General features: G+C 32.8%; 4 protein-coding genes and 1 long non-coding RNA gene across 6 annotated transcripts in view; 4 read left to right on the top strand and 1 right to left on the bottom strand.

The window, feature by feature from the left end:
• Positions 1-2,056, top strand: part of LOC143068054 (actin, cytoplasmic-like) — a 2,376-nt gene extending 320 nt beyond the window's left edge. The window contains exon 2 of the mRNA XM_076241796.1: positions 885-2,056. Within this exon, the coding sequence (XP_076097911.1) occupies positions 885-1,889 (1,005 nt within the window). The 3' untranslated portion in view covers positions 1,890-2,056. The remainder of the gene's footprint in view (positions 1-884) is intronic.
• Positions 2,057-70,005: 67,949 nt separating this feature from the next.
• LOC143068053 (uncharacterized) lies at positions 70,006-75,403 on the top strand. 2 transcript variants are annotated; one of them, XM_076241794.1, is made up of 5 exons: positions 70,006-70,315; positions 72,860-72,998; positions 73,485-73,618; positions 74,075-74,177; positions 74,529-75,403. In XM_076241794.1, exons 1-5 carry the CDS (start codon positions 70,106-70,108, stop codon positions 74,879-74,881), a joined length of 939 nt encoding a protein of 312 aa, XP_076097909.1. In that variant the 5' UTR covers positions 70,006-70,105; the 3' UTR covers positions 74,882-75,403. The 2 variants fall into 2 exon arrangements, with proteins under 2 accessions (XP_076097909.1, XP_076097910.1); XM_076241795.1 differs by lacking the exon at positions 70,006-70,315 and adding an exon at positions 71,944-71,991.
• A 10,897-nt stretch (positions 75,404-86,300) lies between these two features.
• Positions 86,301-142,364, top strand: LOC143068051 (acyl-coenzyme A amino acid N-acyltransferase 1-like). Its single transcript, XM_076241791.1, has 10 exons — positions 86,301-86,378; positions 86,656-86,683; positions 104,528-104,738; positions 108,333-108,599; positions 111,706-111,863; positions 112,425-112,538; positions 131,936-132,012; positions 134,380-134,482; positions 138,269-138,500; positions 141,943-142,364. Exons 3-10 carry the CDS (start codon positions 104,528-104,530, stop codon positions 142,074-142,076), a joined length of 1,296 nt encoding a protein of 431 aa, XP_076097906.1. The 5' UTR covers positions 86,301-86,378; positions 86,656-86,683; the 3' UTR covers positions 142,077-142,364.
• Positions 89,639-99,762, bottom strand: LOC143068050 (uncharacterized). The gene is made up of 5 exons (XR_012976102.1): positions 99,326-99,762; positions 98,828-98,894; positions 98,025-98,386; positions 90,127-90,193; positions 89,639-89,685 (listed from the first exon to the last, which is right to left on the bottom strand). It is a non-coding gene; the product is annotated as an uncharacterized LOC143068050 (long non-coding RNA).
• On the top strand, positions 118,729-128,250 carry LOC143068052 (uncharacterized). The gene is made up of 2 exons (XM_076241792.1): positions 118,729-119,494; positions 125,942-128,250. The coding sequence occupies exon 2, from the start codon at positions 125,943-125,945 to the stop codon at positions 127,170-127,172; it is 1,230 nt and encodes a 409-aa protein (XP_076097907.1). The 5' UTR covers positions 118,729-119,494; position 125,942; the 3' UTR covers positions 127,173-128,250.
• Positions 142,365-144,179: the final 1,815 nt, after the last annotated feature.

Genomic DNA, 144,179 nt, shown 5'->3' with positions numbered 1-144,179 from the left:
GATCTAAATGTGCAATACATCAACATGAGCTTAAAAGTTGTTGATCTGAGATAATAGTTGGGAAATTTTGTAACAAGGGCAAAATTATGTAGTGTCGATCAACAGATCCCCAAAATGTACCGTTGATGCTTTAATCAAAGTGTTCAAACTCTCCGAATTATTATGTAAACGAGGTCTTAGCTTTTAGCACGATGACTTTTGTTGTATTTTGGACATATTTTATATCAAATGAGTAGAAGAGAGACTTTATTTTAAATTAAAACAAAACTTCCGCCTAAAACATTACAATGTTCAATACGCTTACAATACAATGCTCAAAACACAAATGGTGTTATACAACTTTTAATTGTGCACATATATAAAGCAAATATTCAGAACTCAAAAACTGCACAACCACACAAACACTTCCGTGAATTGATTTTTATATTTGTCTAATTATGGTTAACAAGGTAAAAATTAAAACAATTTTTAAAAGGGAAGAAAAACAATTTTAAAAAGGAAGAAAATGTTTGCATAGTTAACTTATAAGTTAATAAGGAAGTAACTGGTAAATTTAAACGGAAACATATCAAATTCTACAATAAAATGTGTCACGCACTTCAACTCTCTTAATAATTTTGAGGCAATGGATCAAATAGGGTATACTTTGTAACACCGAAAAAATAAATGACGCCCTAAATAACCTCTAATTACAAAAAGTTGATTTTTTATTTAAAAAGTACCATGTAGTCTTTACTATCTCTATCTGTAAATGCTTTGAAAAATGTTGCTTCATGGACAAAATCAACATTTCACATATTTTCATATTATTTCCGTATTTAGAACAATAGAGAAGGATATTCGAAAGTTAGTTTCTTATGTTTAAATGTTTAATTTGTTTTCAGGGTGTCATGGTTGGTATGGGACAAAAGGACAGCTACGTTGGTGATGAAGCACAGAGTAAAAGAGGAATTTTAACACTCAAATACCCAATTGAACACGGAATTGTTACAAACTGGGATGACATGGAAAAAATATGGCATCACACATTCTACAACGAACTCAGGGTTGCCCCAGAAGAACACCCCGTACTTTTGACAGAGGCACCTCTTAATCCAAAAGCTAATAGAGAAAAGATGACTCAGATCATGTTCGAAACCTTCAATTCTCCAGCTATGTACGTAGCCATACAAGCAGTACTCTCCCTTTACGCTTCCGGTAGAACAACAGGAATCGTCATGGACTCTGGTGACGGAGTCAGTCATACAGTACCCATTTATGAAGGGTATGCTTTGCCGCATGCTATCTTGAGATTGGATCTTGCTGGAAGAGATTTGACAGACTACCTGATGAAAATTCTTACAGAAAGAGGATATTCCTTCACAACAACTGCAGAACGTGAAATTGTCCGTGATATAAAAGAAAAACTTTGTTACGTTGCTCTAGATTTTGAACAAGAAATGCAGACAGCAGCTACATCATCATCACTTGAAAAAAGCTACGAGTTACCAGATGGTCAAGTCATTACTATTGGAAATGAGCGTTTCCGGTGCCCAGAAGCCATGTTCCAACCATCTTTCTTGGGAATGGAATCAGCCGGTTTACACGAAACCACCTACAACAGTATAATGAAATGTGACGTAGATATCCGTAAAGATTTATACGCCAACACAGTACTATCTGGAGGTTCCACCATGTTTGCCGGAATAGCTGACAGAATGCAGAAGGAAATCACTGCTTTGTGTCCACCGACCATGAAAGTCAAAATAATTGCCCCACCAGAGAGGAAATACTCTGTCTGGATTGGTGGATCTATTTTAGCCTCACTTTCTACTTTCCAACAAATGTGGATAAGTAAGCAAGAGTATGATGAATCCGGTCCTAGCATTGTACATCGTAAATGTTTCTAAACATAGATCTCTTAATAAGACAATCATTATCTTTTTATCAAGCATAGTATGAACTCGTTTTAAACCATGAACAACTCTCTTACTTTGCTATTTGCTATTAAATAAATTGTAAACAAATGTATTTGATGGTGTTTTGAATACAAAAATAAAATAAATCTGTACATTCAGTTTGTTTATTAACTGATTCCAGTACATGTGTATATATATATAAAATCCTGTATTCACCTATATATATACTAGTATATGGAGCCCTTCAATAACAATTGTCCATCCGTCACAAACCATTTCAAGCCAAATAATCAAACTTGGTGTCTGTCATAGCTATCTTAACAGTATTAGTTTTGATCATTGTCGAAGGCCTAACGGTGACCTGTACATAGTTGTTAACATCTACGTCATTTTGTCTTTGATAATTGTGTAATTGGCAATCATTGAGCATCTTATCATTTTTATAATGGTGTCAATGTACGTCATAACCAGATACTGTGTTGTAACTGTTTGGATATCTATAAGGTCAAATTCACAAGAATAGTTTGCTTGGTGCAGAATATTGGTGTTTAATGTCGTATTTGACATCATGTATAGTGTATAGGCAGACCATACATATGATTATGCAGATTATAAACAACCCGTACAGTCCAATTATTATGATCATTCACAAATAATGTTATGAGTAAAGGATATGTGTGTTATACCTCAATGAGACAGCGACCCCCAAAAACAAAATCCATACAAAGTTCTGTTGCGAGAGTTCTTTAAAATGTAAAGAGAGCATGGCACTCGCCCTACACGCACGACATTGAATTAAAAGTCAAAATTCCGACCGACAAAGCTTTTCATCTATTACATCGCGCATAGCCAAAAGTTCAACCAAGCAAGGGGATATTCGTATTTTGACTCTGTCATCTTTTGGAATTTTATACAAAGTCCGACTGGAAATTAATTAAAGTAATCTGTATTTAAAGTCGTGTTATTATATACACACTACCATAGAACATGAGCTTTTTTTCAACTTCGCCAGTTTCTTCTTTTGTAAAGTTTAGCAACATAAACATATCAATATACTCGTGATCGATAACAGGATTACAACTTTGTACGCCTTCCGCGCGCTTTGTCTTCAAAACACTCATCCGAAAGATTTGTCAAATGCAGCTAAGGTAATTTATAAAACACACACACACACATTGAAAGCATAAGATATTAACATATACAAAGCCGTTAGAATGTAAGTAGTAGATACGTATATTCATATAAAAACATACAAGCAACTACAGACAACCACTTGAAGCATATTTAAAAATGTCGGTATAAAATTTATAGATAAAACAAAATACTTATAGGCCTCGAAGGATCAATCTACATATGCATATATATAAAGGATGGCCCAAAAAGAAATTTTTACTTTTTATTTAATATTTCGAGTAATACAATATTAGACTAATAAACAAAAACACGTATATAAAAGAAGGCATCCTTAAAGAAAAACGTTTAAAAACATTTGGGAGTATTTAGCTTTATAGTCTTTCAGATACGACTTGTGTAATCTAGTAGACAAGTGTGATACAAATGTGCTATGCCTTCAAAAGCAACATCTAACGCTGAATAATCATATTGAAATAATATGTAAAATTGTTGAAAAAAGTGTTTTCCATATGTTGTAAAAGGTTAAGTATTTAGTTTTTAAGAAGGAATCGATATTTTGAAAGTATATCGCATATTTTCCCCATACCATATAAAAATCTGTCGACCAAATGACATAGATTTTTGGTCCTATAGAGTTATCTCTCTTTGCACAATGCGAGTTCAAATCCAACCAGAGTTAAAGTTGCAACAACAGAGTACAGTCATAAAACAAGGTTAAACAATGATTTTACTTTTTCCAACTCCTGTAGCTCTGACCCTGAGAGCTCTGATACCTGAAATGTTATTTCCGCCATATTATCTCTCGTTTAATTGGTTGATCAATTGCGTGGAAATATCTTTTTACTTAGAACAGCTCAAGTGCATACTCAACTGAGGAGAAAGTATAAAAGATTGCAATATCGGTCAAAATGTGAAAAATTTACTAATTGGAAATGCTCTACTTTATAGGTATATTTATAGAGGAAGAATAGAAGGAATATTGGCAAATATTGCATTAATCTTAAACAGAAATTTAGTGAAGTATTTAATACTATATTATGATTTTAGATATGCAACAAGGTACATAAACATTACAAATAGTCATGCATTTGTTGAGCACAATTATTGTTTAAATGAGCTGAAAAATTTGATAGTCATGATTGCATAAGTCTTGCACATAGCTTAGTGCAAGAATTTTGCAATCATGACTTTCAAATGTTTCAGTGGTAAATCCTTTAATAAACTTAAATAGCGCAAAGTTAGAAACTGTTGTTTACACAGATTTAGTTTTTCTGTCAGATTATGTTATAATGATCATCTTAATACTATCGCGAGAAGAAAAGTAATGATTGCAGACTTCTGCATCTTTATGGGTGGATGCATAAGTAAGTTCCAAATATCATTAGATTTTTTACATTCGAATAATTATGAACGATAATACTAGGATATGAAATACCGTAATGTTTTGCAAACATCACTTTTCTTAACTTTTGCTTACTATTCTTTCGTTCACTTGATAAATTTCTGTCTGGTCCTTCTTAGTCCTTGTTTTTCAATATGCACGATATATATGCGTTTTATTTCAAATGAACATTACATTTTTTATTATACTGAAAAGTTTTAAAACAGGTAGATAGAATAAAAGAAAAAAACCAATATTGCTAAATTTTACCATGAATATCGCATTTTGTTCTGAACTCGTGATCATTTCATTTTTACGAATTTTATATAAAAGTGGTATATCTATCACTGTTGCCTTTGGTATTGTCTTTAATAATAGAAATATAGAAATGTTCTTCAAGTTTTTTGTATCGATTTGAAGATTACTATATATCAGTTACATTGGTCGTGCTGTCCTGCACTGTTTATTTACATTTAGTGCTTGTCTACAGTGGCCTATTTTAGAGTATACAAAAGCATTTTCTTTTAGCAATAGATACATTAATTTTTAGCTAATACAGTCACTGTGAACATTCTTGGATATGGTATAATTTAACCTTCACCGGTTTTTATTTGCAGCCGATTCCATTGAGTGTGTTGGCAAATGTAATATCTTTGGTTAGCTTGCTTGCTAGCTTAGTGCTAGCTGAACAGTGAAGTCATTATTAGGTCAGGTAAATTACCCTCCATTAAAAGTAGACTAGTTCGACAGATAACCAATTTATATGTCTGTAGGACTAGGCTTCTTCGAAAGGAGGATAGTATACCTTACCTAATACTGACTTCACGATTCAGCTAGCAAGCAAGCTAACCAAAGATACTCAATGGTATCGACTGTAATAATTGTAAATTGTTTTCTTGGCGGTTTGACTCATTTACGTCTATTCCACATCTTGTTTTTATCCACCAAAATTATACAGTAATTGAATGTACAACCGACGTAATTCACAAGTTAAATTCTAGTCCATATAACCAATGGAAGAAGTATCAGAATGAATCAACAAATTCCTTATCGAATATTTAGATTTAACGGAAAATGTGATTTCAGAAGTTGATACATACACAATACATTACTTTGTTGATACATACACAATACATTACCATGTTGATACATACACACTACATTACTATGTTGATACATACACACTACATTACTATGTTGATACATACACAATACATTACTTTGTTGATACATACACACTACATTACTATGTTGATACATACACAATACATTACTTTGTTGATACATACACACTACATTACTATGTTGATACATACACACTACATTACTATGTTGATACATACACAATACATTACTTTGTTGATACATACACACTACATTACTATGTTGATACATACACACTACATTACTATGTTGATACATACACAATACATTACTTTGTTGATACATACACAATACATTACTTTGTTGATACATACACACTACATTACTATGTTGATACATACACACTACATTACTATGTTGATACATACACAATACATTACTATGTTGATACATACACACTACATTACTATGTTGATACATACACAATACATTACTTTGTTGATACATACACAATACATTACTTTGTTGATACATACACACTACATTATTATGTTGATACATACACACTACATTACTATGTTGATACATACACAATACATTACTTTGTTGATACATACACACTACATTACTATGTTGATACATACACACTACATTACTATGTTGATACATACACAATACATTACTTTGTTGATACATACACAATACATTACTTTGTTGATACATACACACTACATTACTATGTTGATACATACACACTACATTACTATGTTGATACATACATAATACATTACTTTGTTGATACATACACACTACATTACTATGTTGATACATACACAATACATTACTTTGTTGATACATACACACTACATTACTATGTTGATACATACACACTACATTACTATGTTGATACATACACACTACATTACTATGTTGATACATACACAATACATTACTATGTTGATACATACACAATACATTACTATGTTGATACATACACACTACATTACTATGTTGATACATACACACTACATTACTATGTTGATACATATACAATACATTACTATGTTGATACATACACACTACATTACTATGTTGATACATACACAATACATTACTTTGTTGATACATACACACTACATTACTATGTTGATACATACACACTACATTACTATGTTGATACATACACACTACATTACTATGTTGATACATACACAATACATTACTTTGTTCATACATACACAATACATTACCATGTTGATACATACACACTACATTACTATGTTGATACATACACACTACATTACTATGTTGATACATACACACTACATTACTATGTTGATACATACACACTACATTACTATGTTGATACATACACACTACATTACTTTGTTGATACATACACACTACATTACTATGTTGATACATACACACTACATTACTATGTTGATACATACACACTACATTACTATGTTGATTGACCTCCTACCTTCCCCATCCAAACTTCTTTCAAGTCGATATTTTATCATACTCGAATTCTTTCATTAAATCATGATTACACTTATAGATGGACCTTTTCCTTACATTGATGATATATCTAAGATTTGTATATTTTGAGGTGAAACTCTTGAACAATGACATACAAATATAATTTACAATAGTTAATATTTACATTAGATAACAAATAAAACCAAGAATCATGGTTACAATTCAATAAATATTTATAATGCAATCAGATGAAAGAAAATCAGATGAAAATGTCGTGGGTTGCTTATCTTTCATTTTCTTGTCAGTAACTCCTGGCAATTATATAAACAATTCAAATCAATACCAAATATAGGACACTGAGTGCTGTTTGACAATAATTTTATTAAATATTCTTTTCTTTTGCCTTTTTCCAATATTAAACCTAATTAATAGACTGAAATTCAGTTCTTCAAGTATCCGCTCATCAAAAATACGGTAATTGCGCCTAAAGAATATTTCATTTGGCATTGTTGTCTTTCTATGATATCGATTTTTCAAATGCTGTCAAGTTATCTGAAAAGGAGCTGTAAAGATACACACTTTCAATATAAATGATTTTGACAGCATATAACGTTTTATACGAAGTCGATTACTGCTTATAACCTTTTATATGACAACGGACATTTTCACAGCATCAACAAAAACAAAATCAGTAGGCGAAGTCTCGACGAATCGCAGTTTAAAGTAAAACTTAATCATTTAATATAAAAAAAAGAAGATGTGGTATGATTGCCAATGAGACAACTATCCACAAAAGACCAAAATGACACAGACATTAACATTTATATGTCACCGTTCGGCCTTCAACAATGAGCAAAGACCATACCGCATAGTCAGCCATAAAAGGCCCCGATATGACAATGTAAAATAATTCAAACGAGAAAACTAACAGCCTTATTTATATAAAAAAATGAACTAAAAACAAATATGTAACACATAAACAAACGACAACCACTGAATTACAGGGTCCTGGCATTTTACATTTGTTGATTTTATATATTTAGAAGATACAGCATGTTTTACATTTGAAGATACATTTCAACGTATTCTATAAATGCATTTAAAATTTAAAACAATTGAAAAATCTGCTAATTACGAATATTGACGAGTCTCACTTTTCTTCCTGTTTTATTGTCTATTTTCACACAATTTACGAATATTGTACATGTATCAAAGAAGAACGCAGAATGAATGACAATTCAATATTCATTCAGTAGGCTAATGTATAAACTTCATCGGGTGAACCTAATAAAATATAACAACTAATAACAGTCCGTACGGGGACCAATAGTTGTTAATTTCTGTGTCATTTGGTCTCATGTTAAGAGTTGTCTCATTGGCAATCATACCATGTCTTCTTTTTTTATGTTAGCAATCTAACATTAGAAGAAAACCAGCACCAAACGTACAAAAACCACAAAAAATAGAAACTTAATGAAACTGACAACGACATCCACTAGACTGTATAACGGTTCTTGTGCTTGCGTAAACAATAAAGTTTACAAAGCTATAATATATTATAACGTTAAACTATAAAATCGGTCTTCTAAATTGTGTTGTCAGAGTTAAAATTATGGTGTCTGACTTGACAATACAACTGAGTTATCTCGCTTTGCACTGTAAAGCTCCCATATTATAGATGTCTAATTTTAAAAGATATAGAACAATAAGATAGAAGAAATAAATTTTTGCTAGGACTACAATAATTTTGCTTTATTAAAGCCTTTCCCTTAACGAAAAATTGTTGATATACAAATATTCAATATTTACATTGATTGTTGTAAGGTAGACCGACAAAAATCCATGTCATGTAAACATTATACATATAGAACAAAAATTCAGACAAGAATGTCGTGGGTGAAGTGCCTTTAATTCAGTCAATATTTGCAATTATGTACACAGTCAAAATAATATCAAATATTGAATGTTTGGTTTAAATTTGGAATGTATTATCTGTAAATTGCACCACCTGTATTTATTTTTACCCACACAAAGATCTTATTTATAGAAATCCAATTACAAAGTACGTACTGTTCCTAGATTTAACTGTTTTCCAATAATTGTCTTTAACACGGTCGTTTCTAAAAACATTAAATATACGCTATCTGTCTGTCATATTACCGGTTTCTGTTGTTGATTGCTGTCTGTCATATTACCGGTTTCTGTTGTTGATTGCTGTCTGTCATATTACCGTTTTCTGTTGTTGATTGCTGTCTGTCATATTACCGTTTTCTGTTGTTGATTGCTGTCTGTCATATTACCGGTTTCTGTTGTTGATTGCTGTCTGTCATATTACCGTTCAACATTGCAGATGCTACTTACCAGACGTATTGTTGATTTGTTCTTGTCTAAAAAAGTCATGAAATATTTGCCACTGTACGTTTAGCAAACCACGATCAAGCAATTTATCATATATTCATAAACAAATTCTAACGTGTAAGATTTATTCGTATATTGATAGAAGAGAAAATTGCGCTTGTTGTAACATAAATTCAGGCAGTGCCATACACACAGTTAATTATCACTATTACTTTTGCTACCCGTTATCTAGACGTAAAAGATTTGGCCATTCCACTAATTTCAATGATTTGAGGGCCACTGGTGGATGGTATGTAGAGATCCTTTGCAGTATTAACTAAGAAAAATTTTAAAAGTTGTTTTGGATAATGATTTCCAAATGTATTTCTTAAAGAAATCAAAAGGTCTTATTCTATAATAAGTTCCGAATAAAAGAACATCATAATATTGTCCTTTTTTCAATAACTTTACTATATAGAAGAAGGAAGAAGAAGATCACACTTTTTGTGTTCAAATGATCCAAAACGCCTACAATAAGTTAACTTGGACTCAAAGAATGTTCATGTGTAATTAAGATACTTTCTTGGAAGTTGAAAGAATCGGAAACTGAATGTTCCGATTAAACAAGAATTTTATTTCTTTTATCCAATCCAAAGTTCGAATCAACACGAAAGAAGTAAGTTGAATTGGTTCTTGTGTTCGTAATAATTGTAAAAGCGTTTGGTTTGTTTAATTAAGATACTATTTAAGATACTCGTAAAGATTAATCTAGCATGCACACTTGTTTCCACCAGAAATACATGTATTGCTACATGGAAATGCCATTATTCCTATTTCCAATGATTAAGTAAAATGATATTTCGTTTAAGTTTAAATAGGTGTATGGATTCGAATGGAAAAACAAGGTAATAAGAAATTAACTCTATGGATACAATGGGGAAACAAATACGAAATTATCAACGAGAAGGACTTCTTCTTAACGACAACAAACAAAGAAAATAAATCCAGATAGACATGGAAACTAAATGTTTTCTTCTTGTGTATAAACAACGACCAACCACGCCTTTTTTTAATGACCAAAACACTTAATAAATGTGTGTTCTCGTAATAAAGTGTCACTGGGTTAGCTAAGGAATGGCAAGAATTTTAATCAGCTTGACCGTATTATATGTATTTAGATTCGAGTAGACAGCATATTTACAGGTGCTTGTATGAAAAGATTGCTCAGCAGATTAACACTGACCACTACCGGATTAACTGACCACTACCAGCCGTTAAAGATTGCAAATGTACTTATTCACCTACAAGTATTTACTAGCAGGTGTAATTTAAAACTGTGGGGAGTTATGGATAAAGTCCACATTGTTTATAGCGATTGTATTACATGTCTGAACAGTGAAATTCTATTTTTAAATTTGTCTCTAGGCTGTGTGACTGACCATACCTATATTGTTTGGAGGTAAATCATCGCTCAAAATATCCCGAAAGGGAAAAACTACTCTAAACATAGGAACGTTTGAATGAAAGATGTTGGTATATGTCATGTCATTAAGACAGGAACTTACTTTCTTGAATGTTTTTCACTCTTTAGACAATTGCAGTTTTAAAGTTTGATATTTTTGTATGACAATCTTGGTAACAAACATGTATACTTTTTTGTATTCTCTTCATGTCAATTTCAGTCTGAATTGACCCAAATAGTTACACGAATGCCATTTTTACAGATGATCGGTGCTAACACATCTTGTAAATATCTGTATGTGTACTATCTATCTATTAGTACTCATTCTACTATACATTTTCTTAATTTCTCTAAATTTTGTTAATTTAATAATTTTTATAACACAATGTTGACTGCTGTATTTTTGACATTTTCACCTATTATGTTTGTTTTGTTCACGCATCGTTGTCAATATAATGGAGTTTGATGCGACTGTCATACAAGCGAGAGGTTTAGCTTGCTATAAAACCAGGTTCAATCAACCATTTTCTACATAATAAAATGCCTGTAAAAAGTCAGGAATATGACATTTGTTATCCATTTGAGCTTTTGATTTTGCCATTTGATTAGGGACTTTCCGTTTTATTTTCCTCGGAGTTCAGTATTTTTGTGATTTTACTTTTAATCAATGTAACATTATTTTTGATAAAAGTCATCAATTTCTACTTGTAGACTTAAAATAAACATTTATACGGCTTTACAATATTAGACAGAAATATTTTTATTTTTTACCAATGTATATTACATTTAAACCGGTTACAGGGAGTCCTATATAAAAATGAACTCTGTAACATTTAGATATCAATAAATAATAAACCATTTCCTTTTATGCAAACAAAGAATTACCATATTTGCATTATAATAAAAGTGCGTTAGGCATGATCTACAAATTTCAAACCATAACTACATACGATCTATTTCTCAGTATAAATAACCCACCTCCAAAGTTTTGAGCAATGTCATGGACATTCAAACACAAATCGGATATGTGTTTATTCTTAGATTAAACTGTCTGCCAAATATACAACAGCAAAATCAAAAATAAAACACAAGGTATAAAAAGTCATTTGACATCAATAGAAAAATATATTTTGTGTCACCTGATCACAACCCGTATCGTTATGCCTTCGGTATTCTAAAATCTGATAAAATCTACATTCTGAAAAGTACACCTCCACTAGAGCTTTGTATTTCATATGTCAGATTACATTTTATTGGTTTTGTTTTACCTGAGTCTGGTATGCACACCTGATCAGACTTTAGGAAGTGCTCAGTCATGTCAGGTTAAGTGCTTGACATGTATAACAATGTATTAGATTTTAGCGAGAGAAATTTATGTATTACTGAAAAATTATTACACCAGGGTTTTCGATATCACAAACTGGTCAAAACATTTACTAAATTTTATCACCGGTATAAGGAAATAATTCGTAAATATAACTCAACATGCAGACATCTTATACGTTCAGGTATTTCACATCCAAAATTTTATGGAAATATTCTTTATAAAGCACAAAAATGTCAGTATTCTCCTCAGAAACTAACAAAACCTTTAAATAGACTTATTAAAAGGGGATATAGTTACGATACTGTTGTCAGGTCATTAAAGATTGCATATTTTGGCTTTAACATTGATTCACTGATAGGGTCTTTGCATCGGAACTAAACACATTTATTTCTAAAAAAACAGTTGTTGGCATGACACGGGTTATGTTCTTCTCATATATTTTATGATAGTATGATACTAAACCCCTAACGGGAGGGATTGTACCTGATATTCATATGATGAAGACATAATCTTTCAATCAGTTTAATTGAGGTCTGGAGCTGGCATGTCAGTTAACTGCTAGTAGTCTGTTGTTATTTATGTATTATTGTCATTTTATTTATTTTCTTTTGTTACATCTTTTGACATCAGACTCGGACTTCTCTTGAACTGAATTTTAATGTGCGTATTGTTATTGTTTTACTTTTCTACATTGGCTAGAGGTATAGGGGGAGGGTTGAGATCTCATAAACATGTTTAACCCCGCCGCAATTTTGCGCCTGTCCCAAGTCAGGAGCCTCTGGCCTTTGTTAGTCTTGTATGATTTTAAATTTTAGTTTCTTGTGTATAATTCGGAGTTTAGTATGACGTCCATTATCACTGTCCTATTATGCATATTTTAGGGGCCAGCTGAAGGACACCTACGGGTGCGGGAATTCTCGCTACATTGAAGACCCATTGGTTGCCTTCGGCTGTTGTTTGCTCTATGGTCGGGTGGTTGTCGCTTTGACATATTCACCATTTCCTTTCTCAATTTTATAAAGTAGGTAAAACCACAGATGCACATTTCACGTCAATCAGAACGGACGTAGGGTATAAAACATAATGTAAACATGCATGTAAAATATTGTTGTACTTATCATAACTTCAACTGTACGTGGTGGTGATAGATAGTTATTATGTAATATTCATTATAAAATTATTTTTGCTGATTCTGTGAAAACTGAAAGATGTGGAGACACTTGTAAAACACAGCATACAAAGGAAGTTCATCATTCTGTGAAATTCCCGTCTTTTCTAACGGACGTAAACACATTTTAACGTTAAAATTAATGTTATTCTAACTTTTCTATGTTCACATGACAAAAATCAAATTAATCGTAATAAATGGACAATTTCTAGGTCGAATGCAAATTGTGCAGTGAAATTATGTACACCTACTGTAAATGCATTAATTTTAAAACATGAAGTACAAAAAAGAAAACATAAATCGGCAATTCCCTTGTCATGGTATAGTTCTAACATAAACAAGGACTGATTTATTTGTCTTATATCATGCATAAATCACAATATTAATTATATTGTTTGAGTTTTAAAAATACAGCTGTATAGCAAAAAATCAAATATAGGTCAAATCATGACAATTTCTCCAAACCACAAACTTTTTTATCAATATAATTTCTATCAGAAATACATGAAATGAATTTAAGATTTGAACACACTTTCACTTATCAAATTCACGTTAAATGAACATGCAATACGTACTTTTATTTTACGATTTTATTTTCTGTAAACACAGAAATTGCAAATTGTGGATTGATCATCGTTCTATATTTTCCCCTTTTGCACACATTTGAATCCTGAATTTTGTGTTGCAAGATATCCTTTTTCATCCTGTATTGTGCAAAGTTAATCATTTTCAGTTCTTACAAGGCTAAGTTATTCCTTTTCCGACTCTCCTGCCACCCTGCCACCCCTCATCCAAAAGAAAATTCACTTATACATCTCGATTCAAACATATTCAAAACTGCAAAAAAATCGCCCCATTTCAAATCTTGTCGTTAAAATATCCTAATATGGACCTATGCCTTACCCCAAAAGTTATTTTGTTACAAATTGCATTTCACAAAACTGCTAATGTGAGTAAATTATAATATATAAGCGAAAGTTCAAAACATACAACTTGAAATATAGATAACGTCATAGTGACACCACAAGTGACCTTTCTTTACAAAACTAGCATGGTTCGGGATCCAATCAAGGACAGCCGTGAATATGGTATATGTGGTTTTGAAACAATTTAATTTATCAATAATTGTTGAATTATTATATATTCTGTTCATATTCTGGTATGTTTCGACAACTTTCTGATTTTGAAACCGTAAAAATAACGAAAACAGGGGAAATTAGTCATACCAAAAAGGTAAAAAATAAACATTGTCTTTTGAGGAAGCTTAAAAATAACCTTTTTGCAGCTTTTTTCATTGTTATAGTTTATGACTATGACGAACTATTGGTGACCTTCTGCTGTTGTCTGTTCTATGGTCGGGTTGTTGTCTCTTTGACACATTCTCCATTTCCATTCTCAATTTTATGTATGTACTTTTTGGAGCATTCGCGGTAAACCTTAATTTGAAATCTGAGATTGAAACATTCAAGAACAAAACAAAACAAATAAATTTATTTATTCCAGGAGAGAAATGTTAACATTAGTAGCTAGCATACGTAAGGTTTAAATAAAACAGTGTAAAAATAGATATTAGAAAACTTTTGTTATAAGATTGATAAAAAACCAAATAAGCTGCCTTTCAGTAAAACAAAGATAGAATCTAATTAACTTTGTGGTGAACGAAGTAAGCAGAGAGTAACTCGGCTATTCTATTATAGCAGCTAGAATTGGAATCTAGAAAAACTGATTCTCAATAAATCATTGACTATTGTATCAATCGCATAATATTCTCTACTTATCATATTAAAAATCCTTATTTTGATTCTTCAATTATATCGCATGCTATTTCTGCAGGAAATTAGAAAAAAAAAATGTTTTACCTAAATGTCTAATTATTTCCGTCTCTGCCTTTTTATATGTTGAGTTTAATGATAACAAAATAACAGTGTTTTTACTATCACTCATCCAGGACAAGTTTCAAACCACAGAAAATTTCTGTAGTGTATGGTATTTTTTGGCGTGTCATTTTTGAAACATAATATTGTCTATAAAAATGGTTTGTATCAGAGTTTGTACATTATTTTCATTTTATTTCGTTTTATCCTGGATTTATTTTTCTGGCCTACGATTTGTTGTGTTTCCTTAGAGTTGTTACATAGACATATACATATAGAAGCTATATTGTTAAGTTAGCTTATATTCTCATACAATAAATCTATTAATGATTGATGAAAACTCATATGCACTGACAAGATGTAAGACTAGATACACCACAAAATATATGTTATTCACTAAGACACCTTTTCTTCAAAGTTGAAAGTGTAAGCGACAACTCGAAATAAAAATAAATGGATGATATTTGTTTCCTAGGCCATATTATTACTTCTTTACAAAAGAAGTCTATCAAAGTTTGACACATTATTTCATAATCTATTATACAATATATAGTATTCACTGTGACAGAATATTCATTGTTCCATTCCAAATGATCGGTGCAAAGATGTATATGCTATGCCATGTCAAATAAGCATAGAGAACGAAAAGAAACTAGATTTGTAATTGCTAGCAATAACGGATGGCACCCACGTCCCCCTATTTCCAGACGAGCTGCAGCCATTTTGAAAATTTCAAAGTCAAAAAACGCTTCTAGACATGTTTATTAACATTGTTGTAAAATTTCATCTCGTTTGGAGCATTTTGAAATTTTTGAAATTTTTCCTGTTTCCATGGTAACAGTTACTTTTTTCAAAATTCCAAAGACAGTTGTCACTTTGGGACATGCCACGTAATATATCAATAAAGTTTTAATAGATTTGATCTGATATTCCTTTAGAAAATACAGCTTTAATGTATGTTCCCATAGGGCAATGTTAAACTTTCGCTTTGTTTCCATGACAATGGCGGCCATTTTGAAATTTTTAAATATTGTCGGTACATCAGGGCATACCAAGGAACAGTTCAATAAAGTTTCATCTAGTTGGGTCTTACAATGAGAGATTTGGAATTTTGATTTTTTTTTTTACATTTTTACCGTTTCCATGGAAACGGTGGCCATCTTGGACCATTCCATAGCAAGATGCACAACTTCATATGGGGGTCCTCATTATAGTAGAGTTCCATCAACATTGGCCCATTTGATTCCGAGAACTAGCGTGGACAGAATGTGAGGAAGAAGATTGATAAAATTAATAAGAAAAAAAAAAGAAACGTAGAATACAGTATGTCACCCCAACTCCGTTGAGGGTGCCATAATAATCATTTCTTAAACAGATACAATACAATAAATAAGCTGTTTCTTTCGAGGAGGGAAGGGCATAGGAAACGCAATCAAGAACAGAAGAATACACAGCGCATACATATTTGTGTTGACGAAATTACATGTACAACATACACTTTGACATTTCAGTTGATAAAAAAACTAAAAATGTTTTACTCTAATGTCTAATCATTTCCGTCTCTGACTTTTATATGATGGATTTAAAAATTTAAAAACAAATCATTTGATGATAACAAAATACCAGTTTTGTTATCACCCATCCAGGACAAGTTTCAACCACAACAAATTTCTGTATGTGTATGGTATTTTTTGTCGTGTCATTTTTGAAACATAGTATCTAAAAATTTGTTTCTATGAGAACATTTACATCAAGTTTAGTTTATTTCGTTTTATCCTGAATTCGTTTTGCTGGCCTTCGATTTGAGGTGCTAAAAAGACATGTGACTATAGAAAACACATACCGTTAAGTTAGCTTATGGTTGCATACAACAACATTTCTATTAATGATTTATGAATACTCATATTCACTGACAAGATTTAAGACTAAATACACCACACACATTTATCTTTTTTTACTAAGATAATTTTTCTTTAAATTACAAAGTGTAAGCGACTTCTTGGAATAGTTTATGTCGTGAATGTAATTTCAACAAGTTGGGATTTGTTTCCTGGACTATAGGTTATTGTTTACAAAGACATTCTTTCAAACTTAGACTCTTTGTTTTATAATTCAATATATAAACTTTTTCTCAGTTCAACAGACACCTATTTTTTTCTACAATTACTAAGAATTGAATGAGTTATTTTGTGTGTTCCCTTCCAAACATTCGATGTAAAGATAAATATGATTAGCTTTGTCAAAATAAGAATAGAGCACGACTTGCAATAATTTTTTTTTCAACAGATACAATAAATAAGTTGTTTTACGAGGGAGCAAGGGTATGGGAAACGAAATAACGAATAGAAGAATAAACAGCGCATACTTATTTCTGTTGACGACAATGCATGCACGACATACACTCTGATGTTTCAGTAGATAAAAACAAGCAAAATCAAATTTCATATATTCAAGGTTAAATAAAAGTATAAATATGTTACTCTTTATTTGACAGTTTCAATATTAAGTCACAGTAATCTCGAAGATATAAGGAAAATATTATTACAACACTTAAATTTATGTGTGATTAAGTAGAAAGTGAGAACACTTAACTAACTGATTGCTTACTTTTAACATGAAAATAAACTATAGGCCTACTTCAATTTAAATATTACTCTTTAATACTTGAAATGGACCAGGTTTTATTATTACTTTCAGGGGATTTAAGCATGTAATGTAAAAGAAACAAGTGTTCTCTGATTCTACTTATTAACTTAATTAAGATTTTCTGACAATATTTTCGTTTGATAAGTTCCTGTTAGTAGACTAGAGTCAAAGTCGGTTTAAAGTTGTTAAAAATTGATATTCTGGAACCAATATTTTATATTTTACAATAAAAGTGAATGACAATAACATTAACGGTACACACCAATTGTCCTGCACCAGATGCGCATTTCGACAATACATGTCTCTTCAGTGATGCTCGTGGCCAAAATATTTGAAATCCGAAGCTTATATAAAAGATGAAGAGCTATAATCTAAAAGGTCTAAAAAGTATAGCCAAATCCATGAAAGGAATCAGAGCTTTGCATGAGGGAGATACATTCCTTAATTTATAATAGTTTCTTATATTTTGTAACAGCAAATTTTAATAACACAAAAAAATCCGTATTTTCATGCCAGTACTGAAGTACTGGCTACTGGGCTGGTGATACCCTCGGAGACTAACAGTCCACCAGCAGAGGCATCGACCCAGTGGTAGTAATAACATTAACGGTACCAATTTTCCTGCACCAGATGCGCATTTCGACAATACATGTCTCTTCAGTGATGCTCGTGGCCAAAATATTTGAAATCCGAAGCTTATATAAAAGATGAAGAGCTATAATCTAAAAGGTCCAAAAAGTATAGCCAAATCCGTGAAAGGAATCAGAGCTTTGCATGAGGGAGATACATTCCTTAATTTATAATAGTTTCTAACATTTTGTAACAGCAAATTTTAATAACACAAAAAATCCGTATTTTCATGCCAGTACCGAAGTACTGGCTACTGGGCTGGTGATACCCTCGGGGACTAACAGTCCACCAGCAGAGGCATCGACCCAGTGGTAGTAATAATGTTCTTAACTACCACGTTCTAGAAAGTGTCCCAGTCTCAAAATAGTGAAAACTGTGCGAAACAATAGCAAACTAAGTAATTGACTAAATAATTAGATGCAAAATATCACATTTATGATTTGGTATTTGTACTTTTAGTTTTAAAGGAAAGGGTCAACTTAAAAGTAACATGCTACTTCCTTCACTTGTGCACATAACACAATAGACACATACTATGATATGAAAGTTTAAACAATCATTCACCTTTGATCACATAATTACACATTTGCAGTTGTGGCTTGTGGTGACTTTATATATGTATTCTTTCATGTAAAAGGAAAAAAAAAACATCTGCAATACAAATGTGGACCAACATACATTAAATAACGTTAACAAAGTTTTGAACGATTTACACTTTCTAAATGGGATTGCAATGAAATAAACGCATATAGAAACCAGGAAGTCTTCGCTATCTCTTTATATCATTATTCCTCGGGGCACATAGAAATACGACTACACATTATTTAGTAAACTAGAAAAAAATATTCTTACAGTTGAAGAAACTACTCATTAGAGGTTATCGACTTTTCAGACTATTGTTCTTTTCAACTAGGTCCAATCTATAATTTTCACATAAGAAAATGCATGTACCAAGTCAGGAATATGACATTTGTTCTCCATTCGTTTGATGTGTTTGGGATTTCGGTTTTGCCATTAAATTATGATTGAGAACTGTCTGTTTTGAAATTTCCTCGGAGTTAGGTATTTTTGTGATTTTACTCTTTTCAATATGTTGCTATAACTAAATGTGAAGTACAGCTACAGTAACAGATTTCTAAAGATATTGCACACATCTTTGTAACGATGGGAATTTCAACCTAACTTGTCACGTAATATTACTTAATTGTAACACAAATAAGTGTCAATATTAAAATTGTCAATGTGATTGTACAATTCATCACGCTAGGAATCACGATACCATTCACCAATAGGATGCGACTGTCGTGCATTTAGATACTGCGATGTATCAACAATTTTGCAAATAACCTTATCAAAGAGACCAGGCTTATTATATTGTACATTAGAAGATGAAGCTCAGATTTTCTAGTCAAACCATAGCAATGATAATTCATCTCAATACAAAAGTACTGAATGGCAAACTCCGAGCGACTGTGGCATCGACCAGGTTTATTCCTATGCGTTCATTTATAAACTTCGTTTAAAAGTTAGCCCAAAAAAGTTAAATCTGAAAATTAGCGGCAGCTCAATTTTGTTTCTTCCTTTACGGGATTCGAACCCATTATATATTGTGATATTGTGTCACTCTATTTAGATCAACCGACAAAGTCAGTATACGATATTTCCATTTGTTAGTCGAGTAAGCTTTGTCAGGTCGGCCTTCACTCCAGGATTTTAACACAGTACATGCAATAGTGACAAGTAGATTGTATAGGCCTTGCAGAGCAGCTGTCTGTCGTAGAAGGTGATTATTTTATCAACGACGCTAGTTTTGTATTATAAAATTATTGCAACCAAAAAATATAATCAGTAGGTTTCAATATTGAATCAATAAAACAAAGTACAGCCTTAAACATAGTAGACATTAACTCGTTTAAAACTAAGTTAGTCGAAACGAAGTGGAACATGAACGTTAACAGGGTATTTGGTGGCAAAAATTTTATCGAAACAAGTACATTAAACCTGAACACAACAATATCATTGAAGTTTTAATCGAATAGTACAATCTTGTATTTTACATGTACACAGAATATTTACCACGGGTAATTAAAGTTCATTTAAAAACGTTTCAGATGAAAACAATATTAGTTCTATTAATAAATTTGAACTCAATATCATAAACATTCCCTGGTCAGTGTTTAATTTTTCTCTCGCATCGAAATACATATTATGTTGCTTATTTAACTATGCTGTTGTTTACGGTAATATTGTCTTTGTTTACGGCTATTTATTTATTAGATTAACATGGATCAGTTGTTTTGTAATATCAAGCAAATGTCGGTAACATGTTTACCGAAAACACAAAAATGATGTATAACCTATTTGATATACATTCATTTACTTTATTTTGGAATAAGTAACATCCGTTTCAAGATATTTTTTTTTTAGTGTTTTTTTTTTAAATATCTGAATAAGATATAGGACTAGGATGATAGTAGAATTTGAATTTAATTGACATAATAAATTAACAAAGACCTAGCATAACGCTGCACATCGATAGAATAAGAAAACAATCACATTAATTAAAGCCAACTAAAGACTGTGTGCCCTGTAAGCGGTGTTTTGAAATAAGTTTTTTTTAAATAGATAAGAATATGAATATATATATATATGTTTTATCTTAGATGTCTTATCTGGTTTTATTGTGTTTCTGAGTATCTTTCTTATTGATGTAGACACTATATATCTCCATTCACCATTTTGTTTTGTTAATTTCTATGTTTTTATGATAACTCACATATCTCACAATGATTGATTAATTGATTAATGTTTGCTTAATATCCAGTGTCAAATACTCATGAATCGTCGTTAACGAAAGTAAGGATCGAGTAGGACGAAAGAAGATAATTATTTGGATTCCTACTGGAAAATGCGGGCATGTTGGGCAACATAGTTTTTTTAACATGACACGTTCGATATATGAGATATAGGATATAGCGTACAACTTCAGACCGGACATGGCTGCAAATTATTCACCCCACACAGCAAAACTGAACCCCGGCTTGGGAAAAAGTTTTAATGCCGGTCCGAATAAGACCAAATTAAGACTATATATCTATACCCCAGTCAGCCCTTAAAATCGCATTAAGTGAACATGCATGTAGCTTAATCAAGATGAAGGTATGCATGAGCATTAAGTCATTTTCACACACGATACAACTGGATATATTCGGGTTGATGATATTGCCTCAATAAATGACAGAGAGATAACCAATTGTACAGTTAAAAGTCTCACTCTATACATATGAACAATAAGTCTATTATGGGGATCAAGTTCCTCACAAGAGATTTGTAGTACCATATCACATATTGATAGAATCCGATTATAAGAAGTGCACACCCTGGGTTACTAAATAAACTAATGTTTAATGATTTTTGTTTGAAATCTCTGTTAACAATAAAAAAAAAAACATTATCATGTACGCAATACATTCTTTGAGGATATGTATTTGACCCATTACCATTTAAGATGGCTTTGAACATAAAACCGTCATGTGCAGAAACGTGAACCATGCTTTACAATATACATGATTATGAACACAGTGACTGTGTTTGATAAAACGTGAACCATCATATTAATATAACACAATCTAGAACATATAACGGTCGTCTGAAGACACGTGTATCATCAAGTTAATACAACATAGTCCTGAACACACAAACTTCATTGGAATATATGTGAGCAATCATAATAATATAACATCGTGCAGAACCTATTACATTCAACTGAAAAAATGAACCCTAATTACAATATAACCATGATCCTCATTGGAGGATAAATCAATAAAAATCACAATATAAAATGGTGCTTCACAAATAACCTCTATAAAGGTAAGTGAACTATCTGCACAATATGAAATAATTAAGAAACCATAACCTTAATTTGAAGATACGTCAACAAGCATTACAACACAACATGGTCCTGAACACATGGCATCCAGTTAGTGATACACATATAAACCATCATCACAATTAAACATGACTATGAACACATTACCTTCATTTAACTATGTGAACTATCATTGCAATTTTACATGATTCTATATCAATAACTTTCATGTGGAAATACTAGAACCACCATTGCAGCATAGAATGAAATTCAAAACAGTGTGGCTGTGGCCATTGATTGACACATTAAATTCATCCATTGACTGGGGCAATTTAGGTGAACGTTTGTATGTAACGACCACTGCTCACTATGTACTTTTTAAAGACACATAAACTATGAGGTCACCAAAGGTTCTCAACACCTTAATAAATTAATTCGAAAAATTAATCAGAAATAACACGATGTTTTGATTTATATCAATTATATAAATCAAAACATAAAGGTTATTCCTGATTAATTTTTCGAATTATTTTATAATTAAAGGCGTTAAGAAACCTTTGGTGACCTCACAGTTTAAATGTCTATCGTAGGTCCGTCGTGAACAGTGGTCGTTTCAGACAAACGTTCACGTAAATTGTCCCAGTCAACGGATGAATTTAATGTGTCAATCAATGGCCACAGCCACACTGTTTTGAATTTCATTCTAACATGATCTGCATTTGAGGATATAAACGTGAACGGTACCACCAACATCACAATACATTAATCATCCTCAAAATATAACACTATTCTGAACCTCTTACACAGCTACTTTTGCATAGGTACTATTTCTTTACTAAAAAAATGTAGTACTGAAAATTTACTTTTAATATTTAGTACTATTTCTTTGCTTTAAAACTATTTTAATATTTAGGTACTTGTATTTTACAATACTTGATTTGTACTAAATATTTTGTTACAGAAATAATACAATATTCCATGTTTGAAAATCATAACTTTAAGAGATTTGAAATAGAAAAAACTTTCAAAATGCTGAAAATGTAACGGTAGTAACCAAAAATCTCTAGTACCTAAATTTCAAGTACAAATGAAGTACTGTTAAATACAGGTACCTAAATATTACAATAATTTTAGAGTAAAAAAATAGTACTGAATATTAAAAGTAGATTTCCAGTACTACAAATTTTTATTACTGAAATAGTACCTATGCAAAAGTAGCTGTGTACCTCCATTTGCAAATATATGAACCAGCATCCAAATAACATATGATCAGGAACCCATTACCTTCCTTTGCAGAGATGTCAACCATCATCAAAATTTAACAGTATTCTGATCCCATTACCTGTATTACGGAGATATAAACCATCATCAAAACATAACATTGTTCTGGATATCTTTTTTCATTGTAGAGATTACAGAGATGTTAACCATTATCAAAATGTAACATTATTCTGAACCCATTTCTTTCGTTTATAAATAAGTCAAAATATAACTTTAAACGGAACCCATAACCTTCATATGCAGATGTGTGACCCATCAATACTGTATATTAAGATTTACTCTAGTATGTGTACTGTGCATAATAAAATCAATGATGTTTTCAAAATTATCCGACTGTGAACTCAAATATGAGATATACGATCGTACATAATTGGATCAATATATATTCCTAACAAATGTTGACAATAAAATTGTAGTAAGAGCTGTTCCTTAATCTTCAGGATTTTTTTTTTATAATTTTTTCAATACTTTGTCTATCCGATAGTGCAGTCGAAAATTGAAGGTTATATCATCCATAAAATGTTACTTTGTTTAATATACAAAGAAAATACTACTTTCTCTGATACAGCTGAAATAGTTATGGCAAATAGAAATATCAAGAAGATTTATAAAAATAAATCCTAGTTCTTACTAACATTTTCATATCACCTATTTAATCATTATTCTTTTTAATCGGCTAAGGTATGATTGGATATAATCTCGTTCCTAGACGAATATAATGATTATTTTGATTGCATAAATATTGATATAAAAGATACAAGAGATTTTAATATTCCTAATTCTTCTTATAATTGTACATGTACTTTTAACTTGTTTTCTGGTTTGTTTTTTTCTTCTTTTGGCGTATTTATATTACCAGTTAGTGTACAGGATCTTTGCTTTCCTTTTTCGTGTCAGAGTACGAACTGCATCATTTGATATCGCTTTTATCTATCCACCGAAATCAATTTAAGCCCCGTAGTCAGTGGTCTGCGTTTGCCAAAACGTTTTGATTTTTTTTCTGTCTGAAAAAAAAAAAGAGGGACGAAAGATACCAGAGGGACAGTCAAACTCATAAATATAAAATAAACTGACAACACCATGGCTAAAAATGAAAAAGACAAACAGGCAAACAGGCAAACAGTAGTACACATGACACAACATAGAAAACTAAAGAATAAACATCACGAACCCCACCAAAAACTGAGGGTGATCTCGGGTGCTCCGGAAGGGTAGGCAGATTCTGCTCCACATGTGGCACCCGTCGTGTTGCTCATGTGATAACAAATCCGGTAAATAGTCTAATTCGGTAGGTCACATTCATGAAAGGGAAGGAATTGCAGTTACGACGTAAGGAACATCACTGGGTCAATTTAAAACCAAATAGTGTTTCTGGTTTTTTTACCGATTAGGTAAAAATGGCCGCCGTTATTAACTGAAACAAAATAGTACAATGGTAAAAAAAGGCACATAACTTATTTTTGATGGTTTTCCTGAAAATATTTATTAAAATTTTATTCTAGTGTTATGAGAAGAAACAAAATCTATTGCGAATATTGTTTCAGATGCAAATTCTTGACATGCATGATGCAGTTTTGAAACATGATGTGGACAAAGCAATACTGCCATAAAAATAATAGTTTAATTCTCGTTTTCATCCTCCTATTCAGTTATTGAGGTGATGCTCGATATCTGAATTTGTAATTTTATTGTACTTGATATTTTTTTATTGAAACCTCGTTTTGTTGTTTCTATGTAACGGAATTATAATCTACTGTCAAGCAAGTTGGGCGTTTTAGCTAGCTATGAAACCAGTTAGGAATATGGCTGTTGGTTTTCACTTGTTCTGTTGATTGATGGCGTTTCATATTGTCAGTTTTTGTGAAACTCCCATTTTTTAAATGCCTTGGGGTTCAATATTTTTTTTAATACTTTTTACCCTTCATGGCTTGAATTGGCAATCGAAATTATAATTACATAAAGAGGGTTCTTTTCTGTTTTTTTTTACCCTTCACTGATACAGAGATGAGTTTTTTAATTGCATAATAATGAGTCCCATCACCCATTCATATTTGAAGTACGGATTCTACGTTCGACCTAATTATGTCATTGATTAATTCACCATCCTGTGACCTTCAGGTTTCTTTTAATAATAATGAACCGAATTCTTCGGAAACAATTTGTAACAAGATTTCAGATTACGAATTAAAACTTATCACATGTCCTAGCGAATTTGTGGAATCTCCTTCTGAATTTTGTTTATATTGGTTTCCAAATGAAATTTCTAAATCCTAGTTTATTTTTAACATAATTGCTGGGAATCAAGTAAGCCAACAGTCTTTATTACATACACAAGATAGAACTTACATTGTGTTCTTGTACTATAGTAAATTTGTGTATTCTTGTTTTTAATTTGTGTTAATATGCTTTGTCTAAATGCCATTTTGTGCTTTATTGTTACATATTCGTTTGTTGTTTTAGTGATTAAGATTATTACAAAATGTTGACCGCATTATTTTTAACATTTTTACCTATTTTGTTTGGGGTTTTTTTCACGCACCGTTGTCAATAAAATTGTACTGAATGTGACTGTCAAAAATGTGAGAGGTTTAGCTAGCTATAAAATCAGGTTCAATCCATCATTTTCTACATGAAAAATGCCTGTAACAAGTCAGGAATGTGACAGTTATTATCCTTTCGTTTGATGTGTTTGAGCTTTTGATTTTGCCATTTGATTAGGGATGTTTCGTTTGAATTTTTCTTAGAGTTCAGTGTTTTGTGATTTTACTTTTCATTACAATATCATAGTAACTAATTTGGTATTGGGATAGTTAATGCGATGTCTTTTGTCTGTGGTTATTACTTTGTCCTGAACCCGTTATTCATTTTGAAAAGCAAATGAAACAATTTTCAGCAGCTGTTAATAATTTAAGCAGTGCGCTCAACGATTGTCAACATCGCTTCATCTATAAGTATGTTTTTATAAAAGGGTCATAAAGATTCAGCATATTGGCATACATTTAAATACTTACTCAAATTATTGAGATGACTACCTATTTTTGGGGGCATTTTTATTTATTGTGGAACACGTGTACACACAAATAATGTTTGCTTGAAGAAAAAAAGTTTTATGCGATGGATGAATTAATAGAATACTTTATTTGCACTAACATTGACCATAATCCTACTTCTAAGTACTGATGATATCATATAACTGTCATCATTATAACACCTACATATAATAATACATATATAGTGAGAAATATCAATTGTGTTACATTTCACGCTCCTAAAGGAACACACAAACAGTTGTTTTATGACATCAATCATACACTTTTACTTTGTTTTCACAAATTTTATGTTATCACTTTTTTTTTATTTATTTCAGAATAAAGTAGATCAATTCATCAGCTGTTTAAATTATATTAGGAAAGTGCAAAATGTCGTCTATCACACCTCTTATTACTGTTAAAAGTAAAAGGCAAACAGTCAGGAGGTGTTTAAATGTTTCATTTTGTAATCTTAACTATAATGTCAGTCTTTGCTTCTATTTTTTGCGTTCTTCCAACTAAATTGGTTCGTTTTATTAAAAGTGTTATACATTTCTGTTTAAGATTTAAGGTTTGAAATGAACGAATGTAAATGATAAAAAGGACTTCATATTTCAATAATAATTCTAAATATGCATTATATCAAAATGGAATACATGCATGACACTATAATTCAAGGTTGCACGGTCACTCATATTTGTTGGGTTTTACACATGCACCCATCGTTATGTCGTAACGAGTGAGTTCATGCAGGTTTTGGTAATGATTATATATAGATAGCAGTTTATTTTGTGTATAACTAACTGGTTTAGATGATAAACTATATATAATATTGGCATATCACGGAATATTTGTCTACGTAGAGCCAATCAATTCTCAGGTTACTTTCTATTCGCATAAACTGGCTAATAAACTTCTACGGGCCGTTTTTTTTCAACGTTTCGTGTGTATTTTAGTCTAGATTCTATCTAATTGTCCACTGAGGTGACCTTCAAAGACTGCATACTGACATATAACCTTATATAAGAATAAATATAGATAAAAATAGATTTCTAACTTGTGCAATTTGATTTTTACTATGGTCTGTTTAATTTTTTATCATAGGTTTGTGTTTATCATTTGCAGATCGAATCAGTCGACTAAATGGTTTACCCATGTTAAGCTTTTAATGTTAACATTCATTTCCTTTCAACAGCCTAACAAGCTTAGTTCATACAAATCCTATCCGTTGATAACTATTTACACCACTAGGTTGATGCCTCTGTTGGTGGACGTTTCGTCCCCGAGGGTATCGCAAGCCAAGTAGTCAGCATTTCGGTGTTGACATGAATATCAATAAGTCGAAACATATTTATTTATAGTAGATTGGGTGCGAGTGCTGCCTTGTAGCGGCATTATCCTGCTCTTTTTCGAAATCTACAAGGGTGTCTTTTACGTGCAAGAGATATGAATATCAGTTATATGGTCATTTTTATAAATTTCCTGTTTACAAGAATCATTTACTTTATTTATTAGCGGTTTAAATACACAAAGACGTTCTAGGTATGCGTTTTACATCTTTCTTCTTCTATTTAATCTTAATACATTTATTTATTTATTATAAGTTGATTCAAAAGATGGACCATACAATTTATGTTGCCTGTTGCGTATTAAATATAATAAGGACTATTGAACAGCGGTATTCTACTGTTGTCTTTATTAACTGTCCTTATCTATGTCTGTGAAACACTTTTCAAAGATTGACCAAAGAGGCTCGAATAATACCAAAGGGACGGTCAAACTCATAAATCGGAAATAAACTGACAACACCATGGCTAAAAATGAAAAAGGACAAACAGAAAACAATAGTACACATGACACAACACAACATGATAATACTTTACACATTATATATAATTAATTTAAATGTAAAAACAATAAATTGAATAAAATTACATGATCAATGTATGACTTGTTATATTTCAGATTCTCACTTTTTTATTGAAACTCCACAATTTTTTATCATTTTTTAGTTTTCTAGTATTATTTGTACTCGGTAACAAAAACATCTTCTGAATACTCCAGCTATTTTAAAAGAGGGACAAAAGATACCAAAGGGACAAATAACTTTCACTGGTATAACACTTATATAGCAATAAAAAATAAAGACAAAAGTTTTTATTGTGGTGACAGACAAATGGTTGCTCCATGACATCAGTCATAAACTTTATCTTTTTGTTTACAAACTCTGTTTCGCCACTTTATTTTTTTTTTAATTTAGTAACTAATAAACGAATTATTCAGCTGTTATCATTATATTGGGAAAGTGTAGTTTATTGCTTATAACACCTTATATTAGTGTAATGATTATTATACCTGAAACAAACACTCACAATGTGTAAACGATTTTGAACTTAAATGAACGAATATGCATAGAAAAACAGCAACCCTGTATTAATCAAATATTTCTATGAAAATTCTTTCAAAGGTGGATACATAAAATACTTCAAATGGTTATCAAAAGTACCAGGATTATAATTTAGTACGCCAGACGCGCGTTTCGTCTACATAAGACTCATCAGTGACGCTCATATCAAAATATTTATAAAGCCAAACAAATAGAAAGTTGAAGAGCATTGGGGATCCAAAATTCTAAAAAGTTGTGCCAAATACGGCTAAGGTAATCTATGCCTGGGATAAGAAAATCCTTAGTTTTTCGAAAAATTCATAGTTTTGTAACCCAGTTTGCTTGGTCTCTAACTTGGTCTCTCATGGTTGTAGTGTTTTTAATACATGCGCACATGAAAACCTAAATGAAGTAAAGCACTTAATGTATCAACGTTTAGGTAATGATATTGATATTTATAGCGGTTTGTTTTGCACCCTTCTGGTTACAGATGTTACGCTTGGTATGTTATTGGCATGTTAATGATTATTTGTCTATGCAGAGTTCACCAATTGTCATATGTTACTTACATTTCTGAAACACTTACCAACCCAGTAGCTTAGTCTGTAAGTACAGTTGTGTAAAAAGGAATTTTAGTTATTAAATGTATCCTGGTACTATATTTTGTAACTTCTTTTGAATAAAATAAAATATAATTTCCTCATGCAAAGCTTTGGCTACACTATTTTTCATATTGGATTATAAACCATTCACATTTTTAATAAGTTTTTGCTTTTCAAGTATTTTGGCACTGAGCTTCACTGAAAGGATTGTCGAAATGCATTTCTGGGCCAGAAAATTCATTACCATTAATTTAAGAATGGTTGATGACTTTGTATGGTCTGTTTAAATGACACATTTTATTAACCCTTTTTTTCATGTTTTTGTGAAAGAAGACGTAAGATGAACGCTACTTTACCTCATTTTTCTATAATCCCAATTAAATTATATTACATTTTATCCTATTCTATAATTAATTCACATTAAATTATATTACATTTTATCCTATTCTATAATTAATTCACATTACCTATTTTAAATGATGGCGCTGCCCAATTAAATTATATTACATTTTATCCTATTCTGTAATTAATTCACATTACCTATTTTGGATGATGGCGCTGTACAATACATGCGTTATTATGCCTCTTAATGCTGTTACAGTAACGTCAATTTAACTTACTATGTATGTGTTAGACCATTCATATGTTCTATCGTCCTTTTGTTTAAAATATATCATAACGTAATAGGTATCTTTTTTTTTTTATGTCTTTATTCATGGTGATTTGAATACTATTCTACATAGATGAATGATACTTTACATTTTATATATCATTCAAATTTTATAAAAAATAGATTTAATAAAACTAAATGATAAATACGAGCGACTTGAAATATTTCAGATCCTCCCTATTTTACTGTTGTTATTGTTCAATTGACTAGTAATCTTCATTCCTTTTTAACGTTATTGTTTCCAACAATACAGAACTACCGAAATGTATATTTGTGTAGTTTTATTTCATGATTCGATACCTTTTTAATTCATAGTAAATTCTATCAAATGGTACTGTTACGTTGAGATTTTTTTTTACTTCTCTTTTTTAATTCCTTTGAATTGTAATATAATATGTGTATATATCCGTTTTACACCCTTGTTAAAAGAACGAATGTAAAACTAAACGAAAATATATATTAAATATCCTAAATATATATTAAATATCCTAAACTTAGCCTATGACGTAGATGGGATTTGTGATATCATGCAGCGACCTGTTGATACTTGGTATCAATACGTCATACTAGCATGTTAGTGGTTAAATAATAAACGGCTTTAATGGATAAGGATGTACAAATTTTGCTTTGTCACACCTGTAAATTTTTAATAGTATATTTGTTTTAATATTTATATAATTTGAATGCGACTGCAAGAGGTTTAGCTAGCTATAAAACCAAGTTTAATCCACTTTTGCCATCGATTTGGTTTTAGGTGTTTGAGCTTTGGTTTTGCCATTTGATTAGGGACATTCCGTTTTGAATGTTCCTCGGCGTTCAGTATTTTTGTTATGTTACCTTTAACATTTTATCCCCATTCATATTTCGTTTTTCTATATCTGTTTCAATAGATGAGGTCGTACAATATTTGTCCCTTTAATATCATAACTTAACAATAAGCGAAAGCTCTCTTTGTTTATATTTTGTTCATTAAAACAATACATAGTGAATACTATTAAATAATAGTATTTCTACATTTTTAAAATTTGTCATTCAATTGTAATAAAATACATGTATGGCCATTTTACACTGTTCTTAATTGAACGAATGTTAGTGAACTACACATATCAGAATTTCAGAAGTAGTTAGGTTTGTGATAACGTTTATGAAATAAGCAATTATATATCGTTTTTATTGGTAAGCTCGTTAGAAGTTTTTCATAAAAGGTAGTAGATAAAGACGATAGAAAACGATAGTAAAAATGCTTCTTATTAAAAAAAATTCACATCCCTAATTAACTGGGCATTTAAAAGGTCCGAATGCGAGTACATATGTTCAAACTCTTTCAGGTCATTTTTTAGTAGCAATAAACAAAAGAACTATGTCAATTGGACATGTTTTGATACTATATATTCGCTTGAATTTTTACTTGATAACATCTTTGTTCGCTTTGGAGATTCCGTGTATCGTCAAGTTATTAGAATTCAAAAGGGGACTAACTGTGCACCATTTATTGCGGACCTGTTTTTGTATTGTTATGAGTTACAATTTATGACTAAAATTAGCAAAGACCCATCGAAACAACATTTGATACAAAAATTTAACAATACTTTTAGATATTTGGATGATATATTGGCTCTCAAAAATGACGACTTCAGTATGTATACTAAAGAATTTTATCCTGTTGAACTTACTTTAAATAAAGATAATACTTACAATGACCACTGCCCTTTCCTCGATCTTGATATCTATATCATTAACAGGAAGCTTAATACAAAAATTTATGATTAAAGAGATGATTTTTCATTTCCTATCGTTAATTATCGATGTTTAGATGGTGACGTTCCCTTGTCACCATCTTATGGTGTTCATATATCTCAACTTGTACGATTCGCTCGTGTATGTAACAACGTATTAGATTTTAGCGAGAAAAATTTATGTATTACTGAAAAATTATTACACCAGGGTTTTCGATATCACAAACTAGTCAAAATATTTACTAAATTGTATCATCGGTATAAGGAAATAATTCGTAAATATAACTCAACATGCAGACATCTTATACGTTCAGGTATTTCACACCCAATCTTTTATGGTAATATTCTTTACAAAGCACAAACATGTCAGTATTCACCTCAAAAGCTTACAAAACCTTTAAACAGACTTATTAAGAAGGGATATAGTTACAATACTGTTGTAAGGTCATTAAAGATTACATATTTTGACTTTAATATTGATTCACTTATAGGGTCTTTGCATCGGAACTAAACACATTTATTTAAAAACAGTTGTTGGCATGACACGGGTTATTTTCTTCTCATATATTTTATGATATTATGATACTAAACCCCTAACAGGAGGGATTGTGCCTGATATTCATATGATGAAGACATCTTTTAATCAGTTTAATTGAAGTCTGGAGCTGGCATGTCAGTTAACTGCTAGTAGTCTGTTGTTATTTATGTATTATTGTCATTTTTATTTATTTTCTTTTGTTACATCCTCTGACATCGGACTCGGACTTCTCTTGAACTGAATTCTAATGTGCGTATTGTTATGCGTTTACTTTTATACATTGGCTAGAGGTATAGGGGGAGGGATGAGATCTCATAACCCCGTCGCAATGTTGCGCCTGTCCCAAGTCAGGAGCCTCTGGCCTTTGTTAGTCTTGTATGATTTTTAATTTTAGTTTCTTGTGTATCATTCGGAGTTTAGTATGACGTCCATTATCACTGTACTAGTATACATATTTTTAAGGGGCCAGCTGAAGGACGCCTACGGGTGCGGGTGTTTCTCGCTACCTTGAGGACCCATTTGTGTTATTCGGCTGTTGTCTGCTCTCTGTTTGGGTTGTTGTCGCTTTGACACATTCCCCATTTCCTTTCTCAATTTTACTCTATACTTGGCTTTTCAATTTCAGTTATGCTATTATATACATATCGTATTGCCTAAATCTGGTTTTGGTGTTACTGTTATGAACAAATGTCATATTGGAAAATATATATATATGGTTATATCTGATTTCCACTTATCTCGTCATCATTTGAATACAGTGTTTTCAAAGGGAAAGAAGATTAACACAGGATACGTTGGATTTATTATACTAATGTTTTTTCACTGAGTTTCTAAGTAATCTTCTTGAATTTTCAAGGTGATTTGCACTTTTCTGGTTAATATCTGAGCTCAGTTATTTATCATACAGAAGAGCTAATTTTTAAAAGTATCTTTGATTTCTTTGCTGAGGAATAGTTACTTCTTTAGTTAAATGTACAAGGCGAATGCAGTTTATGTTTGATTAAGGGACATGAAACTAAAAGGAAATTCTAATTATTCTTTATTGTATTTTCTATACAAACCAAAAACCGTCAAAGGCCACCATTGGGTCTTAATCTCAGCAAGAAAACGTCACACATGGAGGCGGGCTCCAGCTTGTCCCAAAACAATAAGAATACTATAAAAAAATAATGATATGGTATGATGAAGACAACTATCCATTAGATCATCAAAGTGGACGCCACACTCCAAAACATATGAATTAACTAAAATTTAAAAATAGATAAGACTGTCAAATTTTTTGCTTTCTATGTTGTGTTTTGTTTACTATTGTTTGTCTATTTGTCTGCTTGTCTTTTCTTTTTTAGCCATAGCGTATTCAGTTTGTTTTCGACTTATAATTTTGAATAATTTAATGTTGGATGTAACGCGTCTTCTGATTGGCTGACGTTATTTTGTTATGAGCCCATAGACATAATTTAGTCATATGACCGTGACGTAATCAACGTTTTTTCATGGTTTTCTACGGTTTAAAATTGAATTTAGAATTAACTTATAAGAAATGACTGTAATATTTTTTCTGTCTATTTGAAATAACATAAAAAATGTGGTGCACACTGTTAAATAACCCGCTACGCGCGTTATTCAGTGTGCACCAAATTTTTTATGTTATTTCTTCATAGACAGAAAAAATATTACAGTCATTCCTTAAATGTCCCTGTCTATCTTTCGCATCTGTTTTAATGGAAAGGAATTTCTGACGTTTGACCTGCGCATAAATTTGACAGTTTAAACATGGTATGTGATATCTCAGTCCTCTCACTATACCTGTAGCCAATGAAGAATAAACAAACACACAGCAATACGCAGGAAAAAACCATTTGTGTAAAAGAAGATAGACTCCGATGTTAGAATAGGTAACAGAAGAGACCAAGTAAAATGACATTGACCAACATACATTAACAAAGGGCTACCAGCAGTTACTGACACGCTAGCTCCAGATCCAAACTAATCTTATCGACCGATTATGTCTTCGTCAGATGAAAATAAAACACGATCACTCCCGTTGCATGTAAAAGATCAGCAAAATCATATCTCTTTACACTTTTGTTTTAGTTAGGTTGCTAATGTCATTAAAAAAGAAACAACAAAACATCACAAAGGCTGGGATTATAATGTACTGTATAGGTGTATTTCTAATTCATAAAACTTTATAGTGGTGCGCCCGAAAACAGTTAAGAGAACTCAGTTAAATAGGAAACAAAACCTTAATTTTAAAAAAGTTGTTCAAATTCAAAACATATATGCTCTATAGAATCCCTTAGTGTGTCAAATTATATAATTATTGAAACAACAGAAGATATACAGAAAATTTCCATATGACAGGGCACAAGTGCTTACTTTTTGGCCGGTTATTCCATCGGTGACAAAAAGCTAACATCAGTGCTGCACCGAGGTTTTATAATACTGGCTGATTTTGCATCGAAATGGTATAAATAATCGATAAACAGGAAACTTACATTATTGATTGATGATTTTGGTAGACTTTCTTTAAAACAGGGTAATTCGGAACAAATGAGTAATAAATAAATGTGTCACGCGCTTCATCGGTAAATTTTATTTAATAAATTACCAAAGCCGAAATAGTCACAGGCACTCGTCTCAGATTCCCCCTATATACATTTGTACCTATGACACAAGGTACTTAACTCGCGATTTAGAAAAACGTCAGGCGGTGACGAAATTCCGTTATATGCCGATTTCTCGGCTGTCAACCCCACTAAAACTTGTTATGTCGTAAATCTTAATTGATTTATCTTCACAATGGTGTATAACATGCCTACTTTTGTTGTCGGAATCATCCGAAGCAATCCTACCCAAGTATGTCATCGTAATAATTTTGCATGTGTCATATTTACAACTTATAGGTCTACAGAAAGTGTTAAAGGACAGGGTGGAAAAAATATTTAATAATTTAGAAGTGGTGTTTTTTTTTCCAAAATGTACGTCACGGCTGATCTTTGAAACTAATTAAAGCGATGGCGAATAACGATTGTAACGAAAATGTACTGTACTGTTAGTAAAAAATTGTACTAAAATTGTCTGTCTGCTGCTGTTCTGGTAGAACACTGTATATTTATGTAGCAATTAATTTTCTCTTTTGAATTATTACATATGTTGTCATACCGATGACTTTGATAACTAACGTATGGATTTTTTTTATTTGAGCACGACTGATGTTTCTTTTGTAGACGAAACGCGGGTCTTTGGTAAACAATCCCAATCCTTCATAGTCCAAGTGGTTGTAAAATGTAAGATACAAGGCTGATAATTTGAGTACGACATGTGCGTCACCCGGATTCACCCCTTATTAAAACTCTAAGGTGGTGCTGACTTTCAAATATTTGAAATGTAAATAAATTTCAAAGTCAAGGAACACAGCCAAAAATCGTTTGATTATGTTCGGGGAGTAAATATCACGTTTTATTTAATTTTATATATATTTCAAATAAAACAAGTCATAGCGATTTAATTAAAAATAACTAAGGTTTTGTTGATTATCTACTGGGCTATATAAAACATGTTATCAAACGTTTTCATAAAAAAAAACCAGATTTGATTATACATGAGAAGTTTGTATCACTCGTTTTCAAGTTAGTATTCGCAACAAATATCTATATTTCGCCCTTTTGGATTTCACATTGTGTAGGCTTTGTTATTTTGTTGAAAGCCGGCAGGTGATCTGTAGTTGTTAACCTTCTAGTCCTTTGGTCTTTTGTCACATAGTTGTCTCATTGGAAATTATAACATATCTCCTCATTTCATATAGCAACACAGCATACTAGGACGTTGCTCATAAATTTATTTACATCCCAACCCTCTATTACTGTAAATAATTATCAAAGGTACCAGGCGTATTACTTAATACGACAGACGCGCGTTCATCTACATTAGGTCTCAAAGCACCATTGTCACACGGTTGCATGTTTACTCCATTCTATTATTTGATCTTTCATGCGATCGTCGGATTATTAATCCCCAATTTATGAGAATTGCAATTGTGCGAATAAAGATTCAAATTTGAATTTCTAAAATGATTCCACATTAAGTAAAATTTAATTGACCATTTTTGCATATAGTATAGAGAAGTGGCAATACTGCATAAACTGAAAGGATAAAATCAAATGAAATGATACAATTTATAGACTCTGATAGAACATGAACTGAATATACTCTAAGAACTACTGACTATTGTTCAGATGTCCATTTTAGCTTTGTTGTCGTTGAATTGAGGTATCATTGTCGCAAATCCCACATCCATTGCATGTATATACAAATGCAACAAATCGTTCGCATATTAAACCTTCCTGCCAGAACAAATTGACTAATATCAAAAAAATTTTCAGATCAAAATTTCAATTGCCTGCAGCTGTAACCATTTGTCGACTAATAGTTGTTTTTCTGTATATTGTTAATAATACTATCTGTGTATTTAAATGTATGTATTTATTGCTTTTAGAAATGTTAAGACATTGTTCATCTGTTTGTAGGATAACTAGATCAGGGAAGACACATGTAGTTGTTGAACTATGTAACCCTCATAAACAATTCTTTGATGATTTTGTTTATTCATTGGATTTATCATCAATTAGCAGTGAAATAACTGTGTGAACTCATTAGAGCCTATATTATTGATTCAGCACGTTTGATATGCGTTTCAGTACAAAGTCTTTAGAAATATATTGTTGTCTGAAGAGATGGTTTGATATCAAATGTCTAAGGTTGTTGACGCAGTAAAATCCATAAGTCAAGAATTGTGCGTTTAACGAGTTGTTGATGAAAAAGCCATTGCACGTAAATATATATTCGTAAAGGTGACTATGAAAAACTTAATTTCAAATATTATAAAATGTGAAGGACTTTTAATTTGTATTTTCCCCCTGGGTTTAGCGCACTTATACTTTTCTTGATGTGTCTATCTACCTCTGGTCTCTGTTAATATTTTCAACCATCATACCACTTTTGCTATATATATACATATATATATACATTTAAGTGCAGCAGCATCAATGATTTACAACCGATGAACTTGATGCATTATGTATGCTGATATTAAAAAAACAGAACGAATCTGAAAATCTTACTTCGACGAAGGACTGAACATTTTATTTCATTTACCTATATATAATTTAATTCATGTTACGTGCTACTTGTTTTCCCACATGTTTTTGTGTATTCGTAAAAGGATAAAATCAATATATTATATGACCATCTAAGAGTTATCCTGTCGTCCCTACTCGGACATGTAAAATCAGAATAAAGATCATAAAAGTTTTGTCAAGCTGTTGACCAAATATGAAAGCATTTTGTTCAGAAACATCTCAAGAAAATGCGACAAATATGTTTCCGATCTTCCGTACGAACAAACAAGCATCATCATTTAAATTCGGAAATAATAGTTGATTTCACTGCACCGTAAACATTATACAATTATATAGTTTGGTAGATATTTGCTTATTAATGTTTTTTATCACTAAAACAAAACATGGATGTTTGCAGGTTTAACGCTTTACATACATTGTACCTATTTTGTATTGACAAACGTGATTATTTTCTAATGTATAAGAGTACCGTATTAGAGAAATGTCCTTGGTTTTATTTTGGAATGTACAACGAGAAAACTCGATAGAATATTTTCAATATTTAAAACCAAAATATAAAAAGAAAGTTGTCATGGAACTATATGATACACAAAATTGGATAATAGTAAATGTTTACATAAAATTGAGAATGGAAATGGAGAATATTTCCTTTGCACCTGATCTGATGTTTGAGTATGTCTCATCATTACAGTAGTCAAATTTCTCGTGCCAATTCTAACAATTAAAAGAAACAATAAGAATTCTTTGTTGTGCTTGCTGATTTTTTTTTTTAACGATAACAAATATTTTATTCAATCATTTCCTGATATATAAATACCTAAGTAGCCCAGGTCGCATACTCAGGGACCCTGTATTTTAACAGCCTCACTTGACCAGGGAACATATCAAATGAGTTTATACACTAGTTTTACATACATAATGATCTTTAAATAACCAATACAATTGATTTTCACACCTGATAAGCATCACTGTATAAAATCACTATCGTATATCCGGTCCACCGAACAACCATGTGTTGATTAACTAAACTGGAAAAACTTGAAAATTTGATTGCGAATATAAGTTATAATAGTTTGCTGATTTAATGTAAATTTAGTTGTGTTACGACATTGGCTTCTGACCTTGCTATTGCAAATAATAACACTCGTATTCAAAGTCTAAATGACTGGAAATAGATAAAGTATTATATGTGAAATATTTTTTGAAAGTTTTGTTTTTCATCCAAAGGCGTAAATTATCGAAATTTGTTTTAAAAGTACAAATTAAAAATATAACAAGTGTTTAAATATTTAAAAATGTTTAGACAAGTATGAAAACAGATTAAATGTTTGCACACAGATAATGTGAGAAACTTAAATAGTCAAAACCTGAGAATGAGTTCCTTTATCGAACTTATTAAAGGATAGTAGTCCATAGTTGCCGTTTTCTTGAGAATTCATGTATATAATAAATCAACAATTTACCTCAGTATTTCTATTTATTTATAATTTTAAAAATGTTAATAACAAAACCCGGTGATTTATCTGAGTTACGTTTTTTTTTTATAATTTACGTATATGACAACATTTCTATATAAATAGATAAATGTTTTGGTGGCGAGAATTGCTTGATGAAATTACCCTCTTCCCTTAGCTTCCTATCACATGTTGAAAGTGATTTTCTGTTACACAAGAATCGACAACACTCTAATCAGTGCATTAAACATAAGCATATTAAAATGACCATAGTTAAAGGAGCACTAGCTACGAGATTATTGTTCAATCATTAATGAAAGTGAAATAGAGAAATAATTTATCGCTTTCAGCAGCCAGTATGGTTCAATTTTGTCAAAATGACCTGAAAACATTGATGATGAATAATTCACTTGCAAGTGAATAACTCAACCTCGTTGAATCCGTATACATGTGAACTTCAAGTTAACCCCTTAGTTAGAGTTGGATACCGCATGCATCGTGTTGAATTTTTTTTTTATAGGAAAAGAATGTCAGCTTTGAAAGTGAGACAAAGGTAAATCATGTGATTGACTGATTCGATCCACAACAAATCGTTCTTATACGGGTTAACAAGGATGATTAACATATATTTTAATCTATTATATGAAATTAAACAGTCCTAGAATAATTATTCCGAGTTTGCTATCTATGTATAACTATATTTATGTTTATATCACTTATATGGTAGTCGTAGGTGTTCGAAGGTCAAATTGACTGTTAATTAGATAGCGTCTAGACTAATATACATACGAAACGAAGCTACATATTATCCAGCCCATGTCCAGTATATTGTTTATTTTATACATTTTATAATTTGGATAAATGTTTTACCTTGTTATAAGTGAAATATTATAATGTGAATCAATATATCTTATCGTTCGTACATGTATGATTAACATATCGACCCCACTTGGTCATTTAGTGAACACCGAAAATTATTTTTATACTACACCTTTACTTTATGCATTATGTTATTAAATGAAATAGTATTTGAAATGTAATGATACAAGTACGTAGGACTGAACTGTGCCTATATTATATAAGAGATGATTGTGGTGTAACGACCAAATAAATCGACACTAAATAATCAAACTATAATAAAGAAAGAAAAATATATAATATAAAATACTACAGATCCGAAAACGAAGAGTTTATTTAAAATTACCGATTTTGTTTTAAAAAGCGACACAGACAATGCAAAATATAAATGAGTACATCTTTATTCCGAGTAAAGACTAATTCAAACTTAGGTTGTAAAATTTGCGCATTTTGTCCGTATGTCTAGGTGTCACAATGTCAGTTTTCGGACTAAAACATGAATGTAAATATAATGTCCTATGATAAATGGAAGACAGCAGCAAACAAAATGTCGTATCCTGGAACCTCATAATAAATGTTGAATTCACCAGTACGTATTTTCAGGTTTTGTTGCTAGAAAGATGATTTGACAATAATCAGAAAGCAAACCAAAGACATACACACTAGAGTAAAACCGATATTCATCCAAATATTTTGTAATCATATGTTTGTATATAGAAGATAGAGTTTATAATAATTCATACAAGGCAGTTCGTTACAGGTTGCAGGGCGACTTGTTTCAAAATCTGATCTCGTTGATTGTGGATTAACGACATAAACCTGAAATAAACATTAACAAACCTGAATAGTAATAGAAAGAAGAGAGTAGTGGCACAGAAACCGCAATTTTACAATGATAAATGAACTTGATTTTTTTCTCAACCAACGGTGATTGTAATTTAAAAAATAAGGACATATAAGTAGGAATAAATGACAATTATACGTGAATGAGAAAGCAGCAGACCGAAACATTTAGAGAAATATTAGGAGCATCCGGGAAAAGTCTGAAACGAATTGCAAAAATAAGTGCAGCAACAAAAGGCAAATCGAATACTATTCTCTAGAACAACTTAAAAAAATATCAGGACCAGAATGGAGCATCTCAAATAAATTCGGAACGGCGTTGTGCAACTCTGAAAATATCAAGAGTAGTCTTAGGGTAATATGCATGTCCAATAATACACATTTCTAAACTGGCCTGCACAAATCACAGCTGCATGCGAACACAAATCTCCATTTTATTGATAAAATGTTTCTTTTTGGAAATTGACTTCAAAAAGATACTATTGCTTTATAATTGAAGGGACCACAATTTATTCTACTGAACATCTGTAACTAGAAACAATTTCGGTAAATGATTTGCAAAAGCTTAATCCAAAACGAGGTTACCAGCTGTCCAAACAGTGGTCTTTTATGCCATCCTTCAATAGATATGCAATCTTTATATGATTGTGACGACTAATGAAAACTATCTTGACAACAAAAAAAGTAGTGGTAATTTTATTTTTTGTTCCTATCATCATATGAGTTTTTATGTACTTATGCTATTAATTTGCTTTGAAAGGAATATTGCTAAATATTCTACCTGAAAGCCACAAGATACAAATGTACCTTACATTACATCAATGCGTCAATTGAGGCAATCAAGTTGTATTTATACGAAATGAACCAAAGGCGACAAAATATCAGTTAGTATTGAAACTCCTGCATGATATAATTAATTGTTCGTGTCATTATCACGAAAATATGTGGGAGAACTGAAATTGCACCGCTATGAATCAATTATCGACATAACTGTGAGCAATTTCATTATGAACATTGAAAATTCTGAAATGATTTAAGTGCATTGCTTTTATTATTGTGTTTGTTGACAAATGAACACAGATGCGAGAATGTTAGTTCTGATAATAGTAAAATGCCAACTGGTTTAGATCATAAAAAAATCTTTGCGATATTTTTTAATATATATACCAGTCAACAAAAGAAACGATACACGACGTTAGAATAGAATTGATCAAGAAGTATTAAAACTAAAACAATATGAGATACACTTTTTTAAAAAGCTTTCATTTGCAATGTATGCGCATATAATAATGAAAATCAAAACCTGTCGGAAAGTAACGAAATTCCGTGTAAACGATCATAAGGTGCAAATTATTTTTGCGGAAAGTTTGACACAAAATCGACACACAATTTTCTGAGTACTAAATCAATTTTCAAATTGGTTAAACAATATTCAATATGCTAATCATGTTATGTTCATCTTGTGACTAATGAGTTGAAATAATGTTTTTTAAAAATTTTGGTAAAAAAAGTGTTTTTTGAAAACTTAAAAAAATGCAAAAAAAGAAAAAAAATGTTTTCGTCTCAAATCAATGTTTTAGATATGAAAACAACACACTATAAATTTGGAACCTTTTGGATTAATTTTAAGATTGTTAACGTTTTTTTTTTTAATTTCACTTTACACATACTGTCAATGGTAAATCAATTGATAATGTTTACATTTTAACAATTTCTTGTGGGGACGAACTTTGCTCTACAAATAAACAAAGAAACTGTACGATTTTTTAAAAAGAATTGATGGCAAACATTGTCTTTATCTTTAAATGAGAGGTTGACATCATTAGTTGGAACTTCTGTTTTCAAAAATGTCGTTTTATGTCAATTTTGTCAAAAAATTTAAATTTCGCAAAATGACGTCATGAAAGCAAAAACCATTTTTTTTTCAACGAATTTATATTTCCATGGCCATTAAATATTACTACCGTAAATATTGCTCCTATAAACGGAAAACTTCATCTTTAAATTAGAAAAAAAGTCGTGTATCGTTTCTTTTGTTGACTAGTATAATATGATATTTAAAACAAGTAATATTACCTATAGAGGTGTTGCTTTTTTGTTTGCTATCATATAAATTCATAACAAGTTGTCAGTTGTCAGTTAATCAGCTCGCTGACTTCGACCGTAGTGTTCCTAAAAAATAAAATAGCAAAAACAAAACTACGAGGAAAATCCAAACAGAAAGTTCGTAATCAAATGGCAGAATCAAAGGCTCAAATACATCAAAGAATGGATAACAACTGTAATATTCCTGACTTGGTTCGGGTATTTTCAAATTGTAGAAAATATTGAATTAAACCTTGTTTTATAGCTAGCTAAACCTCTCACTTGTATGACAGTCGCATAAACTCCATTATATTGACAACGATGTGGGAATAACAGACATAGATGAAAACTTTAAGAGTATAATTCAAATATATATTTAAAAGTATCAACGGGTCGATTAACTGAAATAGATTGTAGTCATGAACCTCTTATTTGTGTTTCTCCTAACGGTTTTTTGAGTGTCCATTAACTATTCATGGTAGGAGGTGTGATCTGTTATATGTAGACTTTGCTCGTAATACATTTAGTTTATTTTACCAATTTAGTAGTTTAAGAGATTTCATTTATTGAACTCGAATATTGTACATTTTATAACATTTTCCCTTTTTAATGGAAATACATGTGATCTATTGAATCGTGTGGTTAATATCATGGATATGTTTTGTGATGTCTATAATTTTATATAATGCAGGGTGAGTTGGTGCCATGTTGGAGTGGGTAGGTTTTGTTAAGTACGTTCTAATCAAAACCAATAATTACAAATGTGTCAATTGTATATTAATGCATTTACACTTCCTACATTTCACTGTTTGCTAAATGTATTTTTCGAGTTGTAAATTACCGCACAACAAACTTGAAGTTCGAGGTCTAATCATGATCATTGTGAGAATTTAAAACAAAGTTTGCTTACTCCTACCATACTAAAAACAAATACATAGACAAAGTACATTTTCAAAAATGAAAGACAATAGTACAAAAAATGACCACAGCACAAAAGCATATTGACGGGATGCATAAATAACGAGCCACGACAAACAGGATATACTAGTAACCAACAATTGACTAATCTATAAAAGTCAATAGTTTACGAAGACGCAAATGATTAACATAGTCATAAACTAGAATAATTCTTAGGTTTTTTTATCATCTTAATAACGTGTTATAGTATTCTTGTATTTGCTTGTTTTTGATGTGATTAAGATTATCACACAATGTGGACTGTTGTACGCCTATTGGTTTACCTTTTTACATATCAAGTCTTTTTTTTTTGTTCACACATTGTTGTAAATATAATGGAATTGTAATGCAGATGTCATACAATTGAGAGGTTTGGCTAGCTATCTAGCTATAAAAATAGGTTAATTCACCATTTTATAAATGACAGAATGCCTGTGCCAATTCGAGAATGTGACAGTTGTTGACCAGTCGTTTGGTGTGTTTGAGCTTTTTGGTTTTGCCATTTGATTTTTGAATTTTCTTCGGAGTTCGTTTTTTTTTTTTGTGAGTTAACTTTTTTCAAGACCATCATGTATTATTTATAAAAGTGAAACGGAATATTTGTCATGAAGATCTTGGTAACTTCCGATGAACTATTTTAAACCAAGAAGACGTTCTTTGACAAGTTCCCGAATCATCACCCATATAACTCATGCGTCCAAATCGCAACTCTAGTTACGATCATCCTGTATCATTTGCGAAGAATATGAATATGTGTTTATTGAGTATTGTGACTTACTGATTAACGTTTTGAAAAAAGGAAGAGACTTGTTTTGACAAAGCCATGGCTAAATAATTTTTTGCTAAACCGCCGGTGACGTTTTGATAATTTTTAAATGAATTCGCTAGAATCGACACAGTCATATGACGAGCCAAGCTCCTGAGACATATGAACTAGCCCTTTATAGCTTGTTGTTTGGTGTGAGCCAAGGCTCCGTGTTGAAGGCCGTACATTGACCTATAATGGTTTACTTTTATGAATTATTATTTGGTTGGAGAGTTGTCTCATTGGCACTCACACCACATCTTCCCACATCTATATACATAATCTAATTTATTCCTTGATATAAATTTACTAGATAGATGTTGTACACAGGTAAGTATAAAAGGGGAGTAGCTAATATTGGTGCCTACGTAGCTTTTAACTTGCTATCAATATTAAAAGAGGCAGTGTAACTGGCAAAGCAGAAAATAAAGGATGGTTTTAAATTATACCTTTAAATCATGAAGCAACGTCCTTTGTTGCCCGTTGGTCAGCTAAAAATAGTAGTAAATCATATTTTAACATGAATAATTGCACTCATGGAACAAATATTATATAGTGCAAATCAATGCAAAAAAAAAACAAAAAAAAAAAAAACAAACAAACAAAAAACTGCAGCATTTTAACATCTTCTATAGATAATAATCAACACGTATTTTATATCAATGTACTAATAAAATTCTATTTCCACGCACAAGGAACGGCTTTTTACCATGAAAACACCATACAATTTTACAATTGAAGGCAGTACTTATTTATAATTACCTCAGCACTAATGTCTACTTATAAAGACAAAACACGTGTCTGCGGTACAAAGTTATAAACCTGGTTTCTTTGATAAGGGTTTCTTTTTAATCAACCATGAATAATGATAATACTAATGTTGATCTTAAAATAGAAGTATTTAAACAAACGAAATAATGTTCTGAATGTTTTATGAAATTGGTTTCTGAGACTTTTGATTTAAAGCCTACAAAATCAACACAACATGATTTCTAATAATATGTGTTGGTTGAAAAATCGATAGCATACGTTCTTTATATAAAAATAATCGATTTCATATTATTACGATATTTTATTTCCACGAACTAGTATTAACAAGACAATTTATAACATTTCAAACTAATGATGCGGTAATTAAATAAGTATTTTCTACTTACTTATCTTAAATTAGGTGTCGTTCAAAGTCAAGATATATATGTAGGATCCAGAGCCGCGATAGTCACCCTGCGAAGCGAGGGTTTGATGCAAACGTGTGTTTGTGATCACGCTGAAGTGCAATGTTGAAATTGTGGCGCTATTCTCTTGATTACAAAACCTAGTAATGCGATGGTGAAATCTGCAGTGATATGGTCTACACAAACTACAATTGCAATGCTTTTCATGTCCATATAGAAGACGGTGCGTACGTGAGAATGTGTTTTCCAGGTTTTTAAAGTTTATAAGGGGCTTATAAATTGTGATTACTACACAAAGCCTGAAGGATTGTAGATGTATATATTGATTATCGAAAACTTTGCTTCTTACAATAATTGCACATCTGTGGATATCAAACTAGCCAACACGAATCAAATGGACCATCGTACATCAGGGGACGAACCATCGTACTTCAGCATAGATCAGCGCACTTCACTCTTCAGTGTCACATCTCCCCTCCGAGTCCTTTATGAACGTTAGGTGTTGCTCAAAGTATATGTAGGACTCTGAACCGCGATGGTGCTCCAAACCACGATATATAACATCTCAGTCTAGGACAGGTCAAGAAATACCTTCTCATCTAAAGTGAAACATGAAAACTATTTTCAGAACCTTTCAAGATGATTTTGGCACTTTCAATTTGTCAATTTTTTTCCTTGTCATCCGTACATCTTTTATTTTTAGTATACATGGGAATTTTAAAGAAATTCATTTTTAGTGTTTTGTACTTATTTTGGAAAGATTAAAACATTATATTCACTCCCACGAATTATAAAACTGTATAAAAATATTTATATTATCTTAAATAATTAGTTTTATGTGCCTATGAAGAAGATTGAATTGAATAAAAGGGATGTAATTAATATTACTTTCGCACTAAATTATCCTTAGTGCAAAATATAATTAAAACTAGAATAAATAAAGTTTGAAAACAATCTTGATACTTTAAATACCGACTTCAGTTTGTATTATAGTTACATAAGTAATAAAAGTATATGTTAAAAATAGCCAAACCTTTCAATATTACGATTTGTCCCAATGTACTTAAATATCAGTTTCCACACTCGTTTAATAAGTCAATGAACCTCAAATGATGATAAATACGGTGTTATATCACATATATGTTTAAAATCATATCAGTCACAATGCATTTCAGTTCACAACACTGTTATTCTCGAAGACAAATTGTCTGTTTGTTTTAGACTTATGGGTTTTTGTATTTTCCACCTCTCTTTTACATTTTAAACATCATACCACACATCATATTGTATCTATACACTGTATTTGTCGAAAAAAACCATATAGATGAGGGATCCCAAAAGGCGAACAATTGCATTAGTATCTGTCAATTGCATGTTTATATTTTATAGAGGTGTGTGGATTCATTATACACGTATATTTTCACTTTCGTTGTTTCAATGGGTAAAGATTAACCTCGATTTTAAATGTTCAACAAAGTACACATTATCTCCACGCTTATGTAGAGATATTGGCAAAACCACGAAATGAAATATTCACAAAAATACTTTTTTTTCTCTCTAGTAAATGGAAATAGCACTTGATGAATTTCGTGAGTTCGGAAAAATTATATCTTCCAAACGGAATAGAGAAGTCAAAAGCAAGTTCATTGCCACTTTTACATAATTTATTCTTGTTTGCCTCTTCAATTAACAGTTCAGGGTATCAACACCCACATATTTACAATGCCGTTTCCAATTGAAAGAAGACTATATCTAAATAATTCTTCAGAACTGTTTCCCCTATTCATCTAAAATGCGGCGTTAATTTTAAAGGAAATATTCATCTGTACACGTCTCTGTTTCAATAAAGTGCAATATATCTACTCTTGAAGCACCTATACTTGATTTCAATTCTATAGACCATTTTGCCAGTTTGTTTAAACTTTTGTGACTCCGCTTCTAATGTATATGATTATTTTTGTGAGAACATATAATATTACAAATGTCAAAGTTTTGACTTAAAATCTGAGTATCTCTGGCGAAAGGTGAACAAATAATGTGTACCGACACAAAAAAGATTTAACCTTTCACTTTGATGCGAAGGGCCGGATTTTACAGACTTATTTCTTAGAGGATAAACTAATGTTTACTACCACACTGTACAACATTGTGTCAGAATATCTTTATTATCATAAATCATTAATTTAGCATGCAACTGAAGTAAAATTACAGTCCACAAAAGACATTTAAAGGATAATATTTTCCTTCAAGATTATTTGGCGTGCAAAATTTTATTTGCACTTTAAAATTATCTGGTAGTTTGTAAAGGATCTGAAAGTTTAAATACATAAGAGGTTTGCATGACTAGATAACTACAAAATAGTCAAACCTTGCAATAACACGATTTGTCTTAATGAACTCAAATATCAGTTCGTATAAAACATTTAAGGGAGGATGGGTCTGAATTCTAGATAATTCAGCTCTTATCTTCTACAAAACGTATTTTTAAATCATGTAAGTGTTTAAGTATTGCAGATCTATACAAAATAAATCTAAAAGACAATTCCAACAGGAAGTAGTATTTTTCCAGCGAATTATTAGTTACTGGTAAACATCTTTTGCACTTTTTGTGAACCTTTGGATTCTATTCAATTATTTTGTTTGATATAAAATATGGATTTATGTTTTATGAGTTTTATATTAATAAAAAAAAGTATCTACATATTTGGTAAATTCCGGTCAACCGAGCAACAGCATCACATACAGAAGTTTTTAGTGATTAACTTGCTGGTACATAGTGTAAATTCTTGACCAGACAGTTTTTGGCATAGTTTTACGCCTTCAAGAAATATATCAATGTAAAATTTCAAAAAAGTTCATTGGCATGTTATTACACAAACAAGTGACAGTTTCATTTTTTCTGCCAGCCTACATATTCAAGAATTAAGTAAAATTCACACTACCCACACAGTCACATACGTAGCTAAGTTGAAGGAGAATACTCCGTGTTGATCTGAAAGTATGCTTACTGGCACTGTTCTATAAACCAGTGCCGTTTTAATTTTATTTATCAGTTTTGAGCTTTAAGAATAAAGACAATTAACACCACCCACATATTTACAATACCCGTAGACTAGCTCAAAGGGGATGCTGCAGGTAAATCAAAATCTGCTGGCAGCATTCTTTGATATTCTATCATTTGGTATTGCATTACTTGTATGTGTGATTTTGTCAAGTGTCGAGTCTAATAAAAAGGAAAACAAATGTGTGGTATTTGTATTGTATTCATCATAAAAAAATCAACTATGTTGAAACATGTTTTTACTGATCTGGATTGTATGATACATTTCATCTTGCTATTAGAGAGAAAGGCTACTCATTCATAAACTAGTTCAATCTCATTATTGTCACTTTTTAAAGCTTCAGTTTGCACGGTTTAGCCAACAAAATATCAACACAACTTTCCAAGGCCGGAATGCTGATGTATTTTTGGCAAATTCGCAAAGATTATCTAATTAAAAAAGAAAATAACAAATTGGACCTCTTAATGCTATCTTAAATGTTTAACTTTAGTTTCACTGTGGAATGGATGTAGAAAAAGAGGGGCAAAATATACAAGAGAGACATTCAAACTCATAGATAGAAAATTAACTGATAACTCCATGACTGAAAAAGATAAAGACAAACGGACAAATAATGGTTCACAAGACACTACATAGAAAACTAAAGACGAAGCAACACGAACCCCACAAAAATTGGGGGTGATATCATGTGCTCCGGAAGGGTAAGCATATCCTACTCCACATCTGGCTCCCGTCGTGTAGCTCATGTTATAACACATATTCTCTAATTTTTGTGCTATTTTCACATTTCTTGATCGGTGTGAGAAAAATATTCTCCTCACTAGTGAAATATCTGTTCTCGGCAAATGATTGGTTGAAATTTGATTATGACGTCAAAATGTTTTGTTTTCTTCTGAATTTTCCTATTGTGACGTCATGAAAAAGGCGACCATGTCTGATGACCACGCATTTAAAGAACACAAATTTCTGAAAATCTTTGAAAAAGAAGGATAAAAATCATCAGAAAAACAGATTCCGACACCATAACTCGTGTATTACTCTATTTCTCCACTCTCCAAAGTTAAATTTTAATTTTTTAAAAAGCTCGGCAATACTCGCACTTTAAATAATAAAATTTAACTGTCTCGAGTGGAGAAATATCGTAATACACTTGTTGCAGTGTAGGAATCTATATTTAAGTGTCATACACGAAAGGATCGGATGTCATTAAACGACTACATCAAATATTTATAGATATGTAGATTTTACCTTAGTGAGAGAGCTGTACCAAAAAGATATTTTTAAACGAATTTTAAATAGGGATTTATTATTTAAAAGTTCATCAAGGCTGTTTGAATAATAAAACAAACAAATACAATAATAATACATATTCAACAGTTGTGGAATGGATGTAGAAAAAGAGGGGCAAAATATACAAGAGAGACATGCAAACTCATAGATAGAAAATAAACTGATAACTCCATGACTGAAAAAACACCGACCATTTGACGAGCTACGGTCCGATTTTTACAACAACAAAACATAAGCCAATTGATGAATTACAATTAAGGAAAAAATCATTTAATAACAGAATTGAGGGGTTTTTATTTAAGAATTTAATACCCAGTCTGAGGTCTATGTAAATTTATCAACCGGATTTGTTTCAAACAACTTATATATACATATATATATTTTATAAAGGTTAATATGTATTTGGCATTTTTAAAACATGTTCATTGAGGTACTTGGGATCGAAGTGTAAAATTTAAGAAGATTTTTTGTGAAAGCCTGATAGAACAAATAGTAGACTAAAGCATGTTTGTCTCAATTGTGTTTTTAAGCTTAAATCTTGGAAGCAGAAGTTAAACTAATGAAACTCTTTGGTAGTTATAAACATATGTTTAACTAATTTAGTAATTTGGTATCAAATTGAAGATGTAGCTAAATCTGAATAATATAATATTGACTAAAACATTCCCTCGTCTAAACAGCTGTCTATTTTTTCAGAATATAAGTCAAAGAAGATAACCATTTTCAAAATGTCAAAAATGGAAATGTCTTATTTTTTTTGAAGTGAACAATTTCAACAAAACAAAATACAAATAATGGTAATAAGTATCAATTATAATATCAAAGATACTTGGACAAGTTGAATAAATAACATAAAAATACAAAGCTCTGATTCCTTATCCGGAGTCTGTCATACTATTATAGGTTCCCTTTTGTATGTTTGATCATCTCGTCAATGTTCTGAAAAGGTTTTGAATTTCATATATTCTAGACTCAAGCAGCACTGACGGTACATTCATTATCGTAATGCGCAACTGTTGCAGTACAATCGGTACCGTTAATGATATTGAAGAAATAAGTTATGATATAATAAAGTTAATTATGCTCACATGTTCATTTATGTTTGTAAACATGTTCCGACATGTGACATGACTTTTTAAATTTCACTCGAAAACGGTTTACTATTTTTTTTTACAGAATTCATATTCTAGAAACTAATTGTTAAAATCAAATCATGTTAAGGACTTTCTTCTATAGTGTGTATGATTTTATTTGCACGATCAGCATTAGAAAGAACACTGCCTAATATGGTATCATTTGCATCAGTTTTTCAGATGAAATGTCATATTTCAATTATAGACGATAATGGATTAGTGGGCACGAGCAGGTGATGTGATTGAGAGAGATTGCATGCTGTTGACAAGGTGACAAATCTAACATCAATCTGGCAGCAAGACAACAGAGTTGTGTACAAAAACCGCAAAGTATTCACTAGATAATCCATCAAACAATGTAAAATGAATGATTATAAAACTTCTGAATGATCCAGATTGAATTTAACGCATCATTTGCATATTATATTAAATACCAAAACAGAACGTAAAAAAATGTATTAATCTACAACTTTCTTGAAAAAGTGAAAAGCAAAGAATGTCGTAGATGAAGTCAGCTTAACCCTCCTCAACGTTTTTAGGATTTTTCAAATATTCAAATAAATCAAAACAATTTCAAATATTATCTGTTATATGTCTAAAGTTTAAAAATTAGTTGCGTCTTCAGATAAGAAGAAGGCGTTACAATTGCTTAGAAGTAGTTGATTATGACAGAATGTGTCATATACAGTTTTGCTAACTTATAACGTCATATATGACGAGTAAGATGAGAATGAAAATGCAGATAACATAAAGCTACATTGATAATGTTAGTCATTAATATTTTTCTGTTTTGATGTGTTTATTATGATAGCATTCATTTTGTAGTACGGTTTTGGCTTTCTGTCAGTTATCAATTAATATTACTTGATAAATGCTGTTAAATCGACTTTCCTTTAATAAAGCATAAATAGTAGCACTTTCTATATTCTGAATTCGAGAATTGAACTATTTAGAACAAATAAATTAAGAAAAATATTCGATGTTACATTAATCTCAGTATGGAATTAAACTATCATATAGTGTGTCCTTCCGGAGCAACTGATATTACCCCGGTGTTTGGTGGAGTTCGTGTTGCTTAGTTTTTAGTTTTATATGTTGTGTCTTGTGTACTATTATTTGTCTGTTTGTCTTTTTCTGTTTTAGCCATGGTGTTGTAAGTTTATTTTCAATCTCTGAGTTTGACTGTTCCTCTGGTATCTTTCGTCCCTCTTTTGTGTACAAGACAGCAATTCAAACTCATTTTTAATTATGATGTTGAAAATGTATAACTAATTCAATAGATACTGTATACACAAGTTTCTCAATACACACAGTTGACAAGTAAACAAGAGAGTGAGAAAAAACTAAATGGAAAATCCAAAATATGAAAATTGTATACAGAATAGAGAATTAGAACAGGGGATATGTCACTTAGATATCAGCCCGACCAAAGGCAGAATACAATGTGCTGTCTCAAAGGTGAGCTGAACCATCACAAAACACTATAAATCATACACTATTTTACTGCAAATAATTGAAACCGTTCCCATATTCTTTAATCCATTTGGTTCAGGAAGTTTGAAAGATTCCAAAGAATACGAAAATTTAATGTAGGTAATATTGAATCATCTTTACGTTTTCTATGTTACTGACAAGACTCTCTATGGGCTGAACAAGAAAGTACATACTGTAATATTCTGTTGAACTTCATAAATAATGAAAATGAGCTAAATTTTGTAACCATCAATTATTTGTTGTTGTTAAAGATTAGTGTATTAGGTATATGATAGATTAAATCAAAGAAAGTAAAGACAAAACCATCTGGGTAAATGAAACAATGCAACCTGCCTACAAAAGTGTTTTATATTAATTTGTGATTTGCTGATTAAGATATTAAATAACGTCATTGGTCCCACAGAGAGTCTTTGCTATTAAAATTTGAAAACAAAAAGCAGAGGCAGTTTCATTTTTTCTGCCAGCCTACATATTCAAGAATTAAGTAAAATTCACACTACCCACACAGTCACATACGTAGCTAAGTTGAAGGTGAATACTCCGTGTGGATCTGAAAGTATGTTTACTGGCACTGTTCTATAAACCAGTGCCGTTTTAATGTTATTTATCAGTTTTGATCTTTAAGAATAAAGACAATTAACACCACCCACATATTTACAATACCCGTAGACTAGTTCAAAGGGGATGCTGCAGCATTACTTGAATGTGTGATTTTGTCAAGTGTCGAGTCTAATAAAAAGGAAAACAAATGTGTGGTATTTGTATTGTATTCATCATAAAAAATCAACTATGTTGAAACATGTTTTCACTGATCTGGATTGTATGATACATTTCATCTTGCTATTAGAGAGAAAGGCTACCCATTCATAAACTAGTTCAATCTCATTATTGTCACTTTTTAAAGCTTCAGTTTGCACGGTTTAGCCAACAAAATATCAACACAACTTTCCAAGGCCGGAATGCTGATGTATTTTTGGCAAATTCGCAAAGATTTAGAAAATTATCTAATTAAAAAAGAAAATAACAAATTGGACCTCTTAATGCTATCTTAAATGTTTAACTTTATTTTCACTGTGGAATGGATGTAGAAAAAGAGGGGCAAAATATACAAGAGAGACATTCAAACTCATAAATAGAAAATTAACTGATAACTCCATGACTGAAAAAGAAAAAGACAAACGGACAAATAATGGTTCACAAGACACTACATAGAAAACTAAAGACGAAGCAACACGAACCCCACAAAAATTGGGAGTGATATCATGTGCTCCGGAAGGGTAAGCATATCCTACTCCACATCTGGCTCCCGTCGTGTCGATCATGTTGTTACACATATTCTCTAATTTTTGTGCTATTTTCACATTTCTTGATCGGTGAGAGAAAAATATTCTCCTCACTAGTAAAATATCTGTTCTGGGCAAATGATTGGTTGAAATTTGATTATGACGTCAAAATGTTTTGTTTTCTTCTGAATTTTCCTATTGTGACGTCATGAAAAAAGGCGACCATGTCTGATGACCACGCATTTAAAGAACACAAATTTCTGAAAATCTTTGAAAAAGAAGGATAAAAATCATCAGAAAAACAGATTCCGACACCATAACTCGTGTATTACTATATTTCTCTACTCTCGAAAGTTAAATTTTAATTATTTAAAAAACTCGGCAATACTCGCACTTTAAATAATAAAATTTAACTGTCTCGAGTGGAGAAATATCGTAATACACTTGTTGCAGTGTAGGAATCTATATTTAAGTGTCATACACGAAAGGATCGGATGTCATTAAACGACTACATCAAATATTTATAGATATGTAGATTTTACCTTAGTGAGAGAGCTGTACCAAAAAGATATTTTCAAACGAATTTTAAATAGGGATTTATTATTCAAAAGTTCATCAAGGCTGTTTGAATAATAAAACAAACAAATACAATAATAATATATATTCAACAGTTGTGGAATGGATGTAGAAAAAAGAGGGGCAAAATATACAGGAGAGACATTCAAACTCATAGATAGAAAATAAACTGATAACTCCATGACTGAAAAAACACCGGCCATTTGACGAGCTACGGTCCGATTTTTACAACAACAAAACATAAGCCAATTGATGAATTACAATTAAGGAAAAAATCATTTAATAACAGAATTGAGGGGTTTTTATTTAAGAATTTAATACCCAGTCTGAGGTCTATGTAAATTTATCAACCGGATTTGTTTCAAACAACTTATATATACATATAACATATATATATTTTATAAAGGTTAATATGTATTTGGCATTTTTAAAACATGTTCATTGAGGTACTTGGGATCGAAGTGTAAAATTTAAGAAGATTTTTTGTGAAAGCCTGATAGAACAAATAGTAGACTAAAGCATGATTGTCTCAATTGTGTTTTTAAACTTTAATTTTGGAAAACAGAAGTTAAACTAATGAATTTCTTTGGTAGTTATAAACATATGTTCAACTAATTTAGTGATTTGGTATCAAATTGAAGATGAAGCTAAATCTGAATAATATAATATTGACTAAAACACTCCCTCATCTAAACAGCTGTCTATTTTTTTCAGAATATAAGTCAAAGAAGATAACCATTTTCAAAATGTCAAAAATGGAAATGTCTTATTTTTTTGAAGTGAACAATTTCAACAAAACAAAATACAAATAATGGTTATAAGTATCAATTATAATATCAAAGATACTTGGACAAGTTGAATAAATAACATACAAATACAAAGGTCTGATTCCTTATCCGGAGTCTGTCATACTTTAGGTTCCCTTTTGTATGTTTGATAATCTCGTCAATGTTCTGAAAAGGTTTTGAATTTCATATATCTTTGACTCCAGCAGCACTGACGGTACATTCATTATCGTAATGCGCAACTGTTGCAGTACAATAGGTATCGTTAATGATATTGAAGAAATAAGTTATGATATAATAAAGTTAATTATGTTCAAATGTTCATTTATGTGTGTAAACATGTTCCGACATGTGACATGACTTTTTAAATTTCATTCGAAAACGGTTTACTATTTTCTTTACAGAATTCATATTCTAGAAACTAATTGCTAGAATCAAATCATGTTAAGGACTTTCTTCTTTAGTGTGTATGATTTTATTTGCACGATCAGCATTAGAAAGAACACTGCCTAATATGGTATCATTTGCATCAGTTTTTCAGATGAAATGTCATATTTCAATTAGAGACGATAATGGATTAGTGGGCACGAGCAGGTGATGTGATTGAGAGAGATTGCATGCTGTTGACAAGGTGACAAATCTAACATCAATCTGGCAGCAAGACAACAGAGTTGTGTACAAAAACCGCAAAGTATTCACTAGATAATCCATCAAACAATGTAAAATGAATGATTATAAAACTTCTGAATGATCCAGATTGAATTTAACGCATCATTTGCATATTATATTAAATACCAAAAAAGAACGTAAAAAAATGTATTAATCTACAACTTTCTTGAAAAAGTGAAAAGCAAAGAATGTCGTAGATGAAGTCAGCTTAACTCTCCTCAACGTTTTTAGGATTTTTCAAATATTCAAATAAATGCAAAACAATTTCAAATATTATCTGTTATATGTCTAAAGTTTAAAAATTAGTTGCGTCTTCAGATAAGAAGAAGGCGTTACAATTGCTTAGAAGTAGTTGACAGAATGTGTCATATACAGTTTTGCTGACTTATAACGTCATATATGACGAGTAAGATGAGAATGAAAATGCAGATAACATAAAGCTACATTGATAATGTTAGTCATTAATATTTTTCTGTTTTGATGTGTTTATCATGATAGCATTCATTTTGTAGTACGGTTTTGGCTTTCTGTCAGTTATCAATTAATATTACTTGATAAATGCTGTTAAATCGACTTTCCTTTAATAAAGCATAAATAGCAGCACTTTCTATATTCTGAATTCGAGAATTGAACTATTTAGAACAAATAAATTAAGAAAAATATTCGATGTTACATTAATCTCAGTATGGAATTAAACTATCATATAGTGTGTCCTTCCGGAGCAACTGATATTACCCCGGTGTTTGGTGGAGTTCGTGTTGCTTAGTCTTTAGTTTTATATGTTGTTTCTTGTGTACTATTATTTGACTGTTTGTCTTTTTATGTTTTAGCCATGGTGTTGTAAGTTTATTTTCAATCTATGAGTTTAACTGTTCCTCTGGTATCTTTCGTCCCTCTTTTGTGTACAAGACAGCAATTCAAACTCATTTTTAATTATGATATTGAAAATGTATAACTAATTCAATAGATATTTTATACACAAGTTTCTCAATACACACAGTTGACAAGTAAACAAGAGAGTGAGAAGAAACTAAATGGAAAATCCAAAATAGGAAAATTATATTCAGAATAGAGAATTGAAACAGGGGATAGGTCACTTAGATATCAGCCTGACCAAAGGCAGAATACAATGTGCTATATCAAAGGTGAACTGAACCATCACAAAACACTATAAATCATGCACTATTTTACTGCAAATAATTGAAAATGTTCCCGTATTCTTTAATCCATTTGCTTCAGGGAGTTTGAAAGATTCCAAAGTATACGAAAATCTAATGTAGGTAATATTGAATCATCTTTACGTTTTCTACGTTCCTGACAAGACTCTCTATGGGCTGAACAAGAAAGTATATGCTGTAATTTTCCGTTGAACTTCATAAATAATGAAATGAGCTAAATTTTGTAACCATCAATTATTTGTTGTTGTTAAAGATTATTCAATTAGGTATATGATAGATTAAATCAAAGAAAGTAAAGATAAAACCATCTGAGTAAAAAAACAATGCATCCTGCCAACAAAAGTATTTTCTATTAATTTGTGATTTGTTAATTTAGATATTAAATAACTTCATTGGTCCCACAGAGAGCCTTTGCTATTAAAATTTGAAAACAAAAAGCAGAGGCGGGTATATATCACACGCACATTTTCTTCTTCTCACATGTCAGATTGATAACATTTAATAAACCAATGGACATTAAATTTCAGGTAACACACATTTTAATAATAATGCCAAAGATTTCAAGTGATGAAATATGACTATATATTATGTTAACAAGTCGTGTAAATCTTCAGATCTGTTTAAAAATTGAGCTTAATTCATAAAACACCAGAATCGTCTCCCTCAAGAATACTCTTCGTTCCGAACAACGAAAATCAAATGTCTATAAAAAGATTATAACACTTAATAATGGTGCTCTGTCCGAAGAGCTTTTCTCGATTTACAATCACAAGGAATGCTCAAGCCTTTTTATTTTTTTAGCCAAATCCATCCAAGGTTAATTTTCTTAATCTCTTTATAATATCTGAATATACAAATATACAAATGTCAAATTATAGAAAAGTATTTCCTAAATTATTTCATGACCGAAATACAAACAATTTGGCTGGCTTCAAGTTAATCTTCAAAATACCGAAACTTGCCGAAAAAAATGAGAATAAGAAGCACTTTTTCAAAGTTGCACTATTTTTTTTTTTCCAATAATGTTATTTATTCACTGATGTTATATAACACAACATTAATAAATGAATGTAGATAATGTTAGTTATCCACTGCTGTTATATAACACAACATTCATAAAAGATTACCATGGTCAACCTGAAAAGGGTGATAAAACAAAAACAAACAAAAGAGAGTCGATAGTATCGCTACATAAATATCTAAAGGTTGAGCAAGACGAACAAGACAAAAAAACATGGTGAAAACTAAATTTTCTGAAGCTGTGCTGTTAGTTATTCGCAAGAATTTAAAAGTCCGAAATAAGTCAATCGGCTATTGTCATAGAAGTGTCAAAAGGACGGGATTATGGTTTAGACAACTTCAAGAAAAAGATATTCCATAACGAAAATTCAAAACGTGAAGGCCTAAAACTTATGACTTAGATGTGCCAGTAAGTTGTTAACTTGTAACCAGCAAATCTCTCAAAGGATTCCTGGTAGAAAAATGCAAGTCCTGAAATATCGTTTCAATTGAGTATGTCTTGCGTTATAAAGCTTTCGTTTTCTTGTATGTTGATTTAAGGTTTACATAGTGTTGATTATAAGTGCAGAAATTATATCAAAAGTAAGTTAATTCACATTGTGTGGAATTTTACACGAATCGTCATTTTATTTAAAATGCTGCATCCTATATACCACGAAAACAAACTCGTAAAATTCAAGGTAATTTTGGGTTATACCTTTTCGCTTTATGTAGCATTACATATATTAAACTGTCCATATATTGCATGTTTGTTCTAGAAGGATAATGATTTGTTTTGCAATAGGGGAAACAATCAGAATTTACTTACAATTTTACGCAAATGCCAAACCAAATCTTTATATCGTACTTGACATAATCTATATTATTTCACTAAAATAAAATTATATAATATCCTTGGAAACAATGTCTGCGGAAATATTTCATTCGTGCAACAAAGTCACAACAAGAATGTGTCCCTAGTACACGGATGCCCCATCAGCACTATCATTTTATATGTTCAATTGACCGTGAAAGTGGGGAAAAATCTCTAATTTGGCAAAACAATTAGAAAGATCATATCATAAGAAACATGTGTACTAAGTGTCAAGTTGATTGGACTTCAATTTTATCAAAATCTACCTCGACCAAAAACTTTAAACTGATGCAGGACAGACGGATAAGCAGACGAACGGATGGACAAACGAACGAACGGACGCACAGACCAGAAAACATAATGCCCATAAATAGAGCATAGCAACTCGTAGGATATTTTCAACTTTAATGAATCGGTGTGTGTGTGTGTCATACAACTAGGTTCAGTGCTTATCGTATTTCTTTTTTTTTCACATAACTTACCAATAGACAAAAAATATAAATCTAAAAGTGTAATCGCTGATATTTGTTGCTTCCATTACCTTAACAGCAAGTCACCAACAAAACTGGATGACGTGATAGCACTATCACACTTGTTTCTTGGATCCATACCCCAGTGCTTTGAAACAGGAATCAGTTAAGTCGGCCTCATATCTTGACTTACATCTAGAAATTGACAATGAGGGTCGGTTGAAAACAAAACTTTACGACAAAAGAGATGATTTCAGCTTTCCAATTGTGAACTTTCCATTTCTAAGTAGCAGCATTCCAGCAGCACCTGCATACGGGGTATATATCTTCCAATTGATACGATATTCCCGTGCATGCATTTCCTATCATGATTTTCTTGACAGAGGGTTGCTGCTCACAAGGAAGCTATTAAACCAAGAGTTCCAAATGGTGAAGTTGAAATCATCCCTTCGTAAATTTTACGGACGCCATCACGAGTTGGTTGACCGTTATGGAATAACCGTTTCACAAATGATATGAGATATGTTCCTTACGTCGTAACTACAATCCCCTTCCCTTTCATGGATCTCAGGATCTGCTTACCCTTCCGGAGCACCTGGGATCACCCCTAGTTTTTTTGGTGGGGTTCGTGTTGTTTATTCTTTAGTTTTCTATGTTGTGTCATGTGTGCTGTTGTTTGTTTGTCTTTTTCATTTTTAGCCATGGCGTTGTCAGTTTGTTGAAGATTTATGAGTTTGACTGTCCCTTTGGTATCTTTCGCCCCTCTTTTAAACGACAAGTTTAATTGCAATTAGTCAGTTACTGCGTTCTGTACCTTTACACAAAGGAGTTTAGTGTAAAGTTCATTTTCCCTGAACTATATTTTTACAATAATGTATCTATACTATTAAACGAGAAGACCTCATTTTGGGTGTCGCTTCTCTTCTTTCCACAATAAATTAATCAACACGCCTCTGTGTCCTATAGGTACAGTGCATAGTCGCATTTGTCATCCATTCATATGATTATTCAGATTGAGTTATTTTGGGAGAAAAACGAGAAAAAGGGCATCCGGATATTGTCCCGTCATTGGACAAAATTTTAAGTCAGATTATACTTCCGGTTTGCGTTTTTCTGTATACTTTGAACATACATATACATGTACTACGAATTAAGTGTATTTTCAGAATTCTATCTGCTATCATTTTCAAGTTTACTATCCACGGTGGTCACAGAGTTTATTAAATAGAGAGGGTCTGTATACTATATCAATGACCACCATGGATCGATTAGAAAACTTAGAATTGAAAGTAAATACACTTTATTTATATATACATGTAGATACAGATAAGCGCTAAAATTATTCATGTGCACTTTTGATACCTTTTCTGAAATTCTCCAGTCATTAAATCTTTTACAAAATTCATTGATTACAAAAAAAAAGAAGATATGGTATGATTGCCATGTTGACAACTCTCCACAAGAGAACAAAATGACACAGAAATTAACAGCTATAGGTCATCGTACGGCCTTCAACAACGAGCAAATACCATATACTATTAAACGAGAAGACCTCATTTTGGGTGTCGCTTCTCTTCTTTCCACAATAAATTAATCAACACGCCTCTGTGTCCTATAGGTACAGTGCATAGTCGCATTTGTCATCCATTCATATGATTATTCAGATTGAGTTATTTTGGGAGAAAAACGAGAAAAAGGGCATCCGGATATTGTCCCGTCATTGGACAAAATTTTAAGTCAGATTATACTTCCGGTTTGCGTTTTTCTGTATACTTTGAACATACATATACATGTACTACGAATAAAGTGTATTTTCAGAATTCTATCTGCTATCATTTTCAAGTTTACTATCCACGGTGGTCACAGAGTTTATTAAATAGAGAGGGTCTGTATACTATATCAATGACCACCATGGATCGATTAGAAAACTTAGAATTGAAAGTAAATACACTTTATTTATATATACATGTAGATACAGATAAGCGCTAAAATTATTCATGTGCACTTTTGATACCTTTTCTGAAATTCTCCAGTCATTAAATCTTTTACAAAATTCATTGATTACAAAAAAAAAGAAGATCTGGTATGATTGCCATGTTGACAACTCTCCACAAGAGAACAAAATGACACAAAAATTAACAACTATAGGTCATCGTACGGCCTTCAACAACGAGCAAATACCATACCGCATACTCAGCTTTAAAAGGCACCGAAATGACAATGTAAAACAATTCAAACGAGAAAACTAGCGGCTTTCAACAACGAGCAAATACCATACCGCATACTCAGCTTTAAAAGGCCCCGAAATGACAATGTAAAACAATTCAAACGGGAAAACTAGCGGCCTTATTTATGTACAAAAAATGAACGAAAAACAAATATGTAACACATAAACAAACGACAACCACTGAATTACAGGCTCCTTACTTAAATGTTCATAACATACTAAATGTATATTCATATTGAAATTGATAGAAAACCACAAATTGGGAATTTTGGAAATAAAGGAGGAGGGATTAAAAAAAAACATTTTCCTGTCCCCAATAACCTATGATTTATGATACTTTTGCTGAAATTCTCCAGTCATTCAATATTTCACAAAATTCTTCAAACAACACTTTACATACTTTAAACTACGCTCTGAATGCCCGCGATTTCGCGAGTGTGTTCTAGTTATCTTTATAGTAATACACGTTTGATATTTGTAATTTTATTCTAATTTTGTTAACATATTCTGTACATATTTGGCGAAATGGGGATCTTGAAAATGACGAAAAACGATGAATAGCTTCACAACCTATTCAAGTGTAATAAATTACATGACATTTGGTATACATGCATGGTCAAGTGCACAGTTAATTATTGTCATTACAACTATAATCTAATGACATAAGATATTATATACAAAATTAAACAAGGAAGTCCAAATAAGGCAGTTAACGAGGAAATAACTAAAAATATATGCAATTACTTAAGTGCTGTACTATTCACACACCCTTACGGAGATGTTTCAGGAAATATATCAATTTGATTACAGTACACTTTTTACACATTATCCTGCATCATAGTGATGTACATGTATTTAATGTAACGTCTACAAATATACTATAACTACATCGTTTGTTTTCAACAGCACTATTTTTCTGTTGTTTTGGTGAAAATGTTTAACTAATTAAATGTCTCACCAGGAATGGCGACAGTATCCTGTTTTGTTTGTCGATGTATGTTTATTTTACGTTGGCTTTATATTTTGAAAACATAAAAGTACTTATGGAAATTGAGGTTTCCACACTTTTGCAAAAACATAATTTAAAGTAAAAGAATAATACATGTTGACCGTAACGAAAGGCGGGAATTTGAACAGTTTGACAAACTAATTGTTTTCTGTGTTATATTATTTTATTTTATTATTTTTATAACACTTGTTACATATCTTTACTGTGTGTGTATTGCATATGTTATTGTTTATAATAATATTGTCTGTATCATATGCCCTCCTGGGGCCCTAATTTGGTAAATAAAAAATATTCTATATATTCTATGTACCAAGTCTTAAAGTGTTAATCAAAGAAACAAGGCTGGCACGCAAGGCGTTAGTTTTATCTACATAAGTTCAGGATAAGAGATCATTAGTGACGCTCAAATTATAACACTTGATGGTCAACATAAGTTGAAGAGTGTTACAAACAAACAAAAATCGAAAACCTATACCAAATATGGCGTAGGCAATATCATTAGGAAGGAAAACAAGTTCGTGATACAAATATTTATCAACAGAAAATGTGCAGACAATAAAAGTATCAATGATAGTTCATGTGAAAATAAAAGATTTGATTATATGATACGAAAAGTAACTAATTAGTGTAACTGGTAATGTATGAATGATACATAGTTCATGTGAAAATATTGGGTACGAAATGTAACTAATCAGTGGAACTGACCTGGTGTTTGTGAACACTCTTCAAAGATACATAGCTTATAGTTTGGTTCACCAGACACACCAGTGGCGCTCGAAACAACTTACAGTTGCTGCAACAACATTGATATTATCGATAAATAAAAGATGTAACAATTCTTCATTTTAATCCAAAACGTAAAAAAATAGTTATCATTTCTCGTTTACCTATTTCCTTTGGTTATATTCGACTAGTTGTTACATGCATGGTAGGTTTGTTCACTAAGATATGTTCATCTACACAATTTTCCCTTCAAAATATCTGCAAAGATCAAGGGACTGTTTCTTTGAAAGAGTCTATGATTAAATGACCCGGTTCAGCTAGTTAAATCTTCCTTTATACTTTAATTATTATAATACTTGATGTGTTTCCTTTATATGGCATGGTAGGATAAAAATTAGTGGTGGTCGTTATTAAACGAATTTGTAATACAGATAAGTTAACGCAAACCGAGAGGGGTTTATATTTGTATTTAAATGAAACGGCTTAAAAAGAGAAAGGGCCACAACGATAAACCTTTTGTTTTTTTTTAAATTAAATGTCACACATGAAAGATCTATTTTAGCAACGAGATAAAAATAAGAACACGGTCATTATTGCATAATGTTGCTTTTCATTGTTTAATGAAATAAAAATATGGTTAAGAATTTCATGTGCACGGCTTACCTAATAAACTTTTGAACTGTAAAATTACAATAAAAATTTATCTTTCCACAAAAGATCGTACTGGTGTATCGGACCGGAAAGACCAGTCGTCATCGGCGGAATCGAATTAGTAGTGGCTTACGATATATAACATTAGAATCTGATACTGCTTTTCCACGCGTTTGACAGCTTCATCAGGCAACTTCGAGATCAAAAGCTTTATATAAACGTTGAATGTAATTTTTCAGTTTAAAAGTATAAGAAACATTGATATAGTCAAACTTCGGAACAACCTGCACCAATTTTTTTTTTATCGTTATGACATTCGATTTTTAACCTTGTCTTTTTAGAAAACTGATAGATTGATAGTAATTTATAAAGAACACGATCAATCAAAATTTAACGTTTGTTTGTTCGTACAAATGTAGTTCAAGGTATAACCGAAAAGTTTCAAAACATTCTCATGAATCCAAAGTACTTTTCGAAGACAAATTGGAAATTTTGATATAAAAATAAGATTGATTTTAATTTTTAAACATAACTCGTATTGCATTTGTTATATTTTTAAATAATAGGTTAAAACACATGATTTGTCAAACAATGATAAACATTAATCTTCTTTTCTCTTCCTGGTAATTATTCACACCTAGATGCACTTTACATAAAAAAGTGATTGATATATATCATGTATGTACAAAATTAAATTAGGATTAAACGTTTTAAATTGTTCTCATGCACGACTCGTCCAGACATTCCATTCCTTCAAGAATTTAGTGTTTCTTGACCTTAATAGGAAAATTCGTAATTTTATGTAAGAAATTATGATTGTTGTAATAACAAAACTAAGACTTAGTTAAGATAACACTATAATGCCACTGACTTTATAATATTACACTGTTAATTTGCAAGCAAAATTAATGGTAAACTTGATTTGAATAATTTGTTTATCTCTTGTTTTAGATGTGGTCGTATTTTAGTTCAAGTTTTTCAAGTTTTTAAATAAGGCCTGATATTGTATCTTTTCCATACTTATACTAAATACTAAACTCAGTTGTAAATCAGATATACCATGAAATCCTTTCATTATGGTATTAATATTAAAATGAATGCGTGATGATATAATATATCATAAAGGTGATACTATAAGGTGAATTACCTTAAAAACAAATTGTTACTTTAATTAACGTCTGCTCATACATCACCTAATACAGTATAAAAAGAATCTGAAACTGAAAATCCACAACTATTCCAAAAATAGACCTTTGTTATTTGATTTCAATTTATATATAACTATAGATATTAGGGCAGATATGTATCAAACTATATGATTTGGACAGAACGTTTAATGCTATTATGTAGGATATTCTGTATATTTTTATCAGTTTGGTCTGAGTTCGTGGAAAGTAACATTCGACGGTGATTGCACTCCCCCTTAAACAATCTAGCTTTTTCTACAATATGACAATATCTACAAATTTAAAAAAAAGATAGAAATACATTCCTCAAATATCAAAATGACAAAAAGAAATAATGTTTAAGCTCGCATTTTAAGATAAATAATTTGCGTGCTTAAAATACCAAGTTCAACATTCAAATTGGATTTGAGTTAACGGATCAACAAAAAAACACCAGATCATTCTGTGCTTACACGTTGTACTTATCTCTTAAATATATTTTCAAAGGATATTTTTTCGATTGTACTTATTAACTGGCGGCGATTAAATATATAAAATTAATTTGAAGTTTAAATATTCAATACAAACAAACATGTGTCTGTTCTTCCATTGGGTAAAACGATTAAATTTAAGAATGGTCCACGTCTTGTTGTAAATTTCAGCAAGCTACAAGTATTTGAAAAATAGATAACAATAATATTAACATATTCAACTTTAAGATTTGCAATGTGATTTTTTTTTAAATTTATGCATGTAATTGTTACCGTTTTCATGTGTAATTACATATTGTTCTCCTAATGCTTCTGGTTGTAAATTTGTCTGGTTATCGTTTCATTCTAAGAACTCTATATGAAATAATAACCTAAAATAATCTGTATTTTCTTCTTAATTTAATAGCTTCAAGAAATGATAATAAGTTATCACCCAATTTTCTATTCAAAAAGTAAAATCACAAAAATGCTGAACTCCGAGAACAATTAAAAAAGAAAGTCCCTAATCAAATGGCAAAATGAAAAGTTCAATCGGATCAAACGAATGGATAAGAAATGTAATATTCCTGACTTGGTACTGAAGTGTTTGTAGATAGATGTTTTTTGTGTTCTGTTAAATTTTTCCTTTTAAAATTGTTACACGATGATGACTGCTGTACCCATATTTTGACTATTTTATGTATTTTGTCTGCTTAGTTCACGCATCATTGTAAATATAACGAAATTTGATGAGACTGTCATCAAAGTGAGAGGTTTAGCGCTTTAAAACCAGGTTTAATCCACCATTTTCTACATTTGAAAATTCCTGTACCAAGTCAGGAATATGACAGTTCTTGTCCATTCTTTTTTGATAATTTTGTCATTTGATTTTACCATGTGATTATGGACTTTCCGATTGGATTTTCCACTGAGTTCAGTATTTTTGTGATTTTACTTTTTTCTTATGTAGAAAACGGGAGTTTTAACCTGGTTTCATAGCTAGCTAAACCTCAAACTTGTATAACAGTGGCATCAAATTCCATTATATCGACAACAATGAAAGGTAGGTTAGATAAGGAGGTTATACATCACTCATCCTGAATATAAATGAAATATTTAAACTAGACATACGGCTACCAAAAAATCAAGTGAGCAAGCAATGCATTTGAATATTCTCAAAAAATTTAGTACATTGCGTTACAATGAAAATAGGAAATGACATATACATATATATGTAATATATATGGAAAGTGATGTATTGAAGTCCCTTTTAGTTTGTGTGTCAAAAATGAAAACAACACGTTATCAATTTCATGCGTCAGAACCGCTTGAATGACCTTCATCAGGAGTGCTCAGAGCTAAACATTTGAGAGCCAAAAATGTAAAGGAACATAAACTGTTGGAGAACTTTATTACCAAAAAGACTTTAAACAAGGATGTGTCCATAGTACACGGATGCCCCACTTGCACTATCATTTTACATGTTCAGTGGACCGTGAAATTGAGGTCAATTCTTTTATTTGGCATTAAAATTAGAAAGATCATATCATAGGGAAAATGTGAACTTAGTTTCAAGTTGATTAGACTTCAACTTCATCAAAAACTATCGTGACCAAAAACTTTAACCTGAAGCGGGACGAACGGACGCACAGACCAGAAAACATAATGCTCCTCTTCTATCGTATGTGGGACATACCTCTACTATCGTAGTTGGGGCATAAAAATAGCCGAATCCTGCCCAAGGGAGTTAAAACCGTATTTTTTTTTATTTATAACCTGGCAAAATAAGAAAGTTTTGTTATGAACGATGTCGTTACCAATGTACTAACTACTGGGCTGATCATATCCTCGTAGACTCATAGTTCACTAGCAAAGGAATCGGCCAAGTGCTGTAAAATATGAAAACAAAACGTTATATATTTCATGTGTACTGGGTTAACATTCATCAGGAACGCTCAATACTGAATATATAAAAGCAATCGATGCTTAAGAACCTAAACAGTATTAAAGCTTATACACCTGCAATTACAGTAACTCAAATTTGATTATCTGAGACAAACTTACAGAATGATCTTCATGGTTGACTTCAAAAAACATGTCATTAAGACAAGCATTGCATTAATAATGAAAGAAACTGAACTTTTAAAGGTTATATATATATATATATATATATATATACAATATATATATATATATATACGAGTCTAAATTGAAAACTACGTTCAAACCTATGATTGCGTTGGATAAAAACCGCAATTTTTATACGTGTGCATATAAAACAAATTTCGTTGTAGAAGGGTCTTACTACAGCACAAACAACATTTTCCAAAAGACCAAAAAAGTGAAGAAGTATATTTAAACAAAACGCATTTGACTAACAGGTCGAACAACTGATGTTCTTTAACCCTACTGACTGCCCTTGGCGATTGCCAAATAAAATTGATCACAAGATGTAACAAAATGGATCTTAATATAAATTTAATACTAAACAGAAAACAATTAACTTGTGGCCACGATGTTATGCCACAAACATAAGGTGCTAATATTTTTTTGTACACCAGATCCAGATTTCGACAATAAATGTCTCTTCAGTGATGTTAGGGATCGAAATATAACTCGTCTAAACATCAACCCAACAATGTTAGATCTGTAAATTTACTTTCGCAATTTTTTTGTTCTTCCCTCACCGGGATTCGAACCCTTATGCTACTGAGATATCGTGACACCAAATCGCCTGCACTGTAGCCGTGCCGCTAGACCACACGACCACATGGGCTTCACAATAATAAAGCTTTCGGTGGCCGTGTGTTACCTTTCCTCGTCAGTTTTAATCTAGCGTCGTACTACAGTACATGATATATAAGGCATGGAGATGTTATTGTTACAGATCAGCTCAACTATCTATAGTAAAGGATCCTACAAATTAATGTAAGATACAGTCACAGAAAATAATTATATTTATAAGTACGTCTGAGTCAGTGACAACGCTACAACAGATCTATCCATCGGATCATTAGCAATGATGGTGATACATGGCTATGTACATTATGTATATACAACCTGTCTAAACATCAACCCAACAATGTTAGATTGTTATTGTTATCGGTACAAGCATTTTTTTATGTAGAAAATGGTCGATTGACCATGGTTATATAGCTAGCTGAACCTCTCACTTGTATGACAGTCGCATAAAATTGCATTAGATTGACAACGATGTGTGAAAAAAAACCAGACATAATGGGTAAAAATGACATAACTATTTAGAAGCTTTTCAAACAACATTCTGAATTGTCTGAAAAGCTATTAAATAGTATGAATTATCTGAAAGAGAATTGTCTGAAGCGTTCCAAATTTGCCACAGTTGATTTTTTCGAAAATTGACTAAAAGACTTAACAAGTTAGTGGTCAGACTTTTTAGGTGATTACATGATCAACATGACCGTTTCAGAGTAAAACTCGTTTACTAGTTGTAATGTTTCTGTATATTATCTTTGCAGACTCAGCAAATTTTAATACAGTTGCACTCACTCCTTTTACATTAGATGTTTAAATCGTCTTTGAAATTGCATGAAATGTTTGTCAATATAAATCATTTTTTAATTGACATTTTTTTCTCAATAAAATGCACTTAACATCATATTCATAAAAAATAAGCAAAAAGACTTCAAACTGAGATAATATTATAAAAACGTCCTTGTCCCAGTTTTGTAGTTACGAACGATTTATTTTCAAAGTAACCGATCCCAATAATTCTGCATTACTTGTATAGGTGTTGCGTGGACATCAATAACATTTAAATTCTTTACATATTTCCCACCAGTTATTTTCTAAAGTTTTTTAAATATATTAGTCGTCTCATTATGTTTTAAACTGTTTTAAAAAGATAGATTCTGATAATCCCACAGTACCTGTCTCTACGGTAAACCACAACATTGTATATATCGGGAATATAGTACTACGTTCATTCATGTTTAAAATCACGTGGTTTACTACTTTCACCTTTCACCTGAGTACGTCAGAACAAATCATTGGTTATTTCATTACTATATATACATTACACGCGGAAAATAGTTATGATCATTTAAACATATAGTTCTCAAGCAGACGGAGTGTCTTATCGATACGGAATCTATTTAATTGTTAAACTATATACCTTGGATATTTAATACAACATGATTCTAAGCAGCATTAATTTTATCAAAGCCAATACGAAGCCGAAATTGGAAACTGACAGCAAATTTACGGATTTTATTATTGAGAAAATAAAAGAAGAACAAGACCGACGTGATGCTGCAATTGGTGTTGGAACAACTCGTCTTTCCAAAAAAGAACAGAAATCAACAACTAGTCAGAAAAAAGCATCAATCAAAACAGATACTAAGGTAAGAAGAGTTGATACATTTTTATTTGAAAATGGTACTGATAAGATTTGTTAACTTTATTCTTAATTGATAAATCTTTATAGATGAATGTTTTTTCCATGGGTATACATATGAGATGATAGACTAAATTTAAAAAGAAAATAAAATTATGGTTATGTCTACCCAAATTGTAGCATGTTCTTTAATTAATCAGTTACTGTTCATTATTCCTGGTGTTGTTTTGCACAATAAATTTTACTTAACAAGACAAGTCTTCCTTAATATAGAATTATCTAGGGAAACTGAGGAGACAATACTTAATGACAGTTCTCATTATTAGGATGTTATTTGAATAATAAACCTTCGCCTACGGAAAATGTTGACGTAAGATATGACTCCTGACGCGGATTCCTTTGGTATTATGGTATTAGTCGTGTCATGACAATTGATGCTGCTAAATGAGATTGTCTGTTCAGGGATGGCTGTACTTCTAATCATAATGAAGATGTCAGTGAATAAAACAATATCATCAGTACCCACTAATTAGGCTATAGATTATAAGTTACTCAGTCAATAAACCATATCATCAGTACCCACTAATTAGGCTATACATTTTAAGTTACTTCAAAGAAATAGAAAAATATCAAACTAATTTACTCCTAGTCTCGAGTAATATGGTGTCTCAGATTCTACAAATTAGTCATAGGGAAGAAACACCTGTTCCTTGATAAATCATATGTTGATATATATGACAATTGATTTTTCACAATAATGTATATTTTGTTTTAAAAGTTGTGCGTGCTTCGTTATCTAACGTACAGCATTACATGCTTTGGAATTTAAGAACTAAATGGGCTTAATAAAAACCACCTGAAATTTCATGAAACGCTAACTTTGATTGGCAAGGAATCAGTTGAACAAAAAGTACAAATAAATTAATATGGATATCTTGAGATAAATTGTTTAAATATGCAACATCAAAATAGCAACCACCCAAACATTAACCTGAATTGATAAAGAATGTATACAGAATTTAAATTCTTTCAATATTTATCGGATTATCTAAACACCTGTTATTGGATTAAATCAAATCAAGGTTAGACGGAGACAAAATATGAACTAATCTAAAAATAGATTTGATGAAATGATAGACAACTGTTGCATTTGAAAACGACAAAGTCATGTGGGTGTGGTAAATTGTAAATTGATTTCGTTATGAAAAGTAAATATTAACTTTTAGGGTTATAAAATATTGACAAAATGTAGGATAATCGGAGTAATTGATTATATTGACCATATTTGTTTATGGTGATTTAAATGGCAATCTGATGTGTGATTTTGCATTGATGCAATTCCTTACATTCTTCGCGTGATTGTGGCCTATTACAGTTGGTCATAATTATGAAGTGTCACACGATTAAACTCATCGATTAAATCAAATATATGTTCAAATTAAACTGAATTATACCGATTTAAATTACATCCGAGACGTTATCTTTGGGACTTCCCGCCACGTGTTGTATTGGATAAGATCTTTATATAGAACACTATGTAGTATGTATATTTCTAATTCTGTTGCAATACAGAGTAATATATATATATATATATAACCATCTCAATCGTTGAATGATGTTCTGGAAGATGCGACCGGTGTTCAAAATAGAATGAATGTGTTCATCTTTAAAACACGAGGACTGGTAAATGAAAAGAGCTAATCCTGATTTCCGCTTTTTTAACCACAATTTTCGAAATGCATATCTGCGGTTAATGAAATATTTTAAATACTGCCATCGGATAATATTAAAGAAATAAACGAGACTCTTTACGGGAGTGGGCGACACTTTAATAAATAAGGAATTAAAAACTACCTTAAATAGTCTCTTGAAATCTTATCATAGGCTGATATATCAACCGGTCAAGCAAATTTTAAAAAATGGACAATCCTAAATCGCAGTAAAGATTTATTTATAAAGTACAATACGTTTTTTTTTATAGAGTTAGATATTGGCAATAGATGTACTATTTGATAAAAAAAAAAAAAAACCATACATAGATAAAACAAATATCTGAAAATCTGACAACAGTGTGTTGGTCCCTTTAACTATAATTTAAACAATTGCTTATTTACCCTTTTAACCATTGCACAATGTTTTAGTGTATAAGGTTTCGTATAATTCAGCGTTGCTTGGTATGAAATAATAAACTTTTTCGTAGCATGTGGTAAAATTCATTAAGCTGCCCCCAGCGTACAGCGACCCCCTGCAATATATAAAAATACAAAAACGTATTGTTTTGATCTACAAATATGAAAAGTCATTGTTGTTGCTCAACAACAAAAAACGGGTATTCAGTGTGTCTGTAATATAACGCAAGGTCGTTTGTTTTAAATTGTATATTAGTGAAGATAAAGCTTCCGTTATTAAAATAATGAATCAAATAAACTTATTATAATATCAAACTCTCAACTACCACAAATAAGAAGCAAAATGAGCTTTTTTATAGCATAAAAAGAATTATGTGTGTTACAAGCTTTAGATACATATCTTAATTTTGCTCTTTTTTCAGATACCGCCACGTGTTCCACCACACAATGTGACAGACAATACAGTAGTTTCTATAGAAACTGGAGACGGTTACTTCATGGGTTTCCACAACATGTATAAACGAATTGTCCTTTCTGACACAGAAACGCCTAACAAGAATTGTAAGTCATCAATACATATCACAACAATGTAGTCTATCTGTTAATGGCCTTAGAAAAAAATGTTTGGTGATTTTATTGCCACCTGAAAATTATGTTCCAACTCATGGTTTCAATCTTGGTGAAAAGTAATGTTTTCTTGATAGCATTTATTACATTGTCAAATCAGACTTTATTTGATTGTCGTAGAATTGTCTTGTCATTAGTTAGCAATAGCAGTGGGAAAATAACAAAAAAACCTATCCCAACAATTGTATTGAATTAGCTTCAAAACACTAGTTTCTGTCAACATGTTGTAGTAATGTCAATATTCTTAGGATGATATTGTATTTTAAGGCTAGGCAAAGTAATTCGAATACAAACTAATAAAAAAACCTGTCTCAATCAATTTATTACTAAATGGTAAAATACTTGTTTTTGACATATATAACATCCTCTATAATCTAATAATGCTGCATTGTTGAATCAAACAATTCATTTATTTTTTAGGTATTTTCCATCAGAAACAAATCCATGCTCCAAGTAAAGATGGAGAGAAAGAAAAGATTTTGGTAGCTTTTCATTTAAATCACGACAAAACAAAATACATTTCAGTTGGCACAGATAAAAGAATAGAAATTTCGGTAAGTCATATCGTCTATCATTCAGACACACTATATGTCAATATGATACTAAAAATAACTTATATTAATAAGTATTAATTGACTGCTAAATTAAAACAGGTGAAAAAAACAGTAGGGTTGAAGACATCAAGAATAGCACCGGAAGTCCTGTTTAATTATATTTACACAAAATCACCGGATATTGCATAAAAAAACCTGCATGTAGACGATTATATAACAACGTAGGTGTAGTGCAGGCTTTTGATGCTTAATGAATGACATGTGGAATTAATTGAAAGGATAGAATACAGATAATGAATGATAAATCAATTTAGTGTTAAATGATCTATGTTATAACAAGACTTTTTTAATTGCCATTATGATTTTGTTGAAACACCAGCATATCATGCCAAGAAAGATGAATTAAAACAATATTCATTTAGTTTTCCATTGTGCATATTTTCTTTTATTTTGCAGGCGAGCGAAGCCGAGTTGGATCCATCAAATCCAGATGATCGATTCTTCATAATTCATGAAATTGATAATGGAATGGTTTTTGTTCAACCTTATCATCATAAAGGTGGGTATTCTAGATTAGTTAGTACTTTGAAGAAAAAAGAATGGACGCAATTACGTTATTCATATTGGTATTTGAAATCCTGAAGAGTACAAATTTTCAAGTATTATAAAAAGCTACCGTTAATTAGAGAAGAAAATCTAGAAAATAAAGAACTCTAGGGCACACAATTAAAAGAGAAGATAAATCCAGAAAAAGAAAGTTTCATATGATAAAATTTGTTTATCCTTGATTGCAACTTGTATTAAAAACGGGTGACGAAGTATCGGTTATATTTTTTTTTAACATTTATGCAGAACTTTTGCTGTGACGGAAACACATTACTTATTTAATTAATATTCTTCATTTTTTCAGGGTGCTACTTTCATCACATCGACAACAATCTCACCGTCAGCAAGTTCGAGTTAAATTATCGCCCACCAGAGGAGTTTTTCTTCAAAATCAACAAAATCAAAATTTTGGAGACCGAAATGTCATCCGCCTCATCATTCGGATCATCAGTCACGACAGAAGAAGTGACGCAAAGTCACGTGAAAACAAATCAACATCATCAACTTCAAGAAATTTCAATTAAAACATCGGCATTTTCTCAAAAATCTCAAAATGTTACAAAAAGTGATAGAAAACAATCCCATAAACCTAGTTTATTTCGAGGATGTTTTGGACTTGTGTCAAAATCAGAAAAGATACAGAAAAAGAAGTGTTAACTGTATTTTCCTGAAACATGTATTTACTTCATCATCCGCATTTATTTTAATTTGAATGGACTTCACCTTTGCTTCCCGAATGACTAACTGATGATGTAAAAACGAAGGGAAATATATTTGAAGATGTTGTTTCCCTAGTATTTGCCGGTTTGTCGCTATGTTTAGATCGTCAAATTCCCATTTCATTAATAGGAGGAAGCAATTTGACAAATCTATGATGGAGAGACTGTGAACTGATTTCCGCATTTATAACATACATCATTCCACTCGAAGAAACAAACTTTCCCCCAATCTAGTCAATTTACTTTAAAGGGTTTATGATATTAACCCTACTGTTAATATTATGAATGTATTTATTTTGTTGTATGGCTGGTTTCTATTTATTTTTTTATTTATTGTTCAAGGAAATCGTTACGTTTAAGATGGATTGTGTTTTTTAGAATACATCCTGCATTTTAAATTAATATATGTAACAGATTGTTTAAGGCTATCTTGTTGATCTCAAATAAATGGAAAAAATTATCATTTGTTTACTTCATTTTGCAGTCAATTTATCAACGAAAATTCCAATTCATATGTCCGGGAACGAGAAGATACATCAGTTTAGAACATTCAAAAGAACACTGAAAAGCATATATCCGTTCCGTATTTCAGTTTCTGTTTATAACATACTTTCTGAAATTCTGCATTGATAGATTTAGGAATCTTTTACACAGGCACTTGTCTCAGAATTTTTTTCCCTTTATACCTTAATATAACACAGGCACTTGTCTCAGAATTTTTTTTCCTTTATACCTTTATATCAGAATTTTTTTCCCAGGCATAAAGGGAAAAATTCTGAGACAAGTGCCTGTGATCTTTTAGACACTAAAGATCAATAAAATTGAGAATGGAAATTGGGAATGTGTCAAAGAGACAAAAACCTGACCTAAGAGAATACAACAGCTGAAGCAACCTCCTATGTAAAGTTGGGAGTAAAGGGGATTTGTAATTTGGCCATTCAATTAAGGTCCCCGGATGTTGTCATACATTCTGTACATATATAAGTACTTTAACAATAGCTTTCAGAAACAATTTCAGACGCACTATAGCATAAGTTATAGAAATACCAACGAGAATCCGTTACTAGTGAATTTGTTTACATATAAACATAACTATATTTAGCACAAATATTTACATAGATGGACGATAGTGTATTTACTAGTAAACATGTCATGGTATACTCCTCCCCTAAGATAACAACGTCGTTCTCACATCGTCTGTGTATTTTATGTTACTCCCTCGCATTTTCTTTTTATTATTAATTTGTATAGGTACATTTATAATACGCAGAATGTAGATATACCGTGACTACAAAGTGTTAAAATCTAAACTACAAAATACTAGTAATTCGTTTTTGGTTGTCGTTGGATTAGGTCATATTTGTTCGAGTTAATTGTTTTGTTTTAAATTAAGTCGTTGGCTTTTTTCGTTTAAATTCTTTGGAATTTTCATGGCGAGACATTTTATAGCTGATTTTGTAATTGTTGAAGGTATATTATAATTGCTTACATCCACTTATTTGACCACATCTAAAATTGCTTGCTTTAATTAGATATAGGAAGATGTGGTGTGAGTGCCAATGAGACAAATCTCCATCCAATGAAATAACAATTTTTAAAAAGTAAACCATTATAGGTCAATGTACGGCCTTCAGCACGGATCCTTGGCTCACACCGAACAACCAGCTATAAAGGGTCCCAAAATTACTAGTGTAAAACCATTCAAACGGGAAAACCAACGGTCTAATCTATATAAAATTTAAAAAAAAAAACGAGAGACACGTATAAATTACATAAACAAACGACAACTACTGTACATCAGATTCCTGACATAGGACAGGTGCAAACGTTTGCAGCGGGATTAAACGTTTTTCTGAAACAATAGCATAACATCACAAAATAGAAAAACACACGATAAAATATCAATTGGCAGGCTTAACTCAATAAAAAAACGTACATTAATACACTATAAACGAATAAATTTGATCTGAGATTTAAGACCCCCCCCCCCCCATTTAAGAACGAAGTAATTAGCCATTTCACGGTTATTGCAGCCGCCATGTTGGACAGGAGCAGATTTTCACAATGAATATAAAAAGGGTTTGAAAAATACGGGAAAACTTCCTTGAAATAAAAAAGTTGCTTGGACAACTGCATGTACTCTTACTATTTTTACCTATATCATAAAAATGTGCCACTATTCAATATGGTTGCAATAACCGTGAAATTGTCTATTAAACTTTGTTAAAAAAATACCAGTTTATTCAACCAAGATGTTAGAAATGCACAACTGACATGCTTGTTTTTTTATGGCAAAATTTTTTAAAACGTTTGCTGGACGTATTTTTTTTTCGACAGACGCAATCAAAAAAGAACTAATTGTGGTCCTCATCTCACCGCGTGTTCCTTTACTTACTGAAACAAATGATGTATAAATACGCAGCCAGATCCATCAGGAATGAGAAATGCGATGCATCGTGCATGGAGAGTGTCACCTACCTATCGAACCATTGTAGCTACTTTTACAGAGGCATGCATAGGTATTCTGTTACATCGCAAAATTTCCTTTTCGAGTTACATGTACATTCGAAAATCATGCCCTAAGTCATTCTCGTAATAGTCGACCCAATGTGTTGGATATTGTAAATTTGTTCTCTTCCTGAATATGCATAAATTTTTTGTCACTGGTTGTTAATAGGCAAGCGACAATTAATCGATGAAATCCGCATTTAAAATTCCACTTTGTGCTCCTGTAGATATTAAAAGCTAATCATAAGCACTATAAAAAAAATACAAACAAATATGTCAACACAGAAAAACAAAAAGCACATTAACAATATACAAAAATTAATGATAGCACAATAACACAATGCCGGGATGTATAAGTAAAAAGGATGAGACGATCTTTGATATAACCCTCCATCAACTTTCTGCTCAGACACTGGTAAAGTAGTAATGGTTTGTTCTATTTCATTTTTGAAAAAAAAACTATTTTACTAATGAAGCTAACTATTATAGTTGAGTGATCTTAATAGTTCAACTACAGTAAAACTAGCCTGTCACTAAGGTTTGGAGTTTGAAGCCAGCACGAGACTGTTGCGTTCAACCCTAAGCTAGGAGTCTACTCCCGTATTCTGAAGAAGAAAAAGAAGACGAAGAAGAAGACCATGCAATCAATAAATCTACAAATAAGTAATGTCACGTGGAAACATTGGCTCGGTGGTATGCTTTTTATTTCTATTTCACAATTTCACTTCTATTACAAAGCATGAATAAAAAAAAGTGTTAAACCGTTATTGCTGTTAATATACTTTCCAGTATTTCGTTGTTTCTACTTACCACAAGTATTGATTGCTAGATTTTTTTTAGGTTAAACTTGATGCTTGTGATAAATTTTAGGTAATATAATCGAGGATAAAAACATGAAATCTAACTAAGTATTTTGTGGCTGATTTTCTGGTATTCCAGTCCGGAGACGTCAAAAGATGTCTGCCTATTGGATATATACAAAATGTACGCAGAACGAGCAATAACTCTTGTTATACATGTATTTATTTAACAAACAAAAAATTTAGACTAAATGCTCACAAGGACATTCAAAAACCATGAGCCGAATAAAAACAATAGCCATCTCAATGGTAAAAGAGAAAACGAAGATCCATAAAAAACAATAGATATATTATACTGCATAGAAAACTAGAGAGTGAAAACTGGTAATTTGAACCCTAGCTAAAACCAGGCGTTACCATAGCTAAAGGTGCTTCGGTATGGGCAGTACGACTTTACTTTTACTCATAAGGAGAGATCACTTCAACAGTCTAAATTTGCATTGACGAAATTGTGTTTTCCTGAAATGATCATATGAACTGCAGCACAAGTGGTGCAAATAGAAAATACTGGCTATTGTTCTGAAAATGAAGCAAATAGAAAATACTGGCTTGTGTTCTGAAAATGAAGCAAATTTGTCAGTGAATACGGTATCCAATTAGACGTCAAATTATCATTCTAATTTCCAAATGAACTTTTGATACACAATTACAATATACAATCTGGGACATCAATGTTAATGAGTTACAAGGAACTCGTTATCTGGGGACATTTATTTCTTATATGTAGAAACAGGGTAATGAAGAAAAAGAAGAACTGTTACATTGTGATCGAATAATAGATTTTCCTAAAAAGTCCGAGGTTAATTTACAGAAATAAGAATACAATGAATTATAAGTATAAAAGGAGATGTAGTAAAAAAAAAAGATAAGAAAAGTTAATAAAGAAACAAAAGCTATCTATATTCATTATTATATATAATAATGTATATAGTACACATAAAAAAATGTGGCCTGTATGATTGCCAATGAGACAACTCCCCACAAGAGTACTCTCAGATCAGTACTTAGTGTCGTTTTGTTGTTGGGATATTCAAGTACCCGGCCACGTCCACTCTGTGTTTTTTTAAAATGTATTTCTATTTGTATCCATCTGATGAGTTACTGACAGCTAGTTCAAAGCAACTCACAACTAACTGTTTGGCTTGTCTTAATTTGTAAATTTCTTATTCTGTATTCTTTTTCGGAGCAAAGTAAGCTGTTTTCTTGTGTTTAGCAGCAGCAAAGTAATCTCCTGTATTGTCAAGGGTATCAAAGACTTCGTTTACATCTTCTCCAGCGTAATGCATCGCGAGTGCTCTTTGTCTTTTGCTGTCTTTTATGTTTAAACCGATAAATAAGTTTTCTAGTCTACTTATCCATTTACGCCACCTTATTTCGGCATTGTTCTCATTTACCGGAAAACTTAGAATAAATTGTAAAGATGCAGCCTTGGTTTAATTGTCAGTGTCAATTACAAATAAATCCATTAAATACATTACAAAGCCATGTGAACTGGTTAACATACTTGGATATAATGCTAGAGCTAAGGAATCATTGCAAATATACGACGTGCCCTTATCTGTAATATCAATCAACACAACACGTGCGTGAACTCTGAACTGTATGCATATTTAGGAATGAATGAAAGTTACAATATCGCACTGGTTAAAATTGGAATTCCAATTTCTATAGTAGTGTTTTAGTTTATTCAAAAAAGCGATTAGTTTATCCGGGTCGTGAGAATGTCTAGTAAATTTGCGGGCTCGGTAAACAACATCACTGTACAAATAAGAATGGCTTTGTGTTTTTTGTTAGAAATTTATTTAGTTTCTACAGATGATTCTGAATTTTACTGGTTTTGTCTTTATTGATTAGAGAATCAAGTTTAATGCAAATCATAACAAACAAATAATTCATGTAGAAAATAACGGCTACAGTTCACTTCGAATGATGAGAACTTACATGATAGCTGAATTCTGACATAATTGATTTAATTGACAAGTACATAAAATTGAGAATGGAAATGGGGAATGTGTCAAAGAGACAACAACCCTACCATAGAACAGCAGAAGGTCACCAATAGGTCTTTATTGCAGCGAGAAATTCCCGCACCCGGAGGCGTTCTTCAGCTGGCCCAAAAACAAATATATATACTAGTTCAGTGATAATGAACGCCATACTAAACTCCAAATTATAAACAAGAAACTAAAAATAAAAATGATAATACAAGACTAACAAAGGCCAGAGGCCCCTGACTTGGGACAGGCGCAAAAATGCGGCGGGGTTAAGCATGTTTATGAGATCTAAACCCTCCCCCTATACCTCTAGCCAATGTAGAAAAGTAAACGCATAACAATACGCGCATTAAAATTCAGTTTAAGAGAAGCACGAGTCTCAGAAGATATAATTGACAATAATATATAAATAACAACAGACTACTACGGTTAACTGACATACCAGCTCCAGACTTCAATTAAATTGATTGAAAGATTATGTCTTCATCATATGAATATCAGGCACAATCCCTCCCGTTAGGGGTTTAGTATCATACCATCATAACATATATGAGACTCTGAGATATGAGAAGAACATAACCCGGTTCAACTGCATGGTTTTTAAATAAATGTGTTTAGTTCCGATGCAAAGACCCTATAAGTGAATCAATATTAAAGCCGAAATATGCAATCTTTAATCAACTGACAACAGTATCGTAACTATATCCCTTCTTATCATAGAGGTGACCGGTGAGATCACGAACCGACGAATAATGACGAACGAACGTATAGGGAGCAGTGATTTTCATATTGGGTAAAGTTCTCTAAAAACGAATAATCGACTAAAATACCCCTTGACACTTCACAAAGTTTCCTTTATTAGAAAACAATGATAAAATACGAGCTTTAAGGTATAAGGATGGATATATAAGACTACACGTATTTTTAACTTATATACCGGAAGTGCCTATGTACGGAGCAAAACGAAACAGTAGTAACGTATAAATGTATACCTGTAGTGGTCACCTTCTACACTTTTAATAGTCACGAGGAATGATAGCATGATTTAATCATGGGGACAATGAATTAATTGGACACGGTGCATGTGTTTGAAAGAAAAACATATAGAAGATATTGAATATATATTTGTTAAAAAATAAACATTTTAACTAGTAGGGACCGACCATTTAACTTTAAGATTTTTTTATGCGGCGCGACTGAAATTATTTTTTTGAAATTTAACATTCAATAATTTTTTTTGTGGTAATTATCAAAGATAAGATTGTTTTTCTTCCTTAAAATTCATAATCAAATATATTCTTTCCGAAAGAACCATACCCTCTCCCGCCCCTCTTCATGTTAAATGGTCGTTCCTGGACAAATGATTTTTTTTATTATTTGTTGCAAATTTCTTGAAAGGGACTGTAATGTACTGTCCGTTACAAGAAATTTGCAACCAATAATGAAAAAAAAATTAGTTTGACCACCCCCACCCCCAGTTTCCCCCGTCTTTTTTCTATGTATTATTTTATATCGCAGTTAAAGCGGGTATCGATCATCTACATGTATCTTTGAGGAGGGTATAAGGAGGAAACTCGTCTTAAGCTTTGTATGTATGCGCCCAAGGAGGGGTCACTTCCTATATAAAATTATATACAGACGTTCCTCTAAAATTGGTCATTTTTCAACTTGTCAAATACATGACTGGATATGAAATTAAAACCTTATTAAAATATATGACTTGGCCGGTAATTTCAGGCCTAATAAATTACTAGGCGATAATTATCAGGCAAATCTATGATTGGGGTAGAAATTTTGAACTAAGGGACCATCCATTTAATTGAAAATGGGACTGGGGGAAGGGCATGTTTAAGGAAGGGTATGTTCAAATTTCTCGTCAGAAATTATTTTTGTCTCTGCCATTTCTAACCATTCTCTATTCGTTCAGTATCTAAGAATTTGGAATCAAATTATTTATTTCAGAAAATACCCCCCCCCCCTTTTTTCCATGCAAGTTAAATGGTCGGTTTCTAAACTCATGTTTTGGTCACAATTTCAACGCGAAATGTGTGTACCGTTTGGGAGAGTTTAGTACTGCATCCAATTAAAGTTGTTACTTGTTTTTAAAAGCTTCAAGTTTGCAGTAATGAAAAATAAGAGAGCCTATCTTTTTATTTATTTATGATTTCCTTTAATATGGCCTGTTCTGCCGTTTAATCTCAGCCCCCCCTTACAAATCAAACGGTCGTTCTCTACTCTAGGTGCTGGCCAGAATTATTGTTTTTATCAAAATCAGACTAAAAGTATTTTGTTCTAAAAAAATATAAGCCCCCCCACAACTCCCACCAGAAAATGCTCCGTGACTGACGACGACATACAAAATAAAAGGAATAAAACAGGCAGTACGCGTATCAATCAATAAAAATACACTTATAATCAAAGCGAGATAATAATGAACACTAAGGCATCCTAACTTGAAATTAATGATCCCGCTTCGTGTCACTTACAGTCCAATAACATTATGAATCCGGTTTTTCTGGTCATCCTGAAAAAAATAATAAACTGCAACAGACAAGAGAAAGTTTTATTAGATGGTAGATTGCAAGGAGAAGTGGGTGGGTTTTTGAAACTTTTACACATCTACAAAAAGTCAGGCTAGTTCAATGTAAGGCTGAAGTGTCGCGGAACGTTTATAAATGGGAAACAAGATACGGGTCCGAATGATGCATTAATCAGATCTCTTTCATCAAAATGGCTTATCTTATGAATGAGATTTACCGTTTTATTTTATTTTAACTGAATATTTTTAAATATTTACTTTAATAAATGCCAAATCTGTCTAAATGATCTATGATGGGTATTTATCTTGCCATCACATGTTGGCAAATACACTGAAGGGTTGCAAAACATTAATGCAGTTGTAAATTCTTAATAGTTAAGATTAAAGGACTTTTAGAAAGGGTCTATTATAGTGAAATAAATTAAGTTTTATAAATTTTATGTTATGTTCTCAGACAAGACAAGACTAGTTTTGATAAAACTATAGAAATTTTATTTCGTTATGAAGTAAATTAAAATATTATTGTTATTTTGTCTTCTAAAGTAATGATAGTACAATCCAGGATTCGCCTAATCACATACAAATCTGGATTTCTACTACTAAATACTGGAATTCTGATTTGAACTAAAAACTTCTGAATCCTACAGAATTCCTATTGTTCTGCAACATGACACGTGAATTGCTGATTAGTAAAGCAATTTATTTTAGTCAATTAAAATGTTTATCAAATAATGATAGCTTTGAAATAACAAATTAAGAAAATGAAAAATAACAATGGGAAATACGTCCTTCGTTAATATAATCTGTTTCGCATCGTTATTAGAATGATTAAAGAAATACATGCAGTGAATATTCAGATAAGGTCGGATCAGTTAAAATATAGATACGAGTGTATTGCAAAACAATAGTCTCTAAGATGTACTGAGGTTTGATTATTTCTTTTCTCTTAATTGACACACCCAAAATCGCATTAATTGAGGAAGGTTAACATTAAAAAATATACAATGAAAACGGAAACACGTGAAATGAAAATCGCAAAAACGTTGCACGAAAAATTAAAAATCGAGAAAAACGAAGCACGAGAAATAAGTGGCATCGTAAAGCTAAGGAAAAAGTACATTGCACAAAGTCATTATAAAAATGAAAGATGTGGTATGATTGCCAATGAAACAGCTCTCCACAAGGGACCATGTTCTTCTCTGACTTTTTATGACGTCTAAAACGCTAAATCCATTGGATGTTGGATGTAAACTAATTGTTGATTGAGTCTTAGATGCATTTTTTATAATTAGTTGTTAGTGGCTTTAAACTAGCTGTCAGGAACCGAGAGTACTCTCAGATCTGTATTTAGTGTCTTTTTGTTGTTGGGATATACAAATACCCGGCTACTCTATATTTTTGTTAAATGTATTTCTATTTGTATCCATATGATGAGTTCAGCCCTTTTCAACTAATTTTTATAGTTCGTTCTTATATTGTACTGTTACACCAGGTTAGGAGGAGGGTTGTCAGGAGCCTGCGATTCAGTGGTTGTCTTTTGTTGGTGTGTTACATATTTGTTTTTCATTCATTTTTGTACATAACTTAGGCCTTTTAGTTTTCATGACGGAATTGTTATGAATACATTTGTTATTTCGGGGCATTTTATAGCTGACTATGCGGCATGGGCGGTGCTCATTATTGAAGGCCGTACTACCGTACGGTGAGCTATACCGTGAGTTGTAAATTTCTCTGTCATTTGTTTCTTGTGTAGAGTAGTCTCATTGTCATATAATTTATATTGCACGAAAAGAGTTTTAAAAAACAAATTATAAGATAAATAATATGTTCTAAAACACAAGGAAAAGTAATCTCATAATACAATAATTAAACGTAATACTGGCTGTTATACATAATAGATATGTAAATAATGTTTCATTTTTTTCTATCAATTTTAACTTTCTTGTCGCTAAAATTATTTTCTTTTACATATTCTTTTAATATGTATTGCAATAATTAATTTCAATTAAAAAAAATATGTTTTCTTGTCGCTAAATAGTTTCTTGTCGCTTCTTGTCGCTAAAATAATTCTTGTTGTCTCTTCTTGTCGCTTGTTGACGCTTCTTGTCGCTAAAATTCTTGTTGTCGCTAATTAGTGAGACCGGTGTTTTGTAACCCAAAGTAAATTTCCGGTATCACCTGACACTGCACACAAATATGTAAACAAACTCGAATGGTCAAGTTACAAGGAAATACGTGTGTTTTCTGTACGAACAGGGGCGTAGCTAGGCCAAAATGATGTGTACTCAATGCCGGGGAATGAAGCTATACGGCGAGCTGAGGTTAATGGTGCAAAATCCTACATTCTCGCGATTTCCTCAGTGGGACTTAAAAATGACCTCACAGAAATCTTATTTTCATCAGTAACAAGTCAACTTTTTAAACTAAATATATGATAAATAAATTTGAAAAAAACCCACAATTACAGAAAAATGAACTTCTAATGTGTAGTGGGTTGAGATAGATTGGATATTAAGAACAATTAAATTATATTGTACCACCACCACCACCATATATTTTAATTGTTACCTAATCAGTCTCAACCCAATATATATTAAAAAAATCCAAATTCCAAAGCCAACACCGTCTTTGCAACTTCAATGATATTTTTTAAATGAGAAAATACATAAATAAATTCAATCACATTTCTCTATGTTTTATTTTATAAGTGAACAAGCAGTCTTTCTTTCAGCTTTTAATTCTCAAATCTAATTCTAAAAATCGAGAACCATTTCCTTTCCTTCCTTCTACTGATGATGTCAAAAAACGTGTCTGCTGAAATTAGTTTTTTCACGGTATATGTTCAATAGACCAAGCCAGATAAACGCTTGATTTTCATTGTATTTCTGAAGTCTTCTAATGGTACTCAAAGACCGTTCTGTCGTTGCCTTCGAATAAAAAAACGAATAAAAAAAAACGACGAAGACGTTGCTTAACAATCCCCTTCAAACTTAAGTTTGACTGGACTGTTTAAAAAAATCTGTTATGACGACGTATGTAAGACTATACACACCTCACAGGAACATCATAAGCATGAATTGTTGCCCATGGTCTCTTTACTGAGAACGTCATATTTCATTTCATCAGTTGTTTTGAAATCTTTAGAAAAGATGTCAGGGTAAGGAGGCATAGTAGACGTAACAATTGTGTTCTGACAGCCCGAAAACTCAGCTATTTTAATTGTTTGCATCGGCAACACAATCCCGATGCTGGTTCCGTAAATAAAAAGAGTAGACTAGTTTCCGGAACGGAATATAGCTACAAAGTGACTATTAGCATATTTGTATAATACTTTTTAATTTATTTTTATTACTTCAGTTTTGTTCTTACTAGATTTACCAAATTATTATTTTTGTCAAATTTTCGATGTGTACGCAACTGCGTTTTTGCGTACGGGTTGCTACGCGCCTGACGAAAATATGTTATTTTTGCAGAATTTTGTATTACCTTGCATGTCTTATTTAGGCAATCTAAACTAATTGCACAAGTAACTAGGTAACACATGATTACATATCTCATGAGCTATAGTCCGAGATTACTAGTATTAAACAAGAAATACAAGAGTAAGAGAGAGCATTAAGATTTGTATATGACGACTACTTATCATCCTCGGAAACTCTTCTTGAAAACAAAAGCTTCCAACCCTACAAGTAAGACGCATCAGGACAATGGCACTTGAGACTTATAAAATTTTAAATAATTTGGCTCCTGTGGCTGTACAATTATGTTTACAAAATTTACTCCAAATTAAACACACTAAATATTCTTTTAGATACAGTAATATTTTGGAAATACCACAGGTAAGAACCACCTCATATGGAAAAAAATCTTTTAGTTTTGCTGCTGCTTCTTTATGGAATAGCTTAATTTTACCAGACCATTTCAGGACTGTCAACAGCTTCTCACATGTTAAAAGTCTTGTTCAGTCCTGGAGTGGAACAAAATGTTTTTGCTCTGCCTGTAGATAATTTGTGTTACAATATTTATGCTTTTTATGCTGCATTTACAGCTTGCATTGCAACTGAAATTTGTTTTTACATTTTAAAATTTGAAAGATTTGAAATATTTACGTTATAAATCATAAATTATTCAAAAAATAATTTTTAAACTGCAAATTTTGAAAAATTAAGTGCTTCATATATATGTTTTGGTATTTCGCAAGATACATGTATATGCTATTGCTTAGAGTTAATTTTTTGTGCTGCTCTTTATTATTTAATTTTGTATGCTGCATGCCTTGTTTTATTTGTTATTGCATATGTCTATTTTTTCGGTGAAAATCTCATTAGAGCTTATGTTTGTACTGTTTGTCAATATGCCGAATCAAAATAAAGTTTTACTTACTTACTTACTCTGACTTCTAATGGCTGTTTTGCCAGAAAATCTGGGGCCGTTGGACGTTAGAGTAATCTCTGACTAATCTCTATCAAGCATTTTTACTATTTATTTGAACTAAACTTGGACGATTTCTCATATAATACATAAGGTATCTAATATGATATATAAGATATTTTATATAATATATAATAAGATATTTCATATAATATAAAAGATATTTCATATGATATATAAGCTATCTTACAGTATCTAGTTCTAATAAGACTACCTTATAAACTTTTTAACTATTATAAGATATCATATACACTTTATAAGAGATATTATATACTTTATAAGATATCTTATATACTTTATTAGATAATAAAATATCTCATAAAAGTAAATCAACAAAAATACTATACAGTTCTTGAAAGAAAATTCATAATGGAAAGTCAGCCATCAAAATGACAAAATCAAAAGCTGACACACATCAATCAAGATTGCAACTGTATAAAATACAAATGTATATGTATTTTATAATTTTTGAAAAATGACGCTTTCAGCGGCATGTTTCTATACTAGTGAACTGAACTTCCATTACATTTCTCTGCCTACCGCGCTTGGTTCGTATTTACTTTCCATTACATTTCTCCGTCTACCGCTCTTGGTTTCGTATCTACTATTTTACATTTAAACTGGAATTTGCTTTTATTATGATTTTTGTGTAGTAATCAACCGGGAACCAGTTTACATACCTCCGGTCCTTCTTATTACCAAAAAGATCGAAGTGTACCAACCAATGTTGTTAAGATACTCATAAATCTATTTTTATAACTTTATTGATTATGTGAAGTAAAACTAAAACATTGTTAAAACATTAAAAATCTATAATTAATCGGGGAAAACTTGATAGTCTTTTCTTTTTACAAACCACTGCCTTGTTGGTCCACTTTCTATTGGTTATTATTCAGATCGAAATTACCGGAAATCCGACTCAATCTTTGTTTACAAAGTTACAACAGTAGAGTCTGGAACAGACTGTATCTGTATGACATGTGCATAAATTGTCGATATCGATGCTGGCTTTAATACAACGGTTTTATTGGCTTGGTGGGATCGTTCGCCCTGATCGGCGCGATCACTGTCTTACGGAATTCTAGTCAAATCGGCACCTGGTCAATTCGGCACCCGGTATAGTCAAATCGGCATCTAGTCAAATTGGCACCTGGTTAAATCGGCACTTGATATAGTCAATTCGGCACCCATGTTAGATTTGTTTAATATATATTCTAACAGTATTTTAAACAAAAACAGTAAAAATAAGGAATGGGTTGTCCAGAAATTTTACAGTATTTACCCAAGAAAAGGTAGATAAGGAAGGGGTTGGCCAGAAATATTAACCTAATTTTATCATGTTTATTCACATTTTTAAAGGTTGAATTATTTTTATTTATTATTGGATACCTAATTGGCTTTAAATAGGTGCCGATTTGGCTAGATGTCGATTTAACTAGGTGCCCATTTGACAGACTTGTACCATATTATTAAGGCCCTAAAGTGAGTGAATATTGAACGGTGTTTTACTTGGCGGAATGTCAATACACTCACAGTAAGTTATTCTTTACTTGCTTTTCCACAATAATTGTTTCATGGTATTCTTTGAATTTCTCGGCAGTTATGGTTCTCTGCGGACATGTTTTTAAGAGGAATTCGTCTGGTGCAATAGCGTGAATCAGCCCCTCAACTTCTTTGTACATAAATACTAACTTTTGCTTGAACGTTTGTTTGTCCTTGTCTGGAGATCTTGTAGTTCCAGTTTGGCAAGCATTTTGGAGACTTATCCATCCTCTTTTGACTTGTAATCTCTGGTGATAAATATTGCCGCTTGACATGTTTATTTTTGTTACCGGGTAGGGGTCGCATACGATGGCTCCATATTAAATTATAAGATCAATTCCTAAAGGTCTAGTTCATTATCCAATCTGACACAAATTTCAATGATTGGAATGCCACCCAAGTTGAATATATGGTGACCCACTATAACAGCATAATTACTTGGGATTGTGTTTAATACCATGATGGTTCAATGGCATAAACTTAAATGGAGACAAAATTTAACATGACAGATTGTGGATTAGTGTAAAATTAAAAAAGACTAGCTTACTATAATATATGGTTAAAGAATGAATATCAAATTATATGGGTCATGGGCAGAGTTGTTATAAAATATCAATATGGCAGAGAAGTGGTTTCAAGTTTCATATAAAGGGACCTGACTGACATGAAATAAAAAAATCAAAGGAGTATCCCTATTTGTCTAATCTTCAATGTGAAATAAAACAAGTATAACAATATTGTGTAAATGTACAGAAATAGAATTTGCTTCAAGTAACAGATGTAGTCGCACTATCTGGGCGTAAATAATAGTTGACTATGTATAGGGTTCTGGATAGTTTTATTAATCAATGAAGCATCAAAAGAAACCCTGTAATATAATATTACATTTAATAACAATGTATATAAATCAATTCTTTTAAAACATGTATTATATCAATCTGATAAATTTACGTAATATGTACATGTGTACTCAAAATAATTAACCAATTTACTGTAAAATACGTCACAGTTCATGAAGTTACCAAAATGTGCAATTAACCTTATCTAATCAAAATATAACTTTCTGTGACATCCGAAACAGAATTTAACTTGTCAGAAAAGCAAAATAGAAACATAGTTTCTCATTTAACAAAACATTATAATATACGAATTAGCCGTTAAAACTATAAACAAACAGTCTAAGCAAAATAAGCATTAATTAAGCCAATACCAAAAAGCAGTTAACTAATAAAGCTAAGCTAAGCTAAACAAAGCAAAATAACTAAGCTAATAAAATAATAAGCAACTACAAATGAACACTCATTCTTACCTCGTATGAGGTACAAAGGTTATGCCTCTACGTATATCTACATCATATGCAGAACTCTGTCAAATACCTGTATAACAAATACTAAATTATAGTTACTATGCACAGACTTATAAAGTACTTAAAATCTATCTATCGGAGACAAAAATATTATAAGGACTCTGAAAAGTATTTATCAAGTTAACATTTTACTCATTTACTCTCGGACTCATTCTGCTCAAATATTCGGCATTCAATACGTTTATATTTACTCTATTTATTTCCAGGCTTAAATTATGTAGCTCAAATGTAAATCAATAATGTGCCTGTTATAAAAGTTACGTTAACCTTTTAAATAGTTTACAACATTCATTCACCAATCACACGATACACATTCTTACTACGAATTCATGCTAAAATGGAAAGTTACTCATGCGTGAAATACTGATTAATCCGGTAATAAAATTACAATGAAAGTAAGATAAAGACAGAATATCTAAAGAGATAAGTAAGCAAACTGACCTGAAATAATCGTGGAATTCCTCCAATACAAATAGTACAAAATATGAAACAGCAAATAAAGTATATGAAACGTCTGTTCGGTTTGAACATCAATCCACAATTAAATATAAACTGAATAGAAATAAACCGCCAAAAGATATATAACCAATGAAATAGCAGAAAGTGTGCGGTCAAATCAAGCGTAAAACACTGACCATCAGAATAGTAGAAGTGAGTAACAATCAAGGCCGAACTAGTCAATCGTCAAAGAATTAGGAATTAAATCATCTTTATTAAAAGCAAATTCAAATCGGAAATAAAATATACATTACAAAATCATAACGGTATTTATTCAATCGTGAATAAATACACGCTAGCACATACTCCTCCCTGATCTGAAATGACGTCCCGTCATTTGCTCTGTGGAGTTTTCACAATAGCTAAAATCGTCTTTGCTGCTTCTGTTTGTAGATCTCCAAATAAGTTGGTTCCTGCTAATGACGTAATACACTGGATCCTCTGGTACCAATCCTTTTCTGTTACCAAACTAGCTGAATGCGATGTATCATAATTACCTGACCGCATCCAAGCTGGTTTTCTTCTTTCCCTGGTAGACCGTCTAATAGTCTGAGAAGATGACGACGAACTGTCTTCAGGTGGATTCTCCTGCTGTTCTATGTCATTTCCACTATCTAAAGCGCTTCCCTGTTCTTCTTCGGAATCTGTCTCATCAACTGTCGTAACTGAATCAGCCTGAGAAAGGGCGTCCCCATCAGATCCTGAAGCTTCTGTCTCTATTACCTCATTTTGCTCTCCTTGCTGCGATGTTAAATCTGTAACGGATGGGTTACTGTCATCATCAGCATCTGAATGTATAATGACCAATTCAACTGACTCCTCATCAGAAGATTCATTCTGTCTGTAGTCCTGAATTGGTACTGGTCTATCGGGTATCATTGTAGGTGGTACTTTTGTTGGCTTTCTTTTTCTTAGTGTCTGTACTGGTTTGTTCTCTTCATTATGCTCATGTGTTTCCGTGATGAATCCTACAGGTAGTAAATGGTTCCTGTGCAAATTTCGCTTCTTTCCACCACCATGTTCTTTTTGCACTGTATAAACTGGAATGTCTTTATTTGGTTGATCAAGAACGCGGTAAGAATCCTTTTCCCATTTGTCAGATAGCTTATGTCGTCCTTCAAATGCGTTGATTCGTACCAGTACTCTGTCTCCCTTCTGTATAGTTGCACCACGTACCTTAGTATCATAACCTCCTTTCTGTTTCAACTGAGATTTCTTCGACATTTCTGCTGCAGCCTTGTGTGCATACTCTAGTCTATCTTTGAGGTTGTTGATATAGTCTTGACTCTTTGCTTTCTTCCTTAAACCAAAAGCAATATCTACTGGTAATCTCGGATTTCTCCCAAACATCAAAAAGTATGGTGAATAGCCTGTTGAATCGTGTCTGGTACTGTTGTAGCAATATACCAATGGTCCAACATAAGCCTTCCAGTCTCTCTTCTGTTCAACCTCCAGGGTTCCAAGCATACTCATTAATGTCCGGTTAAACCTCTCGCATTGTCCATTTCCTTGTGGGTGATAACTGGTGGTGCGGGATTTTACCATTCCTGTTAACGTACAGAGTTCCTTAATAAGCTTAGACTCAAATTGTGCTCCCTGGTCTGAGTGAAGTCTTTCGGGAAGTCCATAGTGAACAATGTAGTGGTTATACAGTGCTTCAGCTGTTGTTCTTGCTGTCATATTCCTTGTTGGTATAGCTTGTGCAAACCTGGTGAAATGGTCCGTAATTACTAAGACATACTGTTGTCCTCCCTTCGATGGTTCCAGGGTTAGATAATCCACGCATACAAGCTGTAACGGTGCCGTGGTCTGAATACTTACCAGAGGTGCTCTGTGATTAGGGATGGTCTTCCTCCGTAAACATCTGCCACAGTGTGAAAGCCATTCCTCTACATCTTTCGCCATACCTGGCCAATAAAAGCGGTCCCTGAGTAGTGATAAAGTCCTATCTTTTCCCTGGTGTCCTATATCATTGTGGTATGCTTGTAAAATGGTGGTGATAAGTTGTGATGGTAATACAAGTTGTTTCTTCACTTCATCTTCAGTATTAACTACTCTGTATAGAATATCATCAATAATCTGTAGGTGGTTAAATTGTCTCTTCAATATGGGTTCTCCTTTATCAGGTTTCTGCTGTTTTTCTACCATCTCTATCCAACGTGTTATCATCTTGTCCTGTTGTTGGGCTTTCTTCCAATCTATGATGTCAGTGGTTGATGGTCCATCTAACACGTTGTTCTCTTCGTCCTGAACTAAGTTGGGGTTAATGGCTAAACATTCTGCAAAAGGTGTTGGTACAACTGCATCACAGATGGCACGTACGGAATCAATGTTGATGTCTGATCGATCTTCAGAAACTGGTAGCCGGCTGAGTCCATCTGCATCTGCGTTTGTTCTTCCAGGGCGGTACTTGATGTTGAAGTGATAGCTGGCTAAGTCTGCTAACCATCGGTGACCTGTAGCATCCAGTTTTGCTGTTGTCAGAACATATGTGAGTGGATTGTTATCTGTCCATACCGTAAATTGTTGTCCAAACAGGTAATCTTTAAACTTATCTGTAATAGCCCACTTCAATGCCAAAAACTCCAATTTATGTGGCGGGTAGTTCTTTTCCGCTTTCGTCAGACCCCTGCTAGCATAGCTAATAACTCGCTTTTCACCTTTCTGTTCCTGATATAAGACTGCTCCTAATCCAATTCCCGAAGCATCCGTGTGTAACTCAAACGGTAGAGTATAATCGGCATATCCTAAAATAGGTGCTGATGTAAGTAGTCGCTTCAAGGTGGCAAAGGCTGTCTCTTGATCTGGTCCCCAGTTCCATGCTATCTGTTTCTTGGTCTTTCCTTTGCTTCCTTTCTTACCTGTTGGTGATGGCATCAAATCAGTGAGAGGTCTACTAATCTGGCTGAAATTCTTGATGAATCTTCTGTAGTAGCCTACAAACCCAAGAAATCGTCTGACATCCTCTGGCGATGTTGGTTTCGGCCAAGTAGTTACTTTGTCTGTCTTCTCTGGGTCTATCTCTTTTCCTGCCTCTGAAACTATATGACCAACAAACTTCACCCGTCTCTTAAAGAAGGAACACTTCTTTGGCGCTAGCTTTAAGTTGACTTGCCTTATTCTCTCCATCACTAGCCTGAGGTTCTCCAGATGTTCGTCATACGTCTTCCCAAAAATGATAACGTCGTCTATGAAAACACAGCATATCCTCAGATTGTAGTCGGCTAAGCAGTCCTCCATCATTCTCTGGTAAGTGGCTGGACTGTTGGTTAAACCAAACGGCATCCTGTTATACTCATAAAAACCCAATGGACCGACTGTAAAGGCTGTTCTTTCTTTATGTGGCTCATAGATCTCAATCTGATGGTACCCTGATTTCATATCTACGACCGAATAGTACGTCGATCCTGCCAGACAATCCAGAAGTTCATCTATTCTTGGAAGTGCATAACTATCCTTTTTTGTAGCGTTGTTTAGCTTTCTGTAGTCTACACACAGGCGCAGGCTGGAGTCTTTCTTCCTCACTAATACCACATTGGACGCAAAAGGACTGTGTGATGGTCTAATAATTCCCATATCCAGTAACTGCCTCAAATGTGCCCGTACCTCGTCATATGCTGTTGGTGGTATGTGGCGGTATCTCTCTTTAAACGGTTTATCTTCAAGAAGGTCGATTCTATGCTGCACCGTGTCGGTGTGACCCACATCATCATCCCTCTTTGAAAAGATGTCCATGTACGAACGGATAAGTGTACGTCCTTCCTCAAATTGTTCATCCGTGAGATTACTTTTGGTGAATTCCATCTTCTCCATAATACTTACCTTTTCATCATCTTGTGTTGTTGGTTGCGATGGTTCGATGGTAACTGGTTGGATCTCACATATTATGGCTCTAGGTGGTATACTTACAGTTCTGGTAGTTATGTTGGAAATGCGTATCTTCACCGGTCCATTCTTTCTGTGTTGGTAGCTGATTAATGTTGGTTCGATGTCTAAGTCCTCGTGATTTTTTGCAAGTAAAGACGACTGTAACATTGCTGGTGAATCATGATATGGTATTTCTTTGTCTAAGTAGCCGGTTAATGTGATGTATGAATTTGGTGGTACTGTTACAGACTTGATCTCACCACTTCTGATAATTCCAAGACGGTTGCTGTTCTTTGTAAGTTGTTTCTCTCTAAGTATGATGCATCTTAACGCTAGGTACCATGGTGTAGTCAAGCTGCTTTCCTGTAAAAATCTAGCTCCTATACTTACCTTAAGTGTATCTATGATGGTTGAAAGCATGTTTGTTCCTAGTAGCAGCGGTACCTGTTTGTTGTATCTACTGTCTGGTATAACTAGGAGTATACATGGGTATTCCTGATGGTGACCTGGTATCTGTATGCAAGTTTCAGTATAGCCAAGGTATGGTAACTGTTGCCCATCTGCACACTCTATATCTAGCAAGGTTGTTATGTCCATTAATGGTGTCTGTATATACTGGTTGAAGAAAGATTGGCTGACTGTTGACACTGTTGAGCCGGTGTCTAATAAGGCTGATGTTTCCATACCATTTATGTTCATCTTTACTTCTGTTGGCTGACCAAAGAGTCCTGGTGGTGTCTTTACCCGACTGACTTTGGGAACCTTGCTGTTCTCTAAACCTATGGACGTTCCCCCTGCATAGGCTTGTTGGAGTTTAAATGTTGCTGACTATGATCCATTCTAACTTTGCATCCTATCTTCAGATGTCCTGTCTGTCCACATCTCCAGCATTGGTAATCTCTATCTGGATTATCTCTTCCTCCTCTGTAGTTGTTCTGTCCTCTACCTCTATTCGAATTTCCTCCTCTACCTCTATATCCTCCTCTATTTTGTTGTTGTTGTCCAAACTGTGGTTGCTGTTGCCATGGTGATGACTGATTGGGCTGCTGCCATTGTCTCGACTGATTTGGTGGTTGAAATTGTGGAGGTTGTGTATGTTGTTCCTGATGGTTCCATGGTGCTTGCTCCCATCTTTTATCATTACAATCCAGTCTGGTATGTATCTGATTAATCAAACCTTTGATCTCCTGTAGACCTTCGTCTTCAGGTTGGGTTGTTATAGCCTTGTTTATGTGTGTCTTGGTCTCTGCTGGTAGTGTTTCACTTCTGCTGCTATGATCGCTCTCTATCTGCCTTAAAGCTACACGTAGTCCATCAAAATCTCCAATGGTATCATATTTATGTCCTGAAATATCCTTCAAGTGTGGTTTTAATCCTGTCCAAATCATTGCATGAAGCATGTTATCAACATCTTGTCTCTGTACAAGTCCTCTATCAACTGCTTTTCCAATAATTCCTTCCAGTCTACAACTCCAGGCTGTTACACTTTCTGTTGGTCGTTGTCTTGAACCATAAAACTCAGCTAAAAGCTCTTCTTTCTTGTCCACACTTCCATATATGCTATCAAGTTTCTGGATTATAACTTTTACAGTTGCGTTGAGTTCCAACCTCATAGCTACAAGTCCTGCTTCCCCTCTTAATGATCTTCTTACTGCATTCAATATAGCATCTTGCTCATAATTCTGCTTAAGTAAACACTGGACTTCATGTCTCCATAATTCATAGGTAGTGTCGCCTGCCTTTGGTTCTGTTCCTGAAAACCAGGTTATCTTTGGTGGATGGTTCATCATCATCTTGGTCACATTAACTGGTTTAGGTGGTGCTACAAGTGAATGTGGTTGTAAATTAGGAGCTGGTTCTGGTTTCTGTTCCTTGAGTGCTCCCTGTGACGTCAGATATTCCATCATCCAATTCTTTAAGTCCTCAGGGGTATCAGCTTTAGGTTTAGCTCCCATCTTTTCAAACATCTCAAAAGTCTTCATCATTTCAGCTGTAGGCATTTTGGGACTTGCTGGCTGTGCAGTAATAATTTCTTCTTCCTTGAACTTATGAGCCATGTTGAGGAGAAATTCCAGTTTGAAAATCCAGAACAAAATCAAAATCTAGTCGGCAATACGGAAAACTGTATATAAAAAAAAATATGCGCGTACAAAATATCCGAGTATAGCTGTAACGGTCGAATAATCAGCGTATAATAAGCCAATCGAAAAGTACGACAACTACGGATAATATATATCTATATCGAGTATACTACATGTACTATAACGCACTGTATAAACTATAATATACTCAAGTCAAAGTCTAAACTGTCCACTCAATACCAATGATCAGTCTGGGATAGAAATACTCTAAGTATAGACCAGGTAGTAATAAAGATCACTAGCACTACCCTAAAAGTAACTGTATAGCTGGCAGAAACAAGTCTCAAAGATGGTAACTGATAGTACAAACAACAAACTAAGATCTCACTCAAGTGTAAGTGTACAAGTGTTAGTAAGTATGTGCAGAGATATGGATGGGTTCACATGCAAAGGTATAAGGAATGGTATCACCTATATAACATGCACTATAACTCTATCATACACCAAGATTCACACTAAGTTTATCAATATCAAACTTATTTATCACCTATGTCAGTAATCAAAAAAAATAATATATCAAAAAAAAAATTTCTAAGTCTGTGCTGAAAATTCTATGTAAAAAAAATAATCAACAATACAACACAAACTAGACAGCTAAGTCAATATTAGTACTAATCACAATGTCTAATAATTCTTATGTACATGTAACTAACATCACATCTCAACCGCATAATCATATAAATGTTGCGCAAAGTTGCAACCTTTGTGGTATAGTATAAATGAAAAAAAAAAAATTCAATCACACAAATGTAATGCGTGTATGCTATGTTCAAGTGTAATTGTGTATGCAAAGTCTCTATGTGTAAAGGCTTTAACTCACAAAAGTGTATGCGTGTATGCACTATTACCAAAAACAACTATTGGTTGTGACAAAATTAAATAAATTGCAAACTATTGTTAATTCGCAAATCAGTGGCTTGAGAATTCAATATTAAATTTTCAAACAATCAATCAATGCACGTTGTCACAATGTTTATGTTTATACAGGATGTGTATGTACTTCCGGTTGACCTTGACCTGTATTGACCCAGTCTGACCTCGAAGGGGGTGGGGGTTGTGGTCCGGTGGTCAAGTATCAATGTATAGTTAAAGTGTAAACATACATGTACATTTAATCAATCAACACCAAGTGATGTTCAACATGAACCTTCAATGATTGACAAGTGTTCTAAAGTGTCTCTAATCTATGTGTAAAAATACAAATGAAAAATCGTCGAAATTTTCAAAGACAATATTTTCAAATTTCTCAATAAATTCTGAATAAATCGCTACTCAATACCAATAGTCATGTGGTTAACATACATATGAATCAATTATAAATGAAAAGTAACTTACAAATACAAGAATAAACACAAAATATCAGGTCCTTTCTTGAACTTGTGCACAAATTTCCATGTGTTGTTTTCGTACTCGAGTACCGGAAATCGAAATGTCAACAATGGCCAAACTCGGTTTCGAATTCTAGAATACGCCGGCCGGAGCTACGGTTCACTGTTTCTCTCACTTGGAATATTCCGGTCGGAGCCAACGGATCCTTTTTTGATCTTTTCTATCTAGATGTTTTGTCGTGAATCCTTCACTATCCACCAAATAACGTGGGCGCCAAAATGTAGTCGCACTATCTGGGCGTAAATAATAGTTGACTATGTATAGGGTTCTGGATAGTTTTATTAATCAATGAAGCATCAAAAGAAACCCTGTAATATAATATTACATTTAATAACAATGTATATAAATCAATTCTTTTAAAACATGTATTATATCAATCTGATAAATTTACGTAATATGTACATGTGTACTCAAAATAATTAACCAATTTACTGTAAAATACGTCACAGTTCATGAAGTTACCAAAATGTGCAATTAACCTTATCTAATCAAAATATAACTTTCTGTGACATCCGAAACAGAATTTAACTTGTCAGAAAAGCAAAATAGAAACATAGTTTCTCATTTAACAAAACATTATAATATACGAATTAGCCGTTAAAACTATAAACAAACAGTCTAAGCAAAATAAGCATTAATTAAGCCAATACCAAAAAGCAGTTAACTAATAAAGCTAAGCTAAGCTAAACAAAGCAAAATAACTAAGCTAATAAAATAATAAGCAACTACAAATGAACACTCATTCTTACCTCGTATGAGGTACAAAGGTTATGCCTCTACGTATATCTACATCATATGCAGAACTCTGTCAAATACCTGTATAACAAATACTAAATTATAGTTACTATGCACAGACTTATAAAGTACTTAAAATCTATCTATCGGAGACAAAAATATTATAAGGACTCTGAAAAGTATTTATCAAGTTAACATTTTACTCATTTACTCTCGGACTCATTCTGCTCAAATATTCGGCATTCAATACGTTTATATTTACTCTATTTATTTCCAGGCTTAAATTATGTAGCTCAAATGTAAATCAATAATGTGCCTGTTATAAAAGTTACGTTAACCTTTTAAATAGTTTACAACATTCATTCACCAATCACACGATACACATTCTTACTACGAATTCATGCTAAAATGGAAAGTTACTCATGCGTGAAATACTGATTAATCCGGTAATAAAATTACAATGAAAGTAAGATAAAGACAGAATATCTAAAGAGATAAGTAAGCAAACTGACCTGAAATAATCGTGGAATTCCTCCAATACAAATAGTACAAAATATGAAACAGCAAATAAAGTATATGAAACGTCTGTTCGGTTTGAACATCAATCCACAATTAAATATAAACTGAATAGAAATAAACCGCCAAAAGATATATAACCAATGAAATAGCAGAAAGTGTGCGGTCAAATCAAGCGTAAAACACTGACCATCAGAATAGTAGAAGTGAGTAACAATCAAGGCCGAACTAGTCAATCGTCAAAGTCCGTGAATATAAAATACGAATAGCACCACTCATAATTAATTACAATCCGTAATTAATCTATTTGAAAACGAAAACACAAATATGAATTAGGAATTAAATCATCTTTATTAAAAGCAAATTCAAATCGGAAATAAAATATACATTACAAAATCATAACGGTATTTATTCAATCGTGAATAAATACACGCTAGCACACAGAAATAACTACATTTGTGTATGTCACTAGTAACTTATTTAATGAGTATGTGGGTAATTAGTCCTATAACATATGACCTCCAGAGCATTATTTACTATTTCTATTTACTGTTCTGATATTTTTTTTCCTATCAATGTGTCACACTTCGCATTCAAAAAATGAAAATATCAGTATAAAAACGTTAAAAATTGAATAAGAATGTGAAGTCATATGTTTATAGGACTAGTGGGGTATAAGAGCTTACAACAACAGGCTCTTCATAATCATTTGGCTTGAAAGGATACTAGTAGTCTGTACTCTTGAATTAGAAAAATGTAATTGCAAGAAGAAAAAAAATACACATTAATTAGAATACTTTAGATCATTTAGGTAGTCTTTATTTAGTATGTACAAAAGAACAGCAAGTAGTCATTGGATATTGTAGATCATATAAATAGTCTTGACCTATTTATTATTACAAAAGAACAGCTAGTAATCATTGGATATTGTATATCATTCCAGTATTCTTGACCTATTTATCTGTACAAAAAAAAACCAGACAGTAGTCATTGGATACTGTAGATCATTTAGGTAGTCTTGACTCTTGACCTATTCATTTGTATTAAAAAAATAACCAGCCAGTTGTCATCTTCACTTCACACACTCATATACGAATATCAATTATATGCTTACGAGACATGTTGCAATGTTCAACTTATTACGGTATGTGAAAATCAAGACTTGCATAAAAAATATCCCAATATTAGAGGCAGTGGCGTCATTTTTCCTCAGAGCTTTCAGCTCTTTGATTTTTTATATTTTATAAGATATCAGTATATTATTTTTTTTTTATCTTATAAACTTTATAAGATGTCTTATAAAGGATGTGTAAGATATCTTTATAAGATAATATATATACCATTATTATTAATTATAAACGATATCTTATAAAATTGAGAATGGAAATGGGGAATGTGTCAAAGAGACAACAACCCGACCAAATAAAAAACAACAGCAGAGGGTCACCAACAGGTCTTCAATGTAGCGAGAAATTCCCGCACCCGGAGGCTTCCCTCAGCTGGCCCCTAAACAAATATATACTAGTCCAGTGATAATGAACGCCATACTAATTTCCAAATTGTACACAAGAAACTAAAATTAAAATAATACAAGACTAACAAAGGCCAGAGGCTCCTGACTTGGGACAGGCTCAAAAATGCGGCGGGGTTAAACATGTTTGTGAGATCTCAACCCCCCCCCCTATACCTCTAACCAATGTAAAAAAGTAAACGCATAACAATACGCACATTAAAATTCAGTTCAAGAGAAGTCCGAGTCTGATGTCAGAAGATGTAACCAAAGAAAATAAACAAAATGACAATAATACATAAATAACAACAGACTACTAGCAGTTAACTGACATGCCAGCTCCAGACTTCAATTAAACTGACTGAAAGATTATGATTTCATCATATGAACATCAGGCACAATCCTTCCCATTAGGGGTTTAGTATCATACCATCATAACATATATGAGAAGAACATAACCCGTGTCATGCCAATAACTGTTTTTAGAATAAATGTGTTTAGCTCCGATGCAAAGACCTTATCAGTGACTCAATATTAACGCCAAAATATGCAATCTGTAATGACTTGACAACAGTATCGTAATTATATCCCTTCTTAATAAGTCTATTCAAAGGTTTTGTAAGTTTCTGAGGTGAATACTGACACCTTTGTGCTTTATAAAGAATATTTCCATAAAAAATTGGATGTGAAATACCTGAACGTATTAGAAGTCGGCATGTTGAGCTATATTTACGAATGATGTCTTTATACCGATGATAAAATTTAGTAAATGTTTTGACTAGTTTGTGATATCGAAAACCCTGGTGTAACAATTTTTCAGTAATACATAAATTTCTCTCGTTAAAATCTAAAACATTGTTACATACACGAGCGAATCGTACAAGTTGAGATATATAAACACCGTAAGATGGTGACAAGGGAACGTCACCATCTAAAAACGGATAATTAACGATAGGAAATGAAAAATCGTCCCTTTTATCATAAATTTTAGTATTCAGCTTTCCATTATAAACTATATGAAGTATCTTGTAAAGTTAACTTAGTTTATTAGATATCTTGAAGTTAGAATGAAAAGTAAAACGATTTGCCATACATACCACTACAACATTTTCAAGATGAGATATGTAGAAGCTTATTTTGAACCAAAAACAAAGGTACAAAGTTACAAACATAGTCCTTAATCATTGTAATTCCATGTTTTGTAACAGTGCAAATGAGACAACTATCCAATCAAGTCACAATTTATAACCATCAAATAATGAATGTTACCATTTTTATTTAATTTTTTGCCTACATATACAGTACATGTAGATAAGGAGAAACTTTAAAAGCAAAAATGATCAGCAAGAATAATAGATCAACAAATAAAGTCAGATAGTAAAAATCATCATCCAGGTATTATTATTTGTCTTTAGAGCTAATTTCCTAATGCTTGGAGACAAAACCTTTGGTTGACTTGCTTGCTTTGTTTGTATAAATGTTTACTTTATATTAAGGTTGACATCTTCAAACAATACATGTATATATATATATATATTAGGCATAGTTAAACCTGTGTATGTAATATATATAAATGTGATTGGAAGTGATCTAAATTACAATTGTACAATGTACAAGCAAAACAAGCAATCTAACCAAAGTCTTGCTCTACATGCATTAGGAAATTAGCAGTAATGATATTATAAAATGTATTACACATTACAGAGTAAGAAATCTGCTTGTGTTATCATGATCAGTTACGGGTATGTTACATTGAATACAACAACAAGTTTTGTTTTATCAATCAAGACATCTTGAGGAGAACAACTACTGTTAAAAATAAAAGTGCACAAGTAGATGATGAGTTTTTTTTTTATTGAAACTGAAACTATATGGGTCATTTTCAAAAAATGTCGAATTTTCAGTACACCCATGCTAAATTTTTTATTTCTAATGGAAATTTCAGTTGTAATGGTTTAAATGAAAGCTTGTCGGATTTGTGATTCAGAACAATAATAATAAACACACCTTACATCTATTTTGATAAGATTAAACTGCATTTAAGGCCGATTTTGGGGGTATTTGTGTGCGTACATTGTCAGAAAAACACATTTCAAATGATTTTTTTCCGATTTTCTGATCGCCTTGATATCTGCAAAAGGGACTTTTTAAGAACGTTAATTATAATTCTAACGAAAAATCGTAGCTTCTTTATCATTGTATGTAACAGATTATCTACAAACTAAATTCAATCAGCGTACAGGAGGTTCATGTCTATCCTGTTACCGCTACTTAAATCAGTCGTTAAATTATTCTCCCTATGAATATTGAATCAGTCAGTGTTGATTTTAAAAATGCAAAGTAAACTTTAGATTTAAAACGCCTCGTTTCTTGAACGACAGTGTAGAGAAAAGAAATTTCAAGACATTTAGTGAAAAAAAAGAGCGTACTTTTTTTCAGGTCTATGCTGTTACCAACCATTTTGATTAATTACACTAACAGTATGGTTGTAAAAAGTGCAATAACGTGTTGGAAACCAAATTCACAATAGAAAACCATACATGTAATCACTTCACCAAAGGGAGTAGTTTTTTCACAACAGCAATCAAAAACGAAGAAATTTGTCTATCCTGTTATGTCTATCCTGTTACTATGGTTGCTATGGTTACAGTAACAGATAGACAATTATAGACAAAAACGTCGTTAATTTTTTTATCTTAACATGTAGGTGGAAAACGAATGAAATATTTCATTGTTTGAACTCATCTTAAGGTTATAACGTCTTAATCTTCCCTATTAAGCATTTGCAGGTGCAATACTGATATCGGTAACAGGATAGACAAAAAGGTAACAGGATAGACTTTTATATAGTGATATATCAGAAACGTACGTTCCTGTTACCAACGAAATAAAGAAAAAAGTAAATTAACTTATGAGGGATTTACTTGATGTTGGGTTTATTTGAAAGGGTGCAAAAAGGCCGAACAATATAAATTGCTATCTTAGACTTGCATTACCGGTGGTAATTTTTACAACCTTTGAAAACCAATTTTTAGAGCCATTTTTCAGTACAACCTAGAAAATTGGCAAATAATCTATTATTTTACAGAATGAATATATATAGAAGTTTATTCTCTTGAAAACCATCTAATTGGTAATGTAAAACAAGCTTAACATTTTATCTAAACCTTTTCTTAATAACCCAAAATTTCTTTTGAAAATGGTAACAGGATAGACAAAATATTGTACCACCGATCAAAAAATGTTTCAAGATATTCTTGTATGACATCATTAAGATTGCATCTTTAAATATGTTGTTCTTAAAGTACTGTTTGTTTTGATTTGCTTATGTAGAGGGTTGTTTGAATAAGTAACTTTTAATAAATTTTTCAATTTCAAATTCAACATTTTTTGAAAATGACCCATGTAGGAAAAGGGGGACAACATACATGTAGTGTATTCCCAAAGATAATGAGTGAGTGAACACAATCACCACTGTTGTATTATTGAAGAAGAGCTTGGCGCCACTCATGTCTTATAACTTAATTTTGCTATTCTAGTCTTTATTATACTATCTTTTAATTTCATGTCGATTGGTTTGAAATGATATCAACATCTGCACATACTAAGATGATGACTACATTTGACCTATAATTATTTAAACTAGGATATAATTTTGACCAGATCAGACATTTAAACACTTTTTTAGATGCCAGACATTTTGATATCACCAGAAAATCCTCTAGTTGATGATAAATTATGGGTCTTGATTTGTGGACTAGAAGCATACCAGAAAACAACTGTAAAAGCCTCGACATTTGAAGGAAATTCTAAATTTTCATCATTTGCTTGTTACACAGCAGATAAAAATGGATCAATATCTTTGGCACATCACTCATCACTGTCAGGAACATATACAGGTATCATAATATAAAACCTTGTACAAAAAAATGAAACAATGAATGTCAATGATACAAATATCCAACAAATAAGGAGGCTGTAATAAACAAAAGGTACTGTATTGCTTCCAACTATGAGCAAACCCTATACCCTATGGTAAGGTGTAAAAGGCTTCAGCATGACAAAATAAGAAACAATTTAAAGTAGAAAACCAATGGGGTCCATAGTACACGGATGCCCCACTCCCACTATCATTTTCTATGTTCAGTGGACCGTGAAATTGGGGTCAAAACTTTAATTTGGAATTAAAATTAGAAAGATCATATCATAGGGAACATGTGTACTAAGTTTCAGGTTGATGTAACTTTAACTTCATCAAAAACTACCTTGACCAAAAACTTTAACCTGAACTTTGCACTATCATTTTCTATATTCAGTGGACCATGAAATTGGGGTCAAAACTATAATTTGGCATTAAAATTAGAAAGATCATATCATGGGGAACATGTGTATTAAGTTTCAAGTTGATTGGACTTCAGCTTCATCAAAAAACTACCTCGACCAAAAACTTTAACCGGACGGACGGACGGACGGACGAACGGTATCACAGACGGACGGACGGACAAATGGACGGACGAACGGAGGCACAGACCAGAAAACATAATGCCCCTCAACTATCGTAAGTGGGGCATAAAAACCTAAATACATGCATGGCAAACAGCAACCAATGACAAATATACATCAGTGTTCTACCCAGATATTCCATTCAGCATCCGGGTAAATAGGGGAAATTGAAATACCACCTTGTTTCTAAAAATTATATCATCACACCCATAACAGAACCTTTAAGAAAACCACTTCAGATAGCATCACATTTAAGATGATGCTAAACGGGCCTGGGGAGAACACTGATACATTAAATGCTCTAGACTAGGGACAGGCATACACAGAATGTGATAAAAATGAGTTGGAAAAAGATAAACTTGTCAGATTGTCACCAAGATGAACAAAATCCTTATTGAAATACAAAAACCCAAAGTACTATATAAAAGAGTACTTACAGGTTCTGAAAGCTAGTCTAAAGCCAATTTCATAAATGAACTACCCTTATGAAACTGAATTGTTTGCCGCAAACTTGCAGCAGACTTGCTACAAGCTTGCGGCAAACAAAAAATTTGCAGGAACACAGTAAATCGTGTTTGCAGATGTTTGCCGCTAGCTGTAAACTTTCGGCAAACATTGCTGCAAGCTTGCGGCAAGTTTGCTGAAACATCAGTGTTTGCCCTAAGATTGCCAGAAAGTTTAAAATAATAAACAATGTTTGCCGAAAGATTGCAGAAAACTTTGACCATTCTATATGTTTGCCAGAACATTGCAGGAATTACACAATATTGACTGGGCATGCCTAGTTGTCACTTCCTTGGTGCTTACAATTTGAAATTGTGGCTAGGTCATGTAGGTTGTGTTTGGAAATGCATTTCACATATAAGAGATCAAGGAGACATTTTGGTTCAATAATATGGGATAATCAGTATGTAATTTTGTAAGTACAAATGATTCATAGAACTGCATGTTTTAATAAAATAATTAATGTTATCATTATAATTAATTATAAGAAAGCAACTATATATACATGTGTGTGTGATTGAAAAACTTAAGATTATAAGTTTGAATTTGTAACTGATGTACTGCACCATCATGACCATGTTTATTAAGATTAAGTTAAATTATGTAATGCAATTATTACCTAGCTTTATACTCAACACACATTTGAGATTTTACCTTTTTCATTTTTTAATACAGGTATATTATGTCATTTGAGAATGACTCCTGCCCCTTTTTCAAAACTCAAATGCATGTATGTATTTCCTTAAATCTCATGAGTTTTCAAGAATTCTTTCAATGACTGTTTGTATAAAGACAGGAATTGACCTTTTAAAAATGTTGCTGTGTAATTTGAAAGAGATAAATTGAATGTGTCTACAAACATGACATTGTATATGTGTAGTTCCTGCAAGTTTGCCGCAAGTTTGCAACAAACAATTGGCGCAAGCTTGCGGCAAATCTAATTTGCATAATTATGTTTGCAGCAAGCTTGCCACAAACTTCATTTGCATTGTAAAATGGTTGCGGCAAGTTTGCAGCAAACGTTTGCTGCAAGCTTGCGGCAATGTTTGCTGCAAACTTGCGGCAAATGTTTGCCGCAGGGCTTATTTTTCGGTAAGGTTATGTTTTCCCAGACTAAAGGTGGTGTTGTTTACATCTTTGTTGTTTGGTTTTGGAGAATAGATGTCTCATTGCCAATCATATCACATCTCCTTTTTTATACCAATGACTCACTGGACAAATGGAAAGATAGTTCATTAAACATATAAGTAAAGTTCAACTACTTTTTTCAAATAAACATTTTTAGCTTCTACACTAAAGATCTTAAGTTCAAATTGAATTATGTCTCACTTCTCTGAAATGAAATGATGTTTATGTTTGTCTATTTAAAAAATATGTAGTAGCAGGTACTTATAGATAAAATAAGTACTCCCTGTTTACTCAAGGTCACTTCTGGTTGATATTTTTCAAGGTCATATGCGACCCAACATTTTGCTAAAGAGCCTATGGGTATTAGATATACCAAGTTGGAGTAATAATCAATTAACCTAAAATTTAACATTTTCAGGGACAATAACTCCTAAAGATCTCATTGGATTGTTTCAGTCCAAACATATCATATCTTCATCACAATGAGGCAAACATTTTGCACTACTTCTTTTTATAATGTATATCTTTAAAAGTGAAAGAGAAAATCATAAAACAAGGAACAGTCAAAATTTAGAATATGACCTTGACAGTTGACCTTGACCTCAATCTTATTTAAGGGAACCAAGGACCTCAAATCAAAATGCTTTAGGTCTCTATCACTTACCATTTATTCAATACATTTTAGACCACTTATGACAAAAACAGAAGGGGAAATAAGTCTCTGATTGAGTTTTCATGTTGTTTTGGTCAAAACTGGACAAAACATCCTGAGGATAGAACAAGAAATTTGGTGAAATAAATTTGTTGATTTCTTTGAGGGTTACTGATCCGGAGGAGATGCAAGAACAACAAAAACAGTGTTTGGGACAAAAAATATAACTCTTACAATAAAAAGTCTTTGACTAAACAGGGTCAATTTTAAAAGCGCAATAATTGTTTAATATACAAATTATAGAATCGTCATCTTGTGAAACAAAATTACAAACAAGATACAAATTTGGTGGAAGAAGAAAAAAAATTATCAGAATAAATACAATACAGAAAAAATTAAAGAACTTATAACATGAATTAATCCATCTTGTATACCAGAATTATGTTTCTGTACGCCTGACTCATCAGTGATGTTCAAATAAAATAAGGTTATATAAGTTATATATACAATTGTGTTTTAGGATTTGATTCATATTTATCTTATAAAAAGCACATTACTTTTGTATCAAAGTATTTAGAATTAAAGCATTGCTGTTAAGATCATAGAAAGATATTTAAAACCCACATTACTTTTGTATCCAAGTATTTAGAATTGAAGAATTGCTGTGAAGATTATAGAAAGATATTTAAAACCTTTTGCATTTTAGGTATCAAACCAATGGGATTATTTTGGAGTATGATACAAGATCCTGGACAAGAACCTGCAGGAAGACGATATATGAAAAGGACAGTAAAGACACCACAGGAAGTGACAATAACTCTTTATGAAGGTCATCTAACCTTGGAGAATATTCATTCAGATAAATTCAAACCCTTAGCAATCAAGACAATAGAGAGGTTATTTAAAAGAAATGATGTAACTAGAGTAGAAATAAAGCATGACAGACTGAAAGGAACACTCTTTATTCCCCCAGGTCAGTAAATAAAGTCCTATTAGTAATTTTATTCATGTTCATAATATAGGTATGTATTATTTCCCTCTGTAAAAAACTATTCAGACCATTTACAAAATCGTAGTGCTTTGAGGTTAGGGAGCTACCATTTGATTTTTATGGGGGGGTGGGCTAGGATGAAATTTGAAAAAAATAGGCAGGACAGGAGTTTTGAGTAAAAAAAAAAAGGCAGGATGAGACACTTGCAAAAAAAAAAAGTCAGGATAAACTAAAAAAAAAAAGCAGGACCGAACAGAGTGAAAAATAAAAAGGCAGGACAGGGATTACAGCTAAAAAAAAATGCAGGACAAAATTTTTCATCCTAGCCCCCCCCCCCCCCCCCCCCCCCCCATAAAAATCAAATGGTAGCTCCCTTAACAAAATTGTATATATATTGAGTAAACACCCTGAATTCCTGGCCTAAAAATTTAAGAAATCGTTAATCAAGGATTTTCCTTAGATTCTACTAACACGTAAAAGGTATCACTAGGCCACTGAAAGCTGAATTTTTAGTTTAGTCCAGGTGTCCAAGTTGTCTAGAGCGCTGGACACAGTGTAGGTGGTGTTGACACAATGCTTCTCTTGTCTGACATTTAGAGTAATTATGAATATAATATGTGTTTTCAGCTGTGTATCACCTTCAGGAGTGATTCAATGGATGGATCTGTCGTAGAGTTGTCACTTGTTGAGGGTATGCATGCACTGAAACCGGGACCGGACCGGACTCCGGACCGGGACTTAGGTAGCACTCTACAGTTAGGTGTGTAGTTCCTCATTTTGGTCCCTGTGGATTTTTCAAATATGAGAGCTAGTGTGCAATAAAAATAATTTTTGGATAGCTGAGTACTAAAATAGCCTTCGTATTGGGTTTATATGAACATAAAGATTATGTAATATATCATAATATAGGCTGTTTTCTGTGTGACAGTCCATATTTGCATGTCCATACCATATATTGGTCCGGCAATTATTGTAATCTTTTTTCCAACTTTTTTTCGCACGAACTTTGTCATTAGATTTTACGAAAAAATGAGGCGAAAGACACCCATTTTTCATTTGATCATTAGGAAGATAAATGTCAACAGTTTCTAAAAAGGTACCACTCAAAGGCATTGAAATTCTAGTTTGATCCAAATTTTGGGGATATATGACATGTTTACCCCCCCCCCCCCCCGCCTTTTTGCAATATTTTTTGTTAAATAAATGAAGAATGTTGCCATGGATATACACATAAAAGGAATTATTTTTCACCCTTTTAACTTTTGAAAATCAAATCTATGGAAGATACTGATTACATACATATGCACATGTACAACACAAACAGTTAGGTTAATGTATTAGAAATCCAGGAATAGGAAATGATAAAACATTTTGTGGCTCATTTTTAATTTTATTTTCTAACTGTGGAGTGCTACATAACGTATGAAACCCGGACCGGATGCCGGACCCGGACTGGATACCGGACCCGGACTGAATTATTTTGACCTATTTAAGGATCTTTAATGCAATTAAAATTTATTGACGGTCAGGTGAAGCAATTTAAATTTATAAAGAAGAATAAAATCAATTTGTATCACAGATGAAATGAATAATATACAATAAAAAGATAATTCAGTTTAATTGGAGTCTATTATTTAAAATATGTATTTAAATAATTCTCCAAGTGTTTGATATTGATATTTGTGCTTGAAGTTTTTGTATCAATCAGTGAATATTAAGTGTTTTATATGACTTAAATGATTAAAGGATCTTTCATTGTGATTATGTAATGGGTGTTGGTTCTGTACGTTGTAATTGCAAGGAGATATGAGCACACGATCGAGTTAATAGAAAGAAAGATATGCATTCATTTGTCGGTATTATTTTAAGATCATTTTAAGGTTATTAGTCAAATTTTATTATCAATTGTTAGATAAGTAAAATTACTTAAAGAAAATGTTTTTTTATTAAAGAATTTCATAAAAAGTCACGAGAATTACATAATACACAACTTTAAGTTTAACATAAGAATGTTCACTCCTCTGTTTCAAACATCTGTTCAGGATAAAACTAAAATAGTCGTCAGTTACTTTTGGGAATAAAGAATTTTCAACCAATTTTTTTTGTTGGCTTTTACGAAAGGAAATTATTTTATCTTTGTTTTAGCTCTTTATTTTGCTACTTGACGTCTTGTTGCTTGTAAGAGCAATTTTAAAAACCTATGACTCAATATCATGATTTCAAATCCCTGCCAGGGAAGAACAAATATTTGCTTCTGCAATTTGCAGATTTAACATTTTTGTGCTGACATTTGGAATCGTTATATATCTATAATACTAAAATAACGAGGTCCAATTTGTCAGACGTCATCACGTAAAAACGATGAATCAAAGAATTCAAGTTTAAATATAACTTATATAGTACAATGGTGTTGATTAAAAATTACACCACTCTAGGCCCATTTGTTTTTCACGTAATTAATATTGCCATTAATTAAGAAGTTCCGGGTCGAGTCCGATACCAATACCAATAATATATTCACCTGTTACCTTTTACCTATCTGTACGTTGCGCATCTGACAAGCGCACCACCAAACGGTGTATTTGGGATTTTGCTATATACACGGGTCATAATCACAGGGTTAACACTACTAAATTCAATCATTGTCACATTGTTTCCTATTGTAGTATTTTAATCAGTATGACTTTCTAAGAAGACAATACGAGTACTAAAAATTTGGACTTAAAATATGGCGTATAGGTAAAGTTTTCAATTTTTTAGCCGGCATGACGTAAAACAGTGGTTATTTATAACTAATATGGGACAATGCTGTTGATAAAAAAAATAATCCATTCCAGGCCCTTTTGTTTTCCAAATCATGAATATTACCAATATTAGATGAGTTCCAGGTCGACGGGTTCCAACAGAAAGTGTTTGAAAGCAGGGAAAACTGTGCATCTTATAATCGGCATGACTTTATCAGATGACAATACCAATACTAAAATAGGGCTTACGCATAGTTATATACTTTAATTCAGTCACGGACCCGCGATATCACGGGTGTGTTCTAGTTTATATATATATTGTGTGTTGTCTTTGTGTATTCCAGGGCATGGTCCATTTCCTGGAGTGTTAGATATGTTTGGTACTGTTGGAGGTCTAATTGAGTTCAGGGCTGCCATGCTGGCTAACAAAGGATTTATTACATTTGCTTTATGTTATATGAGTTCCCATGAAGTTGAAGAAATTGAGACATCATATTTGCAGGTATTTAACAAGATGAAATATACATTGTATTATAGATTGTTAATATCAATTAAGATACTACATGACACTAATCTCTATGTGTAGAAAAAAGGTTTATTTTTATGGTGTCAAATTCATTATTACAGGCGCCATGAATGTTACATTCTATTTTAGAGTGACAAAACTAGAATCTTTTATCTGTAGAATATTTCAAACTTATTGCAAGTTGAACAACAAGTGAAATGTTTTCCATTGATCAGAACCATCAGAAAACATTAGGTCACACGACTCGCTTCATGACTGAAAACAAAATAGCGTAATTGATATTAAGAATTACTTTTATCTGAATTTTTATATCAATTAACATATTTAATTGCACTGACAATATATATTTTCAATTATGGTTGAAGATATCAGATGATAAACAGAAATATTACATTACTTTTTGAAAACAACTCCATACATGAAAATGTAAGTTTTCCTTAATAACTTTATTAAGAGACTTTTTGAAGGAAAATATTTTTTTCCATCAGTACATGCATCACAAACTCGTATAAAGTATGAGCATATTTATATTTACAGGAAGCAATTACATGGTTCTGTAGTCATCCTGACATTATGAAAACAGGTATAGGAATATTGGGAGTATGTAAAGGGGGAGAACTAGCACTTTTATTATCTACAATTTGTACACAGGTAAAATCAAATTTTTAGAATTAAAATTTAGTTTTGTAAATTAAATACTCACCTTCATAAATTTAGATATCAGTCCACTCGCTGCATTATTCAACCGGAAACCAGCCAGAAAAAGAACCATGACCCCGTGACAACCTCTCCCACCTGACACCTGTGCTTCCTAAACCTTCATCATTTATTCCTTAAAATGCTAGGCACTAAGGGGATGAAGGGGAGGGGGAGGGACCTCTGATTTATGAAGGTGAGTATTTAATTTACAAAACTAAATTTTAATTCTAAAAATTTGATTTTTATTACATTAAATACCTCACCTTCATAAATTTAGATAACAGAATTTAACGAAGCGCTGAATCCCCATCACTAGGAGGAGGAAAAACAACATGTTGAGCAGCAACTAAAGGCCCTAAAGAATAGAGGTTGTCACAATGAAGAGGCATGGAACGTAAATAATGGTTATAAAAGGCACTATCAGACCTCCAAAAACCAGCTGACATGATTTCCGACATAGAGGAGGAATTAAAAATGTTCCAAGAAGAGGCTAAAGCTCTAACTTCATGTGCTTTAACTTGATGTTTAACTAAAACTTCAGAAGAAGCAGACTTATAAGCCAAAATGACAGTATTGCAAATCCAGGTAGAAATGGTTTTAGCAGAAATGTCAGAAATTCCTTTTTTAATAGGAATGAATAACCTAGAAGAACCAGCAGATCTTAATTTAGCTGAAGAAGCTAGGTAAACAAGCAAGGCTCTCACTGGACACAAAACCTGATTATCCGCCGTGGGAGGTAACGCAGGAATAGTAATTAAACCAGAACCTTTATCAGGTAACTGGTTCTTTGCTAAAAAAGATGGATCAGTGAGAAGAGTAACTGAAGACTTATCAGCCGCAAAGCGGAGACAAGACTCAGAAATTGACAAGGCATGAATCTCACTCCTTCTGCGACCCGTAGCCAAAGCTATCAGAAAACAACATTTATAAGATAAAAATTTCAAGGAGGCTGAATGTAAAGGTTCAAAAGGTGGGAACTGAAGAACCTTCAAAACTAAACCCAAGTCCCAAGAAGGAACCAAACGCCTTTGACGAGGTCTATTAAGGCAAAAGTTTTTTATCAACAAAGACAAAAACTCATTGTCACCAAAATCAGAGCCTCCTGAAAGTGATATTGTTCTGGCTATGGCAGATCTATATCCCTTTATAGTAGAAGGAGAATAACCCTTTTCTTCAAAAAGATGAAGGAAAAAATCCGCTAACTGTTGGACAGTAACTGTGATAGGATCAATCTGTTTCGACAGACACCAAGTACAGAAAATTGACCATTTGGAGTCATACACTGCTCCTGTAGATTGTCTGACTGATCCTGAGATACGCTTGGTTGCTCCCTCAGAAAAGCCTCCCTTTCTGAGGGAATTCCTGACAGTAACCAAGCGTGCAGATGGAGATTCTCTAGACCCTGATGCAATTTTCTTCCTTTGAATTGAGACAGAAGATCCTCTCTTAGAGGAAGACAAAGAGGCTTCGCACAACACAGAAGTAGTAGTTCTGAGAACCAAGACTGTCGTGGCCAAGCCGGAGCAATAAGAATGGTCTTGCAAAGATCCCTTTGAATCTTGTGCAAGATCTTTGGAAGAAGACGAAAAGGAGGGAATATGTAACTGAACATTCCCTTCCAAGATAGGGTAATAGCATCTACTGCCCAGGCTTTCTCGTCTGGAATGGGAGAAACGTAAGTCTCCAACTTGTGATTCAGACTGGTGGCAAAAAGATCTATATGAGGACGATCCCAACAAAGAATGATCTCCCGAAACACTGATGGATGAATTTCCCATTCTGTGTTCACTGGAACACGGGAACGGGAGAGAGCATCCGCCAGAAGATTTTGACTGCCTGGAACATGTCTCACTGACAGAATTATATCGAGACTGTGACACAGAAGAAGAATTTCCTTGCTCAGATGATACAGAGAAAAGGAATGGGTCCCTCCTTGATTCTGAAGATAAGCCACTACTGTGGAGTTGTCCGTGGCAACCAGTAGTGACTGACCCTGAACCACAGCCTGAAACTGACGGAGAGAAAGGAACACAGCTCTCATCTCTAGCAGATTGATGTGTTCCTCCAACTGAGCACCTGACCAAAAGCCTGATGCTGTCCTGCCCTCCAGATAAGCTCCCCAACCCATCAAACTCGCATCTGTGAACAGAGTTAGGCTGGGGTCTGGAGGATCCAACAAAACTCCCTTCCGAAGATGTTTTTCCTGAAGCCACCATTGAAGATGAGGTAACAACCGAGGAAGAATTGGAACAGGTGCCTCCCACAACTGAGAAATTGGGTGCCAAAACTCCGACAGATACCACTGGATTGGACGAATATGTAGACGTCCTAGTGGAATGACGTCCATGATCGAAATCAAGAAACCCACCAGCTGAAGCAATTGACGAGCTGGGACAGATGAAAACTGAGTCAGAGCATTGACTAACTGACGTACCTTGACTACCTTCTCTTCTGGAGGAAGCACTAGACCCAAATCTGTCCGAAAATGTTCTCCCAGGAAATTGAAACTCTGACTGGGAATTATCTCTGATTTTTCCCATGAAATCAAAAAACCCAGTCTCAGGAGTAAAAGGATAGACAAATTGGTGTGTTCCTCCAAAAGAGATCGGCAATGATTCTTGATAAGAGAATCGTCTAGGTAGGAGTGAATGAGTACTGCCTGAGTATGAAGATAAGACACCACCGTCTGAAAAATCCTGGTTAAAAACTAGGGGTGCAATAGCCAGGCCAAAAGGCATAGCCTTGAAACTGTAAACCTTGTCTGCCCAAACCAGTCTCAGGAAATGACGAAACTTGTGAGAAATTGGGATGTGAAAATAGGCATCCATCAAATCTAGAGAGGTTGTCCAAGTTCCTAGATGAATAGTCGACCTGATAGACCTGTTGGTCTCCATTTTGAAATGTGGGACCACTAGATACTGATTGAGAACAGAAAGATCTAGAACTGGTCTCATTTTCCCGTTCTTCTTGGGAACCAAGAACAGCCGGGAATAAAACCCTAGATGAAAAGGAGGATTGACCTCCTCCAACACACCCTTCTGTATAAGAATGTTCACTTCGTCTTGTAACAACTGATTCTTTTGAGAATCCTTTGTCACTGACAAATTGATTGGAACAGGAGAAAGAGGAGGCTGTTCCAGAAACTGAAGTTCCAATCCCCTCCGTAAAATCGAAAGTACCAACTTGTCTGAAGTTATCAGAGCCCATTGATCTAGAAAGTGGGACAACCTGCCCCCCACTGGAAGAAGAAGAAGAGGAGAAGTATAGTTTTCCTCAGATCATGTGTGCATGAATCGTCCAAGAATCTTACATCAGTGACCTTCACATCCACCTTGACCACAGGAGGGGCCTTATTCAACTCCTCCTGTAACTGCTCTAAGGAAACAGAGAACAACTTGTCCTTAGACAAAGGAGAACTGACAAGTCTCTGCTGAAGCGCTTCAGAGACAGTTGATTTATCAAGAATCTCCTGTCTCTTAGTAAGAGTAAAGTTGGCCACAGTACCAAGAAGAAGGAATTGAGACATTCCAAGACTCTTGTCTACCTGAAGCAGCATAGACCTCAAGTCTGAAAATTCCTCCCCTTTGTCCTTTAAAAGAGACCCAGCTGCTGACAAAAAGTGCTCAGCTGTCTCAAGAACAAAAGTCAAACACCTCAGATTATTCTCTGACTTGACATAAGAAGCTTGAGAAAGTCTGAGGCCATCCAAAGGTTTCGAACCAAGTAAACTAGAAAAAGCCCTGTCAGAATTAGGAGCCGACATACCCAAGGAAGATCCATGGATCTCAAAGTCCTTAGATCTATATCTCCCTGGGTAAGAGGCAGGTCCGAAACCAGAGAACTTACTACCACCAGTTTTGCTAGTGTTAGCAAGATTCTCAGCCAGAGAAGAGTTTACAAAAGACAAAGCAGTTGTAAAGTGCCCCGACTCTGGAAAAGAATAATACCCCTTAGACTCCGGCTTGACTATACCTGAGCAAGCCATGAAATCCGAAGGAGTAGAAGAAACCCTAGGTGGAGACGACATGGGCATATCTGACATATCCCTGCGAATCGAGTAGACCAGACTCCTAAGGCAATCAGAATTGCCTGAAGAAGGCTCCTTAGGAATGAAAGCATCTCCCTCTGTGCTTACTACACTGTCAACATCTGAAATACCACCTTGGTCATCCAAAAGTTACCCTCCTGACTTCTAGGAGCCAAAGACACCGAGTCGTCTTCCAACAACTGTCTAGGAGGTCTGGGAGGATCCTGTACAGGATCCTGAGACAGACCCCTAGACTCCATTAGATCAAGCCTGTTACCAAACTCCATAAACTTAGCATTCACAGTAGCTTGAATCTTGTGTATGGACGTGGTAAGAATCCTCATCTCATCCTTCGAAGAGGATGACTCTGAAGAGGGTCTACCACCAAACCCCTGACCAGACCAAACTGATTGAGCCGAATACGGCTCAAAGGGTTGGGGATAAGGCGGCAAGTTGGGCATACCCATAGGCATGGGAGGGTAGGCAAAATTCATGGGCCACCTAGTCCTGGAAAAGGGGTCACTCCTGATGCCAGCTGGTAGAGTCTCCGGCCTGCTTGTCGTGCAAGACACAGGAGACGTTGGTATCTGTGCAGGCCTAGTAACGGTATGTGATACCCTGCTAGGCCTAGATAGCCTCAACTGACTGGCACCGGGAGTGAACGGCAAAGTCCTGACAGGAACAGGTTCTGAGTCCTGTTCCATACCAACACCTGAAACACCTGGAAATTCCAAACTTCTATCCCAAAAGTCATCAGAATGGGTGGCCGAACGCCAAGGGGACAACAAATTACTGTTGGAATTGTGTATTTGACTGTCACTTACCTCTTGGGTAGCCGAAGCTGGAATTTTATCCATAATATTCAGATAAAATAATGATAAATTATCTAAATACACTTATAATAAACAAAAAAATCAATTTAAATTTCTATATATATAATAAACCACTTGTTTGCAAAAAATAAACTTTTTCCTCCTCCACAAAAGCGTGCAGCATGCGTTGTTGAACCGGAAAAAATGATGAAGGTTTAGGAAGCACAGGTGTCAGGTGGGAGAGGTTGTCACGGGGTCATGGTTCTTTTTCTGGCTGGTTTCCGGTTGAATAATGCAGCGAGTGGACTGATATCTAAATTTATGAAGGTGAGGTATTTAATGTAATACAAGGGGGGAATCTACGTCATCACGCAGGGTGTCGGCGATTGAAATAGGACCACCATCTTGTCGCTTCAAGGTAAGAATTTGACTTATTATGCCAGTTCTATGAGGGTTATGATTATACAAACTAGTCCATCAAAGATTATATAAAGTAGGAAAATAAATGAGCCATCGTTCAATATTATTGGTTATCTCAATTTTGCAAACACTTCGATACCAGTTTTAGGAATTAGGTCAACATGCAGGATATCGGCAAACTTTTTCATAACAACATCTTGATTATCAAGAACCGCCTACTTTATCAACAAATGAACATGTCCGAATTCTTTATTGTACTCGGGAAAATACTTGTTACTCACAAATATCCGTCATTATGGTCGAAAAACGTCTTATTTTTAAAAAATTGAAAAAGGATGTCGGCAACACATCGAATATCGAAGGATGTCGGGGACACACTAATATATTAACAATGTAAGTGTCGTTTGATTATATCAACCATAATAAAGATACGATAAAAAAAAAAACAGGATTAGTGTTCCTTGCTTGCTTCCATTTCATGCACTCAATTTCAGGATTCAATTTTTGTAAATAATCGAGAGAGAAAAAGTTTTAGAAGGTGAAAGTCAGATTTCGTTTCAGTTAAGCCAGGGGTCCCACAGGGGTCAATTATTGGACCGAGTCTTTTTATTTATAAATTAACTGTTTGAAAAATTTTGAGTTTTTTGAAATACAAAGGCTTTTCTACCTCAAGCATAGATTACCTTAGCTGTATTTGGCAACACTTTTAGGAATTTTGGATCTAAATGTTCTTCAACTTCGTACTTTATTTGGCTTTTTTAAAACTTTTTTGGATTCGAGCGTCACTGATGAGTCTTTTGTATGGCGTATATATAAAATTTAGTCCTGAAATCTATGATGAGTTTATTTTATACTATATATATATATATATATATATATATATATTGTTATGCCTAAGGGTAGGAGTTAAGATTGATAGGTTTACATGTATCATGTTTCTTTCTTTTCTTGTGTTGCTCAGAGAGTTCATTTCTACTTTCACTTTCATTTTCGTGTTCCGTTACTCTGAGCTGCACTGTTATATTATGAACGGAAGGACTATGCCTATGAACACTTTATATTTCAGGTATCGCGGCCGTATTGTATTGTATTGTATGTATTATATTATTGTTTATGGGAAATATTGATAGGACAGGGTTCGTTCTCACTGTTTGACCAGGGGGGTACTTTGACATGATCCCAGCTTTAGTTTGACCTGTATATCGCTTGTCCCTTTTGCTCACCTGTTTTATTCAATGACGTTAAGGGTCTATATTGTAACCAGGGTACGTTCCCACTAAGGGTTATTCTTGATAAGCCCATATCCCCTTTTTCCTCGACAGTTGTGTATTTCTATTTGTTTTTGCGCCATGTTCCATATTATTGCCTTGGGAACTTCCGGTTTTAAGGACCAATCGGAATGGACAGAGATAACCTAGTTTCCAGAACCCGGTATTATGTATATTCAGAATTACAACCAATCGCTACGTTAATTTTACGGACACACTTATCGTTATAGTAACGGACACACTTTCTGTGTCCGCAGACTTCCGGACTATATAAACGGTTGTAGCAGACGATTCTGGACAGCACAGCACACATTACCTTGACCATTTGAATAGATATACCATTATTACCAGAGCCATATACCACTTGTGAACCATTACCAGGTTAATGCTAACCCCGATTTTTATGATATTTACGACCTGACAAGTGACCTATATTATTTACTATAATACTATAAATAGTAAAACCACTTTCCCATGTTTACGCACGACGATTAACATCCAAGGGGGGCTCTGAACCGTTTTTGCTTTGGGATATTTATTTATAGCATATATATATATTGATTTATGACTGATTAAATAGTCATTGCTAAACTTATAACTGTTTTTGTTATATTTTGTCTTGAAATGAATAAGAAACCAGTGTCTTAGATTACTCAGTCCAGCTACCAAGGTTTGCAAGTTACCATTGCATGTTTCACGATTACCAGTGAAAGTTTATAAAAGGCCTGCTACCAAGGTTCTAGTGTTAAGCAAGTAAACACACACACACATTTAAATATTACTTCGTAATGCTATACCAGAGGCGTTACATTTGGTGGCAGCGGTGGGATTCGATTTATAAACCCAGTTTTTTTTTCTTGACATAAAGTGAAACATAAAATTAAATAAATTTTATTAAATATTACTGACATATATAAAATGAGTGAAAACAGTTACAGTGGATCTGAAGCTTCAAGTGCCAGAGATTCACCAGTTTTAAGTAGTCAAAGCTCCCAAATGACATCTCTTGAAATATTATCACCATCTGCGGTGCAAGCACCAGATTTTCATACTATTGAAACCAAATTTGATGTGTTAACTGGTATTGTTAGCCATTTACACAAGGGGTTAAGTGACCAAGCTGAAGAGAACCAAAATTTCAAAAACCAATTTGATACTTATAGTGAATATACCAATAGAAAAATTGAAAACATGTCATCACAATTTAATACCAGATTAAGTGACATGTCAAAAGATTTTGACACAAAATTAGAAAACCAGTCTGTTGAAATTAACTCAAAATTACAAAATAATTTTGTGAACCTGCATGGTGAAATGGGAAAAATCACTACAGCAATGGAAAAGCAAGCTGATTATATTTTAGAAAAGCTTTTTCCTTTAAAAGCCAGTTTTAATGATAAACCATCCTCAAATTCAAATAGTGATACCACACATCTTGTTAGTTCTGGTCCTAGTGTGCATGAAATAAATAACCAAAATAAATCAAACAACCAAAACCTACAAAACCCTGAGAACCATACGTCAGGTCATATACCTAGTGCTTTTGTACCTATTGAAAATACCAAGAACCCACCTAGTTCAGACATATTTATACAACCAGTACCAGTTACATGTCCACAGATTGACAAGACAATAAATGTTGTGCCTAACCCTAGTATAAGTTTTAATAACCATAATTCAGGAAATGTTGGCTATACCAAACCCAACAGTTATGACGGAAAATCAAATTGGTCAGATTATAAAGTGCATTTTGAGATTGTTGCACAATTAAATGGGTGGTCTAGTGAAATTAAAGCTTTAAAATTAATTGCTTGTATGCAAAATGAAGCACTTGCAGCAATTGGCGATATAAATACAAATTGTCCACCATCTTATAGTGAGCTTATCAATACTTTAACTAGAAGGTTTGCACCAGAAAACCAGACTGAGCTGTATAAAACTCAAATTGACACAAGAATTAGGAAAAGGGGGGAAAGTTTGCCTGAACTTGCCCAGGATATTAAAAGACTTGTACGTTTGGCTTACCCAAAAGCACACCAAGAGGTTTTGGATAGTCTTGCTTACCGAAGCTTTAGAGAAGCATTGAATGACTATGACCTTGCTTGGGCTCTCACCCAATCAAATATTGACACTATTGACGATGCCCTTAATTTGGCTCTGAAATATGAAGCTTTTCATTCAAGTCATAGGAAACCTAATTTAAGGAAACTTGCCGAGGTCAGCGAAGTAAACGCAAATTATAATGCACCGAAAACCCATTTTAAAGGGGGAAATTCAGGAAAAGGGGCATGTTATTATTGTGGGGAACCCGGACATTTTAAGAGGGATTGTGAAAAACGCATGACTGATAATAGTCAATTCATTCAGCAAATGAAAAGTGGTCAATACAATAATAACCAAGGTCTTAACAGACAAAATAACCAACCAAGAAGTGAAGTGTCCACAACAAATTCCTCAAACCAGGGAAACTGTTAGTTGCTGGAAGAGAGGGTCACCTCCCAGCTGAACCTTGTATTTTGAAACGACCCGATATTTTGAAAGTGAAAACTCATGATCATGATGGGTTATTCATGAAAGTTGAGATTTTTAGTAGAACAATTCATTGTTTACTTGATACTGGGGCATCTATGAGTGTTTTAAAACCCAAAATTTTTGATAGTTTACCTGAGCATTGTAAAACCAAGTTACAACCATATGAAAATAACTTGAAAATGGCAGATGGGCATAATGTTAGACCATTAGGAACTGTTAAGTTACCATTATTAATTGACAATCAGTACATATACCAAATTTTTGTGATTGCTGATATAGATATACCTATTGTTCTAGGATATGATTTCATGTATAACAATCAATGTGTGATTGATGTACCAAATAAAAATATTTTATTGAATAGTCAAACTGTGGACTGTCATTTGGAGAGTCAAATACCTAGTTTGTTCAAAATATCAATTGATGAGCAAGTGACTATACCCCCCAATAGTGAAACCATTATTCATGCACTACCTAATGAGAAATTACCTTATGGTACAACCATGATTCTTGACAATACCAGTCAGTCTTTTAAGAATAAGGGTGTTCTTGTTGCAAAATCAATTTGTACGTTTAAGGGAGATAATTTACCCTTACGTGTCATGAATTTGACTGATTTGCCCCAGACCATATATAAAAATACTTGTGCTGGTACAGCTGAAACTATATGTTCAGAAAACATTCTGGGAAATATAAATGCAGAACCTGAATTAGTTTACCTGAACATATGCAAGTTGTAATGGAAAAGTGTAAAAGTAACCTCAAAACAGATCAATGCAAAATTGTAGTTGACCTTTTAACCAAATATTCTGGAGCTTTTGCAATGTCCAAAAATGACCTAGGTAGGACAGATATAATCCAACATAAAATAAATACAGGGAATGCTCATCCTATAAAACAAAATCCACGACGTGTACCTTTGGCTCAAAGGAAGGAAGTTGACGAAGAAATACAACGTATGCTTGACGGGGGTATTATACGTCATTCTCAGTCACCATGGAGCTCTCCTATTGTAGTTGTTCGTAAGAAAGACCAGTCTATTCGCCTATGCATAGATTTTCGCTTAGTCAACGATACTTCTATCAAGGATAATTTTCCATTGCCAAGAATAGAGGACTGCCTTGATGCGTTAAGGGGAAATCAATGGTTTAGTACTCTTGATTTGGCCAGTGGCTACCATCAAGTGGGCATGGACCCTCAAGACGGTGCTAAAACAGCTTTTGTAACTAGTAAGGGCCTTTTTGAATTCAATCGCATGCCTTTTGGTCTGTGTAATGCTGGTGCCACTTTTTCCAGACTTATGCAGTATATCTTATCTGGGTTGCAATGGGAAATTTGTGTAGTATACCTAGATGACATCATTGTGTTTTCGAAGTCATTTGAGGAGCACATTACCAGGCTCCAAGAAGTTTTTGATAGAATTCAGTTGGCTGGATTAAAAATTGCCCCTAAAAAGTGTTTTATTTTTCAAAAGAAAGTTTCATTTCTGGGACATGTTGTGAATTCAGATGGTATTTCACCAGATCCAATTAAAATTGAAGCTGTACAGTCATGGCCTATACCAGCCAATGTTAAGGATGTAAGAAGCTTTCTTGGCACCTGTTCCTATTATAGAAAATTCATTAAAGATTTTTCAAAAATAGCCCGACCCTTACATAGACTTACAGAAAAGAATGTGATTTTTAAATGGAATGCTGAATGTGAAACTGCATTTAATATTTTGAAAGAGGCCCTTATAACTAGTCCGATTTTAACCTATCCTTGTATTGATAAGGAATTTATGTTAGACACCGATGCCAGTGGCACAGGGGTGGGGGCAGTTTTATCCCAAATCAATGATGAGGGCAAAGAGTGTGTTATCGCATATTTTAGTCGTACTTTATCTAAAACTGAACGACAATATTGTGTAACTAGAAGGGAATTATTGGCTATTGTTTTAGCGGTGAAACATTTTCACCATTATTTGTATGGGGTCAAATTTACTGTGAGAACTGACCACGGAGCTCTTAACTGGCTCAAAAATTTCAAGAACCCTGAAGGTCAACTAGCCCGCTGGCTAGAAATTTTAGGAACCTATACTTTTATTATAAAACACCGTGCTGGTTTAAAACATGGAAATGCTGATGGTCTTTCTAGGAGACCATGTGTTAATTGTAAACACTGTGATACCAGAGATGTGACTGAAGTTAGTTTTCAAATTGAGAATCCAACAATAAGGGCCATTAATATGTTGGATGAGAATGAAATTGAAGAAACCCCTATTGTTACTAATTGGTTTAATAATAAGACCCCTGATGAATTCAAACAAGCCCAATTAGATGACCCTATTATTAGTCAAATTTTGACTTGGAAAAAGTCACCAGAAAAACCAAAGTGGCCGGAAATTTCCCATCTTAGTCAACACCATAAAACCTATTGGAGTCAATGGGAAAGACTAACTGTTGTTGAGGGAATTTTATATAGAAAGTGGGAAAATACCACAACCAATGATATAAATTTACAGTATGTTTTACCATGTGCAGATAGAAACCGAGTGCTTTTATTGTTGCATAATGATCAGTTAGGGGGGCATTTAGGATTTAAACGAACTATAGCCAGAATTAGGCATAGGTTTTATTGGGCTGGGTATACCAGTTTTGTAGAAAGGTGGTGTAAGCGTTGCACTGAATGTCAGAAAAGGAACCAACCTTCCCATCATACCAGGGGACAGATGAAATCATATATTGTTGGGGAACCTATGGAGAGAGTATCCCTTGATATTTTAGGTCCAGTGACCCAAACCTATAAGGGTAATAAATATGTCATTGTCGTGACGGATTATTTTACAAGATATGCTGAAGCATATGGGGTACCAGATATAGAAGCTCAAACTGTAGCAGATAAGCTTCTAGAAGAATTTATATGCCGTTATGGTCTCCCCCTACAAATACACACTGATCAGGGCTCTCAGTTTACTTCTGATTTGTTTATACAAATGTGCAAAAAATTAAATATTGATAAGACCCGCAATAGTCCATTTCACCCCCAAAGTTCAGGATTGGTGGAAAGATTGAATCGTACAATAGAGGATATGATTAGTAAATTTGTGCCTAAACACCAAAAGGACTGGGATCAATATTTACCGTACCTTATGATGGCCTATAGATCATCAGTGCATGAAACATTGGGAGAGACACCATGTTTCATGATGATGGGCAGGGAAGTTAGGCTGCCAGTAGATTTAATTTATGGGGGGGCTTGTGGTATTAACCTTAATAAATATAGTGTGACCAACTATGTTGATAAGTTGTCATATAAAATAGAAAAGGTCCATGAAGAAGTAAGGGACCGACTTGTCAGTGCAAGTGAGAGACAAAAGAAGCGTTATGACCTCTCTTGTACTTTCCCCACATTTAAAGTAGGAGATGGAGTACTCCTACATGACCCCAGGAAATATAAAGGACGTTCACCCAAATTTCAAATGCGGTGGTCCGGCCCCTTTACTGTTATTAAAGTGCTTTCTGATGTCTTGTATAAAATTCAGGAAGGCCCAAAAGTGAAATTTAAAGTTGTTCATGTGAACAGACTTAAACCTTTTCAAGGAAATATGAAAAGATGGTATCAACCAGTGGGGGAACCAGCCCAAAATACCAGATTTCAAGTCAGGAATAAACTAGACAGAGAACAGACAGACCATGACTGATATTGTTATATTATAGATATGTTTATTGTTACCAGTGTTTTGAGTGATATTCTATGTGTTATAAATTATTATATTTATTGTTGGTAATAGTTCAATTACCTGATTATTAATGAAGTGAGAACCTTTAATTTTGATTGAAACATGTATTTATGAATACCAAAAGTTATATGTAGGCTATGTATATATATATATATATATATATATATATATATACAAAGCGTGTGTTTAGTCCTGCAACCAGTGACTAGAGGAAACTTAATACCATATAAAGTTGGTGCATTTAAGTTAATTAAAAAACAAAGATTTATTATTCATGCATATGTATTGTACATGTGCATAGTATAAAGGATTATACCTTGTTATTATTAATTCACATTACCAGTGATTTCTTAGAACCTTTATACATGTAGTATACATGAACGTGGAATGCAACATGTTAAACAATTAATGTTGTATTTTAAAAAAAAAGTTACAGTAATTAACCAGACATTTATTTTCTTGTGTGCATTTATATATATATACATGTATATATATGCAAAAGCCTGTGACCATATTTATACCAAAATCTTAGTGGGCCATTGTGTTTAAAATGGATTTTATTTAATATTTTGTAGTATGAGTGATTTCGTGAGATCCGGGTTTGTTTACCCTTTCCAGTGTGACGACTGTGGAAAGAGATTCCCAGTTAGGGACAGCCTCCAAAGGCACAGAAGGAGGTCACATGGTAATGAATTTATAAAGTGTCGCTGGTGCCCGTATTCACAACCCAAATGTGATGGCTACCGGGTAAGGCAGCACGAGAAATGCCATGACAAATACACCAACCTGATAACAACCAGTAACAATGTGTGTGAGACAAGGAGGGAGGATGTATACATACCAGAAGACAACTCCACTTACACTGATACAACCAGGCAACTGACCGACTTTCTTGAGGCTAGTATGCCTGATTTTTCAGACTTGTTAGGTGTGGAGCCTCGTACTCCATCACCTATGAGGCAACTCCTCAATGAAGAGCCACCATCAGAAGTAATCATCCCTTACGATCAGTTATTCTCAAAATATTTACAAGATCTGTCACCTGTAAACTCTCCAGACAACTTCTCTATAGATATTGATTTGGAACCACAGGAACCTTCCATCATTTTACCTCATCCTGAACCATCACCTTTATTTACTACAACCACCACTACTGATCCTAAATCATCACTTTTAGTTTCTACAGCCACCATGATAGACAAACAACCGTCACCAACAGAACAAGTTTTAGATTTGACCATGACCAGGGCAATTACCACTACACCAGAAGAACCAATTACCACTACATCAGAAGAACCAATTACCACTACACCAGAAGAACCAATTACCACTACACCAGAAGAACCAATTACCACTACACCAGAAGAACCAAATACCAACCATCAAGATGAACCTCTAGATCTCTCCATGAAATTGAAACCAGCAAATAAGTTAAATTTAAGACCAAAAGAGATTCCAACCAGCTCTTTGACACCCGAAATTGACTGTTCTGTACCCACCAACCTTTGGAATGTCAAACCTATCAACATAGAATTAGACAACCATGAACACCTCTGTCTAGATCCGAGGTTATTCTTTGCTGGTGCTCCATCTCAATACAAAACACACCTTTTGGCTACTACGTTACAGGAAAAAGTAAATTTATGTAGAAAATCTCAGAAGGCAAGGTATAAGAGGCAACTTGTGCCAATTGGAGTAAGAACCATAATGAAGGAGGAGCGATGTTACTTACCGGATGGCACCATATTGGAAATGAAGGAAGTTTGGACCTCTGACCAGCAAACAACACCATCGACAGAAGAATAAGGGTTTATTTAAGGATGTATTAGTAAGTAAGTACTGGGTAAGTAGGTCCCTTATTTTTAGTTCGAGGACGAACCCTTTTTAACCCTGGGTGGGGGGTAGTGTTATGCCTAAGGGTAGGAGTTAAGATTGATAGGTTTACATGTATCATGTTTCTTTCTTTTCTTGTGTTGCTCAGAGAGTTCATTTCTACTTTCACTTTCATTTTCCTGTTCCGTTACTCTGAGCTGCACTGTTATATTATGAACGGAAGGACTATGCCTATGAACACTTTATATTTCAGGTATCGCGGCCGTATTGTATTGTATTGTATGTATTATATTATTGTTTATGGGAAATATTGATAGGACAGGGTTCGTTCTCACTGTTTGACCAGGGGGGTACTTTGACATGATCCCAGCTTTAGTTTGACCTGTATATCGCTTGTCCCTTTTGCTCACCTGTTTTATTCAATGACGTTAAGGGTCTATATTGTAACCAGGGTACGTTCCCACTAAGGGTTATTCTTGATAAGCCCATATCCCCTTTTTCCTCGACAGTTGTGTATTTCTATTTGTTTTTGCGCCATGTTCCATATTATTGCCGTGGGAACTTCCGGTTTTAAGGACCAATCGGAATGGACAGAGATAACCTAGTTTCCAGAACCCGGTATTATGTATATTCAGAATTACAACCAATCGCTACGTTAATTTTACGGACACACTTATCGTTATAGTAACGGACACACTTTCTGTGTCCGCAGACTTCCGGACTATATAAACGGTTGTAGCAGACGATTCTGGACAGCACAGCACACATTACCTTGACCATTTGAATAGATATACCATTATTACCAGAGCCATATACCACTTGTGAACCATTACCAGGTTAATGCTAACCCCGATTTTTATGATATTTACGACCTGACAAGTGACCTATATTATTTACTATAATACTATAAATAGTAAAACCACTTTCCCATGTTTACGCACGAGGATTAACATCCAAGGGGGGCTCTGAACCGTTTTTGCTTTGGGATATTTATTTATAACATATATATATTGATTTATGACTGATTAAATAGTCATTGCTAAACTTATAACTGTTTTTGTTATATTTTGTCTTGAAATGAATAAGAAACCAGTGTCTTAGATTACTCAGTCCAGCTACCAAGGTTTGCAAGTTACAATTGCATGTTTCACGATTACCAGTGAAAGTTTATAAAAGGCCTGCTACCAAGGTTCTAGTGTTAAGCAAGTAAACACACACACACATTTAAATATTACTTCGTAATGCTATACCAGAGGCGTTACAATATATATATATATATATATATATATATATATATGTGACATTTCATTTGGCCCTACATCTACCGGGTGTTTAGTAAAGGCAACAGTAGTATACCGCAGTTCGAAATTCATAAATCGAGAAATAAAAACAAATCCGGGTTACGAAGTAAAACTTAGGGAAAAGCATCAAATATAAGAGGAAAACTACGACACAACAGAAATACAACATTAAAATGTAACACAGAAACGAACTATTATATAACAATGGCAATTTTCCTGACTTGGTACAGGACATTTTAAGAAGAAAAAAATGGTGGATTGAACCTGGTTTTGTGACATGCCAAACCTTCCACTTTAATGGCAATAATAAATTTAACATTAAAATGACAATATTACTTGACAGGATTACATTACAAAAAAATGGGAGAAAATATAGGATAGAGAAATACACTAATAATAGCTAACAAAAAGTATCAGGTTTAAAATTTTGTGTCGTTGTTCTCCTCTTATATTTAATGCGTTTCCCCCAGTTTTAGTTTGTTACCCCGATTTTGTTTTTTGTCCATGGATTTATGAGTTTGAACATCGGTATACTACTGTTGCCTTTATTTATACGCCAGACGTGCGTTTCGTTACATTTTTACTCGCAGATGATACCGTAGTTAATTTGGCTTTTTAATCGAACTTTCATGTCTCTACAGTACAAAAAGATCTCATGGGAAACTATGCTGGTAAAGGCATTCCACCCAGACAATTATGCAATGTCATCCCAGACACCAGATTAAAAAACAATCTTATATAACTACACGTTAGAATACGGAAGAACTGCAGAAGCACGTGCTATCAATTCTTGCAGTTTGTCATTTTTTGGGGGATCCTTTATTTCATGTTCCATTTCATCGGGGATTTTGTCTGATGCTTGGTCCGTTTCTGTGTGTGTTAGTTACATTGTAGTGTTGTGTCGTTGTTCTCTTATATTTATGCGTTTCCCTCAGGTTTAGTTTGTTACCCCGATTTTGTTTTTTGTCCATGGATTTATGAGTTTGAACAGCGGTATACTACTGTTGCCTTTATTCAATATGTAACATGTCGTTTTGAAGTTGATCTGCAAACAATCGTATGCATGGCCCTGTTGGTCCTCTATCGTGACATTTGCGCAAGTTTACTGGCGGTTTTGTTGAAATTTCTTCAGTAATTGGCATTGGGGAAACTTAATATTTTTGCCAGGCGTTTTTATTTTGATGACAAATGAGGATTTGCATGGTTTTGATTTTTTTACGGGTGGCGATTTATTGGGCGATCTGGTCGGCTGTTCAACATCAGATTGTATTCGCGATCGTTTCCGCCTGCACAAGTTTAAATTTGATTTGCGGCTTGTCATGACCATTAGTTTTAAATAAGATCTAGTCACATGTTGAATAACATATGTGTTAAAAATAGTATATATTAGTGTGTCCCCGACATCCTTCGATATTCGATGTGTTGCCGACATCCTTTTTCAATTTTTTAAAAATAAGACGTTTTTCGACCATAATGACGGATATTTGTGAGTAACAAGTATTTTCCCCGCGTACAATAAAGAATTCGGACATGTTCATTTGTTGATAAAGTAGGCGGTTCTTGATAATCAAGATGTTGTTATGAAAAATTTTGCCGATATCCTGCATGTTGACCTAATTCCTAAAACTGGTATCGAAGTGTTTGCAAAATTGAGATAACGAATAATATTGAGCGATGGCTCATTTATTTTCCTACTTTATATAGTCTTTGGTGGACTAGTTTGTATAATCATAACCCTCATATAACTGGCATAATAAGTCAAATTCTTACCTTGAAGCGACAAAATGGTGGTCCAATTTCAATCGCCGACACCCTGCGGGATGACGTAGATTCCCCCCCTTGTAATAAAAACATCACTGCTGTAAGAATTTTATTACCATAGGGTCAACAGATAGAACTTATTTATACACTTAGTGAACACAAAAATCCAGTTTGTATTTAGTGAAACTTAAGATTTAACACTTTTAAAAATTCATATTTATAATTTCATTATCTTACCTTGCAAAAACAACACAAAATTGGAATACATTATCATCTGTTCTTGCTACTTTATTGTATGCCCTTAAAATTTGTTAAAAAAGGCACAGCAAAAAGAGAGAGGCATATTTATAGATATAGGAAGATGTGGAGTGAGTGCCAATAACACAACTCTCCATCCAAATAACAATTTATAAAAGTAAACCATTATAGGTCAATGTACGGCCTTCAACACGGAGCCTTGGCTCACACCGAACAACAAGCTATAAAGGGCCCTAAAATTACTAGTGTAAATCCATTAAAACGGGAAAACCAACGGTCTAATCTATATAAAAAACAAGAAACATGCATTGTATGCTACTCGGCAGAAAATGTCATTGGGGACAGAGGTTTAATTTTCAATAACAATTGATAACATGCTTTGAAATTCATAAAGGTAGAGCAGATTGTTACCCATAGTAAAGACATTGTCACCCTGGGCTTAACCTCAGTTGACGATGTATTCTTGGGGTAACAATCTCTTCTATCTCCCTCTCAACTATTATATATATATAATGTCCATTATTTAGAAAAAGTCTGTTTGAATTTGGTTTTTATGATTAAACGAATGAAGTATGCCTTTGTTAATTCTCTGTAGTTCGGTTGTTCCCTCAGCACACTGATAGAATGGGAATAGTTATATACATAAATATTTAATTATTTGGAAGACAAAAATTAACTGAATTTGAGAAATCCTGAAAAAAAAAATGTGGATTCATTTTTGTTTTCAAAGTTTTAGAACCCTGCTTATACTCATATTGTTATTTCCAATTAATTTTACTGGAAATATCGACTATATGCAACATGTAAGTTGCATCACTCATTATATAGCTAAACACTTACACACTTGTATCAAATCAAATGTCTAATTTGATCTGAAATCAAATAGACTGACCAATAAAGGCAACAGTAGTATACCGCTGTTCGATGGTCATAAATAAAGGCACCACTAGTATACTGCTGTTCAAAGGCCATACATAAAGGCAACAGTAAATAGTTATCAAAGGTACCAGGATTATTATTTAGTACGCCAGACGCGCGTTTCGTCTACATAAGACTCATCAGTGACGCTCAAATCAAAATATTTATAAAGCCAAACAAGTACAAAGTTGAAGAGCATTGAGGATCCAAAATTCCAAAACGTTGTGCCAAATACGGCTAAGGTAATCTATGCCTGGGATAAGAAAATCCTTATTTTTTCGAAAATTCAAAGTTTTGTAAACAGGAAATTTATAAAAATTATACCGCTGTTCAATGGTCATAGATAAAGGAAACAGTAGTATTCCGCTGTCCAATGGTCACAAATAACTTTCATTATAGTCAAATTTACACAAAAGTAAAATTTCACATTTATATCAGATTACAGATAATATATATTGAGGTAATTGGTTTATATTGATAACCTTTAATTATTTTCAGGTCAAAGCTGTAGTGAACATTAATGGTCCTCCATTTAATTCTTTAGCTCCATTGGCTCCATTTGATAACTGTGTACAGTAAGTTTACTTGCAATATGATGAAAACACAGATCATGTGTGCATGAATCGTCCAAGAATCTTACAATGTTCTGTTTTGATTTCTAAAGTGAAGACTTTTTTAATGGATCATCAAATGTAAAAGCAGAAATTTCATAGATTGACAAAAGTAGACTGGAGTCTAGTTAGATCATTGCAACTGAAGAGTTGACACAGGCTAGGAGAAATATTTCAATAAGATTGGTTTATTTGTATATGATATGAGGTTTGCTTGGTGAGTTCTCACAAGTTTATTTATGGAAAGGAAATAATTTAATCTGTATTTGCTTTATGCATATGCCATTATACTTTTCAACAATCAGATATCAAAATTTGCAGAAAATTCTTTGCTCCTATTTGGTATTACTATTTACATGTTTGTGGGAAATACTATGCTCCTTTATGAAAAAGAAATCAAATCTAGAAAGAAGTTTGCCACTAAGTGGGTTAATGTTGTTCACTTGTCATTGCCATATATAGTATAAAGACCCATATATCCTTTTTCATAAAATGAGACAAGGTGTACCAAATGCTTTTGGGTTTATTGAGAAATGAATTTTGCACGTTTATTTTTCTTGTCATAATGATGATCAGTAATCAGATATTGAAATTTCCAGCAAAAGATATGCTCATTTTCGGTGTAATCAATTACAAATGTGCACGCAGTTCATTATGCTTCATCATTATGATGTGTTTTTTCTCTGAAATAAATCTTGTATACTGAAACTCAGAAATTATTGCATTCATTTATTAATGCGATTTTGTCATTTTAGATTTAAATGCGATTTTAACTTTAAATTCATATAAAATATTTCAAAATGCGAGTTTAAATTTTTGCGTTTACAGCTCTGTCGCATTTTTTCGCAATAATAAAAACCTCACACCATGCACAGTGTGGGACATAGGGTGGTGGAGGACGGGAGGAGTAATAGGTTTTTTTTGTAAAGCTTTACATATCAGAAGTTAAAATACTTGGCTGCTTCATTCCTTGCATGTTACAAAGTTTTCGTCTGATATATGTCCATGATCCTCGACCTCATTTTCATGCTTCAATGACGATTTAAAAAGAAATTATTTGTTTTGTCAAGTTAAATATTATGAGTAATAGAATAAATATTTATTCTATGTCCTGCATGACTTAAAAATTTATTGGTCTCATTCAAATTTTAAACTTTTGGGCATTGAATTTTCTTTAGATTCAATCTATCACAGAAATTAATTTTTCAAGGAAGATTAAAGAAGTCTCTGCAATTCTGAAGGGCTGGCAACATCAAAATCTCATTGTATATTTTAAGTTCAGTCTATTTCAGATATTGTAAGCAAAAGGTCAATTATATTTGGTGTATGGATTGATTGTAAGGTGTTGATGTCTGTCTGGCACTTCTTCGCTAGCCAAGGTTTACAATCATGTCCCCTCCTCTCCACCCTTGACTGATTAAGCCAATATTTGTGGTTACAATGCTTTGCCATCTACTGGTAGATAAAATTAAGCTCATTCCTGATCAATGGTAGCACTAAAACTGTCTTCAGTATGGAAGTGTAAATATAATTGTGTCTAGCATTTTCAAATTTCATGAAGCAGGCACCAAAAATTTTAGTGAAAAACTTGCACAGAAATTTAAATCAGTTGATTAAGAACTAATTAAGATTGTCACTAAATATTTTCATATGTTTTTTTGGTAAAGACCTGTTTCAGGATCTGCATGTGGGAATTGTTAGTTATCATTTTTTTTTTTTATTTACTCCTGATAATCTGAATTGGTCGTTTTGATTGGATGCAGCCAGTTACAATTGCCACCAATGGAAATCATTACATTGTTAATCAGAACCTGCCAAGGTTGGAGAAGAGGGGACTGGATCAAAACCTTTGGCTAGCAAAGATGGTCTGGCAAGGTTTATTGGTCAACTATAGTTGGTTTATGGAATGATTGTTAGGTGTTCATGTCTGTCTGGCAGGGTTTATATGACCATGCCTTCACTTCCATGGTTCAGTGATAATGATAAGTTTATGTGATGCTTGTAGTAAAACTTTCATATTACAGACTTTTAACACGAAGGAAAACAGGAAGAATTCAGTGTGTGCATTCTTGTTCAGTTTTGTTATCGATTTTTTATGTTTTTAGATGTTTCTTAGTTACCTAACTTTTGTACAGAAAATGTCAACTTCACAGTTACAGTTCAAGAATTACATCTTGATTATTGTATATTCATTTTTTTTTTTGGTAATTCACCAACACCCTTGCAGTCAACCTTTTTTCTTCTAAACAAAATATGTTTTGGTGTGACTGAGACTCTAGCCACATTGTGAACATACTTATTGATTCTAATTCTTAATATAATTCAATATAGGATGGATTATTCTGCTGTTATAACTGTACAGCCAGATTCCAGTATTGAAGTTAGAACAAGGGATGCCATATGTGACAATTTAACTAGGGAAAAACTTACACAAGTAAGTCTTTGAATTAGTAAAAGTACAGATTTTTTAGGGTTCTTGAAAAACCTGCAATATTAATTCAAAAGTCTGACGTCAGAGAAAGAGATGAAATGCGTGAACTTCATTTTGTAGGATATAATGTTTTTAACCCATCAGTCTGTCCGTCAGTCGGTCCATCAGTCCTGTTCTCCTCGAAAACCACATCATAGAATTTAACAACACTTTGAAGATAGCAAGGACATACAACATGTATGTAGATGTGCATATGGACAGGAAATCATGATGTAAAATTTAAAATTGAGAAAGGAAATGGGGAATGTGTCAAAGCGACAACAACCCGACAATAGAGCAGTTTCAAGGTATTTTGCCCCTTTTAAATTAGAATGCTGATCTTTATGTACTATTGTAACTTTGTAGATTATAAGAACATACCATAAAGATATGCTTTTTATTTGTTGACTTTTGTAACAGCTATGCGTCTTTGAACTTATTAATCTGGTGATCTTTTGTTTGCCCAGTGATAATTTGGGTGCATGGGGTATGTGAGCCTGCTCACAAATCTTCTTTTATTATTTTAATTGTTTGGCAATGCACATAGCAAATAGTACATAACATGAAGTAGCAGGTACTTGTATAAGTGCCAGATGAAGCTTGCCTCTGGATGTGAGATTTTGCTTTATTGAAGACCCATTGGAGGTCTCTTTGGTAGGGTTGTTGTCTTCTTGACACATTCTCTATTTCCATTCTCAATTTTATGATTTTTGGCTCACAAGATTTATTTTAAAAATAAGCTTTTCTGTTGACAGCAACTGGCTATCTCTTTTTTAATTTATTATACCCCATGCAACGAAGTTGCGGAGAGTATAATGTTTTTGACCCGTCCGTCCGTCTGTCTGTCCGTCCGTCAGTCCTGTTTCTTGTCATTGCAACTTCTCCTCAATCTTTTTTTCAAGGAGTTACGCCCCTATGGACAATTTTGCCTCAATATACTACTGCAAATGTTTGTCATCGCAACTCCTCTAAACCACACAAAAGAATATCATAAAAACCATTTTAGATAATAAGGACATACTATGTAGATGTGCATATCGACAGGAAATTACGATTCAATTTTTTTTTCTAGGAGTTACTCACCATTGGACTTATTTGCTTGAATATACTTCTGCTAAAGTTTGTCATCGCAACTCCTCTGAAACCACACAACAGAGTTTCATGAAACCTCTTTAGATAATTAGGACATACTATGCAGATGTGTATATGGACAGGAAATTACGATTGATTTTTTTCCAGGAATTATTCCCCTTTGAACTTATTTGTTTCAATATACTACTGAAACAGTTTGTCATCATAACTCCTCTGACACCACATAACAAATTTCATGAAACCTTTTTAAATAATAAGGACATACTACTTAGATGTTCATATCGACAGGAAATTATGATTCAATTTTGTTTCCAGATGATATGTCCCCTTTGAATTTATTTGCTTTAATATACCTCTGCAACAGTTTGTCATCACAACTCCTCTGAAACCACACAACAGAATTTGATGAAACTTTGTAGATAATAAGGACATACTATGTAGACAGAAATTATGATTCAATTTTATTTCTTATACAATTTTTTTTTTTTTTTTTTCTTACAGTTATTTTTATACGACCGCAAAAATTTTAATTTTTCGTCGTATATTGCTATCACATTGGCGTCGTCGTCGTCGTCCTGCGTCGTCGTCGTCCGAATACTTTTAGTTTTCGCACTCTAACTTTAGTAAAAGTAATAGAAATCTATGAAATTTTAACACAAGGTTTATGACCACAAAAGGAAGGTTGGGATTGGTTTTGGGAGTTTTGATCCCAACATTTTAGGAATTAGGGGCCAAAAAGGGCACAAATAAGCATTTTCTTGGTTTTCACACTATAACTTTAGTTTAAGTCAATGGAAATTTATGAAATTTTGACACAAGGTTTATGACCACAAAAGGAAGGTTGGGATTGATTTTGGGAGTTTTGGTTCCAACAGTTTTGGAATTAGGGGCCAAAAAAGGGCCTCAATAAGCATTATTCTTGGTTTTCGCACAATAACTTTAGTATTAGTAAATAGAAATCAATGAAATTTAAACACAAGGTTTATGACCACAAAAGGAAGGTTGGGATTGATTTTGGGAGTTGAGGTCTGAACAGTTTAGGAATTAGGGGCCAAAAAGGGGCCCAAATAAGCCTTTTTTTTTGTTTTTGCACCATAACTTTAGTATAAGTAAATAGAAATCTATGAAATTTAAACACAAGGTTTATGACCATAAAAGGAAGGTTGGGATTGATTTTGGGAGTTTTGGTCCCAACAGTTTAGGAATAAGGGGCCCAAAGGGTCCAAAATTAAACTTTGATAAACTTTGTTTGATATCATCAAAAATTGAATAATTGGGGTTCTTTGATATGCCGAATCTAACTGTGTATGTAGATTCTTAATTTTTGGTCCCGTTTACAAATTGGTCTACATTAAGGTCCAAAGGGTCCAAAATTAAATTTTGTTTGATTTTGACAAAAATTGAATCCTTGGGGTTCTTTGATATGCTGAATCTAAAAATGTACTTAGATTTTTTATTATTGGCCCAGTTTTCAAGTTGGTCCAAATCGGGGTCCAAAATTAAACTTTGTTTGATTTCATCAAAAATTGAATAATTGGGTTTCTTTGATATGCCGATTCTAACTGTGTATGTAGATTCTTAATTTTTGGTCTCGTTTTCAAATTGGTCAACATAAAGGTCCAAAGGGTCCAAAATTAAACTTAGCTTGATTTTAACAAAAATTGAATTCTTGGGCTTCTTTGATATGCTGAATCTAAACATGTACTTAGATTTTTTATTATGGGCCCAGTTTTCAAGTTGGTCCAAATCAGGATCCAAAATTATTATATTAAGTATTGTGCAATAGCAAGAAATCTTCAATTGCACAGTATTGTGCAATAGCAAATATTTTCAATTGCACAGTATTGTGCAATAGCAAGAAATATCTAATTGCACAATATTGTGCAATAGCAAGAAATTTTCAATTGATTGGAGTTATCTTTCTTTGTCCAGAATAGTAGTTGAATTAACTTAAATCATTGTTTTATACATTATACAATGTATATTTTTACTTTTACTACCAACTGATAAATTAAAACAATCTTTACCATTCAGTGATAACAAGCACTCTTTTTACATTTTAGTATTTTATGATGTATTTAAATGAGTAGTTATTGCTATTTCTTCAATTTTTTTGAGAGGATTAATATTCAACAGCATAGTGAATTGCTCAAAGGCAAAACAAACATTTTAAGTTCATTAGACCACATTCATTCTGTGTCACCTATGCTGTGTCAACTATTTAATCACAGTCCAAATTTAGAGCTGAATCCAGCTTGAAAGTTGTGTCCATACTTGCCCCAACCGTTCAGGGTTCAACCTCTGTGGTCGTATAAAGCTGCGCCCTGCGGAGCATCTGGTTTTCTCCAGTGACAATGTAGGGACATGGGGTATGTGAGTACGCTCACTAAGGTTATCTAATTTTAATACTCTGCAATTATTTTAGTGTCAAACATTGCAATAGTTGTTATGCTAAAGATGTAATTTGCCCTATGAGGTCAAGTTTTCTGTTTTGAATTGTATTTGCTCTCTTGAGGTATCGAAATTTGTACCTTATTGGATATGATTTTTATCAGGTCTGAGCTTTATATGGTAATGTTACGTAAGAAAATTTATTGTTGCAAATTAAGAATATAAGCTGAACAGCTATTTACAGTTTGCTTTATAATGTACATTTAGACATGGAAAACAGATGTACAGATATTATATTTGGTTGGAGAAGATGATCAGAGTTTGCACCCTAGATGTGCTCAAATGTTCCAAGAAACCTATCCACAGAGTAAACGACATAATCTGACAGTAGTGAGGTACCCTAACACAGGACATTTAATAGAGCCACCATACTTACCAGTGACTTCTTCAAATAAAAAGACATATGAAGATGATGTGTTTGGTAAAAAAATGCAAAAAGGTATAAGATTATACAATTTTTCTTTATTTTTTAAATGGTACATATGTTAACCAAGGGAAGTTTGAAAGAGTCACCACACTTACCAATATATTTTTCATATAAAAAACATATAAAGTTGATATGTAAGTAAAAAGAATACAAAAACGTACTTGATTATATAATTTGTCTTTCAATTTAAAATAGTACATGGTAATAACCAATGGACATATTATAGAGCCATCATACTTACCACTATGTTTTTACAATAAAAAAAAAAACATTATGCAGTTGATGTGTTAGGAAAAAGAATATAAAAAGGTAAAGAATTATAAAATCTGTCTTTCTCTTTAAAATGATACCATGTTATTAATCAATGGACTTATTATAGCCTCAGCCATCATACTTACCGTACCAATATTTTTCTTATAAAAAAAAAGACGTATGAAATAGATGTTTAAGGAAAAAGATTATTAAAAAGGTACAGAATTATACAGCTTGTCTTTCCTTTTTTGAATGGTATACATATTAACCAGGGGGTACAAAAACTGAAGAAAAGATACCCCAAAACATTTGATAGTGATTCATTTTCAAGAACAGCGGAAAACAAATCAAACCAAATCATTCCTGTATCTCTTGTTTTGATTTAAGATTTTTCTTCTACTTTCCCTCATCAAATCAGGCACATATAAACTATTTTCAAGTGTAAATTTGTGTTGTTTTGATTAAAACCATGTTAAACAAAGGAAATAGCCTGAAATAATAAAGAAACTGTAATGAAAATATTACTGAAACAGAGAGTAGTAAAAGGGAGACTGTGCAATAAATGTCTTTAATACAACATCCTGACTTATATACCTCTGGTTTTTTTCAATCACAGAAATAGTGCTTTCATCAGCAAATAGATCAGCATTTTGATTTGGATTACATAAAGGCAAATCATTAATAGATATTAAGAATAATATAGGACCTAAATCATGCTTGTACAATTTTCTTAAATTTCCTTTGTAATTGCCGCCCACTGAAGTTTTTGTAAAGTTTATCTACCTAGCCATAAGTTTTCCGCTCTGTGCTTCTGTCTGTTTGTTTGTCTGTTTGTCTCTTTTCTCGCTTCAGGTTAATGTTTTTGGTCAAGGTAGTTTTTGATGAAGTTAGAGCCCAATCAACTTGAAACTTGGTACACATGTGCCATATGATATTATCATTCTCATTTTAATGCCAAATTAGAGTTTTGATTCCAATCTCATGGGTCCCCTGAACATAGAAAATGAAAGCGAGAGTGGGGCATCCATGTGCTATGTACACATTCCTGTTTCTTATGCCTAAGTTCTATTTTTGAGAATGATACATACAATATCATTAAGTAATGTGTTGTAGCGTTTTTGTTTTTATACGACCGCAAAATTTGAAAAATTTTTCGTCGTATATTGCTATCACGTTGGCGTCTGCGTCGTCGTCGTCGTCCTGCGTCCGAATACTTTTAGTTTTCGCACTCTAACTTTAGTAAAAGTGAATGGAAATCTATGAAATTTTAACACAAGGTTTATGACCACAAAAGGAAGGTTGGTATTGATTTTGGGAGTTTTGGTCCCAACATTTTAGGAATTAGGGGCCAAAAAGGGCCCAAATAAGCATTTTCTTGGTTTTCGCACTATAACTTTAGTTTAAGTTAATAGAAATCTATGAAATTTTGACACAAGGTTTATGACCACAAAAGAACGGTTGGGATTGATTTTGGGAGTTTTGGTTTCAACAGTTTAGGAATTAGGGGCCAAAAAAGGGCCCAAATAAGCATTATTCTTGGTTTTCGCACAATAACTTTAGTTTAAGAAAATAGAAATCAATGAAATTTAAATACAATGTTAATGACTACAAAAGGAAGGTTGGTATTGATTTTTGGAGTTTAGGTCCCTACAGTTTAGGAATTAGGGGCCAAAAAGGGACCCAAATAAGCATTTTTCTTGGTTTTCGCACCATAACGTTAGTATAAGTAAATAGAAATCTATGAAATTTAAACACAAGGTTTATGACCATAAAAGGAAGGTTGGTATTGATTTTAAGAGTTTTGGTCCCAACAGAATAAGGGGCCCAAAGGGTCCAAAATTAAACTTTGTTTGATTTCATCAAAATTGAATAATTGGGGTTCTTTGATAAGCCGAATCTAACTGTCATGACTGTGTATGTAGATTCTTAACCTTTGGTCCGGTTTTCAAATTGGTCTACATTAAGGTCCAAAGGGTCCAAAATTAAACTTAGTTTGATTTTGACAAAAAATGAATCAGTTAGGTTCTTTGATATGCTGAATCTAAAAATGTACTTAGATTCTTGATTATTGGCCCAGTTTTCAAGTTGGTCCAAATCGGGGTCCAAAATTAAACTTTGTTTGATTTCATCAAAAATTGAATAAATGGGGTTCTTTGATATACCAAATCTAACTGTGTATGTAGATTCTTCATTTTTGGTCCTGTTTTCAAATTGGTCTACACTAAAGTCCAAAGGGTCCAAAATTAAACTTAGTCTGATTTTAACAAAAATTGAAATCTTGGGGTTCTTTGAAATGCTGAATCCAAAAATGTACTTAGATTTTTTATTATGGGCCCAGTTTTCAAGTTGGTCCAAATCAGGATCCAAAATTATTATATTAAGTATTGTGCAATAGCAAGTCTTTTCAATTGCACAGTATTGCGCAATGGCAAGAAATATCTAATTGCACAATATTGTGAAATAGCAATTTTTTTTTTAATTAGAGTTATCTTTCTTTGTCCAGAATAGTAAGCAAGAAATATCTAATTGCAAAATATTGTGCAATAGCAAGATTTTTTTTTAATTGGAGTTATCTTTCTTTGTCCAGAATCAACTTAAATCTTTGTTATATACAATATACAATGTATATTCACTTTTTACTACCAACTGATAAATTAAAATAATCTTTACCATTCAGTGATAACAAGCAGTTTTTTTACATCTTAATATTTTATGATGTATTTAAATGAGTAGTTATTGTTGCAAACTCCATTAGAAATTTTAATTGAGATTAGTTTTGGAATTAGGGAAAGGGGAATGTGATTAAAAAAATTGGGCTCAATTTTTCTCATTTGAAATTTCATAAATAAAAAAGAAAATTTCTTCAAACATTTTTTTGAGAGGATTAATATTCAACAGCATAGTGAATTGCTCTAAGAGAAAACAAAAATTGTAAGTTCATTAGAACACATTCATTCTGTGTCAGAAACCTATGCTGTGTCAACTATTTAATCACAATCCAAATTTAGAGCTGAATCCAGCTTGAATGTTGTGTCCATACTTGCCCCAACTGTTCAGGGTTCAACCTCTGCGGTCGTATAAAGCTACGCCCTGCGGAGCATCTGGTTCAGAATTTATTTACAATTTTTGTTTATATAAAACTCTATAACAACCTAGACTAACCAGCTTCACATTATATATAACTTGTTATTTATTATTCCAGAAGTGACATTGATGTGGGGCGGTGAGACAGAGGCTCATGCAAAGGCTCAGGAAGACTCCTGGACTAGAATTATAATGTTCTTCCATTCTGTGTTACTGAAAAAAAATGTATATTCGTTAAACAGTCAATTATGATGAACTTATCTTTTGAATGCCTTATTTGACTTAAGACACACACAAATATCCTAGTGTCAATAGACAGAAACCTCATTTGTTTTCGTTATTATGATACAGCATTTATATAATAAGGAATACCCTTTAGAAACCGGTGAAAGACTTGCAAAGAAACTAGTTATTTAGCGATATTTGTCTTATTTTATAAATGTGATTCACTGTTAGACTTAACTCTTGTAACAGATGCACTACACAACTATACATAATTATTATGCTGCTGCATTAATGAGTAAAACATATTGAATCAGATTCTTGCCAGATATCATACTTGAAAATTTTGTATTCATCTTCCAAGTATATAACATTATGATTTATGCTTAAAATAGCCAGTAGGGGGATGGAGTTCGACTCATCTTGGCCTCATCTCATCTTATCAACAAGAACTATCTACACAATAAAAATAAGTTATATCTTTTTATATAACATTTGATAACTATAAGCATGTCGAAATGTTCTATTGTAATGTTTATTTGTGTATTTCTGTGTCCTAAAAGATTTTGCATTTATTTGAACTGTAGTCCTGTCATGCAATGTTGTCAATTCAGGAAAATGGCAGTTTTTATGTTATAGTTCGTTTCTGTGTATGTTACATTGTCTTTTTTGTTTTTTTGTTGCCCTTAAGTATTTCTATTGTTTCTTTGTTTTCCTCTTATAGTTGATGTGTTCACCTCAGTTTTAGTTTGTAACCCGGATTTGTTTTCTCTCAATCGATTTATGACTTTCAAACAGCAGTACACTACTGTTGCCTTTATTTTACATTCTGACATGCGCCATGTTATAAATTTTATATTGTTCATATTCTAGACTTAAAACTCTCGATGGACTTTAAATATAACAAGTAAATATAAAAACTATTTAATATCTCACCTGGAACGAAAGTCATAGATTCCTTAAAAGAATGCAAGAAAATTTGGATGTTATCCCATTGGAGGCAACAGTGTAAAACTATTAGGGAAATGAGAGTGAGATGGAGGTTACGATTTTTTTTCATGAAAAATATTCTTATCTCTAATTTGATTAAAAGTTGAATTAATAGGATCGAAAAACTTAAAAAGTGTAAGTGCTGTGTTCGAGCATATATATCTGACTCGGACAAAAAACTATACCCACCGCCCTTAAAGTCAAATGGTTGCTCCCTAGTACCAAACTTAATATTTCAGAAGACAGAAAGCCATTTATTGTCCGATGCCTTTTGTTCTGAAGTTTCTGTTTGTAACATGTCCATTGTCCTTGATCTCATTTTCATGATTCAGTGACTGCTTTGAACAACTATAGTTTGTTTGTCTCGCCTGCTATGGAAGTCTCTGAATTTGAGAAATAAATATTACAATTTAGTTACGACAACATAAACCTTTATATTTTAGAGGGCAAAAGACCTGGATGCAGCATACCTTATATGCAGATACCTTATGTTACGAAGTTTCCATCTGTCATATGTCCTTCGTCCTTGACCGAATTTCATATTTCAGCGAGTACTTAAAAAAATGTATTTGTTTTTCATTGGCATTCCTCTCTTATAAAGAGCTATTAACTGTTTCCAATTTGTCGTGCGTCACAAAGTATGGTTCAGTGGAAGAGCATGACTCTTATTCTTAGGAGAAAACGATTTAACTTTTGAGAGTCGAAGCAGGGTAAGCGCAAATCAAATACCACTGTAAAGATTGGGATTGCATTCATGGCAAACCGAGGTTTCATCATTTGCATAATTATACATGTTAGATTTATTGTTGTTTGTTTAATACCAGTAGTAAAAATATGTCTTGAATGTATATATTCTGGACAAGAACAAAGTTACTATAATTTTTGTTTTACAAAGCGGGTTCACCACTCTAAGGATGATAGCACGATTCGGAATTATGTCTGCAAAAGTAAAATCACAAAAATACTGTGCTCCGAGGAAAATTCAAAACGGAAAGTTCCTAATCAAATGGCAAAACCAAAAGCTCAAACATATTAAACGAATGTATAAAAACTGTCATATTCCTGCCTTGGTACAGGCATTTTCTGATTTAAAAATGGTGGATTGAAACTGGTTTTATAACTAGCTAAACTTCTCACTTGTAT

Source organism: Mytilus galloprovincialis, chromosome 3, assembly GCF_965363235.1.
Source record: "Mytilus galloprovincialis chromosome 3, xbMytGall1.hap1.1, whole genome shotgun sequence".
Lineage (NCBI taxonomy): Eukaryota > Metazoa > Mollusca > Bivalvia > Mytilida > Mytilidae > Mytilus > Mytilus galloprovincialis.
Note: the sequence above shows the minus strand (reverse complement) of the source record. Positions and strands in the feature narration are given on the sequence as shown.

What these genes read in the sequence shown, in the direction of transcription:
- LOC143068051 (XM_076241791.1), top strand. Translation starts at nt 104,528, where the DNA reads ATGCCAGACATTTTGATATCACCAGAAAATCCTCTAGTTGATGATAAA. An exon ending in AACACTCTTTATTCCCCCAG is followed by an intron (nt 108,600 to 111,705) that starts GTCAGTAAATAA and finishes TGTGTATTCCAG; the next exon opens with GGCATGGTCCATTTCCTGGA. An exon ending in TGGTAAAAAAATGCAAAAAG is followed by an intron (nt 138,501 to 141,942) that starts GTATAAGATTAT and finishes TTATTATTCCAG; the next exon opens with AAGTGACATTGATGTGGGGC.
- LOC143068053 (XM_076241794.1), top strand. Translation starts at nt 70,106, where the DNA reads ATGATTCTAAGCAGCATTAATTTTATCAAAGCCAATACGAAGCCGAAA. An exon ending in AGAAACGCCTAACAAGAATT is followed by an intron (nt 72,999 to 73,484) that starts GTAAGTCATCAA and finishes TTTATTTTTTAG; the next exon opens with GTATTTTCCATCAGAAACAA. An exon ending in TCAACCTTATCATCATAAAG is followed by an intron (nt 74,178 to 74,528) that starts GTGGGTATTCTA and finishes TCATTTTTTCAG; the next exon opens with GGTGCTACTTTCATCACATC.
- LOC143068052 (XM_076241792.1), top strand. Translation starts at nt 125,943, where the DNA reads ATGAGTGATTTCGTGAGATCCGGGTTTGTTTACCCTTTCCAGTGTGAC.